Raw genomic sequence first — 144,179 nt, 5'->3', positions numbered from 1 at the left:
GCTTATATGGAAAAAAGCATCTTTCAGATCAACTGATATGAACCAGTCGTTCTGATGAATTGAGCGAGAAATGGTGCCGTGCATTAACATTCTGAAATTGTATTTCCTCAAATGTTTGTTCAACACTCTGAGATCCAGAATAGGACAGAGAGCATCTTTCTTTGGAACTAGGAAATAACGGGAGAAAAAACCCTGATGGCATAGATCTGGAGGTACCACCTGAATTGCCCCCTTCAAGGAGGGAGGAGATTTCTTCCTTCAGAACATGAGCAGCGATTTCCTCTGTGTGAGAGGAGATAACGCTGCCAAAACATGGGAGTTTCCTGGCAAACTGGAGTCTGTATCCCTGCATTATAGTTCGAAACATCCACTCAGGAGCCGACACAGCCTGCCAAGCTGTTATATGACTCGCAAGGGTCCCCACATGAACCGAGGAAACGCTTATTGCTGTGTTTGTGCCGGGTTTGCTCATTTGTGATGAATGGCACCATCTAATGGACAACTTAGGGGCGACATGTGGGGTTGCCGAGAGATGTTCTCTCTCGGAAACAAATTCATTTGATTCGTTTGTTTTTTTGGATTTATTTGTGTTTTGAGAAACAGTGGGGCCGAAGCCTTTATTGAATGAGTGAGAGAAATGTAATGGGTGCAGTGTGGTGACACTGCTTGTGTACTTTTTCTCACTATAACTTCCTCCAACGTGGGGAGGCTTCCCAACATGAGCTGGATGGGGGAATTTGACATTGAAAACACAGGGTGGGCACCCACTGGTGGCTGCTGGCCCCACCAAGAGAAAACCTCCTTTTTTTAAACATGTGAACTAGGAGGGCAGAACTGGAGTCCGGGAGGCAGGTGGCCCAAGAACGTGGACTCAAAGCCCCCTGTGGCCATGCATCAGGCTGGCCGTTTCCGTTTGGAGTCAGAGGGGGTAGGGTTGGGGGGTTTCTTGGCCACGGCCATGGCGAAAGACGTTCTCCCCCACAGCAGAGGGAAGATTACTCTGCTGAGGAGGCGGTTTGCTGCAGCCTTTTGCCTTGCCTGAATGGTGGAAATAATGCCCCGTGGCAGGGGGGGTTGGGTGGCTGCACGGGGGGTGCCTGGCATGGCACCGCATTCCTAGGAAGGCAGAATTTTAAGGCTTCGTCCTCCTTTTTCTTATCGTCACAGCGCTGTTGCATCTAAGCGACGGCAGGGCCAAAAAGAGCCTGACGAGACTCTACTGGTGCACCCGCAATGCGCTGCTTCTCGCAGTCAGGGAGGCCCGACAGATTAAGCCAAAGCACGCATTCTCCAACCACCGAAAGAGCCATAGAACGCTTGGACAGCCTGATGGGTATTACGGAGGATGAGGTAGTGCACCATAACAATCTCCTTCCATAGAGAGGGCGAGGGAGACCTTTTCTCTAATTGATGCCCCATGTCGACCAGGAGTTCAGCCTGGTATGCAGAGAGGAGGGGGGAGATTTTGAGGGCCCTGACAGCCAAGGCCAAGGCTTTATAAGAGGCCTGGTAAAACAGTCCATTTTTGTGGGGCAGAGCAGGCTTGGGGGGGGGTGATCGAGGGCTCCATGGCGGGGGGCCGAGAGCCGCCATATCCTTAACTTTGAGGCCCATGAGACCGTGTTGTAGCGGGCAGCCGTGGAGCAGGGTAAAAAGATGAGGGAGAAAGGCGGGCAGCCTGAGTAGTAGGAAGCGAGCATGGGAGGCTTGCAGCAAAAAAACACAGCTAATCTGGCTGAAGCAAGACAGTCATGTCTGGCGGAGGCTGATCTTAACAATGTGTCCTTCTGTAGACAAATAGTGAAAGTCCAATAATCCAACCGAGCTGAGAGTGAAAAACAGAGGTTGTGAGAAGCGAATCTCAACTGAGGAACAGCAACGCGTGCAGGTCCTTATATGCACCCAGGTAAGGGGTGGGCCTTACCTGGCATAGGACATGTACTTCTGTCTGTGTAGCCAGACTTGGTGCAATTGGATGCTTCTGCAGAGGTCAGGTACGGATGCCCTTCCCATAGGTGGATCTCGAACATAAGATGATGAAAGAGAACTCAACATCAAGTTTTAAATCTGTTGAGATCCACTTCAGGTCATCACAGTCAAGGGCTTCGACAAAACGATCACTGTCAGCTGCACTTCACAAAACAGCAAGAGTTTCAAAATCTCATTTTATTGCAGAATTTCAATGTGACCACACTGCAGCATCTCTGCCTGATTAGTTGTGCTTTAAAAAAAAGAAAAAGGCAGAAATCTCCATATTTCATTTAATTAATCTCAGGGTAACCCAAAACCACGAGCAGATGTTCAGCTAATTTGCAGTAATTACTTTTCTCTTTATATCTGCGTAGTGTTTTTGCTAGCCCAAACATGCTTTCTTAATGAAGCTTTCTGAGAGCTGCTGTGCTGGTTATGCGTATTAAATGGACAGTTAGGCCCTAATAGCACACTAATCAGGAGGGGTCATGCAGTAAAATTACAGTGAAAGGCCGTCAAACAAAACACTGACTGTGATTTTAATCAGGAAGCTTTCATTCCTGCAGTGTTGTAGATTGAACGAATGAAAGTTCAAAATCCACAGAGTGACATACTTCCAAATGTGTGACAATATTAGCTTGAGCACCAGGTGTGACTTAGAATGAATTTTTTCAAGAGTTGCGCTTTCATAATGTGTGCGCTGACCAAGTATTCATGTCTGCGTACTTGGAATACTTGCTTGCTAATTACTGAATACGGGACAGTAAATAGTGCTTACTGCATACTTTTTAGACACAGAATGTGAAACAAAACACATTATGCAACAACAAACGTTTTGAACAGTAGTGTGCTACATTGCTGTCACATGACCTCATTACATCAATCAACAGCATTTGTGGCATAATGTCGATTATCACAAAAATTATTTTGACTCATTTATTTATTAAAAAAAGAAAAAAAAACAAGAGCAAAAATCAGGTTTTCAGTGAGGTACAAACAATGGAAGTGAATGGGGCAAATCCGTAAACACTAAAATACTAACCTTGTAAGGTTATATCCAATATTACAACTTTCTTGTCATGATGACGTAATGCTGGTAAAGCTTGTAAATCCCAGAATTTATCACACTAAAGTCATGTTAACGTTAATGTTCACGTCTTGTGGCTGTACTTTTGAAACAGTGAGTATTTTATTGTTTATGGAGTGGCTACATTCAATTCTATAGCAAGTGGCTCACTGTAACAGCAATTTTTGTGTTTTATTTGTTTATATATTTTTAAATCAAAGAGTCAAAATTATTATTATTATTTTTTTTTTTTAGAAATCAGCATAATGCCATAAATGTTGTCAGTTGAGCTTAACTTGTATGGAACCCAGAACATTCCTCTAATTCAGTGAATGGCGTCCAGATATCATCTTAGAAATAAAAATAGATTTTCCATATTTTTAATTACATTTTGTATAAAAATTTAAATTTAGCAGTCCAAACATATTACAAGGCAAGAAATACTTACCTTACATTCATAACACTTGAAATGAAGCTCATCACTGCAAAAAATCATTTTCTTTTGTCTTGTTTTCCAGTAAAAAATATCTAAAAGTTCTTAAAACAAGATTGAGAAGCAAAATGAAATAAGATATTTTGCCTTGATTTCAGAGAATTAAAAAAAAAAAAAAAAAGAGTAACGTTTATGCTTAACAAAAAAATAAATAAATAAAAATAAATAAATAAATAAATAATATATATATATATATATATATATATATATATATATATATATATATATATATATATAAGCATAAACTGCGCAAATGTTGTTAGATATCACTGAAAACAATACTTAAGCTTATATAATTTTGCTTCTCAGGCAAATATTTTTTTCTAGTTTTAAGGATGTTTAGATATTTTTATCAGAAAATCAGACAAAAATATTACTTTTTGCATTGATGAAACTAGTGGGATACAGTAATGCTGGCAGTGTGCTCTATTGTGTTTTGTGCATTCTTGCAAATGTAGTCATCCTGGTATTCCATCCATACAGCAAATTTGCATGCTCTGCACTGTATGCATACTATATACTGCAAAAATTGTAAGTGCAGGATGGTAGTATGCTGTTCCAAAAGTTATCCTAAAAAATAGGCCCTAATTTCAGCATGCTCCAATTCGTACAAACTGTAAATACGGTTCAGATGAAATGTTAAAAGTGTGCCTGTGTGTGTTTGTGCATCTGTGTTGTGTTTGAGTATGTATGTCAGGATGTTGTCACCTGGGAACCCGCTCTGCATGTATACTACAACACACACACACACACACACACACACACACACACACACACACACACCTGCTCCTCTGCCTGTCACTGAACAGGTGGAGCGGAACAGAAGGTGTTCATTGTCTCCGTAGCTCACACACCTTATTTCAGACACCCAAGCAGACGACAAACAAACTGCAAAATAATCAGCTGAGACTAAAACACTCAAGCTGAAAATGCAGACAAGTGGTTGCTTTTTGTTCGACAGAGCTGACCATGCTGCCAGTGCTAATGCTATCATTACACAGCATGTGAGTGTGTGTGAGTGAATGTGTGTGTTTGAGATGATTCTGAGGATGGTTGAGAACAACAGAAGCAAAATTGCTCCCTGCCAATAAGAAACAAATTCAGAAAATTGAGAAAACCTGCGTATTATTCACTAACTGCCCTTATTAATAACTTCTGTTCATTTGATCCCAGATAAGTTGGAATAACCCACATACAAGATGAGATATCAATGGCTAATCATACTGTTTGTTTCTGTGCCGACATCATCCAGCATTTAAGCCCTTGTGTCTCACATTATTTACCATTATGTCATTTTGAGAAGCAATTAAAAGGAAACATTACAGAACAGAGCAGAACTGAATATTAGAATATCACTCATGCCTATAATTACCTGTTCTGTCAAGGTATTTCGGAATTTCACTGATCACAGACATTAATTATACCTCCTTTAAATACAATAAAAAGTAATGGGGGCCCTCTGGTAAAATGCTTTTGACTTCAAAATGCCTAAATGAAGCCATCACGTTTATTAATGTCTCTATTCTTCATCATCTATTATGAATCTTACAAGATATCTATTTTACTGAGTGGTCAGGTTGCCGGAGAACGGTCCGACGTTATCGGGGCAATTTTTAAAATTAAATTGAGAACCCTTCTTTTTTCTGTGTGAAAATGAGTGCAGAGGAACGATACTTTAATCAGGAATGTCGTGAGGAAGCGGGCCTTGTTAGGTACCTTAATAGATGGCCCCCATTCATCACCTGAAAGTGTCTATGTAAAGAACGGTGCCGGGGCCCGGGACTGACGGTTTTAATTACTATTCAATTATAAAACCCTTGGCCCATAAATAAAAATAAAAGGGGGGTATTCATGAGGCATTTATAGAAATCCACTTGGGATGTGAGGGAAGGGCATTTTTGTGAGATAAATAAATCAGAGAGAGTACAGCTAGTCTCACTGGAGTTCCAGAGTGCAGGTTTACAGGGGAGAAACTGGAGGTAAAACTGTGTAGAAAGAGAAGTTGGGACCTGATCTTTATATGAACTTCACCAATAATCCTGATACAATTAAAGGGGATAGTTCATTCAAAAATTTAAATACTGTCATCATTTACTAACCCTAATGTTCTAAACCCATATGACTTTCTTTCTTACATGTAACACTAAAAGAGATGTTTGGCAGAATGTTATTCTCAGTCACCATTCTCTTTTACTATATGTGAAAAGATGCAATAAAAGTTAATGGTGACTGAGGCAGTCAGTCTAAACATTAAAATCTTATGTTAACATTTCAAACCTAACAAACTTATTTTCATGAAGAGTGTTGCTTTAATAGGGCCAAATAACTTACAAGCTAATAAATTAATTAATAATAATCTCTTTCTCTCTCTCTCTGAAAAGAGAAAAAGAAACAATAGCTTGTGACCAGTATAGAAATATTTGTAGATTTTCCTAAAAATGACAAAACACCTAACCACAGACTGCCCATGCTACAGTCAGACTTTGGTTCTGTGAACATACATGTTAGTCTAAAAAGAAAATATAAAATAGAATAGAATAGAACAGAACAGAACAGGACTGTTTTGACCTCAAAATAGCAACCACCCACAACACCCTAGAAATGACCCAAAACACTGTAGTAACTGTACAGCAATCAGCTAAAAAGCACTCAGAACACCTTAGCTATCAAAACGTCACCACCTAGCAACCAATCAGAAGACTATAGAAACTGCATAGCACTGTACTAAAAACCACTTAGAACACATTAGCAAGCAAAACGTCACCACCTAGCAACAACCCAGAAGACTATAGCAACTGCATAGCACTGTACAAGAAACCATTTTGAACACCTTAGCAACCAAAACATCACCACCTAGCAACAACCCAGAAGAATAAAGCAACTGCATAGAACAGTACTTAAAACCACTTACAGTATAACACCTTAGCAACCAAAACGTTATCTCCTTGCAACCACACAGAACACCCTAGCAAAGGCATAGCTAAAAAAGCTAGAAGACTATAGCAACTGTATAGCACTGTACTTAAAACAACTTAGAACACCTTAGCAGCCAAAACGTCACCTCCTTGCAACCACCCAGAACACCCTAGCAAAGGCATAGCTAAAAAAGCTAGAAGACTATAGCAACTGTATAGCACTGTACTTAAAACAACTTAGAACACCTTAGCAACCAAAACGTCACCTCCTTGCAACCACCTAGAACACCCTAGCAACCACATAGCAATGCATTAAAAACCACTTAGAATACCTTAGCAATGAAAAAGTCAGCACCTGGTGAACACCTTAGCAACCGCACAGCAATGCACTAAAAAAAATAAACACTCAGAACACCGTAGCAACCACCAAGCACTGCGCTAAAAAAAATAAAACTAAGAACACCTTATCAAACACAATATTACCACCTAACAACCACATAGAACACCCCAGCAACCACATAATGCATTAAAAAACATTTAGAATACCTTAGCAACCAAAACATTACCACCTAGCAACCACCGACAACACCTTAAAAAACACTCAGAACACCTTAGCAACCAAAATATCACACCTAGCAACCAATGAGAACACCCTAGCAACCACATAGCAATACATTAAAAACCACTCAGAATACCTTAGCAACCAAAATGTCACCACCTAGCGAATACCCTAGCAACTGTTTAGCAATGCACTTAAAACCACTCAGAACACCCTTAAAAGCATTCAGTACACCTTAGCAAACACAAAGAACACCATACTAACTGCATAACAATACCCTAAAACCCAACCAGATCACCCTAGCAACTGCATAATACTGCTTTAAAAACCACTTTGAACACCTTAGCAACCAAAACACCACCTTATAGCAACCACTCAGAACACCCAAGCAACTGCTTAGCAACACCCTGGCAATCCCCCTCAACACTCTAGCATTGTTGCGGCGAGTTTTGCATGACCAAACACAACTCATGTTGTCTTCAGAAAATGTCAAAAATCAAGTGAATAAAATGCACATTTACAAAATGCGTAAAATATCAAACCAAGTCAATTAATTGACCTGCATTATTTTCACTCGTCCTCAGCAGTGACATTTATGAAAACTTTATGAACAGCAGTTGTTCCTGTGTGTGACATTTTCATTTGACTTTAAAGTTTAGACTCAGAAAACAACGCGACATTGGCTTCAAATCTTGCTAGCACTGTTTCTTCAGATGAAAGTCTGAGCTGACGGCTTTCATCTCCCGAGAAAAGGTCACAAACACCCTGGTGGATTGTATCACATGCTGATAGATGTTTTAGATATAAGAAGAACTCGAAAAGACCTTGTTTAAATCTCCAGGTTAACAGCGCATCTGTGGCAAGAGGGTCTTTGAAGCCTGGAGATGGGAATAAGGGCCTGACGGCTTCAAACATCGGCGAGCGTGTTGGTCCAAAAGTTTTCTCATCGCCCAGGGGAGAATGGGGACACTAGGATTTAATCAGCCAGAAAAAAAAAAAAAAAAAAGAGTCAAATTTGCCAACTGCAGAGAAATTTCCCTTATGGAGAAGTTGAAGAGCCTGACATTTTCAGATCACAGGGTCAATAGTTACATTAATGAACTTAAAGGGCACCTGAGATTCTTTGATACAGATACATGCCCACATTTACCATAAATCACCCATCATGCCCACAGTTTATCACCCATAAACAGGCCCAGTTGGAACCTGCAGACTGGCGCATTACTGTATCTGTGCTAATTTTTGGGGACAATCTGCAGAATGCATTTAAACATGATTTGTAGAACAGTTCTGCGAAAATCTGTGGCAACTTTTGCGTGCACAAATCCCATGTGGGCATGGTCAGCGTCTTGCGTAGCCAGATTTTTGACAACGACATAAAGAGCGCTTTTACATGCACTTTCTTACACCGATTATGCTTATTAAGCCGACATGTGTGTGGTCATGTAAATGCATTGAACTGCTTTCCTTTATCCATGTTAGGTCATAAACCGCTTAATGGTGCACTCTGTATTTTTTTTCCTCATTAAAAAAGTTTTACTCCTCAAGAAATGAATAGTAATTTTGAATCTTATACTGTATATAAAATCATGAGCACTCACATTAAAATGAAGACTCCAGTAATGTCAGTAACCTTATAAAAGCTGATTTATTCTACATGGAGAGGGTCCCCTCATGGGGGCTGCCATGTTATGATCACATGACCAGCCGAATACTACTCGCTTAATCTCAGTAACCGTGCTGTTAATAGACACTTTCACTCATGGATTAAATTAATCATGGCTGACTGTGAACACTGAATTTCTACAATGACATCGGTAACTGAAAAATAATACGTTGCAACCACGCCACTAGGTGTCAGTGTAAGTATAAAATGGCATATCTAAAAATTTACTGAGTGCACCTTTAAGAATAAACTGATCGACATGAATAGATTTTTGCACATTACCCTGATTATGTGTTGCATGTAAACAAATGTTCTTATGTGTTGTGTGCATGCCTCTTTATGGTTTGCGGTCAAAAGCAGAGAAGAATTTGATTTTTGGGAGTTATCAGTGTATTTCTGTGCATGTAAACGGGCTAAAAGTCTGATTTAGAATGCATTTTATTCTGGACAAAAACCACCCCAACATGATCTCATTAAGTGTTGGACTGAGGATGGCTAGTGCGCTAAGCTAGCGGCAACACAATGAGTCTGTTTCAAAATTTAGTGAGCTGCCTCGCTGTCTCCTGCCTACATAGGCAATTGTCTTCTATGGCACCATCCTGCCTGAAATAATGCCTCGCAAGAGCTCTACATATAGGCGGAAACTCTGCGCATCATTTGAATAGCACTCCTCGTTGCATCATATTTAGCTGTTATTTATCGATATTTTTCAGTATCGAAAAGTATATATATTTTTCCACCGTGCTCATCACAATGCATTCTGGGATCGTCTACCCAGGGAATGATACATACAATGCCACCTTAGAATTTGTCCAAAACAAGATATCTAATGAGGCAGCATAACTGAGATAATTATGGAACACCTTTTGGAACAGCCTTCATGTCAGGAGCGTGCCTATGATGTCTAAAAATGCTGCCTCCAAAGTAAGCTCTACTAAGTTTTGGAACAGACCAGTTGTGTGCTTTTGAGAAGTCACTTCCATCAGCTGTTAAACGGTGAATGCTTCCATGTTGTAAAAAAACTTTAGTGTTCCATTTCATACACTAGATGGCCGAGTGCATAGTGTACAGTGTGAGTGCACAGAGTGTAGTGCTTCATTTGGGACACATCTTTAAAAAAAAAAACTATGTGCCCTTACTCCTGTAAAGTCCTGCCAAACAGATTAGAACTGGTGACGTCAGCAGCTATTGCCATTTTTCTCTGGAATATGCATCAGACAGTTACTGAACGGACTGTAGGTTGTCTGTGGGTGTGCCGTCTGGAACAGAGACTAGTCTACCCATAACTAACAATCAATTTACTCGCCTGTCAGACACTACCACATTTGTACTGTACAGTAGGAGTGCATACATCCACAGCACATTTATCTGAGTGAGGTGTGACCGTAAGTTTGACGCAGGGATTCACGGCGCATTCCCGGCGTTCTCGGGGGAGGAGCAGGGATTACGGAGTCCTATCTTCCAAGGACACTCTTTCACAGGTAAGCCGTGAGCTATCTGTGTGTTAGTGCTGTCCTATGGTTTTCATAAGCCCCTGTGTGGCTAATTTAATCCTGCGCGGCCCCCACTCACCTCCCGCGGCCCTTGAAAATCCCGGATCTGAGTGTGCGGTGACGAGACATAAGAAGTCGGTTCCCAAAAAATCCTTTCACTACACACACAAAAATTTTATTATTAATATGTAACATGTAAACAAGATTTAAGCGAAGCTCTCTGGGGTGCTTTAATGAAAGTTGAATTTCTTATAAGAACCAAAAAGTATTATAGAGACAAATCCATACAACATACAGTATGTTTAAGTGCATATGAATAAATCTTCATTTAACTTGTATAACTGAACTAGACTTAAAAAGCCTTTATTATATAATTCTTTATATATAACTTTTTTATATACCTATTTTATTATATAACTCAATAACCTTTATTATACAGTATAGCATGCATTTAATGTATCAATTGTATCCCGTGGATATTATAACTGGGCTAAAATATCTGCAGGGTCCAAAGAAAGGTTCAAATTTTTCCTGCTGTGTTTAGTTTATTTTTGCATATAAAGGATTTTACTGAGACAGGCAGCGAATCGAATCATTTAAAGAGGTGACACACGCCTGTTATGTTAAGCCAATGGGATTTCTGCATATGGCTGGTGTGTTCAGAGCATTGATATGCTCATACTCTGACAGTGTAGGAAAACATAACATTATCCTTTTCAATAGATTACACACAAACACCAGTGGGGAGAAGGAGGCGGCGGCTTGTTTTATTTTTCAGAAAGGTTTTGGTTTGGTCATATAATAGTCTACACTCTGTTTTTAATGGCTATGTACAGAATGGAGTACTAGCACAATTACTCATTACTGTGCCGTACATACTATTATATACTTAAAAAAATAGTGCATTAAATATTTGGCTTTATTCCATGATCAGTGTTTCAAACAGTAGTATGCTATATTTTTGTCCAAATCACATTGCATGTTTAATTCAGCAAGTGCCATCTAGTTATTATCTTGGAAATAAAAATGTTTATTGTGCATTTTTTATCAAATTTAGTGTAAAATGTCTTTACTCTTGGCAGTCTGATCAAATAATGAATCAAGAAACAGAGGTCAAAAATCACAACTGGTATTCTTCTGGTTCATCCAACATATTTGAAATGGATGTGTATATTGTACACACTGTGCACAATATACAGTATATACACTGCAGCAATAGTAAGAGTAGTATGGTGGAATGATTACGAAAACAACCTACATTTGCTTACTGCGCCCAGTATGCATACCATATACTGGATTAATAGTAAGATTAGTATGGTGGTATGGTTCCAAAACCAGCCTAGATTTGCATACTCTGCCTGATGTACATATTATATACTGCAGCAATAGTAAAAGTAGTATGGTGGTATAAATTCAAGAGCCAAAATGTGCATAATGTGCCCAGTATACATACTACAGTACATACTGCAGCAATAGTAGTAGTACGGTGGTATGATTCCAAAATCAGTCTAGATTTGCATACTGTGTCCAGTATACATACAACAGTATACAGTATAATGCAGCAATGGTATGAGTAGTATTGTTGTATGATTCCAAACAGATCCTTGATTTGCATGCTGTGCCCAATATACGTAGATACTACAGTATATGCTGCAGCAACAGTAAGAGTAGTATAGTGATATGATTATGAACACAACCTACATTTGCATACTGTACCCAGAATACATACTAAATACTGCACAAATATTGAGAGTATTATGGTGGTATGATTTCAAACATAACCCAGATTTGTATTCTGTGCTCAGTAGACATACTAAGGTATATACTGCAGCAATAGTATGAGTAGTATGGTTGTATGATTTTGAACAAGGCAGATTTGCATACAATGCCCAGTATACATACTATACACTGCATTAAGTGTAGTATGGCGGTATGGTTCCAATTATAGACCAGAATTGCATACCAAACCCAATATTCATACTATACACTACAGCAATAGTAAGAGTAGTATACTGATATATTTCTGAACACAGCTCAGATTCACATACTGCACCCAGAATACATACTACATACTACAGCCACAGAAAGAGTAGTATGGTTGTATGGTTCCAAACACAGGCAATACTTCACCCAGTATTCATACTATATACTGCATGTCACGTCTAGATGTGTTTTTGTTCATGATATGGGTTCATGTCTTTTATTTTAAAGTTTAGTTCCTCTTCCTGTTCAGGTCATTTGGTTTCATGTCATGTTATTTCCTGTTTCCATGCCATGTTTGTTCCTGTTTCCTTGGTCATGTGATTTCATGTTTCTCTCCTTGTTTATGTGTCTTGTTTTCATTGGTTTATTGTCTTGTTACCTTGTTATCAGTTCTGTCATGTCATTGGTTATCATTGTCATGTTTCTCCCTTGTCCATGTATTTAAGCCTCATGTTTGCCATTGTCCATTGTCAGGTATTGTGAATGTAACTTGGTTGGATTGTTCAAGTCAAGTCAAGTCATGTCAAGTTCACGTTTCTGTATTTTTTTCACACTGGGAGTTACGGTTTTTGGATTTCACGATTGATAATAAACTGCACTTGGTTTCATCACAAATCATCGTCTTCATCATCTGCCTATCATTGCCAGTATCGTTACAGAATACCTGACTGAACAAAATGAAACCAGCAATCCTGCTTCTTCGTTTTCACCAGGGGAATCGATCCCTGGAAAATTATGTGGAGGACTTCTGCGCTCTGGCCTGCCAGGTGCACTTTAATGAAGTCGCCCTCAAGGACATTTTCCGGGTGGGATTGAATGAGCCAGTCTCTTCCCTTATGCCTGGCGGTGCAGTCCCCTCAATTTGGCTCAGTATATCGACCTTGCCCTGCAGATAAGTGGTTCTACCTTCACTGTGGGGGAGGCGGATGCCGAGCAGGAGTCTCACGTCATGGCCGCCGAGCCAGGGTCCCACGTCATGACCGCCGAGCCAGGGTCCCACGTCATGGCCGATGAGCCAGGTCCCACATCATGGCCGCCAAGCCAGGGTCCCATGTCATTGCCGATGAGCCAGGTCCCACATCACGACCGCCAAGCCAGGATCCCACATCGTGGCTGCCGAGCCAGGGTCCCACTTCGTGGCTGCCGAGCCAGGGTCCCACGTCTGCCACCTTCTGCCCCGGATCCGGAGTCCACCCACGAGCTTCTGCCACCTTCTGCCCCGGATCCGGAGTCTGCTCCATACCATGTCACAGCCACGCCTCGGCCTGCTCCATGCCCTGTCACAGCCACGCCAGAGTCAGCTCCATGCCGTGTCACAGCCACGCCAGAGTCAGCTCCATGCCGTGTCACAGCCACGCCAGAGTCAGCTCCATGCCGTGTCACAGCCACGCCAGAGTCAGCTCCATGCCGTGTCACAGCCACGCCAGAGTCAGCTCCATGCCATGTCACAGCCACGCCAGAGTCAGCTCCATGCCATGTCCCAGCCACGCCAGAGTCAGCCCCATGCCATGTCCCAGCCACACCAGAGCCATACTTCATCGTGTATTAATACTATATCAGGTCACATTTACTTCCTGTTGAGTGTATGCTGGCGTGTATGTCTGCTGCTGCTCTCTGGTCTCTTTGATGCGGTTTTTATGCTTTTCGCTAGGAGCAGCCTTTCATGGAATACATTTTTGTCTCTTTATGGACTGCTGTCTTTTCATCGGTTTGGGATTGCCTTCGGTGTTGGTTTGAATATTTATCTCCATTTGGGCAAAAAGACTCTACCAGCCTAAGCTGCCCTCGCCACCTTGTTACCCGGCAAACTCTGGCTTACCTGTGAGTAATTGGACATTTTCTCGCTCGTCACTGGTTGTTTTGCGGGCCAGATTGGAGCCCTAAACAGTCTGCTTGATCTGCTCTGGGTGTGCTGGCTAACACGGACACTAAATCTGGGTGTGCAGATGGGCTAGTAATGATTTGCTGCTCGCTCTGGCTTGTTGGAGTTTTATGAGTGATCTTAACCATCCGCAGCTGGTAACTTGCTTTGCATGCTTTACATCGCTTGAATTCCACATTATTAAAGGCATGTCTATTCAGTTATCAAAGATTAGTGAAAGAGGCTAAATCTAAGTTCCTCTCTAAATTAATTTCCGAAAATTCAAATAGGCCTAAAGTACTGTTTAAAACTACTGATTCGGTGCTAAACCCTTCTTCAGTAGCATGTCCTGATCCATCTCTTGAGACCTGTGAGAATTTTCCTCAATTTTTTGATAATAAAATCCAAGATATTAAGTCGTCCATTAAGCCCTTAAAATTTAAACTACCACTGGTATATCCACCGCTCAGTTATTTAACTACCAATCTCTTCAGCCCAGTTAATTGATTTAGTTTAAAAGGGGAAGTGTTCAAGTTGTAAGACAGATGTTATTCCTGCACGTCTTCTCTAAGATGTCTTTGAAACTGTAAGCTCAAATGTGACAGCTATCATTAATAGCTCTCTAGTAAATGGAGTTGTACCTACTAGTTTTAAATATGCACTGTGCTCCCTCTGCTTAAGAAACCTCATCTCAATCCCACTGTGTTCAATAACTACAGGCCTATTTCCAAATTGCCTTTCATTTCAAAGCTCTTGGAAAGAGTTGTGTATTCCCAGCTATATCCTCATTTGAATTTTTTTAATATTTTAGATATTTTCCAGTCCGGTTTCAGAACTTTACATAGTACTGAATCCGCGTTGTTGAAGGTCACTAATGCTATTTTACTTTCACTGGACTCTGGATCATATGCAGTTTTGGTTTTATTGGATCTTAGCGCTGCTTTCGATACTATTGATCATAATATTCTGTTAAATCCTTTGGAGAATGTGGTTGGCATTCAGGGTGTGGCTCTGTAATGGTTGGACTCTTACTTGAGAGATAGGTCCTTTTCTGTGACCATAGGGAATTTTTCCTCTACGTCGGCCTGCTTATCTTGTGGTGTGCCCCAGGGGTCCATTTTGGGCCCTTTTCTCCCTCTATATGCTGCCCCTAGGCTCTGTTTTAAAAAAATATATAATATCTCTTATCATTGCTACGCTGACGATTCCCAATTTTATTTACCGGTCAGACCAGACAGTAGCTGCCCTTTTGAACTGCTCCTCAAATGTCTTGAGGACATCAAATGTTGGATGGCAAACCATTTTTTGCAGTTAAATGAAGGCAAAACTGAAGTTATTATTTTAGGCTCTTCCAGGCCCCCTCCTGCCCTTGAAGCACAGTTAGGTTCTCTTTCCTCCAACATTCAAAAGCAAAAAAAAACTTCCCTCAACAACAGCACTGATTTGTTTGTCTAAAATTAAAGATGTCAAAAATAACCCCAAGATTTTTGACATCTTTAATTTTAGACAAACAAATCAGTGCCGTTGTTGAGGGAAGGTTTTTTTTTTTTCATCTAAGGTCTATTGCTAAACTAAAACAGTTTCTCTCTCAAAAAGACTTAGAAACTGTGATCCATGCTTTTATTACATCATGGCTGGATTACTGCAATTTACTGTATAATGGTCTGCCTCAATCTGCTATATCTCGTCTGCAGATTGTTCAAAATGCGGCTGCTAGATTTTTAACTGGGATTAAAAAAAGAGGGATCACATTTTCCCTGTATTAGCGTCACTACACTGGCTTCCCTTTAAGTTCTGAATTGATTTTAAAATTGCCTTTCTGGCCTTGCACCTAAATACATTAGTGACCTTCTGCACTCTTACTCTCCTATCTCCTATTCTCTCCTATTATGCTCATATCAGGTAATCAACTTCTTTGATCTGTCCCTCGTTTGCGCATAAAGTCAAAGGGTGATCAGGCCTTTTCGGTTGTTGCTCCAAAACTTTGAAATAGCCTGCCCTTTCACGTAAGGTCTGCACCATCTTTAGATATTTTCAAATCTGCCCTTAAGTCTTATTTTTATTCATTGTCTTTTGAGACTATTTAATGTACTGTTTGCTGATCACAATATTACTATATATTGTTTGGTTGTTTTTGTTTTATTTGTAAATTGTACAACACTTTGGATCAACCTCTGTTGTTTTTAAATGTGCTTGATAATAACATTTTGACTTGACTATATACTGCATCAATAGTAAGTAGTATAGTCATATTATTCTGCACGCAGCCTAGATTTGCATACTGTGCCCAGGACACATAATGTATCAGTAATGCGAAGTATGGTTGCGAAAACTGCCTAGATTCACATACTGCACAGTGTACATACTACATATATTACTACAGCCATAGTAAATGTAGTGTGGTATGATTCTAAACATAGCCTAGATTCAATTTCTGTGGCCATCATACATACTATATACTAAAGCAATAGTAAGACTACGCCCACTTTACGGACTATATACTGAATCAATAGTAGGAGTAGTGTGGTGGTATGATTACAAACGCAGCCAAGATTTGCATATTGGGCCATTATTTATCCTATTGTATATACAGTACTGCATCAATAGTAAGTAGTATGGTGGTATGATTACGAAAACAGGCTAAATTTGCATACTGCGCCCAGTAATCATACTGCATCAACAGGAATACTATGGTTGTATGATTCCAAACGCAGCCTAGTCTGATAATTGGGGCCTGACGTGGTGGGGTCAGTGTTCTTTAGTGCAAGCTTTATTTAATGGAATAATTAGTTTTGAAGCTCTTTGATTGTGCATAAAACAGATTACAGTGTACTGACACTGATTTGCACAGGAGAGCATGAAAGGTTAAACCCATTCATAATTGAAAAGTGAGATCTGAAAATCTGGAGAATGTGAAGGTTCAAAAGGTTGCCTTCAAAGCCCTCATATGGAAATACTTTTTCCTCGAAAGTGCAAACAGTGGCGACTGGGTAAAATGTGAACGTTATTGATTGGTCAGTACATATGGTCCCTCATTATGACCAGTGGCATTTAAGAATGCATGTATAGCGCTAAAGTACAGTTATCACAGGTTCTAATAAAAGATAAGGAATTAATACACTTTACATAAAGTATCTTAAATGAAGTAAAACAAAACTGCACTTGTGACTGAAGATGAATAATTGTAACATACACTAGCACGGCAATCAAACTAAAGCAGTAAAAATCTAAAGCTGTAGTGTATAAATTATGCGTCACTGTACAGATTTGAAAAAGAATGAACGTTTCCAAACCACTGGTGCGACAAACACATAGTCCATCTTATGAACAGTTATCCAGCCGCATCAATTGACAGAACTCTCTCTTAAAAAAATGTCCTAAAGTATGAGTCATTACTAACACTACTGTTTTGCCTCTGGCTTCCTTCTGGGTGTGCAATACCCCAAACCCCACTCAAGGCACTTCTCCAAAACCAGATGCTTCCTTCCATCTTCCATCCATGTTCTTCTTGTTAAAGGACAAGCAGGGAACATATCCAACCAATTGGTGAAGCTCCTACAACATAAAACCATGAATCTATGCCTTCTCTTAGTACAATAGTTTGTACTATTTTTTTTTTCTCCCCTTTTCTCCCCAATTTGGAATGCCCAATTCCCAATGCGCTCTAAGTCCTCATGGTGGCGTAGTGAGTCGTCTCAATCCGGGTGGCGGAGGACGAATCTCAGTTGCCTCCGCATCTGAGACCGTCAATCCGCGCATCTTATCGCGTGATTTGTTGAGCACGTTACCACGAGAAATAGCGCATGTGGAGGCTTCACGCTACTCTCCGCGGCATCCACGCACAACACACCACGCGCCCCACCGAAAGCGAGAACCACGTTCTAGCGACCATGAGGAGGTTACCCCATGTGACTCTACCCTCCCTAGCAACCGGGCCAATTTGGTTGCTCAGGAGACCTGGCTGGAGTCACTCAACAGGCCCTGGATTCGAACTCGCGACTCCAGGGGTGGTAGTCAGCATCAATACTCGCTGAGCTACACAGGCCCCCTAAACACGTTTAATTTTTTCAGAAAACATGAAGTGGTGTATTTCCACAACTTTACTGTGATAAACCCTTTAGCCTCATGAAAAAATGATCGGAACAAAACTAACCGGTTATAACCGGTTATCAGCATTAAAAAATAATGTTTTCTCTCTGGTCGGAACAATTGAAAATCACTTTGTTACGGTTTTTGGTTACGTTCTGCTAAAAATGTTGTTCGTTTTTGGTTTTCATTTTCGTTCCTTGAACCATTTTAGTCCCTGCTCTTAAATACTATTAATTTTAACTTAATTATTTACACAATGGCAAGAAAGTTTACAGGATGGAAATAAAGAGATGAAGTTAGCAATTGCTCAGTGAGGGATTGAAACGAGGGTGTCAAAATTAGAACTAAATTTTTTAATTTCTTAAATTTCTTTAACTCTCCTTATAAAATTTTATATTGTACCGATTTCTGTAATTTTATCAAACAGGATGGAATGTTTTAGACCAGGGGTTTTCAAGCTTTTTGATGCCAAGTTCCCCCAAACTTGATGATCCCCTTGCGAGGGACGTGTGAGAGAAATAGTAAACGTGATATTATAAAAACTTCTTGTTTGCAAAATTTAATAAGTGGCTTTTATATTGTCAATGTACTCAAGCAAAAATAAATTATTAAAATACTTTCTGAAATTCAAAAATATAATATAATAAAATATTTTATTTGAAATATTTATATTTATTGTGAAAAGCGCTATATAAATAAATTCGTGAAAGTATCCAAAAAACAATAAACATTATTTCAAAGCAGCTTTACAAGAATAGTGAATTACAACAGTGAATTAATATATATATATTTTTCATAATATATGACATTATATGCAGATTGATCTCCATTTTTGTCTTTATTTCTTACCATGGCTGTCAATACAGTAATATAATCATGATTAATTCATAATTCCAGAATGAAACAGTAATAATGTCAAACATTTTTACACTTTTTTTTTTTCCCGCAAATTTTTTTGCGGACCTCCTAGCAACACCTTGTGGCCCCCTGGACACCAGTTAGGAAACCCCTGTTTTAGACAAACCAACTGATACCACAAAACTGAATTAAATTTATTACAGATATGTACTACTGTTTGTGTTTTTTTCCCACCAAAATGATGTCACTACCTTGATGTAATCAACACTCTGAAAATAAAGGCTCTTTATCAGCATGAATGTTTCTATAAAGAACCTTTAACATCTATGGAAACTTCCTGTTGCACAAAAGGTTCTTTGACTATAAAAAAAGTTCTTCAATGGTTCTTTGAAAGGTCCCTTGGGGAACCACAAATGGTGCTTCTATGGCATCGCTAGTAAAACCTCTTTTTGGAACCTTTTTCTGAAAGTGATATCAAAGGGGGAAAAAACCCTGGAATCTTTCTTGATAAATTGCCAATATTTAATTCTAGAAGTTGCATTGCACCCAGGAACTCAAAATCTGCTCAAACCAAAGTAGTGAAATTATTTAGAATTAACCCTATGTTCACTTAATTGTGATATTGTGATAAACTAATCTTTGAAAATTGTTTTAAAAAAAAGTTTAATATTTTATCTAATATATTACATATTAACACATAGATGATAGGGACATAAAAATGTACTACATAATGGGAATGATCCTGGACATTTTTTTTTAAAGGGTTTGAGAGTTTTGAGTAGGTTTTTCTCTGTAAAAAAAGAAAAAAAAGAAAAGGAGTTGGATGTGGCATTTGCAGGCTGCAGTTGTTCATTGTATTAGCGGTTCACCTTCCTGTGTTCGGCTCAGAGAGGTACTGACCTGCCGGGCTGCATTTGCAGTCATTATGGGGTGTTTGGGATCTGCCGACTTGTGATAAAGGATCAAAGTTGACCACTGGCCAGCACTAAACATCTCTGTTTGCAACACTTGTCAACAGAGGACATTTACAACCACCATTTCCTCCAGTGCAGGAAGTGGACAGCACGCTGCTGTTGTAGTAACTGATACTGTATCTTTTTCTCCAGCTATTGAGAACATGGGCCAATGAGCCACTGAGAAAAGCCAATTTCAACAATGGATCCTGGCCAATAAAAGGTTTAAGAGGAACCCATTTCATGCTTTCTGTAGCTGCTAAGCTCAAAGCTCTCACATTACACAATTTCTGACTAATAAGATATAGTACACAGTGCACAATGAGCACGTTTAGGGTTAGGAGTTTGGGTTAGTAAGCTAACAGTGTTTAAGGTCATGTATATGGCTAAAAGGGATTTCCTTTTTCAGGATAAGGTTGGTTTAAGCATCATCCAAACGGTTTAATAAAAGGTAAAAAAAACATTTATTTCTGACATGATTACTGGATGCCACTCACTGAATTAAACACAACGTAGCATGCCACAGTTTGAAATGTGTATTGTTGCATTTTACTGTACATAGAATTTTTAAAAATAGTCTATATCATTAAAAATAGTATACAGTATGCACTAAGAAGTACACTAGGATTCCACTGAAACATAACTATTGTTAGACAATATTGTATAAAAAAAAAAAAAAAAAAATAGTTTGAGATTTAAGGCCAAAGTATACTTCGGTTCTCCATGTGCCGCTACATCTCACGCACAATCCATGCAAATTTCGTCATCAGCACAATACGTGCAGACTGTCCGCGTCGTTGTCGCATATGCCTGCCATTGACTGTAAAATAATTTCACAAAAAGATCCCGTCTACCTCTCAACTTTCCTAAATTACAATGACGAAATAAATGTACATTAAAATAATACAAACTTACCATGTTTGCTTCAAAGATAACTGGACACTCACTGAATTACACGTGCAACATACTAAGGTTCGAAAGGTTTCGGGTTGCATATTATGTCACATGCTATTTTGAAAAATGTCTTGTAGCATGCAGTAAGCGGTGCACTGATCATGCAGCTAGTAAGGCCTCTTTATGTGTACTTGGTCAATGGCATGCTGTGCCAGGCTTGAATTTATCACTGTCTTCACTCAAGCACTTGGATATCTCGCCCTGAAACCCTCCGGCCTCCTGTTCTGCTCCACTTTGGCAGGAACAGATCCCCTCACAGGCCTGACGATGCTTCATGGGAATTCAGGCTGAGACGATTGCAGTTTGTTCTTCCAAATGTACCGAGCGGCTGCTGGTCTGGGCACAGTGCTCCATCTTGGATTGTTGGTGCATCTGTTCTCTCTGAAACAAAGTGCGAGTGGAAAGCGTTGGTCAGTACAGGTCTTCAGCCCATCTGTCCATCTGTCCATTCCACTGATGAAGAAAGAGGCAGAAAAATGCAAAACTCTGCTGTTTTTACGGTCCAGAGCAAACGTTTGAAAAAAATCCCTATGCATACTTCCAAAAACTTACATTCTTCAGTTATCTGATCAGTTATTTTTACCTAAACAATTTAAGTTGGGCAGCTACACAGGTTGTAGCATATTGTAAATAAATTAAATGCGATGCAAATAATCGGACAAAATTTTTACATTTTTTGAAGAAAACGTAGCGATGCTTGCCAATGCAAACTCCCTGTGAATTCAGCATCAGTAGGTCGAAAGTTCTTCCGTTTAAATTGGTCTGTGATAACCGAAATTTGCAGCACTGTCCCCAGTGGCTGAAGCTGGAAGTGTCGTTGAACTGTTGTCTGTCCACAGAGTGACGCTAAAAGTGAGTTGTTTTTAGTTGGAAATGATGTTATACAGTCAAAAGGAATGCATATTTTATTAATCATTCTCCATAACCCAAACACCAACCCTAAACCTAACTGTCAGTTGGGTAAAATCAATTTTTGAGGGAAAATGTAACCTCAGGATCGTGCACACCATTGTTTACGTGAACATCATTACTTCCGGCCGAACAAACAAGACCAAAGTTTAATACTTGGGGTATAAGGGGTTTATTCTACTGTAATACTAACCATTAGTATGATAAATACAGTACTTATGATCAAGCACCACAAATCAATAACTGTGTAAAGGTGCTCGCCTTATCAGTGTGAGAATGAGTTTTTCCTGCAGTATTTAACGTAATCCAGCCCTTCCCCCTCTTGACATCTCAATGGTTCAAAATTTTGGCTTGTTAATGCCTGGAAGTTCTCCATCGAAAGCAATCAAGAGAGTGTGAGAGGACCTGTTGTTCTTTAATAACTCTGGCCGACCTTATCTTTCCACTACAAGTGTGAAGGAGTAACTCAAGTGTCATAATCTTCTGCTGCAGCCAGTTTATCCAGTTCCTGTTTAGTTTAGACTAAGGTGGGTAGGACTTTGAAGAACTAGCATCTGGAATTGACCAAATTATAAATCCTAAAGCTAATCTAAGTGAACAGAGAAGTTAAAGACAAATGGGGGAATTGCTGGATAAACAATAAAGATGATTTCAGAGAAAACAGCGAGTCAGCACACTAGGAACACAGCTATTATCCCAAGACATTTCACACATTTAATTACATGTGGGATATAAATGACTGATATCACCAATTTGATTTTCACTTGTTAAAAATGCTATTTCTTGAATGACTACTGGTAAAAGTGCTAATTCTTGATATCAACAATCACATCATCACTCACAGAAATGCACATTCTTGATATCAAAATTGAAATTTTAAACTAGTAACACTAGTAAACTAGTAAAAACAATACTAGTACAATTTCACAATGATGTATGTCATTGACTCACATTCAACACACAATTACAGATATCTATAACTAATTTCTTAGGTGAAATTCCAATGTTAAATATTAGCACTATGCACTTCTTACCAGTAAAAATGATAATTTTTATATCTGTAAAATTAATGTATATCTGTGGGTTTTCACTTGTGGGTTAATTTGTTGTGTAAAACTAGTGTGTAACTAGTAAAAAAAAAAAAAAAGCCTTTTTAGACATCTTTAATTAGTCTTCAATTTATTGATATCTGAAATACATTTCCAGATATCCGAAATACCAAATCTAACATGCTGGAGTAAATCTACAGATATAAATTTTTACTATTTGTTATTGAATTGTTAAAATAAGGAATAGATATTTGTTCTAGTAACAATGCAAGCATTTATATTAAATCTTTTTATATAATTTGTACTAGTAAGAAGTGCATTGCTGATATGTGAAATTGAAATTTCAACTAGTAAGAATTTATTTTAGATCTGTAATTGTGTTTTGAATAGGAGTGAATGACAGATAATTGTGAAATTCTACAAGTAAAAATGCAATCACAGTTAGAATTAGATTTTTTATATCAAGACTGTATTTCTGCAAGCAATGATTTTTACTAGTGCAAATGTAATTGGATATCAGATATTAGCACTTTCACTAGTTGTAATTCCATCACTGATATCAAGAATTAGCACTATAACTAGTAAAAACTGTTGATTTCTAAAATTCATATTATTGCATTAGACCTTTGCGTGTGTGTATCCTAAATTTTAACATGTGCTATGATAACTAGACATGAAAAATTGACCATAAATAGTGTATCAGAGCGTTGTATCATGCAAACAAAGAACACAATGATTTTCTTCCTCTCAAAAAACTAATTTTAATTAAAACAAAAATGTTGAATCATTAACAAGTTTATAAAACAGTGATTTAGTTACATAAATAAATTGATATCGGTGTATCAAATCTTAAATTCAACTTCATGAGCATGTTGAACATGGGTGTAGTAGTACAATCGTTTACCTTTCATAATAAATAAAATGGAGAAAATTACATTTCTGTTTCTAAATGAACAAAAAAAGAAAAAGAGCTACAGACATACCTCTAAGGGGGTGGGTGGGGGGTCACTTGACAATGTTTTTGCACAAAAAAAAAAACAACAACAAAAAAACCCATAGGAAAACTGCTTTTTAAAGCGCAGAATACAGAACCATTCAGCTAAAATTAAAGACAGTGAAGTTGTAACCAAAGTTGGTTGGCTTTCATTTTTAACGAACAAGTTTGGTAGTTAGAACTCCAATTTGGTTATTTTAAAGCGTTAAGACAAGGCAAGAAAGAAGGCTGTTTTCATTTCATTTGAGGAATCCTATGGAACAACAAAAAAAGAAAATGAAAAACATAAAAAATAAAAATAAAAATAAAAACAAAACAGAACGAACGAACCAACAAAAGCATAAAAAAAAACATTTGAACAGTCAGACCTACACAGCAACTTTCTGTCCTGCACAAAGTTAGATGTCAGCGAATAGGCATGTACATGTCATTGTGCGTAAAATGAAGCGTAGTTGTGTCTCGATTATTGTGGAAAGAAACAAGCGAAATTAGGCCAATCACTCCGCATGTTTGCCTTAACGTTGATACGGTTGGATCTACATTTCTAGGCAATTTTGAGGCACGTGGGCCTACGTTTCTTGCATTCCCTATTCTTTATGCTAAGGCTTGCTGCTCTCGTTCACTGGGTGTTCATCCAAACCACCAACGCTACGTATGAATACAGACCGGTTCGATCGCACATCGTAAGTGGCTCTGCATAGAGACCCAGCACACAGGTTCAACTGCCCCGACAGTGTGGCTATGTTCGGAACAGCACACTACCATACTACTGCTGCAGTATAAAGTACGCATACTGTACACAGTACGCAAATTTGCTGTATGCATAAATTAATCGTAAGTAATATCAGCAACAATTCTGTCTTGACTCATTATTTGATGGGACCGCCAAAAGTTAAGACATATCTACACTTTATAGAAATTATAACTGGACAATTTTGAAATGTTTAAAATGAAATAATGCCTACTGTTTCATATACGATACAAAAATCAAATAAAAAAAATAGTATGCAGGATCAGTACGTAGTAAGCTTGTATTCCATTCCGAACACAGCCTGAGGCTTGCGTTTAGTCCCTCTGATATGTTTTGTTTTAAAACCAAGGTACTGCAGCTTCAAGTATTTTGCATTACATAGAATATTCTTTTTATAAATTAGTCAACGTATACATTTTTTCAATATTCAGACATATACTATCATATATACAGTACAATAAAATGCTCTCATTCTTTCATTTTTCAAGACCATTTTCTCTTTTTTCGTTTTTTTTTTTTTCCAAAGAGAAAATCCCTGAGAATGTATGTCGACAGTCGCTAAGTTTCCACAAGCGCAAGCACAACGGGGTTGAAGCATATATGTGTGTGAATGACATGCTTGCAATGGCACTGGCAATGCCACGCAATTAGCCTGATAAAATAAAAAGGAAATCAAAATGGAGAAGTCCCAAACTGATTAAAGGAATATTTTACCCAAAAATGAAAAAAAAAAAAAAACAAATGTCATCATTAATTTGCCCTCATGTTGTTCCAACCTACTATTGTTTTCTGTCTTTGTTGAAACACAAAAGCAGATGCAAGCCAGAATGTTCAATCTTTTTCTTTTCCTTCAATGAAAGTGGATGGTGATTTATAATGCCAAGCTCCATAAAGGACAATAGTAGTACATCCGATTTGTGCGCTATATTCAAAGTCTTCTGAAGCCATACGATAGCTTTGTATTAAGGACAGGCCGCAATTTAAGTCGCTATTTGCTATTAATATTCACTGTTTTGACTAATTTATGATGCTTTCTTGTCATTTCGTAGCTTGCTCCCAAGTCCCCATTCACTTTCATTATATGGAAAAAAGCAGCTTGGACATTCCGCCTAATATCTCCTTTTGTGTTCCATGGAAGAAAAAAATTGGCGTGAAAATGACAAAAGTGTGTAAATGACAGAATTTTCATTTTTGCGCGAATGATCCCTTTAAGATGTTTTTCGTCTCTAACATTTGTTTTATTACACTGGTAATATGTGACTGGTTCAGGAAGGAGTAAAGCTGAAGCCGTACGAGGTACTTGTCACTTAGTATGGAGGTGTTGTTTGGTTTAAAGCCATATTTCTTCACATTTGAGGCTGTGAATGTTTAACACAGAGATTTGGAGTGCTGTGTGGACTTTCGCCACTGGACAACATGTACTCAGTGTAAACCGAAACGGTCGTTTCGCTCTTAACTTCCAATTCTCTCGCACGCTTTCACACAAATAAAGGGGAAAACACACAAACTTCCACAACATGACAACGTTCAATTTTTTTTTTCTGTTTTCGTTTTTTTTGCGTGAAAGTCTATACACATAATACCGGTGTGGTTCGTATTGTTTTTGTTGTTTCGTTTTCCATGTTTTTTTCTTCCATTTTGAAGTTGTTTGTTTTTAACTTAGAAACAATACAATTGAAAAAGTGGACTCAAGTAAAACAACTCCGGCTAGCCAAACCTCTCTCGAACGAGCATCATAAGTTTCTTTTTTCCTTTGTATATTTGTTTTAGGTTGTCTATAAATTGTGTGAATTGAATGTGTCCGTCGTGCGCCATGAGAAAAGTCTCTCTGGCTTTGCTGAGGAATTCGATGAATTCGCTGTAGTGCCGTGGACTGATGTGCGTTAGCCGCGAGTGCGTTGTGTTGATGTAGGCCCCGATTGTGGCGTCCAAGAGCTGTCTTAATGGGGCCTTGTCCAATGACATCAATTTCCCAGAGTTCCTGCGGCTGTGCAGCGCCACCATGCCGGGCGTGGTCAGCGTACAACGCCGCAAAATGTCCGACAGCACGGTGGCGCACTTGACACTTTTCACAACTAGCGGGATTATGGCAGCGAGCTCGTTTTTGCCCAACGAGTGGCTGAGCGCGCATGCCCACAACACGTCGTTGATTGCGGGATGCGTGTCCTGGTTGTAGCTCAAGTTCAAGTGGGCCATGGCGAGAGTCGCAAGTTTGTACGCTCGCATGGGGTAGCCACGGTGCTCCATGTATCGCGCGATGGTGAAGAGCTGCGTGTAGCTCATGCCTGTGGTGGCTGCGTCCAGCACGATTTGGTAGGCCGTCTCAAAGGCGATGTGGTCCTTCTCGCAGAGCGTTAGGGCCGACAGCGCGCAGTTCTGAGGGTCCTTCATAGCGCACTGCAACGCTAATGTCCGCGCGCTGCTCGCCAGGTTCTCCTGTTGATGGCAGTCCAGGTGAAGCCGTACGATGGTGCTGTTGGACATGACGGTGGTCGCCACGATGCTGGTGGCCTCGGTGGGTGTGAAGAGGGTGAACCAGCTCTGCATGATGCTGTCCAGTGCATAAACCCCTGGACAAACAAATTTTTTTTTAGATTTTCTTAAAATAAAACTAATTCCTTCAGATCCCATTTATCAAATGTGTAACGGTCTCCGCAATGAAAATAGAATTCAACTCTTAAACCGTACTAGAATCATTCTTGGGAATAAAACTGATAGTTTTTGTTAAGGATTTTTATGAATCATTTTGATTCAGACAGAGGAATATCTATTCGGATAAATATTTTACAGCAAAGCATAACCAGAAAAAAGTATATTCACTACAGAAATTTCCATGATTTTCTGTGACTTCTGATATTTTATTAAAATTCCACAACTTTTCCTGTTCTAATGAACACAATTAAAAAAATTATCTGATACTTCCAGGTTATTCGAGATGTTTTGGAACCTTGTAAAATGGATAATTCAGGCTCTAAAACCAGTCGTTCTAATATATATAATATTGATAATATAAATGCACACCCCACATATCAATTGGATTATTATTAAATGTGCATACCAACTATAAACAACCTACAATTAGACTAATAAACTATAATACTTGGCAGAACTAGAAAAAAGTAAAATAAAGGAATGTTCCGGGTTCAATACGTTAAGCTCGTTGATTACCATGAAAATTACTTTCAATTATAATTTTATAAAAGCACTTACTTTAAATCTTCTGTTAAAACTTGTGTATTATTTGAGCTTTAAAGTTGTTTAAATTGTCATTTTTACAGTCATATTAGGGTTTGCTGACATTATATCATCACAGCAACAAAGTGGTAAAATTGGCTTTAACTTTACACAGAAAATGTAAGTGATTTTATCACGCTAAAATCATGTTTACATGCATATTGTTTATGTTTTGTCAAACAGTGAGTATTTTAACATTCAAAAATTGGCTCCAATTGACTTCCAGTGTAAGTGCCTCACTGTGACCTAGATTTTTAACCCACTGTAACTCAGATCCTTTTTTTTTAAAGTCAAAATAATTTTTTGTGGTAATCAATATGCTGTTGATTGAGCTTAACTTGTATTGAACCCGGAACATTCCATTAAATTACTATTAATGTTAATGGAACATTGCTGCCGTTTATTTTATTGCTACTGCTGCCGTTTCACAAAAGCAATAAGCCACTCGCTGCTGTACGTTTACTCTGCATCATGCCTAACAACACTTTTTAAGCATGGTAAAATCACTGTAACACACATCCTTTAATGGCTTTGCTTTCTTATAACTAGCCAAGACATGGTAACCCCAACAACTAAAAGACTCAAACTTACCAACTTCTGTCGCACATGTGACTAACCATCGTACCATCTCACGCCGCCGCCAGTTTAACGTTGAAAGAGTCATACGCATTACCTAAAAGTACCAAAAAAAGAAGAAAATGCAATATGACTTGACAGAGCACTTTGAGCGGAGTTCAAAGAGTGATGTTGGATGAAAACGTGCAAACCTGAAGACCCAGCTCCAGGGAGACTTTCAGCAGAGTGATGTCTGGCAGACTGTCCATAAGCGTCGCTATCTTAAAGGCATCCTGTGCCAGTTTGAAAATATGAGAAGAGGAGTGAATATTCTTCTGTATGGACTCTAATACTGTTTCTAACCTTCGTGCGTCACCTAGAAACAGAAGGAAAATAATGCATGTTACACGCATTACGTAAACATCTGTATAAATATATTGAATATACAGTGACCACTGATATTTGGACACTAGGTGCTTTACCTAAAAAAAAATGTATGGATGTTATTGCATTAGATGCAAAATATCAAAACAAGTGTCATCTGAGCTCAAACGCTACTAGAACTTCACTTTTGCTTTATGACTTTTAACTAACTAAAAGTGTCCAAACAATCAGAACATGCCAAATCTTTTATTCTCCATTTTGATCACCATCTATCGTTTTGTCAATTCAAACCTAACAAACATATCTTGGTGGAATGGATTTCGTTTCGAGATGGTGAATCCAGAGGAGAACAATGGATTTATACGATTTTGCAAATGTTTAATTGGATATCAAAAGATTTACACAATGGCAATTGATGGAAATTTGAAGTGACTGGTCATTTTTGTAAACGCAGCAAACAGTCAAGAGTGCCCCTAAACATTTAATTCTGTTGAATGTCCCATTTCACTCAGACATGCCACATAATAGAAGTTAAATGGGTTGTGAATGCCATTTCATGTTGACTTTAAAATGCTAAATTCTGGGACAGAAAAGCTGTGTGTATTTATTCCAATTTCAGCTCTCTCTGCATTGCGGTGCAATCAGACCTTAAAAATAGCACTGCAAATTTGCAACTTTTCCAAGCTTGTTGTTTCTCCAGACCAAGTACACGGCTGCAGATTTGATTTTATAGCCTGGGCTTGTTGTTTGCCTTGTGGAACCAGTCTGCTAGCGGATATGCGGTACACAGGCCTGCCATTAAGGAAACAGTGCTGTTGTCACGGTAATTGCAGCTTGCACTTGATTGATGGACATGCTGGCGAATGTGATGGTCTAACCTTTGGCTGCAGTGAGCATGGTGGAAGCCAGCTCGCACTGCTGCGACTCGATGTGGCTGAGCGTGAACCATCGCGGGTAACGATTGGGGACGACGGATACTATATGGTGAGGCCGGGACATGTCGCCGGAAGGAGCCGTGGATTCCAACACTGGTAACCTACGAACACAAAAAGACAAAGACTGGTTAGCAACACTGTTGCTTCACAAATCATTTCCTGTACGTTTATCACTTCAAAAGTATTGTTGGTTTTTATCAGCTTTAACATTCAAGATCTCGGTAATGGTTTCTTAAAGAGACAGTGCAAGGAGGAGCAAGGGCATTCGTTGAAAAATGAATGGGACTCGCAACTTTCAACATGACTGTTTTTAGAAAGGAAGTCCCGCCATTCACCAAAAAGAGCCAATTAACAGTGTTTTCAGGAGTCCTTGTGAGTTCTTTTTTCAAGTGAAATAAATGTTTGGAAAATACCTCTTTATACGACTGTCTAATATTCATGAAATGGTTTTAACAAATCATTAAAAAGAACCGTTCGACACTGCATACAGTACATAACAGATCTTTATTGTACATAATCTTTAATTAATATCTCTGACCAAGGAGGACAATTTTACAACAGATATAATGGATGTTAACAATCAAAGATGGTTAGCTGTTGTAAAACAGAATGCATAACCACATGGAATATTCGTTGCCACCACAGGAAGATACTGAACTTTTTAACTGCTGTAAAACCACAGTTAAAGTTTCCTTGTTTTAGAAGGACACACTGGGGTTTTTGTTCCCCACATAAATTTTGTGGTAGAGCTCCAACGAAGCCAACATGAGCCTAGAGGAGGCCCATGGCCTTTACATACAGGGTCTGTCTCTTTAAGAAACCATTACCGAGATTCTGTTTGTTTGGACACATATTGCATTTCTCCGATACCACTATAAGGACAAATATTTTAAAGACAAGACTTGAGGGAACTTCAGTGAACGTCTATCCTCTACATTCGAGTGTGTTTTTCAGCAAAAAGGATATGGAGTCTACTCTACACAGATGTCGAATATGTCCTTGTAAATTGGCCATTAGTTGCATCTAGTGCATCTATAACTCTAAAATACCATCTTGAGCATAAGGGTTAATGCTTTAAACATGCCAGCAGATGCATTGTAGATGCCATGGCTTTCTGAGAACGTGTCACTAACAGTAATCTATTTGATCATGTGTTGTCATGTCAGAGCATTCGGTCTTGTTGGGTTTCGTCCTTTGCCTCCAGTGTGGCGCATATATGTCAAAGCATCATGTCCTGGCAAACCCATCTACAAAGGGAATTGTATTATGCGAAGATCAGGCCCTAGTCGGAGCCAGTGCCACGGAGAGTTTTTGGAAGCCACAGTCTTTTTATAGAGAAAGTCAATACTGAGCCTGAAGCTCATACAGCTGCTAAATTTAAGTGGATCTCTGTTTGATGCCATCAACTTTATACGTGCATCCTGAGCTGCAAATCCCCTGGTAAAGATAATCCAATAAAAATATAATACAATCCCAGTCAGATTTGGTAACAGGACATTTGTTGGTCGGTCAAGAAAGGAAAAATAATAAAACATATGATCAATAACCAGAAGTCGATATAAAACAGTTGGACTTGCTTGAATTTTGAAATCCGTGACATGATAAACGAAAAACTAGTTTTTGTCGTAACCAGCTGCGACAGGAAATTTTTTTGTCCATTGGTTTCTATTTCTGTGGCATTACAGTGGATAACTCTAGCCACAGCGAAATCGAATACATCCAAAATTCCACTGCACATAATCGTATATTAATGCACATTAAGCCACAATCATGAAACACGAGCAGAATGCATTTGTATGTAAATTGTTCGTAAAACGACGCAAATCTGGGCACTGAATTGAAAGCAGCAATTTACACAAGAATGGTTTACGAACGAGCAGAACTAGTTCAAGCATAGATCATTTCTGTGCAAATCATTTGTACAAACATACTTGAGTTAAATGACTAATTCAATGTACAAACGAACAGAACTAGTTCAAGAAGAACTTATGTCTTTGTAAATCGCTCATAAAACTATTCTTACAAATATTGTTGCATTCAGCTGAACACAACAAGTTACATAAGAATTGTTTTACAAATACTTTGCATGGAAATTTGTTCTGCTCATGTTTCATGAACGAGATCTGTTGTGTGTATATACTGACTAAGAATTCATTTAAATATTAAAATTAGTATTAAACAGGTATGTAAAGGTGCAAGAATAGCTACTGCCAATAATATAAAGTTTCTGTCAATACACACATTTGTATGAACGTGCATATACATAGGGCCATATGTGTGCATACATATACACACACGCCAACTCAAGGGGGTGTACGGGGTGAAAGGAGCACCAGGCGTTATCTCTACCTAAATTAGACTCAACAACACATATTTATTATTCACACTTTTTCAAAAACTCATTTTCAGTGGCCATGAATTATTTAGCAGTTTTTCAAGCAAAAGGCGCCTTTTGATTAAACTATGCCCATGATAACCTCACGCCCCACACACACACATCTGAAAATCAGTGGAGACGTAAACGGTGAAAACAAAAGACGGAAGGGGAAAATAAGCCACAGCCGTGGGTGTGTTCGTTACTGTAGGTGGACGTGACAGGTTTGGCAGAGAAGTGTTGCTCGTTTGGCCCATGGAAACTCACCGCATTGCTCTCAGTGCAATTTTGTATGCCAATTCGGCATCGTGAGGTAGGAGGCATGTGAAGACATACTTGGCAAACGTGTGCATCGGAACGCTCTCTCTATAGATGAGCTCTCCCAAACCACTGTAGGGCCCACCTGGAAGACAAACACACAGTCAGAAACATGCAACATCCGAGAGAGGTGGTGAAAACAGTACCTATTTTCTTTTTCACGTAGACATTTAAAGGTCTGATAGGTGTCCGTAATAAAGTTTGTGTTCAATGGAAGAAAGTCATAGGAGTTGGAAAACCATGAGGGTGAGTAAATAATGAAAATCAATTACCCCTTTAATGCTGCCAAACACACTGAATGCTGGAAGCACAGGGCCTTTGGAAGGTGTGATGTGTGGTTAGAAATGAACAGATTTGTAGGTACGAAGTGTAGGTGTTTGTTTGTGAGAAAGTAACGCCTTAGGAAGTTCCTGTTTCACCTCTTTTGCATGACACATCAAAATCAATACGTTTTCAACCCTTTACGAAAATACTGTGGCTACATCATGATATAGTTGTTGTATTAGCATGGTACTTTGATATTAACCATGGTACTGAATTAAACAGGTATTTACATATACTCCAAGGTACTTCAAAGATACCATGGCCATTGGTCTCTATTATCCTAGTTTGACACACAGACTCCATCCATAAGCGAAAAGGAACAAGTAATATGATCCATTTTTTTGAAACACAAAGCAGGTTGTAAATGGCAGTCCTGTTTCCGGGATAAGTGCTGAATAGTGGATAATCTGCTTACAGAGAATTTTACAGACCCCACTTTCCAAATACTCAAACCAGATGAAAACCACACATCCACTTTAAAGTGTGCAAGCCTTTTCACACTTGCATACAATATAAACTCAATGCCAGAAGCCATATGTGCGATGTTAGCTTTCCCTGTCATTAGATTATTTTCAACTAGGAGCGCCCAACCGCAAGCCACATCACAATTAAACAAACTCATACATACACAGTCCTTGAAATACAAACAGAAAAACAGAAAAACTCAAATTAACCACACATAAGAGGCATACGCGCAATAGTAGCTTTACACCACTCACAGCTATGCCTTGCTACAATTTTTAGCTTGCTTCCAAAACCTAGTGAGCTGCCTTGCTCTCTAAGACAGCACCCTAACTGAAACAAGTTACTGATTTGAAACACTCTACATAGGCAGCATCTCTGCACACCACACAAATAGCACTTGATTTCAAAGGAGTTTAACGTTAGCATGTTGATGAACTAAAAACGTGGTACTCTATTTAGCATAAAAGCATACACAAACATTGGGAAAATATGGATCGCTACCTCCTAAATAACCTTGTTTTGGTAAAAATTTAAGACAGCATCGCATGGACCTTTGTGGTGAATGCAATCAGAATGCTAAGTGACAAGCTCAGTGAAAAATTAATCTAAGATAACAGACGAAGTGAAAATACATTTTTATTATAAATATATTTCATGAAATACTGAAACGCATTAATAAATATATATATATTTTTAAATATTTTATCCAATATTTGTTAGTGCTGTTTGTTTGCAAGAGTATCATTCTGTTAGCTTAGCAACATGCTAGCATCAAACTTGGGAGTCGATTTTCCTGTGCACTTTTCTTCAGGAGCGCTATTTGTACTGTACAGTATGTCAGGTGTTGCACCCTATGTACTGTATGTGCAGACCAGACACTTATGACATTCCACGACAGTTAGGATCTTAGGATGCTTACTTAAAAAACACACACACACAACAGCTGAGCATGCTAACTCTATACACCATGTGTTGGAAGGGGAGGTTGGGAGAGGGTGACATGCAAGAAAGATTGTTGTTTTGATGGATTCTCCCATTTGGCCAAAGCTCCCCCAAACCTCTTAGCCAATAAAATTGCGTGCCTGTTGTGTCCCTTTCACGACTCTTGGTATACGCTTGGGGGGAGGAATTCACATAACAGTTCCTGTTTATCAGTTCCCTCATTCTTTCATTCTTCCAAAACAACCCAGCAGCATTCAGAGGCGACTCTGCTTGCAAAGGCTGTTTCGTTTTACTCCCAGCCAGCAGTGAGTGAAGCAAGTATTTTGACACCATCCATCTGAAATGGTCCAATAATTATAGAGTTGGTTGCTTGACCATTTTTATTTTCCTGATATTTTTTTAGTGATTACCTCTATGAATTGGTATTGCAAAACCACCATTTTTTAAATTTTAATTTTACTTTAACCACAACGGCCATCTTCATGTAATGGTGCACAACAAATTTTGGTTATACAGATGTTTACGGAAACCACAATATCTCGGCTCAGGATGGTCCTAGCTCCTTGGAACAAAAACTGATCTCTAGATCACATTAAATACATGTAAGTACATGTAAATATATAAACATTTTGCACGTTCTTGTTCCTTAGACTTCGAACTTAAATCCTAATGTAATGATCAAGATCACTGAAAGCTCCACTTTTAGGGTCAATTTATAATGGGAAGGGTTCGAGTTTCAGTCATAATTTTTTTAGGGGGTACCTAGGCAAGTATAGTATGCATGCAGAACATTTCAGGTTTGACACTTCTATTTTTTTATGGGGGCAAGAAAGTGCAATCTTTTTAACATTTTCCCTCATGTTCGGGTTGATTTTCTCTGGTGGGGGCCAGATAGGAACCTGAAATGTTCACAGATGTAAGTCCTCTATGGTAGCATTCTACTGTAAAAAATTTTTTTGAGATTCCACTGGTTACAGTACTAGGGCTAGTAGAAATCTGGGGAAAAGCCTACTTTATTAATGCATTTTGAGAAATGAACAGATGTAATAAGCATAAAAAAATAATAAAAATGAACAATATTTTACAGTAATTATGTTTATGATTGACACACAATAGCTTATGCTTGTACAAGGACCTGCTGGTACTTCTATTCTGTTACATAAACAGTTATGACTGCATGCTCAACAAGTGTGACCAGTGTCCAGGTATAGAGGCCTTACTGCAGATGCTTGAAAAGTCAGACAAAGATGACACACGTCCTGGTAATATCACCTTTAAGCAGTGGGTTATGACTGACTGAGCAGATATGATCACTGTCGTTCTCTCTAGGGATGTATTCTCTGGCTGAGAAATTCAATGCGTTAAAGACACACCATTTCACTGCTAAGGCTCAGTCTCAGTTCCTTAAAGATAGAAAGGCAAACCTTACTCAGTCTGAGTGTATTGACCTCTGTGACTTGTCGGAAAATTGTTCATTCATCGTTCAGGACGAAGTCCAGAGTCAACACTGGGTGAACCAACAGCCCACACTTCACCCCTTTATTTATTATTTCAACAAAGGGGAAGGAATTAATAGCCACAGTGTTTGTATCATAAGTGATCATCCTGAACACAACACAGTCAGAATTCACACATTCCATAAGAAGCTCTTGGAACACATCACTGAGACCTTCCCCGGGACAGAAAAGATTATCTATTTTTCTGACGGACCCGCTAGCCAATATTAAAACAAGAAGAATTTTGCCAATCTGTGCAACCATGAGAAGGACTCTGGTATAAAATCGGAATGGAACTTCTTCACAACGTCCCATGGCAAAAATGCGTGTGACAGGGTTGGAGGAACAACTAAGTGGGAAACAACAAAACTGTGATGTTTTTGTAAAATTCTTCCACCCACCTGGACCAAGAACATCATTCACGATATCTACTAAGGACAAAGCGTGGGTTCCAATGAACAATGTTCTCAGAAAACTGACACCTGCCGAGTTGACTACTGCCACCGGACACTCCCACAACATTTCCGAGAGACTGAGTGAGGAAATCTCAATGCTTCTAATCAAATATGTACAGTAGCTTGAAATTGTGGTATGTAAATCATAAACATAATTACTGTAAAATAGTGTTAATTTGTATTATTTGTTATGCTTATATTCTGTTCATTTCTCAAAACGCATAAATAAAGTAGGCTTTTCCCCAGATTTCTACTAGCCCTAGCTCTGTACCCAGTGGAATCTCAAACTCCCAATTTTTTTTTACAGCAGAATGCTACCATAGAGGACTTATATCTGAAAATGTCAGGTTCCTATCTGGTCCCCCACCAGAGAAAATCAACCCAAAAATGAGGGGAAATTATATTGCACTTTCTCGCCCCCATAAAAAAAAATAAAAAATTAAGAGAAGTCTCAAACCTGAAATTGTCTGCGTGCACACTATACTTACCTAGGTACCCCTTAAAAAAATAGGACTGAGACTCGAACCCTTTCCATTATAAATTGACCCTAAAAGTGGAACTTTCTGCGATCTTGATCATTACATTAGGACTTAAGTTCTAAATCTAAGGAACAAGAATGTGTGAAATAATTATATATGTACATGTACCTTGTAATGTGCTCTAGAGACCAGTTTTTGGTCCAAGGAGCTGGGACCATCCTGAGCTGAGATATTGAGATTTCCGTAAACATCTGTATAACAAACATTTGTCGTGCGGCATGACACAAAGATGGCTGCTGTGGTTAAACAAAGTAAAATAAAAAACTGGTGGTTTTGCAATCCCAATCTATAGAGGTAATCACTAATATATATATATATATATATATATATATATAAAAATTAAAAATGGTCAAGCAACCTATGTTGGACAACTTGAGATTGATTAACTCCACTATGAAGTTTTTCACAGGGAAATAAGACTTAATAGAATCAGAAACTTTGTTAAATAAAGTTTAACCACTGTTGTTTAATGAAAACTATAGAACCAGAGATGAAAGCTTTTCAGGATGCTTAGTATGCAAGATTAGGATTAGTATGTTGCCAAACTGTACTATGTTTAAAATAGTAAGACAAAGGTGTCCGGAAGGTGTACTCTTCTGGTGTATGCTAATATTATTAGCCCACAAGCCCTTGTGCTATGAAAGGAGGAATTTGTAATAGTCCATAAATCAACTTTTTTTGGTTGTTGAAAAATGGCAAGAAATGCATTAAGGCAAATGTTATGAATTTTCTTAAAAGGAAATTTAAAAGGTAATAATTTAGCTAGCAACAAAAACATTGCGCAAAAAAAAAAAAAAAAATAATAATTATTGGTATGGATGCGGCTTGAAAGAATATACTTTCCAATGACCTGTCAAGTAAAGTGCATTCAGAAAGCATTCAGACCCCTTCATTTGTTTCACATTTTGTTATGTTGTAGCCTTATGCAAAAATGCTTTAAATTATTTATTTTTCCCCACATCAGTCTACACTCCATAACCCATAAAACAGATTTTTTTATAACTTTGCAAATTTAATAAAAAGAAAAAACTGAAATAATCACATTGACATAAGTATTCAGACCCTTAACTCAGTACTTAAGTGAAGCACCTTTGGCAGCAATTACAGCCTCAAGTCTTTTTTGGGTACCTGGATTTGGGGATTTTCTGCCATTCTTTCTGCAGATCCTCTCAAGCTCTGTCAGGCTGGATGGGGACCGTCGGTGGACAGCAATTTTCAGGTCTCTCCAGAAATGTTCGACTGGGTTCAAGTCCGGGCTCTGGGCCACTCAAGGACATTCACAGAGCTGTCCCTAAGCCACTCTTGCATTGTCTTGGCTGTGTGCTTAGGGTCAATGTCCTTTTGGAAGGTGAACCTTCGGCCCGGTCTGAGGTCCTGAGCCCTCTGGACCAGGTTTTCATTAAGGTTGTGTATTTTGCTGCGTTCAGCTTTCCTTCGACCCTGACCAGTCCCCCACATTTACATTTATTCATTTAGCAGATGCTTTTATCCAAAGCAACTTACAAATGAGGAGAACAATAGAAGCAATTCATCCAACAAAAGAGGCAACAATATAATAAGTGCTGTCTCACATAGCTTAGAGCAGTACACATAGCAAGGAAAGTTTTTTTTTTTTTTTTTTTTTTAAAAGAACATGAAGGTAGTGCGTTAGTAGGAAGTGGGAAGTGTCCCCCAGTCCCCGCCGCTGAAAAACACCCCCACAGCATGATGCTACCACCACCATGCTTCACCTTTGCGATGGTATTGCGCAGGTGATGAGCAGTACCTGGTTTCTTCCAGACATGATGCTTGGAATTGAGGCCAAACAGTTCAATCTTCGTTTCATCAGACCAGAGGATCTTGTTTCTCACAGTCAAAGTCCTTTAGGTGCTTTTTTGCAAATTCCAAGCGGGCTTTCATGTTTCTTGCACTGAGGAGAGGATTCCGTCTGGCCACTCTGCCATAAAGCCCAGATTGGTGGAGTGTTGCAGTGATGGCTGTCCCTCTGCAAGTTTCTCCCATTTCCACACATGATCTCTAGAGCTCAACCAGAGTGACCATCGGGTTCTTGGTCACCTCTCTTACCAAGGCCCTTCTCCCCCGATGGCTCAGTTTGGCCGGGCGGTCAGCTCTAGGAAGAGTCCTGGTTGTTCCAAACTTCTTCCATTTAAGAATTTTGGAGGCCACTGTGCTCTTGGGAACCTTCAATGCATCCGAACATTTTTTGTAGCCTTCCACAGATCTGTGCCTCAACACAATCCTGTCTCTGAGCTTTTCACACAGTTCCTTTGACCTCATGGCTTGGTTTTTGCTCTGATATGCATTTTCAGCTATGAGACCTTATACAGTGCATCCGGAAAGTATTCACAGCGCTTCACTTTTTCCACATTTTGTTATGTTACAGCCTTATTCCAAAATGGATTAAATTCATTATTTTCCTCAAAATTCTACAAACAATACCCCATAATGACAACGTGAAAGACGTTTGTTTGAAATCTTTGCAAATTTATTAAAAATGAAAAATGAAAAAATAAAATAAAAATCACGTACATAAGTATTCACAGCCTTTGCTCAATACTTTGTTGAAGCACCTTTGGTACCAATTACAGCCTCAAGTCTTTTTGAGTATGATGCTACAAGCTTGGCACACCTATTTTTGGGCAGATTCTCCCATTCTTCTTTGCAGGACCTCTCAAGCTCCATCAGGTTGGATGGGGAGCGTTGGTGCACAGCCATTTTCAGATCTCTCCAGAGATGTTCAATCCGGTTCAAGTCTGGGCTCTGGCTGGGCCATTCAAGGACATTCACAGAGTTGTCCCGGAGCCACTCCTTTGTTATCTTGGCTGTGTGCTTAGGGTCGTTGTCCTGTTGGAAGATGAACCTTCGGCCCAGTCTGAGGTCCAGAGTGCTCTGGAGCAGGTTTTCATCAAGGATGTCTCTGTACATTGCTGCATTCATCTTTCCCTCGATCCTGACTAGTCTCCCAGTTCCTGCCACTGAAAAACATCCCCACTGCATGATGCTGCCACCACCATGCTTCACTGTAGGGATGGTATTGGCCAGGTGATGAGCGGTGCCTGGTTTCCTCCAGACATGACGCTTGCCATTCAAGCCAAAGAGTTCAATCTTTGTTTCTCATGGTCTGAGAGTCCTTCAGGTGCCTTTTGGCAAACTCCAGGCGGGCTGTCATGTGCCTTTTACTGAGGAGTGGCTTCCGTCTGGCCACTCTACCATACATGCCTGATTGGTGGAGTGCTGCACAGATGATTGTTCTTCTGGAAGGTTCTCCTCTCTCCACAGAGAAATGCTGGAGCTCTGTCAGAGTGACCATCGGGTTCTTGGTCACCTCCCTGACTAAGGCCCTTCTCCCCCGATCGCTCAGTTTGGCCAGGCGGCCAGCTCTAGGAAGAGTCCTGGTGGTTCCAAACTTCTTCCATTTACGGATGATGGAGGCCACTGTGCTCATTGGGACCTTCAATGCTGCAGAAATTTTTCTGTACCCTTCCCCAGATCTATGCCTCGATACAATCCTGTCTCGGAGGTCTACAGACAATTCCTTGGACTTTATGGCTTGGTTTGTGCTCTGACATGCACTGTTAACTGTGGGACCTTATATAGACAGGTGTGTGCCTTTCCAAATCATGTCCAATCAACTGAATTTACCACAGGTGGACTCCAATCAAGTTGTAGAAACAGCTCAAGGATGATCAGTGGAAACAGGATGCACCTGAGCTCAATTTTGAGTGTCATGGCAAAGGCTGTGAATACTTATGTACATGTGATTTTTTTCATTTTTTATTTTTTATAAATTAACAAACTTCTTTCACATTGTCATTATGGGGTATTGTTTGTAGAATTTTGAGGAAAATAATGAATTTAATCCATTTTGGAATAAGTCTGTAACATAACAAAATGTGGAAAAAGTGAAGCGCTGTGAATACTTTCCGGATGCACTGTATACTGTAGACAGGTGTGTACCTTTCCAAATCATGTCCAATCAATTTAATCTGCCACAGGTGGACTCCAATCAAAGTGTAGAAACATCTCAAAGAAGATCCAGAGAAATGGATGCACCTGAGCTAAATTTCAAGTGTCATAGCAAAGGGTCTGAATACTTATGTCAATGTGATATTTCAGTTTTTTCTTTTTAATAAATTTGCAAAGTAATCAAAAATCTTTTTTTTCTTTGTCATTATGAGGTATGGAGTGTAGATGTGATTTTTTTTTTTTTTTTTTTTTTTTTAAAACCATTTTAACATAAGGCTGCAACATGACAAAATGTGAAAAAATGAAGGGGTCTGAATACATTCTGAATGAACTGTACATAATTAAAGAGTGTTGCTCAAATATGTAAATTGGGACGCAGACATATTTTTAGATACATGATTCAGATACAAAATATATCTGGCTAGACATTTAGCTGATGCAACAGAAAATCAACCACACCCAATCCTGAATCATCAACTATGCCCAAACTACGTCCTCAAGCTACAGTACCTTTCATCCTCTGTTAATGAGAAACCAAACTGCTAAGCCACAACACCCCTGTTCCGTCCAAGTCTGTGAAAGTTCAAAGACTTACCCTCTAACAGGAAGACAGCTTGCTTGCGGAAGATCTTGACCAGGGTATCGTCCAGGTCCACTTCCTGCAGCTTGGCGATCAGGTGCTCCTCGTTGCGGCAAACCTTCTCTTGGGCGTACAGACCGTCGGGCATTATTCTCTGCTGACCCAGTCCCATCAGGGCTGTTTCCACCGCCAGCGCCAGGTATGACTCACCCTCCTCCAGGAAGCGTCGCGTGGATGGAAACAAGTGCAGCTCGCTGTGTTTGCTTGAGCTCAATGTGCTGGCTGCAAGAGGGCAAGAAACAGACTCGTCAGGCCTCGAGCCACAGTCAGCGCTGTGCAGTAACTGAGGTGTGACACCTCTGAACTGAATCATTGTGGTGAGATCTTCCTCACTTCCACACTGATTCTTAGACAGGTTTTGTCTTATAATGAGGCACCAGAGAGGAACTTTGCCTGGTCTAATGAAGCAGCCCTGCCTGATAGGGAATAAGGCAAAGCATGCTAAATTAGGCTTCTGAGTGACTGAGGTAATACACTGTACCCTGAACTGGTAAATGCATCAATGCAAGACATCATTGTGGTGGGCTGGTACATGAATCATATTCCAGAGCTGGTTTGAAACTTTGGGTGACCAGCTTAGATTCACTGTTTGGGGTATAAGGAGGTCCAGGTTGTAATATGAATCTAGGAAAGAGGTCTTCACCCTTCACTGCTCTCCAGCTACATGACTGCCAACTCAATGCCTCAACTACAACACAATGTGCCTCTGAGGGTTGCAATCCTCACCAACTTGGCAGCAAATACAGCCTTTCAATTGGCTGCAAGTTGGTGAATCTTCAGCAACACATCTAAGCTTTAATTGGATAAGTCATCGATGTCTCAGCATCAAATGCAACCTTTTGATTGGCTGTGAATCCTGGATTCCTCAGTGCCAAATTCAGGCCTTTAATTGAGTGCAAAAGCATCTAACTACTTTTTTGTCTTGGTTCCAGCCAAACTGTTGCCATCAATCCCTCAACAACAAATCCAGTCTTTTGACTGTCTGAGGAGTTGACCCTTTATCAGCAAATTTAGCCTGGCTGTAAGTATTCCTTAGGCTTCTAAATGTGAGAATCCACCATGCAAACATGGGTTATTGCCTGGCTCCAGAAATTAGATGTAGTTTGCATGAAGGCCTAAAGATACGCCAAGCTTAAAATTTATTTTATGAAAGGACTTGAGAAAACCTCTCCCTAAAATCCTTGAAAGACACATAATGTTAAAAAAAAAAAAAAACACATAAAGTCCTGGGATTCTCCTTGTTCGTGTCATTATCATTTCAACAGCAAAGTGAATCCAGAGCTCCATGATCTCTGTTAGACATCATTTGGTGACTCATTTGGGGCTAATAATGAGAAGCATAATAACGTTTTAATGATGTCTCTTTGGACCCGTGTGGATGAATCCGGGAGGATTTAATGTCCAAATCAAAAATGAGCACAAAGGGGGCCTCTCACCTCTCACCTCGAAGGCTTCTCACCTTCTTTTGTTCTGCACCTCCATTCGTCTTTCTTTTCTATCTGTAATAAGCTCAACATCAAGTTCAAAGCAAACCACAGCGATGGAGAAGCAAAAAGTCAGTGCTTTGAGCAAAGGTTGCTTTATGAGAGCCCAACATGTTTGGAACAATGTTCAGGTGAGTAAATAATGATAGAATAATTTTTGTTTGGTGCACTTTTCTCCATTGGGCACCTCTCGCAAGCCTCCATCTTGCGCAGGCATGCTGGAAACGGCGAGCACACCCACCCTTCTGGTGCCAATCAGAACGGGTCTGAGCCCAACAGCAACAATAATGTATAATTGCAGCAGTGTGTTCTCTGATTGTGAAACAGTCATCTCGCCAATCAAAGCTCATGAATCAGAAATGGGAACAGAAAAACATTCAAATTAAATGTGCATTAAAAATGCAGCAGGGAAGAGTAAAGTTCAGACTTTAACTTGAGATAAAAGAGCCTTTCCCTTTGACTCTTAATATATACCATATCTTTTTAATCAATGTCTAAAGTAGTAGCATACGTGAGGGTAATTCAAGAGATGTTTAAGCTCTCCTACTATGGTGGTCCAAAATATGCATAAAATCTTTAAAAAGTTTAACACGCTTGTGAATGGATGTGGTATTGGCAATAAGAGAGACAGAGAGAGAAAAAAAGTCACCAACATCAAATTGTTCCTTAATTTACCACAAATTGTAAAAAAAAAAAAAAAAAAAAAAAAAGGACTGTTCCTTAAAGAGATGCTGGTACTTTTTAAAAATGTCAAAATATTTTCTCTTATCCTAACTTAATATGCAGACTTACGTAGCTGTAAGCCTTTTGCACATTGATTTCACCAAAAAGTGTAACACTGTGACACTTCCTGTTTTTTTTTTGGAGCATCCCAACCGGCCAGACATTGGAAAACTGGCTTAACCAATGGTGCGAGGCGAGGCATTTGTTGCGGGGCTACCTGTGTGTCCGAAGATAGATTGTTCTAGAAACAAGTCATTTGCAATTCCATTCAGTGATGTTAGTGTCACAGAAATTACATAGTTTTACAGATGGATTGTCCACTTTTTAAGCGGCGCATATGGTACATAAAAATGCTGTATAAATGTTTACATTAACAGTTATTCATATTACCTGCCTAAAGATGCGAACAGGGTGTTAACAGGACTTGACAGCTAGTAAATAACATAAATCAGTGAAGCACTGTAGCATCTCCTTTTGTACCTGAGAAGTCCAGGAACCCTGCCTGTGAACCATCTTCATCCCCACGGCCTGTTTCCATTAGAGTGCTGAACAGTGTTCCGATGGGGTCCAGAGGGTGGCCCACCCATCCTTCTAGATTGGTGACAGATGTCACCCCTTTATGAAGTAGATCTAGATGAAGAAATAGACATGGCTTTGATTTTAGGTGCAATTTTGCACAGTCAAGTCTGTTCCAATTCCTAGTAAGCTGCCTACCAAGACAATATTTTTTAGGATTTATATGCAGTTTTCCTAAGCAAAGGCTGTTATGACCCTCAAGATTGTGGGAATTGCAGGCCAATTAGTCTTATTAATCAAGACTAAAATATTAGCTAAGATTTTTGTTCCCAAAAAATGGACCTAAGTTTACTCAATGAATACAAATTTTATATACAAGTCCACAGGCATCAGTTATTACTAATAATTTAATCTCTCAGCTATTTAATTTATATAGAGATTGCCCCTATAAAATAAATAAAGCACAGTTGCCCCTTTTCTCCATTGCTTTTTAACTTGCCATTGAAACCATATGTTTGTAAAATTATCAAAGGCTGTTCCAAACATTAGGCAAGAAATTTAAGCTGCCTAATTAGGTATCTCGGAATGGCAAAAAATCTAAGGTGGCATTGCATTAGCTCATTAAATCTTGTCATCCAATATGGCAGGTAAAATTTTAGTCTGTGCTGAAAATAGCGGATAGAAAATTTGCGTCACTTTCACCCAATATTTTTGTTTTTGTCTGTGTTTTTTATTAGCTTAGCAATATGCTAACGTCATACTCTACTGGGACCAACTGTCAGCATCCAATTAGTTCATTTCAATTAAAAATTCACTGTTTGACCCAATGTTTGTGTGTGCTATGTATTTTTGTGCTTATTAGGAGTTTTGCTTTGTTAACTTAGTAACATGTACAAATGCTAATCTCTGTACAATGCTAAACTGTACAATTTGTGTGGTGTACGTGAGGGACCTCTGGAGTTGCTATCAATGCAGTCACTTATAATGTTCCATTTTGGTTAGGATACTGCCTAAGTAGGTAGCTGCTTATGTAAATGAAGCAGCTATGTTTTGGAACCAAGCTTCTGTATCCAAAACAACAACTTAGCTCTAGCAACAGAACCAGCTGGGGTACGTTCAGGCATATTTCCTCACAAACAGAGCTTCTATATTATTGCAACACAAGGCCAACCAATACAAAACCATACCTGGAGTCTGACTTTGTAAAGTGAACAATGGGAGACACCAGAGAGCTTTGATTTTCTTTAGCACCCGTGTCCTGTGGAAATCACTGCAGTGGTGCTTTACATAAAGCCCAGGACCGGGTCAGAGAGCCGCCTCATTTGAATAATATGAATTATGCGTGGGCACTTTCACCACAACAAGTAGTCATTTGCATTTAAATGCAATTGACCCGAGCCCTGCTGGGCATGAGTGGACATTCAGCTCTAGTCAAGAGCTGTGTGGCATGAAACTGTTACCTGGCCATTAGACATCGAGAGTAATACATATACTTGTCAGTGGAACACAGTATTGAAAGGATAACTGGTTACAAACTATTCTTTATCTTTGTTTTAGCTAACCAATTTTGTGGGGGGGATTTTGGCTTTTTTCCACTCTTTTTGGATTCAGACTTGTATTACCCGAATTAAGGGGTGTTCACCCAGCAAATTGCAGTGATAGAGCATTGTTTATGCAAATGATTTCCCCTATATAATGTACATTTTTAGCAGCAAGAAAACAGATTCATCTTATCTTACCAGCAATACATCTAATTTCTGAATTGATTTTCTAAAGTTATGGCCACTTTGTTAGCCCACCAATAATGCTTGAGCGACCAGCATTAGGAACGCCTACTAGCGACCAATAATAAAGCCACTGCAACCAAATTAGTGTGTAAACGTATGCAGGCTGTTACTGCATGCAACATTATTTTTCACCTTGATACAACCTTGACATTGTAACTAGCCGGTCAATGAGTGCAATGTAACTTTTGGCTCACCTTTCTTGTGGTTTCGAAAGAGTTCCAGCTGTTTCTGCTGTTGTCTGCGCAGTGTGTTGACGATGGCGATGGCCAATCGCAGCGCCTCCCGTGGGTAACCATGAGATCTCAGTGCATCCACCCTTGCACATGCAGTTGGGACATGTTCTGTGATGAAAACCGAAAAAGAAAAAAAAAATCCTCACAGGAGTGCACTAGCGACATCTTCACAAACACACCAAAATTTGGCCAAGCTTAGGTTGAGCTAGCAGGATAAAACATCAAAATTTGCTTTCATTTTGTAAGAAATTTTGTTCTCATTCTGTGTAAAGCATCAATTTATCACAAAAAATAAAAAATAAAAAAATACTTGCTCTCTAGTTATGCTACCACAGTACACAAAGAAGTGTCAAGCAAATTTCAGAATGCGCCATCAGTGTTTTTTTTATTAAACTACAACTTAAAGTTAAAAACATTTTTAACTGAAATAAAAACAATTAATATCAATAAAATGAACAATAAAAAAAATAAATAAAAAAAAGGAAATTCATTTTAGAAAGTAGGTGAAACTAGTGTACTGGCACAATCTTTGGGAAACTAAAATAATAATAATAATAATAATAATAATAATAATAATAAAAAAAAATTATTGCAATGTTCATGATATTGGCTCATTTTATATTGTCAAAAAGAAAAATATTCAATACTACTATAAATATAATGCAGCTCTAGTGAAACTACACTAAAATAATTTCCAAAACTGACAAAAATGTAATAAAAATTACCACAAATTTTAGTTTTTAACACATACAACCCACCTTTATTGCCAAATGGCAAAATTTAGCTTTGTACCAAAACTAAAAAAAACTTAACAGAAGGTAAAACTGGTTTGACTAAAACGAAAAAAAAAAGAAAAAAAAATTCACTGAAAAACTGAAAAAAAAAAAAAAAAAAATGGAAGACAAACGTTAAATAGAAAATGAAATAAAAGCTAAATTAAACACGGCACTCACCGTGCCACAGAGGCCATCCACGAGAGTCAAAGAGCGAATTTTCAGTGTTGTCATGGTAACAGTAGTTGGTGTAGAGGTCGTCGTTGATTATGTGCTGCAAGTGGCTGTCTTGCCAGTGGAGATCGCACGCCTCGATGGCTCGTGTGAAAACCGTCCGGTGGGGCCTAGCGCCCAAATCTGAGAATAAGGAGAGATGGGGACGGGATGAGGAAATTGCTCTGTCATTCTCAATGCAAGGTCTGAGAGGGAAGCCCCTGGGGGCCTGTCAGTCTGGGGCAAAGCAGCAAAACCTTCGGAAATAAATCGGCAGATTAGTCCAGTGAGCTGAACTGTCATTGAGGTGTTGCACATACCAGCGAGACTGTTGCAAGGTGGCTTTAACATATGGAGCTGGGCAATATACATTTACAGTCATTTAGCAGATGTTTTTATCCAAAGCAACTTTAAAACCAAAAAGCAGTAAAAAATAAATAAATAAATAAATAAATAAGGAAAAATAAAAGATTTAAAATAATCAAGGCATGTTTTTCAGTAATGATATAGTTTTTTATTTTTATTTATACACAACATTATAACAGTAAATAGTAATAAACAGCTAAATTTACCTACATAAAATTTTGTACTAAAATATTTTAACAAGTAAAATGCCACATTTTTTTGTCACTTCTGTGAACATTTCTGATGCAAACGAATCCTCTAATCAATGTTTTGAACAGATTAATTGAAACGGACAAAGGCACAAAACTAGTTACAGGCACGATTTCTTGGAAACTTAATGGGCAAATACAAAAAGTGCATTAAAAATAATAGTTTTTTTTATTGTCAACAACATTTAATCTATAATGAATATTCAATATATTGCCTAACCCAAATGCATACCATACTGTAATTTATTTTTTAAATCAAATCTATATAAAAGGTCAATATCCCAAAGAAATCTATGCCCACCAACATAATACTCATGCCTTAGAAAAAGGGAAGCCATTTCTTCACAATTACCCATCTAGAGCATGAATATTTACAACAAAACTTATAAAATCTCTCCAGACATTTTCACCCAGTACAAAAGACCTGACTAATCAAAAAGTTTCAATAGAGCTATTTTCCCCCCACCCCAACGCTTGATTTCACCCAGAGATATGATCTGCACAGCAAGGACAAAAGCCGGTGTTATTAGGGGCATTCCATTAGTCACACAAAGCCTAATAAAAGGGGTGCACAGAGGTACGCTTGATTAAAAGACCCAGTTTCTTCCCTCAATCACCACACTCGCCCCGACACCCTTGCACACACTTACCTTGGTTGCCGTGCGCACCCTGCGGCAAAGCATTGGTTAAATTGGGCAGCTCGTTGCCGTGGTTACCATCCTCTAAGGGGCACACGTCCACACTGTTCCACTTCTTGAGCTGCCTGAGCCAAGCGGCCTTCTGTTCGGGCTTACAGTGGGGGTTTAGCACGATGCACATCCACAAGGCACCTGCGAAAGAGAGACAGTGTAGATGATGGAGGTTTGTACGGTATAATCTCGATTTCCATAGGTATGCCTAAGGAATTTATATTTTTTTTGCCCTTAATGAGGTGATTCTAGCTATTAAAAAGGAATAGTTCAGTCAAAAACTAACATTGTCATCTGTGAAGGGGAAGATTTCCCCTGAATAATGACTTAAATTACAGTCTTTCCATCACATAAAGCTATCATAAGCCTTCAGAAGACATGGAATATAGTGCAAAAATTGAATGGGCTACTTTCAAGGAGCTTTTAAGGTGCATTTTGGTTCTTTTTGAGCTTGAAAGACATGGTCACAAAAAATAGTAGTTGTATGAAAAAGAGCTGTGTGAAGTTTCTTCAAGGTTTCTCATTTTTTTGTGCTTTGGTTTTGTAACAACATGATGTTGGTTAAATAGTTTCAATTTAAATTTTTGGTTGAATATCCCTTTAAGTGTTGAATATAATTAAAAAGGAATATACTGGGTTCTTTTAAAACTGAAATGCCTTAAATGTACCTTACTGTGTTTTTTTAATAAACGAGGGACGTGGAAAAAATATGTGTAAATCCACTTTATGCCACAAATGCTGTTAATCGAGCTTAACTTGGATTTAACCCAGAACATTCCTTCAACATACATTTGTATGAAACATTAAAAGCACATCTTGAACCAATTTTAAACAAACAAAAACACTATACTTTCATTTCTAAAGATGCAATGCAACAAGAAAACGTCTTTATCTGTAGGGCCAGCTAATTCTATTTTAAGGGCTCAGAGGTTAACAAGCTTCCAAACAAAAGGTACAAACGAACGAGGAGGATACAGAAAGGGCAGTAAACGCCTCCCTTCAACAGCAGCTTCATCATGTCTGAAAAAGCATGTAAATAGGTCAGCTGACTGCTCGACTGAACCCAGTTACCTTTAATACAGACAAACGACCTTAAAGAGTAATGCAACTTTAAGACGCGCTCGTCCAATCAGTGTCCAGTTCAATTTAACATATGTCATTTATTCTCTACTTTCAATTTGACGGTAATCAAGTAAACCTGAGCCACTAATGACTGCAATTTTGTGGAATTAGTATCATAGTTTTGCTCATACTAATAAAAGTTGACAAGGATCTTGGCAAACTGAAAGCAATTCTTTTAATTGGATGGGACTGGATTTTTACCACATCTGTTAATTGGCCATTTTGAAACGATTTTCTGCACATGACCATAATGTCAGATTGGCCAAAATTGGCCGATTAATCAGCCTGGCCAATATGTTGGTCTATCAAGTAGACACCAATAACATTTCCCTTATAAAATGTGACTAGAATGCTTGCAAAATATTTAATAAAAAGAAAAAGAAATAAATAAAAAACAGAAATGTTTTACATATTCAATGTTGGTAGTTTTTATAATTGATTGAAATCCATCTGTTAATACACCAAGCATAATTATTGGCCAAATCCAATAATCTTAGAGTCTATCGCTAGTAATAATAGTTGCAGCCAATGGTATTTCTCCTCGATATTCAAGCCCAAAAACCAAAGCAGTTCCAACGAAAGCCCTCATATAGAGCTTCGGATCGATACATATACATCCCTCAACGGGAGCAGATTCTCACTGGCTAGAATTGGCAACCCATGAGGTTCATTTGGCCTCTAATTCATCCCATTGGCTGCATTAGGCAGTGATGTATGGAGCCTGACGCGAGCGCTGTGCCATACGGATTGTGTATGATGGTTTAATCACTCCCGGAGTGCTCCACAATGACACAACGAGAATACCTGCAAGACCCGGCTGAGAGAGAGATGGAGGAGGGGCGACGGAGAAAAAAAACGAGATGGGGAAAGAAATGAAGAGAGTGAGAGAGACAAATGCATGATGGCAGGAGAGGAATTAGATAGTAGCGAAAAAAAGATGGGAAGACAAAGGAGAATGAGACGGGGGTGGGGGGGGGGGAAGAGAAATAGAGAGAGAGAATGTCTAGAGGAACAAGGGAGAATGGGAGAAGAGGGGGAGGGGACAGGAGGATCGGCTCTTTGTTTGGGCTGTTGAAGGACAACAGCCGTGCGAGCATGGAAGAAACGGGATAATACGCACCCTGGAACATGCAAGCACAGGACATTGCTCTGTATATGAAAACGCAACTCTGAGGTACCATTCATATAGGACTAGCGGTGGGAATCAGCGGGGATGTGGCAATATGATAATATTGCGATTTTATAATTTTTACATATTACGATGCGACCTGATAAACTTGAGCTCAAAACAATAATAAAATTAGCATTTTCTATGGCAGTTTTACTTAAACCTAATCATGCACTAACTAATACTGTTAACATTACAAATACCTGCTAGTACGTTATGATCTAAAAAACCCCAAAAAAAACCAATTATATTAAAAAAACCTGCATGTCACGCACTTTGCCATGATTAAAAGTTTTTCAGACAGAAAATTACTTTTGAATTACATAGTGGAATTGGAATCGAGAACTGGAACTGTAAAATGCCATTCACACCGGACTAGGGGTCGGAATCACCATGAGTGAGGCGATACAATTTTATATCAATATCTGGGTCGCGATTCAATAACATTACGATTCTTTAAGTTTAGTGTATTAGGAAGCAATTTGATCAGCTGGACCTCTTTGCATTTTCTGTAGCAGCTTTACTTAAACAGAACAATGCACTGACTTCTAAATTAACATTACCTAAAATACCTTGTTATAATGTTATAAACGCGACATCAGAAAGGAAAACACAATTTTAGTAATTTAGGCTTACAAGAAACTTTAAAACGAACAAATATTTGAAACTTTATGGTTATAATGTGGAAACAAAAATATGCAGTATCAGTCCCATTCTATTGCTATAAAAACTGTCGACCACACTTTGATGTTTAAGAATTTCAGACGTAAAATCATTTTCAAATAACAAAAAGTTGGAGAATGGAAAGAAAATTCTAGATTTTTTTCACATTTTCAATTAAACAAAACGGGACCAACCAAGTTTATTTTTATTTTATTTTTACAACTATACATTAACAAAGTTAAAGATAAACATTCGGAGCAGGATCTTCCACAAACGTTAAAAAAATAATCATTAAATGGAATCATTAAGTGGAACTGTGTTTGGAATCGTTAAATTCCTTTCGATTCTCATTACTAGAATGGAGCCAACAAACACTGACAAGTCAAAAATTATCATAAATATTGGCTAGATACAGACAGACACGACAGCAAGGTAGACACAATAAAAACACTTCAAAGGCTGTGTTTTCATTCCAATATGCCTAATCCAAAGGATAGCTCCCAAGTGTTAGTAAATAATAACTGATCTTCAAGTTGTTTAGTCTAGTATATCTCGTAAACTGCACAGCGAAAGCAAAAACAGTTGTGGCAGCTGTAGTTTATTACAACAAGATTACGATAAGCAAAGTGTGACGCTGGGGAGGGGAACAGACATGGAGAACGCAAACATGCTACATGCTAATGAAAATGCTGCTGGCTATTTACCCTTCCATTGTCTTAGACTTGCTGCCTCAACGGCTTTGTGTTTGGGCAATGTACAGGATTAGTGCTTGCTAGTGTAATTATGTCATCTGAGAGAAGTCGTGGCCTAATTTCGCTGCCTTCTCCATCACACGTAACCTAAATGAAAAGGAGTCGGTTTCACTTCACGGGCCCCTGTGCCCAGATTAATTTAAACAATATTGGGCTTTGCAGAATAAATTAATCCACACATGCACACAATCATCCGCCCGCAGACACGCGCACACACACTGACTGACTGCCTCCCCTCCCCCGCTCGCTGTGATCCTGTCTTTCAAGGGCCTAATTTAAGCTTTCACTCTGAATCTCATCCATGCTGTCAGCATGCCTGTCTTGAGCCGAGAGCATCCCATGATTCCTCTCTCTTAGACACACATATAAACAACGGCACTCTCCATGGATGCTAGTGGTTAATCAATCTGTGTTTTTCAATGGCCGATATTGATATCTACAGAGAACGATGGCTGATATATTACATTTCTGAAATCCCCCCAAAATTGGTATTGCACTTATTGAAGAGCCACATGCATCACCAGGGTTAGGGAGTAACGAAATACATGTAATGGGATTACGTATTTAAAATACAAAATATAAGTAACTGTATTCCACTACAGTTACAATTTAAATCATTAGTATTTAGAATACAGTTACATTCAAAAAGTATTTTGATTACTGAAGAGATTACTTTGCATTTTATTGTCATTTGTTTCATTTAATATTTAGTCCTTTCAGATGGAAAACATTTATACATATAAATGATGCGATCCAAAGTGCATTTGAACAGCGGTGAAACACTTTCTTATGATGTGTTACATTCATACGAGCCGACAGAGAAGTTTGAAGTTAGTTTGGAGCACAAGATATAGAAATAAAACTCCAGGCACGATCATATTTTTTTATCAAGAAAATTTACGTTAGATCATAATTTCTATATGATCATAATTCATAATTTTTTCTAGTAAGACCTGATATTAGAGCAAAAATCATATTCTTGATAATAATGTTGTATTGTTTTCCTGTAAAAATATCTGAAAATCCTTAAAACAAGATCAGTTTGATTAATCTTGTTTTAGAAACAACACTGCATAAGATATTTATGTTTTTCAGAGAATGTATTTTTAACATGTGTATTTTGTCTTACTGTACTGACAGAGTTTTTATAGTCAAAACAAGTGAAAAAATCTACCAGTGCTGAAGAAGTAATCCAAAGTATTTAGAATACGTTACTGACCTTGAGTAATCTAACGAAATATGTTACAAATTACATTTTACAGCATGTATTCTGTAATCTGTAGTGGAATACATTTCAAAAGTAACCCTCCCAACCGTGTGCATCACTTATTCATAATAAGTGTACTGTATTTTTGGACTCTCGAAAATGGAGATTTTGACGTTATTGTTTTTATGTGAATAAAATAAAAGGTACATTTCTAGTTTCAACATTATTTGTACTTTAGACTTGTTTTGTTGGATGAGAAAACTAGCTTCAATCCATGTGACCCACATTTAGTTTTCGACCATTTAAATTGGGTCAAATGTTATCATTTAAACATGGAGTCACACTGAGAGCAGATTTAACCTTACAGTGCCTTAAAAATAAAGATACATGAAAGTGTGTTCTGAACCAGAACCAGAAAAAAAGTATGTAATACTTCTGGAGTTATAGGCACTCCAACTTTGGAGAAATAATAAAAATAGGATTTCTTTCCCAATGTTTGGACATATAAATGCAACAAAGGGTGCTGAAGTCAACTGATTTTAGAAAAAGACCTATCACTTTGTGTAAAAATGATGCTACCAACTTTCTTATTTTATTTACCAGTAGGTTTTTTCGAAGCGAAAATTGTCATTTTGAATCCCCTCTAAAAATGAATGATTACTCAGTATACTGTATATTGATCTATGCATTTATATTTTGGCTTTCATCATCATTTATGTTTATCTTTTTTTTGGAAAAAATATCATTAAAAAAAATTCAGCCAGGGAAGTTTCTGAAATTTGGTTGATTTGACATGGATAACCCAATAATAGTGCCAGCTGGTAAGCTCCCCGATATGACAGTTCCAAAACCAACTCTGTCAATGTAAAAATGAACACTACCTTTTTTCATTTTCTTAAAATGTATTTTGAGTATATATATTGTGTATATAAGTGTTCATTTTAATTTAACAATTTTGTGTACATCCTATCTGCAATTATAAAAGCTGAAGTGTGTAATTTCTATGCCGTTAGCGGCACCAAATGGAAAGACAAAAATTAGGGATGCCCAGAATCCATTTTTTGGAGAATGAGTACCCACACTTCCTTTACAGTGCTTTCCGATACAACACCTGTTTTTTTTTTCTTGTTTTTTTTTTCTGAAATCGATGAATTCCAAAATTTGTTTATTTGTTTATCAGTTTATTTCAAATTTAGAATCAAAATGGTGTCTAAATAAATGAATTCATTCTAACTTTAATCAAATAAAAAAATAAATATAACAATTAATTTTCAACATAATTTTGCATCATTTTCTCACCGCCGGAAAAGCAGGTCGCTACATGACTCGGGGTGCGTTCCATTCAGAAGTGATCAACACTATGCCCTTTTCCATTTGGAAGACTTTACCATCCACTGTGAGAGGGCTAAAATGTGTGTGACTCAAAAATAACGTTTATTAAAAACTAATTATTTCAATACTTTTTTATTGTAAATGCTGTTTGACACGATCTAAAAGCATGACTATCATGATTGTTATCCCTCGGAGTGCCCTTCAGAGACTCATTTATCCTGTATGGGTTGCAGGGCCAGTGTGATTATTAAACTGCAAAAGACTGCTATTTAATTAAATAAATATGTAGTCTGTATGTGCTGCGTGCTACAAAGTGAATTAGTGCTCTGCTCGCTGTCATCTGCTACAAACAGAGCACGCAATGCTCATGGTTGTGTTTTCCATGTAGATATCTTTGATTTTTTGTGTATGAGCAGCCGGCTTCACACATTCACTAAGAAGAGCGCAGCACATGCAAACTATATATTTACCTCATTAAATCACAGCCTTTAGCATTTACGAGGACACGAGGACATAACGTGATTTTAATATGTGGGCTGAATGTTTATGCAATGTACATCAGATGGCATCATTTTTGGTATCAAAGCATTTTTATGAGCACAAGTACAGTACGTGAGCGCAGTATCGGGACATCCCTAACAAATATATATTTTTCCTAAATATATGGTCCACAGAGGTCATACATTTTTAATCACATGGTTTGGCTATTTCATGTTGACTTATTAAGAGCAAACTATACAAACAACTGCTGAATTTAACACAACATTTACTCAGAAATATGTACAATCACATAAGTAAAATGGGTTGCGAAAAGTTTTATGTTGATATGTTTGGCAAATGAAATGCACACAAAATTGCTTAATTTAAATTAACACTTATTTTCCACAACATGCACTTGGTAATAAGTCACACTGCGATACTGAAATGGTTGCAGAGTCATGTTCTTTGACAATAGCAAATTAAACATACACAAAGATGCTGAATTTAAATGCACATTATCTTTAAACTCATTTAAAAAATTTAAGAAAATGCACATTATCGATTCACAAGTTAGATTTGAGCCGACATCGACGTTTATCCCAATGCTGATATCTAGATTATTTGGTTTGGATGACATATTGGTCTATTATTAACGAAAATCAAAGCAAACCAGTCCAAACAGCTGTCGTACCCTGTCTTATGTAAGCAAGCCTTTGTTCCCGCAACAAAAGCGACCCACACGCAGCGGAGGGAGTAAAAGACGAATGAAGGAAGCGATGGCGTGAAGGATGCTGGGAGGCATGGGCGTATAAATCTGGGCTGTAATCTCTCGCTCACACTCGCTGGCAGGCATCTCCTCCACTCCTCAGCACCTACCTGACCGCCGGTGTCAGATTAAGTGTCCGGGATTTAATGAAACGGTCTTCGTATTATTGCGCCTGTCAGGGAGGAAGAGGAGGGGGCAGCCTTCAAAACGAAGGGCTCTCCAATTATGGCGGGGCTTAAAGGGCCTGACAGGCATAATGATTCATCTGAGAGAATGGGAGAGAGAAAGAGCGAGCGAGAGAGAGAGCGAGAGAGAGCGAGCGAGAGAGAGAGCGAGAGAGAGCGAGCGAGAGAGAGAGAGCGAGAGAGAGCGAGCGAGAGAGAGAGCAAGAGAGAGCGAGAGAGAGCGAGAGATGTGCCCCCTCAGCCCCCAATCTCTCTGTCTCTCTACTCTTCTTAATGAACCCCTCTGCGAGATCTTTGTGGACGTATGAGCACTCAAAATGGCAGCCATTGCTGGAGTTTAGGAGCAGACCATCAAGAGACATCTCCAAGTTGATATAGATATGTCTGGACAAGTTTATGTTCCTATAGTTCAAATGGCAGAGCATTGCATTACCAATGCCGAGGTCATGGCAATTCTTGCTTCAAGCTCAGTAACCTCAGGTGAGGGATGCAACATTGCATGAGTAGATTCTGAGTCAGACTCGGGATGGTTGCACACCCCTATCCAGGGGACACCGCCTACTTAAACAGTCTACATCCCTTTTGTGACACAGAGGGCCCCTCTCTTCCCCTTCCTGCAGTCTTTCCTTCAAACAAAAATGCAGCAGGCCTCACTGCACACAAATGTCCGCTAATCTGTTCAGCCCCGCAAATTCCTTATAGTCACACCGTCAACTCAAATACAATAGCAACAGCCCTCAAAAAATCAAATAAGGATTTCAAACATCGCTTTACCAGACTGCATGGAGGGATCAAAACATGTAAGGCCAGGCACACTCTACGGAAGTACGAAGACGCAAATGCTTGGCGAAAGCACTGCATGCATGCCGTTCTTTTTTGTTGTTGTTATTAACAATTTTACTGATTCCATAAAACATATATATAAAAAAAAAAAAAAAATATATATATATATATATATATATATATATATATATATATAAAAAATAAAAAAAAAAACATAAAAAGTATGTTCAAAAACAAAAAACAAAAAGGCTATAAACACATTAATTTAAAACAACACATCTTCCTCCACTGCCCCTCCCCGAGAGCCTTCTAAAAAGGTTAAATAGCTGCTCCATATCTTATTGAATAGAGCCATGTTGCCTAGCCTTCTATGTGATAAGTCTTCAAATGTCGCTACCCTGCCCATCTCCGCATACCACTCACGAAACGAGGGCGCTCCAGCCGACTTCCATCCTCCAAGGATGACCTGTCTGCCTATCATAACTCCGGCCAGGACCCAATTCTTCATGTCCTTATCCCCTATATCAATGACCGCCCCATCACCTAAAATACAAAGTCTGGGGCAAAATGAGATTTGAGTAGCCAATACGTCACACATAAAACTCTGAACCCTCAACCAAAATTCTTGAATCTTAACACACCACCAAACACATCTTCTGATTGGCATCGCCAGCAGATGGGTGTGTCTTTAAGACCCAGCCTATACAATCTAGATGGGGTCCAATAGAATCGATGTAAAATCTTAAATTGCATAAGGCACACCCTTGCATCTCTAGATGTAGACTTGATGTTTTTTAGAATCCTAGCCCACACTCCCTCCTCAAATACCCAGTTTAAATCTTTCTCCCATAATCTCATGAGCAAAGTTGAAGCTCCATCCCCCAGACTCTGAATTGGTAGGGAGTAATACACTGATGCCTCATAGCATTTTATAAATGTGTCAACAGTTAACAACAGCAAACTGTTGCAACGCCATGACAGTAGTTGACCAGAAAGAGCAACCCAATTGTAAAAGACATGATCTATCCCTTCAAAGGAATATTCCGGGTTCAAAGCAAGGTAAGCTCAATCAAAAGCATTTGTGGCAGGATGTTTATTACCAAAATAATAATTTACACTCATCCCTTCTTTTCTTTAAAAAAAAGCAAAAACCAAGGTTACAGTGAGGCACTTATAATGGAAGTGAATGGGGCCAATTTTTGGAGGGTTTAAAAAGGCAGAAAAGTCAAGCTTATAATTTAATAAAAAGCACTTACATTAAAAGTGCAATATGTAATATATTTACTGTACTAAAGCATACAATTATCATAATATGTTATCAGAGATTTAGGAAACATGCTAAGTTGAAATACTGGCCTCTCCAAAAACAATGCTACAGTCAGTATAATCTACTTTGAAATGTTTATTCCGGGCCAGAATTTCTGTTTGTGTTTTGGCTTGTGTGATCCCACCCACTGCCCATTTCCCAATAGTATATCGACGCCCCGGGTTGCCAGATTTTAAACAAGTTAGTGGGCAAATACAGTGCGCTGCAGCCATGGAAGCCAGCAATACATCTAGCTAACATTGACAGAGTTATAAAAAATCCACATGAGCTGGTTTATAATTTGCAAACAATAAAAACATTGCAAATGTATACATTAGCTGATCATCAGTGTAAGGCTCTTCACTTGCCATTGTCAGTTTGCTTGTTCCTGTTGCGTGTCCTCAACCTGGCAACCCACGTGAGCTTTGAGTCTGGGGAGGAAGGGGCGGGGGAGACAACTCTCTCCAATATTTTGAATTTGTACCCATTTTAAACGCTTGATGTCAATGTTACACATTTCTCCTTTAAAGTGTTAGTTCACCAAAAATGAAAATTTCTCTCATCATTTACTCACCCTCATGATATCTCAGGTGTATATGACTTTCTTTCTTCAGCAGAACACATCTGAAGAAAAATATCTGAGCTCAGTAGGTCCTTAAAATGCAAGTAGATGGGGATCAGACTTTTGAAGCTCCAAAAATCACAGACTGTCAGTATAAACGTCATCCATATGACTCCAGTGGTTAAATTAATGTCTTCTAAAGGGACACGATCGCATTTGGTGCGAAAAAATTTATAGTTAAGTACTAACTATAAATCATTGCTTCCGTTCAGCAGTGGTATGTGCATGTGATGTAATCGCATTGGCACGTGAGACACGAGAACTGATGCATGTGAGACACCCGGAAGAGCAGCGTTGTTTACAACCGAGTAGGAGGAACACTGTACAGTAGCTTGGTTGGTTTTGATCTGTATTTATCCGTTTCTTCACTCACAATGGTGCATTTGTGTGCTCATCCTGGATGCATCAACCGAGTGGAGAACGTGAGATTACATCCGTAAAGTATTCGCCAATGCAAATATGTCACACGAGAGACCGCGTGATATCCATCCTCTCGTGAAGCCTAACGGAAGCGATGATTTGAAGTTAAAAAGTACTTAACTATTGATATTTTTTCACATCAAAAGCGATCATATCACTTTAGAAGACATTAATTTAATCGCTAGAGTTGTATCGATGACGTTTATGCTGACTGTCTGTGATTTTTGGAGCTTCAAAAGTCTGATCAGACACCTGGGATATCATGAAGGTGAGTAAAAGATGAGATAATTTTCCTTTTTGGGTGAACAATTCCTTTAATTCTTCTTTTAAAACTTGTATTACGTGAGCTGTAAAGTTGTTTAAATCGTAGTTTTTATGGCTGACTACTAAATTATCGGAATTACAAGGTTTACTGTTACGTTGTTTGGATGATCTCCATTCACTTCCATTGTAAGCGCCTCACTGTAACAGATTTTTTTTTTAAAGAAAAGGAAGGATGAATCAAAATAAATTGTGGCAATCAACTTTATTCCACAAATGCTGTCTGCTGAGCTTAACTTGTACTGTACTCGGAATATTCCTTTAATACCCGCTTGTGGCAATGCTAAGAAAATTATGCACACTTAAGTTGCGTAATTAACTGCTTTGAAACATTTCAGAACACTTAGACGCATGAAATCAAGCTGATGTAGCTAGAAGCATTTGTGTTCACATATAGATTATGTTCTGCGACTAATTCTGACAAAGTGGCTTCAACGCAATGCCAGAATTGTTCGCATTTTTAATAGAAGGTCCATCAGTCTAGTGTTTAGCTCCCTCTCTGATTTAGTGCCTGGCACCCTGGGACTTGGACTCCTGCAATTGTGCCCACTGTCGCTCAGTGCCAAGACAAAATTTATGAAACATCACAGGATTTGAGAATTGGCAGGCTTGTGTGATGTGGCCAGCCAGTCACAATTAAAATGATTACACGTCCTTCCAAATTTCACCGCTTTCATTCCAATATTGCTGATAGTGGGAGATTGAGATGGAATGAGGGAGGGGGGGGGAGATTATATTTTTCACATATACTATGCTGGATGGATTGAACTGCAATAAAATTTGCTGTTTGGCTCTATGCGTTTTGATCCAGTTACAGTAACTGACGCAATAGAGGCACCACGCAGCACTTCTGAAGCAGCTGGAGTGTGCCGCTGGTTTCGAGTGCTACAGTTGCTTGTGTGCTTACCACACTATATTTTAGACAGAACACCCAGGAGGGTTTTAAGTGGGAAAAGAATATGCCATATTGATCAAGAGCAAAAGCTACGAATATGCAATCTGGCAACAGCAGCTTCCTCTAAATAGCAGTCCTCAGACACGCAGGTGGATTTTTATTTTTAACAGAGCACAGCACAGACTCTTGAGTGCAGTGAAGATGGACTTTCAAAACATGCCTGACAGCCACCAAACAACTGCCGAGCCACATTTTGCAAAGTTTTCACACTGAGATAACATGTTATGACTTAGTGAATATTGGCTTAATCACTCTTAAATGCAAGAAAATCCATTACAGATACAGTTGAAGTCAGAAGCTTACATACACTTAGGTTGAAGTCATTAAAACTCATTTTTATCACTCCACAGATTTCATATAAGCAAACTACAGTTTTGGCAAGTCATTTAGAACATCTACTTTGTGCATTACATGAGTAATTTTTCCAACAATTGTTTACAGACAGATTGTTTCACTTTTAATTGACTATCACAATTCCAGTGGGTCAGAAGTTTACATACACTAAGTTAACTGTGCTTTTAAGCAGCTAGGAAAATGCCAGAAAATGATGTCAAGCCTTTAGGCAATTAGCCAATTAGCTTCTGATAGGCTAATTGGCTAATTAGAGTCCATTGGAGGTGTAACTGTGGATGTATTTTAAGGTCTACCTTCAAACTAAGTGCCTCTTTGCTTGACATCATGGGAAAATCAAAAGAAATCAGCCAAGACCTTAGAAAAAAAATGTTTGGACCTCCACAAGTCTGGTTCATCCTTGGGAGCAATTTCCAAATGCCTGAAGGTACCACGTTTATCTGTACAAACAATAATACGCAAGTATAAACCATGGGACCACGCAGCCATCATACCGCTCAGGAAGGAGACGCATTCTGTCTACTAGAGATGAACGTAGTGTGGTGCGAAAAGTGCAAATGAATCCCAGAACAACAGCAAAGGGCCTTGTAAAGATGCTGGAGGAAACAGGTAGACAAGTATCTATATCCACAGTAAAATGAGTCCTATATCGACATAACCTGAAAGGCTGCTCAGCAAGGAAGATGCCACTGCTCCAAAACCACCATAAAAAAGCCAGACTACAGTTTGCAAGTGCACATGGGGACAAAGATCTTACTTTTTGGAGAAATATCCTCTGGTCTGATGAAATAAAAACTGAACTGTTTGGCCATAATGACCATCGTTATGTTTGGAGATAAAAGGGAGAGGCTTACAAGCCAGAGAACACCATCCCAACCGTGAAGCATGGGGTTGGCAGCATCATGTTGTTGGGGTGATTTGCTGCAGGAGGGAATGGTGCACTTCACAAAATAGATGGCATCATGAGGAAGGAAAATTATGTGGATATATTGAAGCAAGGCTGATGACATCAGCCATGAAGTTAAAGCTCGTTCGCAAATGAGTCTTCCAAATGGACAATGACCCCCAAGCATACCTCCAAAGTTGTAATTCATGCAAACGGAAACTTTCATTGTATTTGAGTGTCTTGCGTGATTGGAGTTGCATTTTTAAGCACGTCAAGTTATAAACATAAATCAAACAAATTTATCTCGTTGTACTTGAGCCTGACTTGGCTTACCTAACTCATCCCATAGCTGGCGGTATTTGTCCGTCATGGTGGTTCCCTGTTGCCGCCACAACGCCAGCCGCGGGTCGGCCATGAACTGCTCTGTTATCAGTGTTAACATGCGAGCACCGTTAGAGTCACGCATCTTCAGCATCTCCCGTACCTGCAGAACACATACAATCACACACAAGGAATAATTAAACATCACGTATTCTGATTGGCTGTAACTTTTTTGTATCGCACAGTACTGTGCTTTTGCATCTATACAGAAAACATTAAAGTCACTATGAAATTAATCAACTTTTAAAGGAATATTCCGGGTTAATTACAAGTTAAGCTCAAACGACAGCATTTGTGGCATAATGTTGATTACCATAAAAATTCATTTTGATATGTTCCTCCATTTCTTTAAAAAAAAAAAAGCAAGAGGTAAGGTAATAGTGAGGCAATGTGAGGCAGTGTGGCAATAGGGCCAATCTGTAATTGTTAAAATATTCGGGGCAGATTCACTAAGAATGGATTGCGGCCGGTAAAAGCACGTTTTTTTTGCACATGCTCTTTGTGCTGGAATTATGCAGATGAGGCAACAGTGCAAATTCACCCACAAAATTGCTGCCGAATGCAAGTTGGATGAATCTCTTAACATATCTTAAATAAAATTCATTTTACTTTCAATCTAAATTGTGCCAGGCAATTTTTGTTAAAGAAGCGCAATCTACAATGAGCCTAATTTACAATTAGTGCTGACTGCGCCTGCTAAAATAGATTGCGTGTGGTTAGTAAGACGCATGTTTTTGCGCTGAAATACCAAGCGCAAAAGTGGCGTTTCAAAAGCTTAAGTCACAAAATGTAAACAATATGCATGTTAACATGATTTTAGCGTGATAAAATCACCTACTAGCCTTTTCTGTGTAAAGTTAAATCCAATTTTACAACTTCGTTGCTATGATGATGTAAACCCTGTAATCTTGGTACTTTAGTAGTGTGCCTCAAAAACAACAATTTAAACAACTTTACAGCTCAAATAATACACAAGTGTTTTTTCTGTTCTTTTTTAGAAATGCAGGGAGTCGACGAAATTCTTTTTTGTGGGTTTTAACATTATGCCACAAATGCTGTCGATTATGCTGGAAATATTCCTTGTGGGCTACAATCATAAACCACAAGTAGAACCAAATCTTGTATGTAAAATTCTTATGCAAATTTCCGCTTTTGATACAATAGAATGGAATTATGGACTTACAAAGTTACTCTGCTCATGTGATTAAATGCTGAACTTCAAGTGAAACGTTTACTCCATGGCTTGCAAATGATTAAAGAGATGGAGGGAAAAGGGATAATCATATATAGTGAGTCGTCATATGGAAGTTGGTTGCACCACCCCACCTTTGAGAACAGGAGATTGAGCTGTTTGCCCGAGCCGTGGTAGCCCCCCTGAGACAGGAAGAGTTTGACCTGTTCCTGGACCTGCTCCTCATCCAAATGCCAGCAGTTCTCATCGTCCACACTGGCCCCTGCTGTGGGGTCCGGGGCACCTATTTCACAAACACACAAAAAAGCCATTAGCTATCCGTATGATGTAGCCTTCAATGAAAATCATCTTCATGAAACAATAGTTTAAAAAAGTAAATTTTTGCATTTTCTCAAGAAAATGTTAATGGTGCGTGCACATGCAATTCTGAGTGGGAATTCTGGGTGGTTGGTTGCTTACTGGTCTAAGTCAAAAACACACCCGACATCTCTTTAATATTTTGGTCTCTTGATATGGCTTGGGTCCTTGCAAGTCTATAGGATGTTTTTTGGCTGTTTTATTATCTGGCAGCTGATTACTTGGCATTATATTCATGCTGTTAGCCACAGGGGAACTGGCCCCCTCAGTGAGCCTGGTTTCTCCCAAGGTTATTTTTCTCCATTAACCAATATCTTAGAGTTTTGTGTTCCTTGCCACAGTTTCTAAATACAATTATTATTTTATTACTTATTTTTATACACACTTCATAATCGTATACACAAAGATGACTCTAAGACTTTATAGATATTACGGTTTCATTTTCTGTTAATGCATGATCTTCTGTAAAGCTGCTTTGAAACGATGTGTGTTGTGAAAGGCGCTATACAAATAAAAATGACTTGACTACTTAGAAAAGTAATGGCCTCTTCGCAACAAATTACACTTAGAACTTTAATACATAGGGTCATTGGTTTGTTCAAATCTGAAACCCTTGGTAGGACTAATAATAGTGATGCTTGACCTAGCATCAGTAATGTCAGGTTTTTCTTTTGACACTAAATGAAGAACTCACTTCCCGTGCAATTATGCTTAAACACTACTGAATTACACATTAAAGCAATGAATAATCAAAACCAGAGATTATTTAATAGCCAAAATTCTTTGACACAACCCTAGTAGCCTAGAACCATTGAAATCAATACAGCCACCTAATTTAAAGCAGACAGCATGTTGGCGTCTCAGACAAGGGCTGGTTTAATTTGCTTCGCACATGCGCAGTGTACTAAGGAAACCCTGAAGCCCAAACTACGGCTGATGATTTAAACGCTGTCGACAATGCTGAGGGTCTATAGTAAAGATTTATTAGACGCCACATCAAACCAGCTTCCTGCATTCCAGGCGTGACCTCACACAGGCCCAGACTGATGAAAGAACTTCCTGTTTCCCCCATTCTAAAATGTGCTGTTTGCTGATGCTTTTTTCCCCCCATAATTGGCACATCCGCTTTAGATTTCCCCTTCCCGACAAAAGAGAAATATAATATGCCCATTGTGCCTTTCAATGAAATGCAAAGAGAAGTCTTTTTTTTTTTTCTATAGATTTATGTCATCAGGCCCTGGGACCAGAATATCTGATAACAGTAACAGCTCTGAGAAACGGCAAAGCTTAGAAACTGTGCAAAATGATGGAAATGTGCATGCGACAATAGCGGTGAGCCAAAATAATTTTTAAAGAGGTCATATCATGGAAATTATGGAAAACAGGTTTTTATGTAAAGCTCTCTTGCCAGTACACCCAGACCATTTATTGACACTTAAAGGGATAGTTCACCCAAAAATAAAAATTCTCTCATCATTTACTCACCCTCATGATATCCCAGGTGTGTATGACTTTCTGGTTTAGATCTGTATTTGTATCTGTTTCTTTACTCATAATGTTGCGTTTGTGTGCTCATCCTGGATGATTACGTCCATAACATGGCAACGCGAATGCGTCACATGAGAGACTGCGTGATCTAATAATAATAATAATTTTTATTTATTTATCACACATTATACATTTTGCACATATACAGTGAAATTTATTTGTTTTCACATTTCCCAGCTAAGCTGGGGTCAGAGTGCAGGGTCAGCCATGATATGGCGCCCCTGGAGCAGATAGTGTCAAGTGGCATCTTGGCAGTGCTGGGGCTTGAACCCCCAACTTTCTGATCAGTAACCCAGAGCCTTAACCGCTGAGCCACCACCGCCTCTGTCTGTGATTTTTGGAGATTCAAAAAAGAAAATCTCCATTCACTTGCATTTTATTGCCTTCAACTGTGTTCTGGTGAAGAAAGTCATACACACCTGGGATATCATGAGGGTGAGTAAATAATGGGAGAATAAAAAAAAAAAAAAAAAAAAATATTCCCCCTTTTTCTGCCAATTTGGAATGCCCAATTCCCAATGTGCTTTTTAAGTCCTCGTGGTCGTGTAGTGATTCGCCTCAGTCCAGGTGGCGAATCCCAGTTGCCTCTGCGTCTGAGATAGTCAACCCGCGCATCTTATCACGTGGCTTGTTGAGACATAGCGCGTGTGGAGGCTTCACGCCATCCACCGCGGCAACCACGCTCAACTCACCACGCGCCCCACCGAGAACGAACCACATTATAGCGACCACGAGGAGGTTACCCCATGTGACTCTACTCTCCCTAGCAACTGGGCCAATTTGGTTGCTTAGGAGACCTGGCTGGAGTCACTCAGCACGCCCTGGGATTCGAACTAAAAAACTCCAGGGGTGGTAGCCAGCGTATTTTACCACTGAGCTACCCAGGCCCCCATAATGAGAGAATTTAAATTTTTTGGGTGAACTATTCTTTAAGCCCAAAGTGTACTTCAGTTTTGACACGAATGCTTAGCGTATGCATACTATTGTATGCGCAGCCTTGCAAAGTATACTCCATTTACTGTGCAGGCTTACACAAGCTTTTGGCTCATGCATGCTAGGACACACTAGACTATTTCTGTTCAGGAGTTTAGACCCATAAAAATGTCTTTATATTCCTTCAAACTTGAGTAATACAAATGCAGACCTCCTTACACACACACACACTCTTGACATGCACATCCACTGTTGTTGTTTCAACCTTTGTCTCTTGTTGTTTAGCAGCGATTACATCTTCTAGCACTTCTTGGTGACAGCAACAGCTCAACTGTGAGTGTTGGTACACTTTGAACCCACTAATCAGTGCAAAAAAATTCCCGGCGCATTCTGCATGTTCAGAGTACACAAGGTTAAAATAATCAAAAATGAAAATGCAAAAATGGTCATTCAGATCTTTTGAAAATTGCAATGTTACAACCACACACACACACAGCAAATATGACTGTTTATGTTTGCAATACTGGGCCTGAATGCAAGCTCACAATGACTAAGTAAGTGATGTTGCACATTTCATATGCAAAGATGCAAAACCACACTCACGCTTGCTTGATACCAGAGACAGCACAAGATGAGTAAGCGTTCCTGCGTTCAAACACGGCTGGACGCAGCGCAGTTCAAACTACGTTTAACCTGACACAGCAACCTAAAAAGCCATGTTCAAAATGCAACAACCAAAGTGAGACTCTCCAAAAGCGTCTGTCTGAAGCATGTGTACATTGACGAGTCCTCCTTAGACAAGCTGGACAGATTGACAAATTCAATTACAAAATGGATTGATGTGAACTGTAGGCCAATGATATGCTTTTGTTTAGTAATATGGAAACAAACAATACACTGCCTTCTAAAGCCACTTTTTGTCTTATCAATGCTTTCCTCGTCTGCCACAATAACATAATGCATATACGTTAAAATACTGTTTCAAAAGTTTAGCCACAAGACATAAAGGATATGCGTGTAAACATAATTTTAGTGTGATAAAATCACTTACTAACCTTTTCTGTATAAAGTTATACCAATTTTACAACTTCGTTACCATGATGATGTAATGTCAACAGACCCTAAATCCCTAAATGACTGTAAAAATGACAATTTAAATAACTTTATAGCTCAAATAACACACAAGCTTTAATAGAACAATTAATGCAAGTGCTTTTATAAAATTATAAGCTCCGCATTTCTGTTTAAACCTTCCAAAAATTGGCCCCATTCACTTCCATTGTAAATGCCTCACTGTAACCTTGATTTTTTTTTTTAAAGGAGGGACGAGTCAAAATGAATTATTGTTGTAATCAACATTATGCCACAAATGCTGTCGATTGAGCTTAACTTTTATTGAATCTGATTAATAGATCAGCTTATCAAGTAATTCATTCAATAAATTATTTTTATCGATCGACAGCTCTAAAAAGCACAACGCAACTTTAAAAAAATAAAGGCAAACACCCCCCCCCAGATAGCAGTCTAAACTAGGCTAAATTCACGGTCACTTTTTAGTTTCTTTGATAGACAGGAATGTCAAGGAGTAATGCAGCTTGATACTGAGGGTTTCGCTTTAAGCAGACAAAGCTCACCATGCACTTGGTTAATCTCAGAGTTCTGCGAGAGGATCTCATCTGCCAGTTTCTGGGCTGTGGGCAGAACCTCCGTGTGGTGGACGGTAATGAGATACTGCACAAACTTCTGTAGCTGGTCCCTGTTCATCTGGAATAGAGTCTCTGAGATGGGGAGGTGAAGTTTGACCTGCTCTGGCCGGCGTACGCGGTACAGGGACAGCGCCACCACATGGGCGCAGTAAAAAATGTCCTTGTTTCCACAGCCACATGTTACGGACGTGATCTTGCAGCGGTCGAAGCTAATGGCTACGCTGCACACCATCTCAGGTTCTGACGGTGTGGCGGGTTCTGTTACTGTGCCACTAAGATGAAAACCTAAAAGAGAGAGAAAGAAAGAGTTGTTATAATTCGTGCAATATTTGATATTCTTTGATACACAAGTTTGTTCTAAATCACTAACCCGAAGTTTTAAAATTCTGCAATTAATTCAGCCCGGACCACTCAAAGTACAGACTCCATTCAGACTTTGTTGTTTTGTAGATATGGTCACAAAAATGCAGCCGTGTCTATGTGTTGCTGAGAATAAAGTTTGTTTTGGAACAACAATGTGCTGACTTTGTTGCGTTTTTGTGAGATATACTTTTCTAGTCGTGCACCCATGTTCGTTTTTTGGAAGGTGCGTGCTTCTTGTGATTATTTGTATATAATTTCAGCCTTAGATGTGCTATTTTTTGTTGTTGTAAATGTTATACTTCAAAATTCAAGATTAAAATTTTTAAATGTCCTATTTACTTAAGTTGTAGAAGGTTTCTCTTTCGAAGATTTAATTTTTATATTTACGGACATACTGGATTTCTTACACCTATTTGCATACTGAACTGTGATTGGTCCGTTCTTTTTTGCATCTAGACCCATCTTTAGGGGGCGTTCACACTAAAGGTGTTTATGTGTCAGTCTGGTCTGTTTTGGGATTGCTTTTCTATGTAAACATTCACTAGATGGACATATTTGACTGTTACGCCACATTTCACTGTTTTATTAGCATCTTGTGCAGGAGCACCGTTTTTTTAAGATGCAGTGTTGTTAAAAGAACTTCAAATTTTTGTTCCATTCTTTGCAATGTGTCCAGCTTATTTTAACGTAAGGATGCATTGTGTGAGAACAGTCCTTGCACTGCAAATACAGTGTTGTATTGTGTTGATTCTCATGCACAGTTCACAGAAAACTAAACGTTTACTGAGTGTCATGAAAACGACAAAGCGACTCTAATGCAGTAATTACGTCACTCCGAACCAAAGCTTAAACAGTGTGTTCACCTGAACTTTAAAATATTCTTTTGCAGCCTTGCAACCATGGCTGGTTTCTTCAGGAAATGCAAATCAAATTGATATAAAATTCTGAAAAGGGAAACAGGCACAGCACTAAGAGGAAGAGAGAACGTAGAGGTTTAGTGTTGGCGAGCAGATGTCTGTAAGTGTGTGTAGGGTGGGGGATTTGACAGAGGGTGGGCAATGTGGGCAGAGCTGCTCAGTGACTGGCACATACCACTACAAAGGCAGCACTGGATAATCCAGCTGCTCATTTGAATATCATTCTAAGTGCCCTTGATGCCGATCCAAAAGAGGTGGAGAATCATGCTTGTACTTGGAAGTAAAGTAGAAATTAATGAGTGCATCCCAGACACTCAACGCCCCGGAGAGTTGCACTGTGCCCCTCTATGGCCAAATTTCACTTACTGTTTGGGCTGTTTCCAATATTTAAGCACAGAAAAAAAGTAAACCAGGAACCAAATGACAACATTGTGGCATATATTCTAAAATCCGTAAGCACAAATGCTGCATTTTGCTGGACATTAATGCATCAGAACTTTTTAGCATTTACCCTCATATTGTTCAAAATCCTTTCTTCCTTGAAACACAATAAGAATTGCAAAAAGCGGCTGTCAAGCATAAAAAAAAAAAAAAAAAAAAAAAGCACCATAAAATTAGTCCATATGACTCAATATCTCCTTTTGTGTGCCACGGAAAAAAGTCATACAGGTTTGAAATAACATAAGAGTAGGGCTGCCCCCGACCAACGATTTTCCTAGTCGACTAGTAAGAGTTAATTTAAGCCATTAGTTGACTAGTCGCAGGTTTATGATATTAATTTAATTACTTGAATCAGAAACTGGTTCGAGTTCCAGGGCTGAAAAAGAATGAGTAACATTGCTAACACAGTTCTACATCACAGAGAAATACTAAACCGTAATAATGAGCGCACGCACGAAGCGAGCCGCAGCAACACCGGCAAAAGCGGTAATGATTCTGAATGTGTCAGAAAAACCAGCAAGGACACTGCCTGAACATTTTGTTCATTTATAGAGAGAATTGCACATTAGGGTTGTGCCGACAGACGATGATCTCTGGGATCGATGATGGTCAGAGTGATCGCCAATAGCTGATGCCTTTGACGATGTCAAGACGATATTTGGCTCGTTTTCCCATGTATTAAATAATAATAATAATTTATTAGTCTATTATTATTATTATTATCAAATTAATATTACAAATAATTTGCCCATAGAGACATAGACACGTGCTTTAAGAAACACACTTTATTATATTTTTAAGAACAGATGGCAGAAAGCCATCTATGCACCTGTATGTTTGTTCGGAGGTGTGCAGTCTCGTGGAACATGTGCATGTAAAAGGTTCTCACACTTTTTGTTTCTGTCTTCTGAATTTTTTTTTTTTTTTTTTGCAAGAACAGTATGGTCTGAGTGCTGCAAATGACAGCTCATCTCAGCTCAGGAGGTGCTTTGAGTTCAGTTCACTTTATTTCCACAGAGCAGTTCATTGTGACCCCAACTCTGCTACCTATACATCTGTGATTAAATCATAAAATACAAAAACACATTCACCTCGAACCATGATTTATATTTCAGTGATTATTATCATCATTTTTTTGTACATTTATAATTGTTTTTATGTCTTCATTTGTGTAAGTAATTTTCCACCATGATGTTAAGACAGATTCTTGCCTGTTTCGTTTGGAGTGCAATTTGAATTTAGAAATGTATTTGAATTAATTTTCAATGCAAAATCACTAAAGAAAGAATATTCACCGATCCCTCAGCCCAGGGGTTTCCGATGTAATTGGATATTGCAAGAAAGAAATATTATATATATATATATATCGTGAAGGAGGGAACAAAATGAATTTATTCACACACATGATGTATTTTCCCGGATAACAAAATACCCGACCGGTAGAGAATGCACAGATGAAGCAGGTTCTTTGCCAGAAAGATGTTGACAACTGTTGTAAACAACTTTCTTTCAAAAAGTTGAACAACACACATTTTAATTGCACTTATTTTTTTTCCAGTTTCATTTGAATTTTTAGTTAAAATAAATAAAAAAGTTCTAAGTTTGAAATCAAGGTGTCTTGCTTTATTGTGTAGGCTTAACCCTAACCCTGCTTAACGAAATTACCCCATAGCACCTAGCGTCCAACCAGCGCTAATACCGGTGTTCGTCGTTTTTCTGTGGGGTTTTTTCTGCGACCGACCGACCGACCAATCAAAACTTGGTTGACCATGACTCTTCTCATTGACTAACCTTTGGTCGACTATCAGGGGGCAGCCCTACATAAGAGTGAGTAAATTTAAACTTTTGGGTGAACTGCTCACTCCTTTAAGATATGTATGAACATGCAAAAATGACTAACAAAAACCTGAAAGAAAACAATGCATTATATAAACAGCTTACACTGATCAGCCACAACATTAAAACCACCTGTCTAATATTGTGTAGGTCCCCCTCGTGCCACCAAAACAGCGCCAACCCGTATCTCAGAATATCATTCTGAGATGATATTCTTCTCACCACAATTGTACAGAGCGGTTATCTTAGTTACCGTAGATTTTGTCAGTTCCAAACAGTCTGGCCATTCTCTGTTGACCTCTCTCATCAACAAGACATTTCCATCCACAGAACTGCTGTTGTGTGTGAAAATCCCAGGAGATCAGCAGTTACAGAAATACTCAAACCACCCATCTGGCACCAACAATCATGCCATGGTCCAAATCACGGAGATCACATGTTTGCCCCATTCTGATGGTTGATGTGAACATTAACTGAAGCTACTGACCTGTATCTGCATGATTTTATGCATTGCACTGCTGCCACACAATTGGCAGATAATTGATTAGATAATTGCATGCATAAGTAGGTGTACAGGTGTACCTAATAAAGTGGTTGGTGAGTGTATACAGTTGAAGTTTACATACACTTAGGTTGAAGTCATTAAAACTCATTTTGTAACCACTCCACAGATTTCACAAAGCAAACTATAGTTCTGACAAGTCGTTTAGGACTAGAAACAATCTACTTTGTGTATAACACGAGTAATTTTTCCAACAGTTGTTTACAGACAGATTGTTTCACTTTTAATTGAGTATATCACAATTCCATTGGGTCAGAAGTTTACATAAACTAAGTTAACTGTGCCTTTAGCAGCTTGGACAATTCCAGAAAATTACATCAAGCCTTTAGCCAATTAACTTCTGATAGGAGGTGTACTGAACTGGAGGTGTACCTGTGGATGTATTTTAAGGCCTACCTTCAAACTCAGTGTCTCTTTGCTTGACATCATGGGAAAATCAAAATAAATCAGCCAAGACCTTAGAAAAAAAAAATTGGACCCCCACAAGTCTGGTTCATCCTTGGGAGCAATTTCCAAATGCCTGAAGGTACCACGTTCATCTGTACAAACAATAATATGCAAGTATAAACCATGGGACCACACAGCCATCATACCGCTCAGGAAGGAGACGCATTCTGTCTCCTAGAGATGAACGCAGTTTGGTGCGAAAAGTGCAAATCAATCCCAGAACAACAGCAAAGGACCTCGTGAAGATGCTGGAGGAAACAGGTAGACAAGTATCTATATCCACAGTAAAACGAGTCCTATATCGACATAACCTGAAAGGCTGCTCAGCAAGGAAGAAGCCACTGCTCCAAAACCGCCATAAAAAAGCCAGACTACAGTTTGCAAGTGCACATGGGGACAAAGATCTTACTTTTTGGAGAATTGTCCTCTGGTCTGATGAAACAAAAATTGAACTGTTTGGTAATAATGACCATTGTTATGTTTGGAGGAAAAACAGTGAGGCTTGCAAGCCGAAGAACACCATCCCAACCATGAAGCATGGGGGTGTCAGCATGATGATGTGGGGATGCTTCACAAAAATAGATGGCATCATGAGGAAGGAAAATTATGTGGCTATATTTAGGCAACATCTCAAGACATCTGCCAGGAAGTTAAAGCTCGGTCGCAAATGGGTCTTCCAAATGGACAATGACCCCAAGCATACGTCCAAAGTTGTGGCAAAATGGTTTAAGAACAACAAAGTCAAGGTATTGGAGAGGCCATCACAAAGCCCTGATCTCAATCTGATAGAAAATTCGTGGGCAGAACTGAAAAAGCATGTGCGAGCAAGGAGGCCTACAAACCTGACTCAGTTACACCAGTTCTGTCTGGAGGAATGGGCCAAAATTCCAGCAACTTATTGTGAGAAGCTTGTGGAAGGCTACCCAAAACGTTTGACCCAAGTTAAACTATTGAATGGCAATGCTACCAAATACTAACAAAGTGTATGTAAACTTCTGAACCACTGGGAATGTGATGAAAAAAATAAAAGATGAAATAAATCATTCGCTCTACTATTATTCTGACATTCTTAAAATAAAGTAGTGATCCTAACTGACCTAAGACAGGAAATGTTTTCTACAATTAAATGTCAGGAATTGTGAAAAACTGAGTTTAAATGTATAAGGTGTATGTAAACTTCTGACTTCAACTGTAGATAGAAGATTTTTGCATTTGTGATTTTCAAGAAATGTCCTGGCCATATTTTACATTAAAGCATTTTTGAGTTTTCCTAAGAATCATTGAACCAGGCCTTAGAAAATGGGAAGTAATTTCTTAGCAATTACTAGTCTTGAGTAAGAACATGTAAATAATTTTTTGTGAGATTCACCCACAGACATTGACAATCCACACACGTGCACACTCTAAATAGTTTTCCTGGCATGGAGGCATTTTAGGAGACAGGGGAACTCTTTAATGAGCTCCCGGCGTAAGGAGAGGATGTCGTACGGGGAGAGTTCGAATTCTCCCGAGCTTTCGTATCTTGCGAGGAGCTGCATCTCCAGGACAGTTCGCCAGAACTCCGCCATCTGTTAGCTCGGGTTAAAGGTTTTCCAGCTGTTCTCTGACAGACTGGTAAATAATTAGCTTCACCTCCACTCCGCTCACAGCACGATGAAACATCACGGTTTTGTGCTAGACTAACTGGCGAAGAACTAAACACATGAAGCTTATTGCCTTCTTCAGATGCTCCTGAACCAGATCAATGAGACAGAGAGTCAAATTCTCTTTTCCACAAGAATCAAGGCTGTACCAATCAGGAACAGGTAATCAGGTAAAAATAATCCCATTAATACTCCAATTTGCGGTCAATTAATGTAGACCATTGTTTTTTCAATGACCAATTCTTAATTTTCTCGCAAACAAATGTCTGGGTCACATTTGACCCTTACACCTAAAGAAAAAAGTAAAAAATAATAATAAAATTGCAAACCGAAAATGAGGACTATTTTAGGACTATTTATACTTCAAAATAGACTTTACAAATGTACTTCAAATTTAAATAATTTATAATTAAAATAATGAGAATTTGAGGGGAAAAGCACTTTTATATCCTGAAAGTTAAAGCCACAACACAATTAGGCTCAATTTTCTTTATGCAAATAATTCTTTATACAGATTCTTTTTTTTTTTATTTGGGAGTGAAATATGTCCTAGACACGTTCTTGACCGTTTGTGTGAGATTCATCAAAACAGACAGCTAGAAATAGGTGTTTTCTATCGTAAACTGCTGGAATTATGCTACAAGCACGGGCACAACATAAAGAGACAGCTAATGCAGTTTTGAAGTACATTGCACGTGGTACAATGACATTTATTGGGGTTTTATGACAAATAATTATACCTTGAATCATATATCACGCTTTTTTAAGCTCGGGCTGGCAGATGAATAACGTGTGTGCTGATAGGTCTGTGAGTTATGTCACAGCCCCTCCTGAAGGGGAATTTACTGCCGGACAGCTAATGTTAAAGGCAGAGTTAATGGAATCGCTGGGGCAACAAGACAATTAGTATGACTTTAATTAAGACATTTTCTCTGTGGTAAGTTTCATTAAAGCACTTAAAGAAACTCACTGACTGGCACAGCAGGACAATCTATAGCTAATACGCAACTTGGGAGGGCAGCAAATTGCAACATGCTGGAAATGCTAATGTGTTGTATCTAGAGGATGACAAAGTAGGCTGATTTGAGAGTTTTGAACATACCGTCTTACCGCAAATAAGGTCAGGATTTTATTTTCACCAGCTCAAACTACTGGGTAAAACAACAGCTTGGAATTAGATAGTATGTATGGGTGAACTGCACAAAACATGTCAGGAACATGTTTGGTTATATTTAACGTAAAAAGTAAAGTTAGCAAAACTAGTAGCACTAGTAAAATTGTTAATTCTTGATATCAGCAATGACATTTTCACTAGTAAAAATGTTCCAAAAATGACATCATTAATCACAGAAATACCATTCATGATATATATATATATATATATATATATATATATATATATATATATATATATATATATATATATATATATATATATATAAAATGGAATTTCAACTAGTAAAAGCCATAATTTTTGTAATTTCTGTAACTGAATTTACACTAGAAAAATTTAACAATGATCTGCCATTCTCTCCTGTTCAAAATGAAGTTAGAGATATCAATAATTAATGTATTTTTCATAAATATTCCAAATATACATATCAGATATAGACTCCTCACTAGTAAAAAGATATATTTTTTTTATATCAATAATTAAACTTTTTCTAGTGCAATAGTTAACTGCTGATATCAAAACTTTAATTACATTAAAATAGTAAAAATGCTCATATTTGGTATCTGTAAATTAATTTTAACATGTTAGATTCAGTAATTCAGATATTTGAAAATGGATTTAAGATATCAATAGTAATTAAAGATATAGCCCAGAAATAACTAATTTCACCTTAAAAATTAATCCCACTGTATATTTCACCAAATAGGAAATTTAGGGGAAAATATGCTTAAAGGTGCAGTATGTAAGATTCAGAAACCTTTGTTATTAATGGCACCTGTGGCCATTAAGTGAACTGCAGCTACCTGTTGCTCGTGCACACACTCCATAGGGACACGAGCAAGTGAACATCGACCAAAACAATGATGTGACGTACAGAGACAACGTGATTCACCGGCATCATGCTGACAGATGAGGTAGCATAATTAAATTTACACAGTTATGATTGTTTTACTACAAACTTTGAGACTAATCTAAAACTACTTATCAGCTAACATTCATACTGATACACACATACAGCTACATACTACCGAACTATACCACTGTTGTATGTTTTGTATGTCATATGTTGTACTACGAAGAAGAAACCAGTGTATTTGCTTAAATTTATCCTGTATACCTGACCTTTAGTATAAAGACAAGATCGTTGAATTTATTTGAAAGTTACGAAGCAAGGTAGCTTGCAAATCGTCAGCGTTAGCAGGCAAGATCAAGCTAGCTAAAATTGGGGGCCTGGGTAGCTCAGTGGTAAAAAGACGCTGGCTACCACACCTGGAGTTCACTAGTTCAAATCCCAGGGTGTGCTGAGTGACTCCAGCCAGGTCTCCTAAGCAACCAAATTGGCCCGGTTGCTAGGGTGGGTACATTCACATGGGGTAACCTCCTTGTGGTTAAAATTAGCTAAAATTACACAGATCAATCCTTATGGCACTATATTTCACATGCTTTGCGGTTATGTAAGATTACCTTACTCCATATACCTGTCCAATAAGAAGAACGGCAATTCAGGGTCAGTTCTGATCGCCAAAACCGAACTAAGGTCCCTCCAGGAATCAAATGCCCTGCCGATGTTCACTCTAGTTTTCGCTGGACCACGATCACGTTCCCGCTTAGCCAGACAGGGTTCAGTAGATACATTTTATTTTTGGCTTACTCTGAGTTTTTGTGTAGGAGTCGGCAAAAGCAACCCACTCCCTTCACATGAAAATCAGTCTACAGGCTTTAATAGGCAACCTAGGAAGTCTGGGAAGGGCTATTTTTTTTTAAGTTGCGTTACAAGCCGTTCACACATTGGCAAAAAAAAGGCGAATATTACATGAACATTTTTACATATTGCACCTTTAATTATCAAAGAAAATGTAAAAAAATAAATTAAAAAAAAAGTCATTGTGAAATTATTTTCATGCAAATACAACTTTATATTTTTCTTCAGATTATGAAATGTAACCTGGACATGTTTTTGTGAGATTCACCTTTATGCAACTAGCGAGGTGTGGAAGACAAGTGCAGTGGAATCAATACACAGCTGCTGTATTTGCCTTCTTTGTTTGTTTCTTTCATTTTTTACGCCATGCCAGCTTCTATGGCTATTCATGGTGGGAACCAGGTTTAATTATTTAAAATAGTTAAATGAGGTGTTTAAGATTCATTTTTCCTAAAATCCTTAAAACTAAATTTAGATTCGCTTGATTAAAAACCTTTTCAAAAGAATCAACTGAATAATACAGGTTCCTACAGGATGTGTAGAGGTATGACAGTCCAGTAAAATATGTTTAATGGATAGTGGGTTCTGACAACATGAGCACTTTGGTGAATTTTCTCCTGATAGTAAAAATTGGTGTGCGAGTCTTGTATGTCCTATCCGGCATCGTGTATAAATGACTTGATCCCAGCGATTATTAAAAGGGAACACATATCTTGTTCCAACAACAAGATTTATGTCTCGTAATTTGTTGTTTAAACATTGATCCCACTCTGACTGCCATTTGTTTCTGATATATACATTCAGAGTTGGTTTCAGATCTGTGGAAGGTATAGGGCATTTTACTGGTTCAGTAGATAGTGCTTCTCTGGCAGCTCTGTCTGCTTGTTCATTCTGTATTTGCCTTAAGGACTTGACGGTAGCGAGTTTGAGGAGATTGATAACTCCTCGTTTCCTGGCCGACAGCAGGGCTTGTCACTCTCTCACACCCTGACAAAATAAATTAAGAAGAATGGCGGGCCGGGGTTTATTTCCACCCATGAAAAGTAGACAAGAAATGTGTGTGGACAGCCCAACGTTACCACAGATGGACAAGTCTAAGTGCTTTGCAAAACGTCCTCCGTAATTCGTCTCCTGTTGAACGTCTGAGCACAGCATCCCATGCCAGCCTTCAAAAAGACATGCGTCTAACCTTTCCAACCAGAAAATGACCTTTTCAAGCATTTCCATTTCAAAAATGTAGAATTAGCTTTGACCTACACATCCGAAAGACAGATCTGTGGAGTTGTGCGTCAAGAAATGCAGTACAGCTAATAAACAAGGAGCGTTTTGGTTGGGTTTAGATGAACATGTTTTGAGCATGCTTCCATGGATAAACATAAGGGGTTTTGGCTGCCACAAACGTGTAAATCTGAAATTATTTAAACATCTAAAAACTACACGACACCATTAATGAACTTCAATGGTTAACCAAGCTTTATTTACAGGTAGCATTTGGGTGAGTGTGTATTGATTTGTGTTTTTCAGCTCACTACCTCTACAGTTTACACAGCTTGGACATCACCTGGTTTGTAAGGACCTTTAATTATAAGACGTCCCTTGTAAAGATTGTGAATTGTAGGAAATTATATTTAATTTCATCTATTACAGATTCAACTTAACCAGTTCAGTTTCTCTAATGATTCTTTTAGTAATTTTAAGGAAGAAAAATTGACATTATTTGATCAACAATATTTATTCCATTCACTATCCTCAGAAGCATGTTGTTAAATTATAAGTTAATATAAAATTTTAACAGAACAGTACTTTAAATAATTATTTTAAAAAGCGATAACAGTACTTTTTTTTTTTTTTAAATCGCAAAAAACAATGAATCACAAGCTTTCCGAGATGACGATGAGTCTGCATACAGAAGGGAGGTTGAACAGCTGGCTGTCTGGTGCAGTCAAAACAACCTTGAGCTGAACATGCTCAAAACAGTGGAGATCATTGTGGACTTTAGGAGAACACCCCAACACTGACCCCCCTCACCATTCTAAACAGCACTGTGGTAGCAGTGGAGTCATTCAGGTTCCTGGGCACTACCATCTCACAGGACCTGAAGTGGGAGACCCACATTGACTCCATTGTGAAAAAGACCCAGCAGAGGTTGTACTTCCTTCGCCAGCCGAGGAAATTCAACCTACCACAGGCGCTGCTGATACAGTTTTACTCGGCAGTCACCGAGTCTGTCCTCTGCACTTCAATAACTGTCTGGTGTGGTTCAGCTATGAAATCAGACATCAGAAGACTACAAAGGACAGTTTGGACTGCTGAGAGGATTATTGGTTGCCCCCTGCCCCACTTCAAGAACTATACACTTCCAGAGTGATGAAAAGGGCTGAAAAAAATCACTCTGGACCCCACTCACCCTGCCCATTACCTTTTTGAACTGTTGCCTTCTGGCCGACACTTCAGAGCTCTGAGCACCAGAACCGTCAGGCACAGGAACAGTTTTTTCCTTCAGGCTATCCATCTCATGAACAGTTAAATTGCCCCATTGAGCAATAATTAATGTGCAATACACAGTTTAGTCTTTCTTATATTTATCCAACACACCCAACCTCTTCTGCCATTTCATTCCTCTGAAAAAAAAACAAAAAAACTTTTAAACTGTACATAACAGATTTGTATTAGATTTGCACTACCCGTGTGTATGTACGTATGTGTATAATTAGTTTTATTTTTTATTATTATCTATGTCTTGCTGCTGTTTTTGTATTGTTGTACACTGAAAGCTCCTGTCACCAAGACAAATTTCTTGTATGTGTAAGCATACTTGGCAATAAAGCTGATTCTGATTCTCGATGGAAGAAATCATCATTTCAGAGCAAACCTAACAAAATCACTGAGTTTTCAAACAAAAATGCATTAGTGTGCATTTGGCCTTAAAAATGAAAAATAAAAATGTAACAAGGAAAAACACATTTTAAGGATGCAAATTGATTCATTAATGGATCAAAAGAACCAGTTCACAAATGTATCTAAATAATTCATTAGCAATTCAGTCCGAATCAAAATGATTTAGTAAATTCCTTACAGTAAATAGAAAACCTTTCAAATTTTCAGAAAAAAAAAAAAAAAAAATTAAACTAGAAACAATCCATCTCCTCTGAACCCAGTGGTTAGAAAACATGGGCGTTTTTCAGAAATTCATGTGCAAGTTATTAAATGCTGACATTTCGCCCCCTTCACGCCCTTAAGGTTGGTCACCAGAGAGTTCCCAAAGAGGCCAGTATGTCTCGAAAGTGGCCAATTTTAGCCTGCGCCCAACACTGCGCTGTTGTCCCAGAAACCAAGTTAACCGTGCTGAAACCCTCGCCAGTTCTACATAAACCAGTTTGTTTTCTTCTACAGACCACCCAAACACAAGGGAACACATCAAACACATTTTTAACACAGCAGTTACCGTCTGCTAAAACGGTCGACAGTGATTACTACCATGTCCCTCTCTGCTCACCACTTCAGCCCAAAAAATTAGATGTTGAAAATATCAGTGCAAACTCAAATAACAGTGGCCAAATATAGTCAACACACTTCCACAAAAATATGAGGGAGCTAAAAGGAGTCGTTTTCCTGCTTATAAATTAAATAATTGATCTCATGAGATGTATGAAAAAAAAAATGACAGTGTAATTGCAGCCTTGTATTACTCCAGTTGTGGTCAGTGGTCGCAGTGCAAGTTTGCAAATCTACAGCTAAATATGTGTTCTTTTAACATTAGCAAATACTTCAGCAAATTCAATTCTCCATATAAGCCAAATACTGGTCTAATTAAATTTGGAAATTCCCAGTGAATGGAATATAATAGACGTCTTCAGCAGGGTTGAGTTATCTTGGGATAAAACTTAGGCTAGATTGTTAACAACAAATATTTTTGTTGTCCCCGATAGATTCAATGGATGTGTAAGCTTTTACCATGAGTAAAAACACAAATATAAGCATAGAAAAAACCTTCAACATTTTAAAATAAATAAAATGACCATTTATTACCATTCACCATTTAAAACTTGAAGCTGCTTCAGTTACAGATGCAATCGTTAAATCAACCGTTATTCCAACTTAAAGACCACATGAAATGGTTTGATAAAACTATTTCCTGAAAAAAATAGGCTAGATTGTTAAGAAAATAAATTGTCATTGTCTCTATAAAGAGATTCAACCGATTCATAAGCGTTTACCATAAGTAAAACCTAAAAATATATACTACATAGAAAAATTACAATTTAACATTCATAGCTGCTTCATCATTCTGAAGACTATTTTATTGGGCAAAAGTTTGTATACTCCTGTGAGTGCAAGATGAGTCATCAAATTTTTTGGTCAATTTTCCAGCAAAAGAAAGAATCTCAATTTTAAGTTCTTATTTTAACATTTGGGAGTTAACAAGCATACAGATGTTCGCAAAGCTACCAGATATAGAATAAACAAAACAACAAAACTCCAATTTTGATTCAGAATTTAATTACAGTAGAGGATCCTTATTCAGCAACCCTAGTTTGGGTGGAACCCAAACAGAAAAAACAAAACAAAAACAACATTACCCAGAAGCCCAATCTTTTAGCCAACAAATCAATTGAGCACCCTAACAAGTATATGAAATCATTGACCATTACATACCACCATACTAGTTTTATAGATGTTTCTTGTAGATACAATGTTAGACTCAACAGCAGAATATGCATTTTTACTTCCCTGCTGATTGGTGGATAGTTTAAAGTGCATACGTGCATGTCAATGCGACAGCGTAAAAGTGCGTCTGTCTTGGTGTGTGGTCCAATCTGTAAACAGCGTGCCACTGGTCTGAATGAAGACCAGACTGGTTTCTCCCCTCTGCACCAGGGGCCTGGAAAAGCACAGCTGCAGCCCAGCGGTGTTTTCACAACAATCAGCCTTTACCGTGCCACACAGGGCCCTGCCGACCAACCGAGCCTCCACCTCCTCTTGCAGGGGCCCAGTCTCACACCACTCTGTTTGCTCAGAGTATCACTTTCCCAAAACACACGAGAGAGGAGGGGGAGCAAATCAGTTTTACTTCAGGAGGACTTCATGCCAAACCCCTCCTACACATGCACACTCAGCGGTGCACTACAGAAATCTTTCTTACTCATTATTTTTGTATTGTTTTACAGTAAAAATATCTAAAAATCTTTAAAACAAGAAACTTTGGCTTGAGAAATAAAATTGCCAAAGCTATTAACACATGCTCGCAGAAAATGCATCTTAAATTCAATTTTTCCTACCCCATTAGCAAGTTATGTTTTCTTGTTTTGATAATTAATAAAAAAAAAATAAAAAAAATAGACATGCACCTGTTTCTTTGGGGTGGTCTCTGAGACGCACCGTGCTGCTCAGTGTGGATGGGTTGCACTTGATTCACATTACAGGATGAAATGGAAAACCATGTTTTTGGAATCACATGGTGAGAGAAAGGCACCGAAGGCTACGACTGGACCACTTCCCTACAGCTCGGGATCTGAACACTGTGGTGTACCGACTACATGCCGAGCACTGAAGCTGTTAAAACATCCACATGTAATTTTACAACACCCCCCTGATTTCTTAAGATGGTCAACACAATACTAGACTGCACCTGAACGAGTGTCTCCTCTAAACAGCAGACCTAACACAGCAACAGTATTCCAAAAAGAAATCAAGAGTACCATTGGTAGAACGGCAAGAAATTATTTGACATCTCTTAAATATAATATTGTATGTTCGAAGAATAGTTTCCATCAAAATACCCCATAGTTACAAGAGTTAATCATGCTATGATAAAACTGTGGTAATATGGAATAAGCAACCACTGTATTCCAATAAATAGCCTAAATTTTTCTGAAAGCTTCATATACAATGTTTGATGGGTTTTAAAAGTAGTACCAATAACTGTGTTATGATTCCAAAAAAAAAAAAACAAAACACATACTGTATATAAAACCAAAACACACACACACACACAAAAAAAAACACTTGAAACTAGAAACCAAATACCAAACAAAAACAAAAGCAAAAAACAAACCAAAACAAAAAAAAAAAACAAGACAAAACAAAAATACAAAAAGACAAAAACACAAACAAAACAAAAAAACAAGACAAAACAAAAACACAAAAGACAAGACAAAAACACAAACCAAAACAAAAATACAAAATGCAAAGCACACAAAACAAAACAAATATAGGCTAAATCACTGAATATTAAAAGCCTTCAATGTCCTCTTTCAAGTGAAACAAACCTTACTGTAAAGAATCTAGAGAGAAACCAGATAAGCTAAGCCAAGTTTTGAGCCTGAACATTGGTGGTAAAAGCTCCTAAATATATAGTTCCTGCCCTTTATCACTAGTGCTGGTCCCATTGCGGGGAGTTGGTCAGTGGTGACATTCAATCCGTCCTGTTAGGGAAGTGGAAAATTGCTATTTGGGACAAACTTCGCATTTAGCTGCACAGTGTATTCAGAAGGGTCAGATTTGAGGTTTTAAGCACTCCTCATGCTAACCATTATCATTAGCTGTCTATCACTGAACAAAAAAGGCAGCTAGCTGGAAATAAGCTAAAAGACCTGTTCCAAACAATAGTGAGCTGCCTTGCTGTACTACATAAGCAGCAACTTTCTAAGGTAGCATCCGAACAATAAAGAAACCTCTTAAGTGATTTGATACACTCTACATAGCTAGCAACCTTGTTGATGGTAACTCACACACGCCACACAAACTGCACACCTTACATGAAGCGCACTAGACATGATTAAAAGCCAACCGTTGATTCCAACATTACGGCTTTAGCATGCTGCTTAGCTAAAAACATGATACTTTAAGCACAAAAATTCATATTAAACACAAACACTGGGAAAAAGGGTCCATTTTTAATTAGATTGAAAAATTATCTATCCATATATTTCACTACTGAATAAAATATTCAGTATACGCAATATCTTGCGTATAATTTTGTATCTTTTCATATTTTTTCTACTGTTTGGAACACCCTTTGCACATGAAGTGCACCTATGATTCCTAAATATGTTGCCTGGGTAGGCAGTTCACTAGGTTTGGGTAGCTCAGACTTCAACTGCCTTAGCCAAAAATGTTCTAGGGATAAACTGGGTAGAAATGTGGCTGTCTAATGGATGTGAGCGCAGTTTTACGTGGTTGAGGCCTCGGTTGTTCTGGCTCTCTGTATGAGTAATATCACTGCTTAACACGACCATCCGGCCATCCCGCCCCATGCAACAGTGGCGGTGTGGGATCTGAGGAGTAACCCTAACCCTACCCATCAGGGCCCCAGTGGTAATGGCGAACGGCATTTAAAAAATAGGAAGCAGCCACATACAACAATATCAGTAATTGCTTCACTTTGGGGAAGAGAGCTTCTTTAAGAGAGTATTTCTGAAAAAAAAAAATTTGCACCAAATTCAGTGAAGGCCTAATATTTACAATAGTTTGTTAGTCATTAATATAGTAATAAAGCTCCCAGAGCCTTTTAAGAATTACAATTTAAACAACTTTACAGCTCAAATAACACATGAGTTTTAACAGAAGAATTAATGTAAGTGCTTTTATAAAATTATAAGCTTCATATTTCTGCCTTTAAACACTCCAAAAATTGGCCCCATTTACTTCCATTGTAAGTGTCTCACTGTAACCTTGCTTTTATTAAAGAAAAGGGATGAGTCAAAATAAATTTTTGTGGTGATCAACATTATGCCACAAATGCTGTCGATTGAGCTTAACTTGTATTGAAATGGGAAGTAAATCGCGGTAAGGTGCGACCTTACATAGCTTATTGCTTGTTTAAAAAGGTAGCAAGAGAAATACAATTACAAATACAATGAATAATCCACCAAGTAATATAGCTCAATAACCTAACTATAGGCTATTTACAGCAACATAGCAATGTGCCGGATTAATATGGATTGTTTGGTCACGGTGGTGCATTTATCTCTATTTTATTACTTCAAACGTGGCTCATCCAATCAGAACAGAGTCCATTTTATAAAACGTGGCAACAAAAGCGTTGTTAGTAAGTATTTACATAAGTACAAAGAGGTTCTGTTCTGTTAAAGGGATTGATATTAATAAGACATTACTAAATATTCAAGGCAACAAGTTTACTAGTTTCAAAACTAATTTTAGTTTTCAAGAACCAAGTGTTTATTAGTTGAAAACAGAGGCATATGCACACTTGAGCAAGCTAGAGTTTTCACTTCCCTTTAAAAGACACTTGCTCAGTTAGTATGCATGGATTTTACACCCAGACTAACTGACAGGAAAACCTGACTAATAATGTACACACATGAATTGAAGACACGTAAAGAGTGCAGAGGAAGAGAGAGACTGACACCATGTCCAAACCTGAAGGCAGTTGCCTTGCAGACCAGTCAAGTCAATAACTAGGTTTCCATCCATATATTTTTATGCAAATTTTGGGATATCACATAAAAAAGCACCAAGACTGAAAAAAAAAAAAAAAATAAATAAATAAAAAAAAAGAATCTCCAAAATGCAAAACAAAAAACATATAAAAACTTACACTTATGTCTTGAGGTGGATATATTTTTTATTTGATAAAACATCATGCACAAAAACGCATTTACCGAATATTTTCCTATAGAACGTATATATAACACGATACATCGCAGTTCAAAAATGTGATGATGAGCATCGTGGAGATGGGATGATTTTAAAAAAATTTAAAAAATTAAAAAATTAGCGTCTGTTCTAATACATGCAACATCCTACTCAGGGGCGTTTGTAGGGCTTGAGGAGGTTCGGGGCTTAGTGGTGGTGGGGTTGTATTGCATAGCCTACATTTAAAATTACATTCGGGGCTACAGTCAAAACATTCGGGGCTGAAGCCCCGGAAAAATGACCTGGCGACGCCGATGCTCCTACGTAACACAGGCATACAAATGAAAATCGCTTCATTGCACACAAGGAACTCCAAAATAAAATTGCACAATAGCATCCACAGGTGTTGTACGTTGAGTTCAGATGAAACTGCGAAAACTGAAACAGAAAAGCGACTGTAATACAGGGAGCACCAGCAGTGGGAGAGAGATGCACATTTTCAGCGCAAGGGACTGAATATCCGTTTGAAGCGTGAGAGTGATCTGCTCTGACGTAAGTGAGAAAATGAAAGTTTACAGAGGTTTAATGAGAGTGCCATATTAATCTACTATACATAATGCTGAATATTACGTATAATAATGCTATGGGGGAATATAATCCTAATGTCAAATGTCATGTCTGATTTGATTTCATCAGTAAATTATTATTAACTGGATAAGCATGCACTTCCATTGAATATGTATTTTTGAAAATAATATTTAGATGTAATCAGAGACAATATTATTTTAGAAAAATACAATTTTAATTTTAAATATTCTAAATGTATGTAATCAGTGACAGTGTGTAAGCAGCATGTTTATAACATAATTCTGTATTCTCAGTAAGCAGAATTATTGCCTAATAGTTCCATTTGGTGTCACTATTGCCCTGTTCTGGGCTGATTTTTAGTCCCAGTACATCGCTGATGGATCATTTAGCACTTTTAAGAACAGAACTTTTACCTTAATTTTAAAGGAACTGTTTTGCATATGTCTTTAAAGTAATAATAAAAATCAATTTGAACTTTTATTGAATTGTGCTTAGTTTAAAGAATCGTTCTGAACTGATCTGTGAGTTTAGTATCGTTAACCGAACCAAATCCTGAGATGAGTGAATCGTTACACCCCTATCGTTTCATGTAGAAATGCAATCATAAGTTGGAAAAACTGAATAAAAATCACCAGGTATACAAGTATACAGGCTGTCATGAAAAAGATGGCTTTAGATGCGCCTATATGCCTCCTTACTTCAAATTTTCATCGAAGCCAGAGAGTAAAGCTGGGGGCGGAGCCGATAACCCACGCCCACATCCCAGACAGCCCCACCCCTTTTGCACTTCAGTCAAATGCACTGCAGCCACAATGGATGTGTTGCATTGGCAGTCAGTCATCTGCTCTCACTCACCCTCTCTGACACACACACACACACACACACGTGCCAAAGACACTCCTCAATGTGGCCCAACCCCGAACCGTGCCTGGCCCCGAGCTGAACTGCTCAACTGCTGCTGACGTCATGGCAACACGAGGGAGAGGCAAAGCATGGGGGGGGGGTTGGGAAAAAGAGAGAGAGAGAGAGAGAGCAACAGAGAGAGGGAGAGAGAGAGAGAGAGAGAGAGAGAGAATTCCTAAATGGTAGACAAACCCACTGGTGGGAAGCTTAGAAAGCCCTCAGCTGTGGCGAAGAATAAAGCGAAGGCTTGGCCACGCGCCAGACCTCTGAGCTCAGCATTTTGTATTGCACTTCCTTTTCGCTTAACAGCTTGCATAATAGCGCCAGCTGCAACAGTTGCCAACCTTTAACTCTTTATTTCCTGGTCACTATTTTATGCATGGTGGGGTAAAACAAATCTGTAGTATTGCCAAATTCCAGTGTTGGGGAGTAGTTAACTAAAAGTAGCAACGCTACCAGCTTTACTACATATTCTAGCAGCATGACAGTAGCTCAGCTATTTTCACAATAGTGTAGCTTTTCCAGCAACAAGTTATATTTTCCAACAAGTAGTGCTGTATCGTCACCAGTGTTGGGTAAGTTACTCTAAAAAAAAAAGTAATTAATTACTTACTACAAATTACATCTCATACAGTCTAATTAGATTACTGTAATTACTCTGTCTGAAAAGTAATTGCATTACTTATTACTAATTACTTTCTAGAACCCTTATCAACTTCGACCAGATGAAAAATACAAGAATAGACATGAAACTGTTCTTTTAATTCTTTCAAATAAATCATATAAAATCAAATAAATTATTCATGAACTGGCCAAAGAATTTAAGGGGGCAGCATTAAATTACAAAACATATATTTTAACATTAGACGTTAAAATTTCGTTCTATAGTCTATACAGTATTTAACGCAATTACATCAGAAGTAACTGTAATTAAATTACTGAAAAATTAAGAGTAATCCCTTACTTTAATGAAAAAGTCATTAAATTTACAGTAATTAATTACTTAGTAATGCAATACACCCAACACTGATCATCGCAAAACACTACATTTGTCACAATGTTACATTTAACACATCAATGGAGCCGACGGAGTAATGTAGCGCTGGGAAAACCAAATCATTTTAGTGAATCAGTTATTTCGGACAGTTCTTGTAAATGAACCAGTTAAAATAAATTACTCTTGTATTTAGCATTGGGAACTCCGATTCATTTTAATAAGTTGGTTCTTTCGGACGGTCTAGTAAATTAACTAGTTGACTGAGCCCCTGCACAGTTGTCTTTTTTTAAAGCCAAATATTTCGTTATTTGCTGCCATTTATCACTATATTTGGATTCAGTTATATAAAATAGAGTGTTTTCATAGTTAAATATAAATCTGTTCAATTTAATGTTGTCACCCTATTTGTTTAACTCTTACAAAAATTAAACATGGTTTTACTATAGTAATACTGTAGTAACCTATTTTTTTTTTTTTTAAAGATTTTTTTTGGCAGAAACCATTGTTTAGATACAGTTAAACATGGTTTTACTAAAGTAATACTGTAGTATCCATATAGTAGCCATTGTTTTATTATAGTAATATTGTAGAAACCATGACTGTGAAAACCATGGTTAATTTATAGTTACTACCCTGATAGCACACATACAACCCCCAGACATCTATCTGATGTGCATTTACATCTGAAGACATATTTATGTTGTTTGCTCATCTGCAATAATTCTACAAGACGTAATAACATCGTAGCAACGCCGAGGTCATGTGTTCGATTACCAGAAGGCATGCATGGATAAAAAGACTTTGGATTTGCCAAATTCAGAAATGTAAATGTAAAAACAAACCTCCTTCCAAGAGTTCAAGTACTCACATCAAGAATTCAAGTACCTACACCTAGTTTCAAAAACAAGTATCTCTTGGAAAGACTTTGCGTTGCTTTTTTTTTATGAGGTAGTGAGATCACAAATGCACAAAGCCATCCAGACAAGTTCTTGCCCAACGCCTACTAACATGCCATTTTAGATACGAAAACATCCTTTGAGAATTAGCGCATGAAAATGAATTCGTCAGCAGTAATGCTGACAGACAAAGACTTTGATGGAGGGAAACTGTACATAATAGCGTTTGACAAGGGTCCAGAGTTCCACACCATTTCTGCATCACCACCATCTTCTACTCCCGCCCGAGTCAGGCCAGTTTACAATGACGCCCGACAGAAATGCGACCAGACAAGACGCTTCAACCAAGATACTTCAGCTGTCGCATCAGGTGGAGAGGGGACTGCTACTCCTTTGTGCATGCAGACCTCTTTAAAAAGTGTAATCTAGTTCCCTTTGTGGAAAGGAAGGGCTTGAGCAAGAATTTCAATTCTCAAGTAAGACTACGGATCTCATAAACGTTTATCCGCTTTTCATGGGCACCTTAATACACCTCCGGCCGCCCGAATCTATAATATCCCCGGTCCTGAGCAAATAGCATGTTTGAAAAAGGTGAAACTTCACTGCATCGCCCACAAATAAGATTTAAATGCCACCCCTGAGGAGGAGGGTCTCCTTGCCTACAAATTACACCTGGCAGCGTCATGTCCCTGAATGTGGATGGCCTCTGCCATGAGAAAGGTCTGTGTATGTCCTCCGATCTATTGCGAAGGACAGCAACAAGACATGCTGTTGCAAAAATGTATATGTAGCGAATATGATCTATACAAACTTTTGCAAAACAAAGCCTGGATGATTATTTGGCTGATATTTGGCTTTTTTGAAATCATGGTTGTAATCATGTCCTCTTTTATAATTATTTTAGTTTCTTTTTAATTCCAAACCATAATTTCCCTACCAGTAGCCTTGTCAAAGGATAGTACATGCTTGTTGGCCTAATTTATGAAACACAAAAACTATACATTTTTTTTTTTTATAGTTCGTAAAACCATTCTTGTTAATATATAAATGGTTGCATTGAATTTAATGTGACAATTTACACAAGAATGGTTTTACAAATATTTTACATAAATATGTTCATTTGTTTTCAAATAATTTATAAATTATTTAATATAAATATATTTGCCAATTTTCTGGAATATAAGTGTGTGTGTGTGTGTGTGTGTGTGTGTATATAATTTTTTTTTATATAAATGGTTGCATTGAATGTAATATGCAACTTAAGGAAAATGGTTTTGCGAACGATTTGTATAAATTTGTTTAATCAATGAGGCCATTATTTTTCAAATTAATTTTAAATAATTTTCAAACGGTTTAAAATAAGACAAAAAAAAAATGACAAACATATAGATTGGTTTTGCAAACTATTTACACAAGCGTTTGTTCAATAAATGAGGCCATTTTTTTTTTCAAATTGTTTGAGCAAATTGAGCATATATTGTGTAAAATAAGTGTTTGTTTATATTTATCATATTCTATGTCTCATTCTGAATTGTAAAACCATTCTTACATAAACGGTTGCATTTCATATAATGTAACAATTTATGTAAGAAGGGTTTTAAGATTGATTTACACAAATTTAATCAATAAGCCCATGTGTTTTCAAACTAATTGTTGCGAACTCAGCTAATAGTGTAAAATAAGTGTTTGTTTATATTTATCATTGTGTATGTCTAATTTTAAATTTATAAAAAAAATACTTGCATAAATGGTCGCATTGAATTTAATGTGACAGTTTACGTAAGAATCGTTTAACAACCGATTTACACAAATTTTCTCAATGAATAAGGCCATTTGCTTTCAAATTACATTTAAATCGTTTTCAGACGATTTGAAATGAGATATACAAAAAAATGACAAATATAAAGATTGGTTTGCTAATTATTTACACAAGCATTTGCTTAATAAATGAGGCTATTTCTCTTCAAATATTCAAAGCGAAAAGTTTTAAAAACCTCTCTTACATAAATGGTTGAATTGAATTAATGTGACAATTTACACAAGGCCTTTTGTTTTAATATAATTTATATAAAATTGAGCAAATATTGTGTAAAATAATTGGTTTATATTTACATTTGCGATCATTAAATTGTATACATGAGCATACATATTTCAGCAATCAGCTACTTTGCTTTCTTGATATCGGCATCAGCATTTTAAAAATCCATAACAGTCAACCACTATTACAACTTGGAAGATGGAATGTTCAAGTTTTGTTTAAAAAGCTCACCAATTCTTTGGTATTGTTGGTTTTGCTGCTGAAGTAGATTGTAAACCATTTCCTTTTCAATGGCTCTAACAAACAAAATGGCCCCACTACTTCAATGAGCCAAAAACGGCCATGAGAGGAAGCTGTAAAAGAGCCAAGGCACCATAAGGAGCTTCCTCCCAATTCAAACCAGCAATGGTGGCTGCAACACTGAAGAGACGGTTGACATGACTGTCTGGATGGGGTCATTCTCAACTTGCTGTGACCAGACCAGTCTTTAGCTGCAGGCCCAGGAGACAATAGCATCAGCCCCTTTTTTCAACAACATCCAACCCCTCTTACAAGACCCCTGGCTCCCCTCCCAGCCCTGCATTGTTTAGGTCTGAATGTGCAGAGTTAGGTGTGCAGTGTAAGGTAGCTGTAAGCCCTGTGTACAATAGAGAACCCAATCGCTCCTTTAGACACACCAGCCAGCCCCTGGAAGGGCTGAACCAAGAAGGGTCTAGGTCAGTATGTAATTGTCAAGAAGAGTAAGGGGCTCTCAAACTAAAGCTTCAACAACAATAGGCACCTCCAACCCATCTCCACGGCCCTTTAACCACACTAAGGAACCACAAAGGAGTCGCCAGAGCCTTCTAGCCCAAAACAGCAGCGATCTCCAAGCAGACAACAACAAGAGTTTGAAGAGTTGGAAGGGAAGGATGATAGTTGGGGGAAGAACCCAGATGCAAGCAAGCAAGCCACTCATCCATCTACAAATTGGGTCATTGAGGATTTCTCCAAACTAGGTCAATTGAAGCCCACTGAAAGTAATCTCCAACTGCTCTATGGAGGCTGATGAGACAAATCAAGATGGGGATGGGCACTTGGTTTGTATTTAGTATGTAGAGGGATCTTTGTACTTCTCAAGACCAAGGAGTAACAAACCAAGCAAACAAAGTGCTCAGAACAACTGAAGCTGATTTCTGAAGTCAAAGGACATCCACTGACATTTTGAATCTAGTTTTGACCATTATGGCTCTTCCAGACCTTGCCAAAACTCATGAGGAAACTGGTGGCTCCTCTTTAAAGAGAATAGCTTCGGAATGGTAGAGCTCCATCTGTCCATGTGAATAATAATTTTTTTGGCTTTCAGCAAGAAAAGACCCCTAGCTTGAGTCAAACAAGAGGATGCACTCTTTACACTGGGCCAACAATGCCAGTTTGAGTTAAGATCAACTAATTAGAATGGGGATTACCATGGTCCAAGCAACTCTCGAATTCCAACCAGGGTGGAGAGAAAAGGGTGGGGAAAGTGAGGTCAACTTAGAAATAAGGTCATAGTTTCTGATTCTTCTTATTCAAAAGAAAGCTAATAGATTACTGATGCTCCTAAACTACAGCTAGAACCAGTGGAGTGAAACCAAAGATTATGAAAATTAAATTTTACAAATGCACAAATTTGTGGCATTGCTCAACTCAAAACGTACTAAAGTTGACGGATACACAGCACAAAAAAAAAAAAATTAATAATAATAATTTTCAGGTAAAATATGTTCTTCTGGAGCAGAATAACATAATATATTAAGTCTTGTTTTCAGATAAATAAAAATATTTAGTGGGGTTTATGCTAAAAACAAAAAAGAAAAATGGGGTAAAAACCCCATTGGCAAAAAGTTTTTTTTTGTTATAAGAATAAACATTGTTGAATTTTTAGATTTTTCTGAAAACAAGCCAAAATATGTTGTCATTTTGCTTTTGCTTTAAGAATGTTTAGTTAGGGGCCTGGGTAGCTCAGTGGTAAAAGACGCTGGCTACCACCCCTAGAGTTCGCTAGTTCGCTAGTTCGAATCCCAGGGCGTGCTGAGTGACCGCAGCCAGGTCTCCTAAGCAACCAAATTGGCCCGGTTGCTATGGTGGGTGGAGTCACGTGGGGTAACCTCCTCGTGGTCACTATAATGTGGTTCGTTCTCGGTGGGGTGCGTGGTGAGTTGAGCGCGGATGCCGCGGTGGATGGCGTGAAGGCTTCACATGCGCTATGTCTTCGTGGCAACACGCTCAAGCCATGTGATAAGATGCGCGGGTTGATGTCTCAGACACGGAGGCATCTGGGATTCATCCTCCGCCACCCGGTTTGAGGTGAATCACTACGCCACCACGAGGACTTAAAAGCGCACTGGGATTTGGGCATTCCAAATTGGGTGAAAAAGGAAAAAAAATAAAATAAAATAAAATGAAAGAATGTTTAGATATTTTCAGCATAGCACGCGTGTACTGTGCCCAGTTTTTCGAAACAGCAGGGCAGTCCGTGTCTTTGCACTTTGTATGCACAAGCGCTTTAAGTTGGCAGTACTAACGAGTGTCACAAAGCAGCCGTAGTGTACATGCGTCAAACGAGTACACTTTAAAAAACTTGAGCGCTTGACTATGTGCAAAATGGAAAAACTTGCAGAAAAACAAAGTATACCCTAGCCTTTATTCTTCTCATGTCAAAAGAAAGCTCACAGGTTAAGGTATTTCATGCTACTAACCTACTCCAAGAACCAGTAGAGTAAAACTGAAGATTGTGCAAACTACTGATTTTTATAAATACAGAAATTTGTGGAATTGCACAACTCAAATCAGCTAATAAAACAATCTAAGTGGGTGCACTGCATATTAGTATTGACAATTTAAAAAAGCCGCTGGCATGCTGCTGGCACATTTCTACCAGCTGTACAGCATTACTCACTAACGACTACCCTTTAACCGTTGGTAATTCTAGCCATGACATGCATCACTGAACTATTAAGGTCCTACAGAGATCAGACAATGGCAGAAATTAATTATTTCCAGTAACAGGCTGATGAATGTTCAACGATAAGTGCTCAGGGATCATGACATACAGAATCTTCTCGAAAACCAAAAGAATTTGCTGACAACATCCCAGTTCCCATAAGACTGGTTGTAAAGTCAGGGTTTAATCCAATAAGCATGTTGTTCATGTGGCTGATGACCACAAAAGCAACGTTAAACGAACCGACTTCAATCATATGGAATGCAACATTCAAATGGCTCCTATTACAGTTTTTTTTTTTTTTATATAGAAACTGAAACTTGTTCCTCTTATTTCTGTTGTTTATTATTGGAAATATCATAAAAAATGATTGAATGTAACCACTTAGCACACACTGCAAAAAAATCTACCCAGAATGTACCAGAGAAGTACAATGATATAAAACATTTTGTCTTGTTTTCAGAGAAATTAACACATTTTGGTGACGTTTATGCTTATAACAAGAAAAAAAAATATTCGCCAATGGGGTAAGAATAAAAAACTTGATTCAAAGGGAAAAGTTAATTTTTCTTACCCATTTTGACAAATATTTTTCTTCTTGTTTTAATCAAAAGCCCCACGAAATTTTGTCAGATTTTTCCAAATTAATAGATTGTCATTCTGCTTCTCAAGTAATTTTTTTGTGTTTTAACAATGTTTAGATATTTTTCTGTAAAATAAGACAAAAATATTCAGTAAGAACATTTCCGATTTTCGCCTGGCAGTTAAAAAAAAAAAAAAAAAAAGAATTATACGGAAGGAAAAAAAATTAAAATCTCATTCTCGTGCTGACACATGATTCCAAGCTATGAAATCTTCACATCTCACCAACTATCTCCATCCTAAACAAGGGCTGCTCTCAAAACACAGTTCCACTAATTAGTTGCACATTGAAAGCATTTTGTGCGAGAGTGAATGCCCGGTCAGATATTGGTTTTAGCCTTTATGAAAATTCCCCTTTGTTCTGCGCATTTCCAACAGCAACAGCTAACAGCAGTAAAAGCATTGGCCATTCATCAGAGAGGACAGCTGGCTAGTTCACAGTCAGTCATGGTGCTTTGACTCGCAGATCAGGCGCAATCCAAACACGCACAGTGCAGTCAGCCCTTTCAGTTCCTGCACCTTTAACTTCCAGAATTCCTGTGTAAAGAGGGGAGCTGCGGTACAATGGGGCCATAAAGTAAACTATACTCCTCTTCCATTGAGATACACATTAGGGCTGTGTTTTAAATTAAGAGGGGCCGAAATGCACAGAAGGACACAGGTGTGTCACAGCCGAAATGGGGTGAAAGCTCACATAGTTGGTGTAAGGGACATAGGGCCACAGAACCAACATATGAGAGGGGAAGGGTGGGAGAAGATGGATAGAAGATTCCGACTAACATGGTTACCTACATGCATCAGGACTAAGCCCTGCTGGAGAGAAAAAAACTGCTTAAATCAGTCTAGCCTTGACCAGTGATAAAGATGATCTAATTTGTTGGCTTTCGAGATGTTTGGCCAGGCTGGGAAACCCCCTTAGGCTTGTTTAAGCCATTTTACATTGGACATCAAGTAGCAACCTAACGCAATCCCAAAATTGTTTATCGTACAAAAACAAAGAATTTCCTTAAAAACAAACATTTCAATGAATTAATATTACCATGAAGGGAATGCATGGACTGATAAAATGTATACACCAAATCCACTGTTACTCTGAATAAAAGCATAAACTGTTTAAAATGTAAGATACCGTAGAGTTTGATTGTACATACAGTGTTTGACGTCAACAACAAAAGATATGGCAAGTGTTTACTCCTCCCTTTTTAACAGTTGAATTTGTTTTGATATCCTAACTAGGGCTGGGTATTGATACAATATTGATACAGATTTCCAGATTCGATTCTGATTTGATTAAATTCAGATTAATTGGGGTTTATTTTCAGTTGTGATGTCCATTTTGCTTACATATAAATGAAATTCTCCCTAAGCTAATGCTGATAATTACACAAAGGGACCTTCTTACTTGGTACATTATGAAATTATTAATTTTCCACATTTTATTTTACCATTAGTTTTTCATAATTTGTCAAATTTTAGCTTTTTAAACATTTACAATTCCATGTATTCCATCAATAAGATGATTTCTTGAAATTGTATTTATCATTTTGCATATACAGTTGTGCTCAAAAGTTTGCATACCCTTGGAGAATTGGTAATATATGTACCATTTTTAAAGAAAACATGAGTGAGCAGACAAAACACATTTCTTCTATTTCTTATGGGATTCATATTCAACTGTAGGTTATAACAGAATGGCACAATCATAAAAAAAAAAATATGGCAACAAAGAAAAAAATGAAATGACCCCTGTTCAAAAGTCTGCATACCCTTAGTTCTTAATACTGTGTATTTCCCCCTTTAGCATCAATGACAGCGTGCAGTCTTTTGTAATAGTTGTCTATGAGGCCCCAAATTCTTGCAGGTGGTATAGCTGCCCATTCGTTTTGGCAAAATGCCTCCAGGTCATGCAAAGTCTTTGGTCGTCTTGCATGAACCGCATGTTTGAGAGTGGCTATTAAGCTATTATATTAAGGTCGGGAGACTGTGATGGCCACTCCAGAACCTTCATCTTTTTCTGTTGTAACCACTGAAGGGTGCTAAGGGTCATTGTCGTGCTGGAAAGTCCAAGAGCGTCCCATGCGCAGCTTTCGTGCAAAAGAAAGCAAATTGTCTGCCAGTATTTTCTGATAACATGCTGCATTCATATTGCCATCAATTTTCACAAGATTCCCCGTGCCTTTAGAGCTCACACACCCCCAAAACATCAGTGAGCCACCAACATGCTCCACAGTGGGGATGGTATTCTTTTCACTATAGGCCTTGTTGACCCCTCTCCAAACATAGCGCTTATGGTTGTAACTATTTTCAAGGCTTTGGATGTCTTTTTATATCCTTTTCCATCTTTATACATTTCCATTACCTTGTTACGCAGGTCTTTTGACAGTTCTTTTCTGCTCCCCATGGCTCAGTATGTAGCCTGCTCAGTGCATCCACGTGAGAGCTAACAAACTCATTGACTGTTTATACACAGACACTAATTGCAATTTAAAAAGCCACAGGTGTGGGAAATTAATCTTTAATTGCCATTTAAACCTGTGTGTGTCACCTTGTGTGTCTTTAACAAGGCCAAACCTTCAAGGGTATGTAAACTTTTGATCAGGGCCATTTGGGTGATTTCTGTTATCATTATGATTTAAAAAGGAGCCAAAACAACTATGTGATAATACATGGCTTCATATGATCATTATCCTTAAATAAAAGAGTTTTTTTTTTTTTGCATGATCAGTCATATTTTCAAAATGCCAAAATTTCACAATTTCTGCCAGGGTATGCAAACTTTTGAGCACAACTGTATATATATTCTGTTACATGTTTGTTGTTTACAGTACATGCATATTGTGTACTATTTACAAGTATTTAAAATGTATTTATTTGAAATGCATAACAAGTGTTAAACGGTACTGTCGCTCTAAGAATAGCAACAGTTCAGTGAGCCTCTTAAAGAAGTGTTTTGGTTGAGCACACATTAACGAGAATAGGGTCTCATGGTTTCATTATTGCATCTGTGCCAAGTGTGATCAACAACTGACTGAAAAAACAGATTGCGTGGATCTCGTCTTTGGACCGCCAGTGGCTAATCACAGACATTTTTAGTTACATAGTGCTAAATTTGGTGATTTACTCGCAGATGTAGTGTAGATGGTTGCGCCAAGAATAAAAGATTGATCTTGGGATTTTAGGAATCGATATTGGGATCGATCAAATGAAGATTCTATATTTTTACCTAGTCCTAATCCTAGCCTTCCACAATTAAATAGTTTATTTAATTGTATTATATACATCTAGCATTGTTTTTTCCCTGTTGTCAGACCAGCGACCCACCAGTTGAAAACTACCATCTTTGAGCACACAAGGTCTGGACATGCTCATATTTAGACTCTCTTATGGTGATAGGGGCAGAAAAACAGGGCTAAAACGGTTTCTCCGAGGACCTGATCCTCCTTTTAATCTGATAGTAAAGTGGAAAGAGGGGTGAGAGGCCATATACTGACACAGAAATGTGTTCCTTTCTATTATCAGGAAACCAGGGTTGCTGGTGCCATGGTATCACCCCTCACAGATCTGCTGACGTACCGCAAGGTTTATTAGTGGTACAACTGGTCATCTTACAGTTAAAGGAAAATCTGATTGGACGCAGTCATTCGAAACCCAGGAGCACACACCCAGCCATGTCAACAAACCGGCTCCAAGTTCTCATCAAGAGCGGGACAAAGGCTCCAAAGAGGCCGAGAGAAACGGACACTCAACTGAATTTCAAAAGGTCTCTTATGCTCTTCGTTTGATTCTCAAGGACACAAGCTTGGAGAGGGACTTGACAAGTAGTGCTTGAGTTTTTTGGATCAGCGGAGACAGAGAGACAAAACTGAAAAGGAGAGAGAGGGAGAGCATAATGGAGCGAAAGATAAAAACGGAATGGGGGAGGACAGTGGCAAACAGGATGCATTAAAGCCATTTCATTGCTCATAAAAGCAAACCTCCAACAGGCTTAAGAGAACACAGTTCTCTCAAGAGCACTACAATCTGCAACCCAAATGTCTGCTTTTCTCAAGCTAGTACACAAATACACCAATCAGCCACAACATTAAAACCACCTGCTTAATATTGTGTAGGTCCCCCTCGTGCCGCCAAACAGCGCCAACCCGCATCTCAGAATAGCATTCTGAGATACAGTTCTTCTCACCACAATTGTACAGAGCGGTTATCTGAGTTACCATAGACTTTGTCAGTTCGAACCAGTCTAGCCATTCTCTGCTGACCTCTCTCCTCAATACAGTCTCTAGAATTTACTCCAAATGGTGCCAAAAACAAAAAACATCCAGTGAGCGGCAGTTCTGTGGATGGAAATGCCTTATTGAGGAGAGAGGTCAACAGAGAATGGCCAGACTGGTTCAAACTGACAAAGTCTACGGTAACTCAGATAACCGCTCTGTACAATTGTGGTGAGAAGAATATCATCTCAGAATACTATTCTGAGATGCGGGTTGGCGCTGTTTGGGCAGCAAGTGCGGCATCTACACAATATTAGGCAGGTGGTTTTAACGTTGTGGCTGATCGGTGTATGTTAACATTAGTTAATGCTTTATTAAATAACATGAACAAACAATGAACAACTGTATTTATTTTATAAATTATGAACAAAGATTAATAACTGCTTTAAAAAATATTTATCATTGTTAGTAAAATACCAAATGCATTTTCTATTGTGAGTGAATAGAACCTTACTGTAAAGTGTTACCATTTTATATTATATATATAAAACTAAAAACAAAAGACCTAGAGTATTACCCAGATGTCCGCATTAATTGCGGGATCCAAAATAATCTCGCACGCTTAAAATCTAGTGTGACTATACTTTAAAATTTACAGCCTGAATATTGTGACATTTACAAAACATCATCTAATGCTTAGCACAAGGCCAAGCATGTTAATGAAAGCTAGCCGTTAGGAACGTACAGTTGGGGATAAACCTGTCAACAGTCTGTCATTATAAAGTCAACTGCCCCGCACCATTTAAGAGCTGCCCTTCCTACTACACCTGCATAAATGAACCCTTGCTGCTCAGAGGGTGGGGGAAGGGCACAAATAGAGCACTTTTATGGGAGACACCAGTACGACCCTTGACCTCTCAACTCCAACAGGTGCACCAATTGCATGAAAAAAAAAAACCTTTCGGAATAAGCGAATGTCAGTCTGTCACATTGACGAGGTTGGGGGTAGGACTACGACACTACTCCCTCAAGAGCATAAACACAGACATGCACATTTTCAGCAGGGATTACAACACTAAAGCAAAGTCCTCTAGCAATGCAGATGTACATCCTGTTAGCAGAAAGATTTCAAAGAATGATATGCTGATTAAAAAAAATAAAAAGTTACAACACCAGAATCCTCAAATTGGCACCACATGCAACTCTATTGGCTCGTGGACAAAGGAAGAGGGTTATAAACAACGTCTAATCCTTCTGGTTTCATAGCTGCGAAACCAGCACATATGCTCCCACTTGGGCTAATCAAAAAAAAAGCCAGTTGCCATTTGTTTGCAGAGGTTAATGGCCAAAACCTGAGCTCTGATTCTGGCTTGAGCGGAGAGAGGGTGCATTCCTGTCTGAGGGAAAAGTGGAAGGTGGCCTTGTTCCATCTGGAAAAGCCCTTGCACATAGCGGGAATGGGACCAACGTGCAGCTGGAGCCAGTGGGTAGAGTGGCATGGCGACAGGCTGTCATGCCAGGCCTTCATTGTGCCCGCTGGAACACGACTAAGGAGATGGGTATTGTGGCATGGTGATGACTGCCAAGCTCCAGTATTGCTCATTTTAGACACACAGCTCATTTATTAAAGCTAATGAGCACTCAAGTAGAGAGACAGACAATCGGTTTGATATTTTTTAACAATACTCAAACGTTACTTTGTTATCGGTACTTTAATATTAGGTCTACCAATAAATGGCACCAATCAGAAGATCTCTAAAGAGCAGCACACACCATTAGTCCAATGCGCATTCAACAGGAAACAATGGTGTTTACAGGTAAAGTAACTTGTTTTTTTTTGCAGAACTTTGGCACTTTGCATATCTCACAACTACAACTATTAACAAGATTGCCCTTAAAGTAAAAAAAAAAAAAAAAAAAAAGGCATTGCAATTTTAAGACAAAAAAACTAAAATAAAAGCGAAAATAAATATGACCACTTTGATCGCAAAACTTCGCTAAGTATAATTACATAAATATTAATATGTATATTAATATTACTAAAATGTTCAAAATTCAGATGTTCGTTGTTGTCTAATGATTAATATTGAATAAAAAATCTGAAATAAATAAAATCCCTTCTGCATATTTGTAAACGGACAAAATAATTCTTATCAAAAATACAAATCCAATATCGGTTGATATTTACATGATAATATGTTTTTATTGTTGTAGTCTAATTAAGTAAAAAAAAAAAAAAAAAAAAAAAAAAACAATAATTGAACATCCATTCTGCATGTTACTTAACGGACACATACATTAAAATAATTGACATCAGTAATAAAAAAAATCCAGTATCAGTTCTTAAAAAAAAAAAAAAAGCATGCATTTTTATTTATCGAATAAACAAATAAGACAAAACAAAAAATCTGTTCTGCCTATTTATGTAATGAACACATACATATAGTCAGCAATCTCTGTAACATCAACAAACATGCTATTCAAGACAAAGCCAGGCCTACAACAACAACACAAAGAGTGAATTCTGGTGACAAGCTCCGCCTCTCCACACCTCCCCCAGATCGGAGAACAAGAGAGTAAGAAATAGAGAGAGCCAAAAGCCATGTGCGTGTCAGAGCTAATTCCCAGTGTGTGATCAGTGCTGCAGGCACATGTGGCCACTTCCCAAAAGAATGCGGCAGAAAAAAAACAACAGCAAACAAAGACATGCTGCAACCAGACAAGCAGGACCATATCAATACTGGTAATCTGCCTTGGATGCAGATAAATATAGAGGTGCATTACTGAAACGTGCTGCAGGAGCCCTGTCTATACCATATAAATTAGGTTTCATGTTTAGAGAGCCCAATGTGTCATTCCCAGCAGAACACAAACAGATCCATTATTCTCGCTGTGTGCCACGGAGACAGCTGAAGCCTGTTGAGATCCTGGGCCCCTCTCTCCTTGCCCCAGTACACAGACCACAAACCAGCTGGGGCTCTGACTGGTGGCATTCATTACACATGGATTTTGCATTAAATGGATAGTTCACCCAAAAATGAAAATTCTGTCTCATTCCAAACATGTATGGATTTCTTTCTTTCTGTGGAACACAAAAGCATACAGTGACCTGGCAAGATGTCAAGCTCCAAAAAGAGCCAAAAAAAATCACCATAAAAATGGTAGTCCAGATGACCTGTGCGGTATATTTCAAGTCTTCTGAAGTCATGCAATACCTTTGTGAGGAACAGACATATATTTAAGTTATTCACTTAAAATCTTGCTCTCTGCATTTAAACTTAGCACATCATGTTTGGTTATGAAATACACAAGAGCCAATACAATTTGAAGTTTAAAAATGCACATGCTCAAAAAAAAAAAGGCAGCTTGGAAAGAAAACAACTAAAATTTTGTTCTGCCTATTCGATAAGGAACACATACAGTACATAAAATCATCTGTAAGATATCGGAAATAAAAAAAATCAATATCTGTTGATATTTACATCAAAATGCATATGTTTTTATTGTAGTAATAATATTATCAGAAAAAAAATCAGAAATAAAACAATAATTGAAAATCTGTTCTGCATATTCGTTAAAAGACACATACATAAAATAATCAATATTGGTCATTAAAATTCTATATCGGTTGATCTTTACATTAAAATGCAATTGTTTTTTTTTTTAATTGCAGTTTAATGATTATTTATCATTGATTAAAAATAATAATAATAATAATAATTTAAAATCCATTCTGCATTTTAGTTAATGGACACATACATAAATAATCAATATTGGTAATACAAATAAAAAAACAATATCGGTTTCTCTTTACATAAAAATGCCTATATTTTTATTGTTTTAGTCTAATCTGGAAAATAATAATTGAAAATCTGTTCTGCATATAAATTAAAAGATGTATATATAAATAATCGATATCAGTAATGAAAAAAAATCCAATAATGTTGTCATTTAATGATGATTTATTATAGGAGTCGAAAACCTGAAAAAATAATAATTGAAAATCCGTTCTGCATATTCACTAACGGATATACACATAAATAATCGACCTCGTTACTTTTACAAAATCCAATATCGGTTGATACATGCAACATCAGTCAGCAATGTCTGTAACATCAACTAAAATGCTATTGGGAAGGACATGAGGGTGAGCAAATGACAGAATTTGCATTTTTTATTATTTCTTTCAATTATCACACATACGGTTTAATCAGCTGATGTTTAATTATTATAATTCTGCAAATAAAAGTGATTTGACTATGTGCACTTGAGTGTTTTAGCCATATCTTTTCCACAAATGCAGGTCATCGTGCCACAATGTCCATTTAATACTTTAACCTTGTCAGAGATAGACATGCCAAAACTTTAGTAATGCAAATGCCACCCACGCCTGCTGGCAGCCAAGTGTGCGTGTGTGTGTGTGTGTGTGTGTGGACAATCAGGGCCGGTACAGCTGTTCTCTGCTCAAGAACTTTTTAAAAGCGTGTCAGTCCCAGTACACTTACCACAAAGAGCCGTCATGCCAATGTGGCCGCCCGTCACACGACCGCAGACCTTTTTCTTAACTTTAAACATATTACTTCTGCTTCTGAGAATAAAAAAAAAAGGCTTACTGAGGACATTTAAAAAAAAAAAAAAAAGTCGCTTCTTCAGTGAGTACTGTGGTGTAAAATTATTTTAATTACGTTCTTATCCAGAAAAACTTGTTTAGAGGATATGAGCTACTCAAAACACAGTTTAAACAGTCACACAAGTCAGTTTAATGGTGGTGCTATGAACTTATGAGGCACAAAAGAAGGCTTGTAGCGGAGTCAAACACAAAGAATGACTTGTTCGCTTATCTTACGGCACGACTAGAACAATTCATTCACTTAACGTCAACTTAAAGCACCAATGGATTCACCTTTCATCAGAATGACAAAAGGCACATCGTTCTGGTTAGGCGACAAACCAAACAATATATTAGGATAATTGTCTTTCACAAGCGATTTTGGACAATTTCCTCATGTAGCAGTATGGAAAATTATATGTAGATGAAATAACGAAAAAGCAAAAACAACTGGATACTTAAACCACACTTTATCCATGTATGTCTTTGCATTAGATAAACTATCAAAACAAGTGGCATTTATTTGAGAAATATTGCACTAACACACCTATAATAAAACAAACAATTCAAATCTGTTCAACACATTCATTAATAGACACATACATAAAATAACATCGGTAATAAAAACTTCGATATCGGTTGATCTTTACAACAAAATGCATGTTTTTATTGATTATTTATTGTGTCAAAATCTGAAATAGCTAAAACAATAGTTGAAAATCTGTTCAGCATATTTATTAAAGGACACAGTTATATCAGTAATAAAACAAATCCACTATCGGTTGATCTTTATACACAACGTCAGTCAGCGATTTAAAAATAGATAAATATCTTCGCATTAGATGACAAAATATAAAAACTGGCATTGATTTTAAATAAATATGGCACTAACACTACAAGCAAACTATTTCACAAAAACATGTTAAGTTTCAGATTATAAAACAATAGGTAGCCTACATTGTTAAAAATCCAGACAAAAAGTATTGCGAAAGTTTGTGCTTTCAAATATTAGTGGACACCCGTTGCTTTAAAGTCAATGAGCAAAAATTGTTCAGAAAAGTGCATTTGAGAGCAGATGACACTTGCTTTGATTTTTTTCCCCTAATACAAGGACATTGACATTTTTAAGAGTGACTAAAGTGACCACTGTATCCATTTACAATCTTTCCCATGCTTTCTTTCTCTGGCTATAATTTACAGACTGCTAAGTCTTCGATTTGGCACGGACGATTTGTCTTGCAAGAGATAACAGATTCCGAATCCGTTCTGCCGCGACTGTTAGCGTTTATGCTGGGAAATGGGTCTTTTCTCACAGCTCGCAGATGAAATTATGATCATTATTACTGTTCACAACTTGACTCTTTCCCCTCATTCCATGGCATTGTCAATGTCCACAGTACATTAATGGCTGCCGCCCATTCTCGTGGTGCTAAATAAGTCATTTATGGCATATTCTGCTTTTGGATGGCGCTCTGTGACGGTAGGCAGGGCCATCCATTCATCTTGCTTATGCTCTCATAAATCTTGATTGGTTTTGGGCTCTGGCAGTGAATTGACACACTCATGCCTCCTGTGCTCGCTGCTTCCAGTAAATAAAAATGACAAAGGCCTGTCAATAGTTTGCATACTCCGGCTCGGCAAGCAAATCAAGCCGCCGCAGTGCCACAGCGTCTCCATTTCCCATATGGCAGCCTCATTTCAAAATCTGACGAGAATACCACCCCACACACACACACACACACACACAAAACCCAACAAAACAATTTCTCCAGCTATAGACTACTACTTAGCATTTAACAACATCATTTCATAATCATGTTTAATCATATAGTTCAATATCAACCCCTTCAAAATCAGCCTTAAAGGGATAGTTCACCCAAAAATGAAAATCCTGTCATCACTATCCCACTAACCCTAAAAGTCGATACGAAACGTCATTTGCAACCCACTTTACTTCCATAATATGATGCATTTCAACTCGCCCCTCAATTTTTTTTCAATAAAAGCAACAATTGTGGTCACAGTAAGACACAACGGAAGTGAATGGGGCCAGTCCATAATCAATAAAAAAAACACGTTATTTTAAAAGTATAAGCACAAGACATAAACATGATCCATGTTAACATGATTTTAGTGTGAAAACAAATCTGTTCAACATGATTCTATTGAGATCAAATTGATTACAGGGTTTACTGTGCTATGTCGTCATGGCAACAAAGTTGTAATATTGGATACAACTTAACACAGACAAGCTCAGTAAGAGATTTTCACACTAAAATCATGTAAACATGAAATGGTGTGTATTTTAATGTTTACAGACTTTTCATTGTTTTTTGTGGAAATCAACATTATGCCACAAATGCTGTCAAATGAGCTTAATTTGTACTGAACCCAGAACATTCCTTTAAATGTTTCAGTGCCAGTGAGTCGGGTTTGGGCTGGAAAATCCATGCCACAATGTGTCTGATGTTTTAACAAGCATTTGTGCTAAAGAACCAACATTGTGTTTTTTTTTAACCACATTTCAACTAGGGCTGGGCGATTAATAAAATTTTATTTTCAATTATGATTTTGGCTTCCAATGATTATGAAAACAAGATAATCAAGACAAAACGATTATTGTGCCGCATTCCTTTTCGCAATGAAACACCCAGCGTTATATTTTAAAGCATCCTTTATTAAAGTTCAAATAATAAGGAAGCAGGTTATGAAAATAAACTCCTAAACTGGCATTTCTATGTGCAGCCAGCGCCGTGTCTATGAGTTGCGTGAAGTGACCGGGGAAGAGATTGAATCTTCTCCCGGCTGATGCAAACTCTGGCGTGGGGATGCTCGTCACTTCTGCGAATTTGCTGCAGCTAGATTATAACGTGATGACTCGCGATGTAGTGAATCATAATATACGTGTCACGTTCACTGTGTGTTTCTTATGAAGAAAATCGGTGATTCAAGCTCTATTAAGAAAAGAAAGTTTGTTTTATTGTGAGTTAAAGATGGATCGAAGTGAACAAAGGTGAGAGTGTAGTCTTAGCCCATTATACATTGGAACAAAATATGTTTTTGATTAGTCTTTTTTGGCTTGTTTTCCAAAATAATATCTAAAACTCCTTTAACGTACATTTACTTTAGGAGCTATACTGCAGGAAAAAAATGGTTATCAGAGAATGTTTAATCAGGGCTCGATATTAACACCTTTCTGGGACAAGTGGATTTTTAAAGGGTCAAATAAAAGAGAATTTTACTTGCCCAATCGGACAAGCAGACCGATTAAAACGTCAATAACGGAAAAATAACCGGCTATATTTGTGATAGGCTAGGCCTGTGTCACTTACTAGAAAGTTAATATTTTTATTCTGCTGTTGAAACTAATCCAGAGCATGTCATTTCATAATTCACTCGTGATCTAGTAACAGCAGCGCCCTGTTTGATTGACAGGCGGCGTATGTGTGTGTGCTGAACATGCGCGTGTTCCGAAAATGCTCACGCTAATGCACGCCTGAATGGTCAAATACATTTCAAAATTACGCCAAAATGCCCGTCTTGGTGAGTTATTCATGTAAACACAGAGAGTGATGTCTAAAGTGAACGGAAACAGCGGAGAAAAAAGCAGATTTGTATTAAAATGTCGGACTTGTATGTATAAATTTAAGTTAATAGACCTGCTGCTGTCTAGTGTGTCGTTATAATCAAACAACCAGAACAAGAAAATGAGAAAACACTGATGCAATAACATGATGAAAAAGTAGATCTCATTCCTCACTCATGTGAGCATCCCTGCTGTAAATGATGGTGATGGAGGCTTTCCTTTATTTGACTACCATACGTGACATAAAATAATTATATGACAATAGCCTCTTCCCCTATCTTGTGCAGTTCACATTTCAAGTTCAAGGGAATCCACTTTTAAAAGTCATGTTTTTAAAAAAAAATTTACATAAATGATGTTTCCAAAGTCAGTGAGTAATCGTGTTAAATAATCAGGATCTCAATATTGACCAAAATAATTGTGATCATTATTTTTGCCATAATCGAGCAGCCCTAATTTCAACCTGTTTCACTTCAGGAACTTCTGGTTCTTGTGTGCACTGTCTCTGAGACTGAAATGGGCGAGGCATCATGTCATAAGGGCCTGTGTGAGCATGTGTGGCCCCGTGAGGAGTGTTTGTTTTTTTTACCTAAAGATGGGTCGTTTGAACAGGACTGATCAGGTGAAGATTAAAGGGTTAGATATGCAACATACTGTCATCATTAACTCCTAAAAATAAAGTCATACACATGTGGAATGACGAGTACATTATAAAATTAATTTTAGGATGAACTATCCCTTTAAACAGCGTCATGATCTTTATAGCTCATTAGAGCCAGGAGCAAGACGGAAGGCAGGGGCGGAGAGAGGGAGGTGTGTAAGTCTATCCAGCACAAGGGTCCCAGAAGGGGGAGCTACAGTAAGAAGTGGTGGATAAGTGTGATCCAGGTTTGCTTTTGAAACTGCTCGCTCGGCTGTGTGGTCAAGTTAACCACGCTCTCAGACAAAGAGCAGAAAAACAAGAGAAAAAGGAAATAACAACAGCCGCCCCCCCACCATCACCCGCTGTCATCAAACATACCACACAGAGCTCCTCCTCTACCTCATTCACACCCTTAAAGGAGTATAGTCAGAAATAAAAACACTTGCCATTATTTACTTGCTCTCATGATGTTCCAAACCTGTATTGTTGAATACTTTTCCGGTATATAACTCACTAATTCAGTGCAATTAATTATTAAAAAAAAAAAACTTGTTTAAAAAAATAAAAAAAAGAATACACAATTAATCATGTCCCTGGACCATAATATGGAATATTCCAACCATCGGAGCAAGTCAAGCTTGAAGTACCACCTGTTTTCAGCAGGGGGCAGTAAGCAAAACTCCAGCGGTGTAAACAACATACAGCTGTACAGACAACAAACCAAATGCAAACGTAGTGCAATTCCAAAGGCAGGGATGTCAACATGTGTTGTCAACAAGTTTCAAATTGTTTAACTAGACACGCACCACAACCAAAGTGAGACGCTCCAAAAGCGTCTGTCTGATGCAGGTGTACATCCATAGAAAAGACCTTATTTTAAATCAGTTTAGAATAATATGGAAATATAATGACAATATATTGCCTTTTAAAACCACTTTTTGTATTGTCTTTACTCGTCTGCAAAAATAATGCAATGCATTTTAATGATCTGAATTAGTATTTTTATATATCTATAAACTTAATCATTATATATTGAATTATTGTTATCTGAGGGGCTTTTTCAGCAAATATATATATGATTAATTTGGTTAATAAATCGGCATATCATGTAATTAAAATAGTTTTTCTGTTTAATCGCGATCTTTATTTTTTAATAATATATTTTTAATATCTCGATATCGATTCTTAAATCCCAAGATCGATCTTTCACACAATGCGCAACCCTCTACTACTATGAGAGGAAATCACGCGCATTTGTAACCAAATTTCGCACTATGCGAATAAATTGAATATATTTGGCAACTGGCTAGTAAATGTTTATATTTCACTCACTAGTAATTGTGTAGTTTAGTCGTGAAGTGTTTAGCAGCGAGATCCCTTTACAGCATGTTGAGAGTAAAAGTTGTTCCGTCTAATGTGTGTCCAGAGACAAGATCCACGCAACCCATTTGCCATTGAATACTGTCTCTTTTAATACCCTTTCTGTTCTTTACAGTCATTTGTTGGTCAAAAACAACTACAAAAAAGCATTTAATTCTAATCATGCAACACACTGATGAGGTAAATCCATTTGAGTCCTCTCTAGTTAACGTGCTCATTTAAAGGCGAAATGCCACTTTTTGTTAAAGAGAAAGTACCAGTTTAGCACGTCTTCAAACAAATCAGTGTAAATACTAGTAAATAGTACAAATTATGCAATTTAACAATAAATATGTAACAAAAATAATATAGGAAATATAATATCTTATTTATTGATTGAATACATTTACTTGTTCATTATTAAAAATCCAAAATGTGACCAAAATGATAAAATATAATTAGTAAAATTAATATTGTCCTAATGTACCTAGTTAAAAGGTCCCCTATATATTGAACAGCATTAGCTGGGAAATCATTTATTTTATATGTAAGCAAATGGGACATTATAACTTAAATAAACCTATATGAATCGATATTGAACCGAAAGCTTTTGTGATACATATATGCAGCGCTATAGGTGTATGTTTTTTTTTACATTTTTTATTTTAGTGTTAGGAATGACATATGGTTCAGTAAATGATGACAGAATTTTAAGGGCCTATATTAGCAATGATGGAAGGGCCTATAAGAACAGCCTTTGAAGAACTCAAAATGTGCAAATTACCTGCTTTAGTATACCACAAATAGCCTATGGTCCCCTTCAAAGAGATACAAAAACATTACTGAAGAACAGTACACCAATCAACCACTGAGTGCCAATCTAAAGCTCCTTATGAGCAATAGTGAGCTATTAATGTGAGCTTAAAGATCTCATTCATCACTGCATGCTTTCCAGGTCTCAGCTGTGGCCTAGATAATGAAGACCGATTGGATCTCACATCCACGAACGAGGGACTTCTTGGACATGCAGTACGTAGAGGGTACAGGATAAATAACCTGCTCGCTGGCCCTCCCGAAATCTCATAACTCAACATATTGAGCAGGAGAGGTTATGGCGGAATTCCTGGGATCAGACGTCCTGTTTTATGGCCCACTGTGGGACTCTACCGTTTTGTGCGTCACTGCGCTTCGGGGTACTCGTCCAAAGCTCAAGCCGCTGCCAGTGTCTCTCTGTAGCCTGGATTAGGGACAGGGACAGGCAATCTGGCTTTTGAGGTAATTCCCTGCATTCGGGTCCAATACCACGAACGCTGAGATACTGGGCCCCAACGTTCCAGCCTTTTTATAGGGCTTGGTGCCTTATGGACCTGTGGTGAGCCCTGATGTCTGCCGAAATGCAGGCCAGGACAAAAGGAAGGGCGTGAAGACGTGTAATGGAAAACAGAGCAGAGAGATCTCGGGCGAGGTGAGGCAAGCCAGCATTTAGGGATGGGAATCGTACAGACTTTAGAGGCGACATAAATGCAATCTAATAATTGGGCCTAACTATACTGTATAATAAATAAAAACATGAAAAACAAATACCAGATTTATAAAATACCACTGATAAAAACACCAGTTTTACCACCAGTCAGTAACTACAGCATGCTTCATTTACACCATAACACAATTCTTGCTTTATTTCGATTCAAACATGATGTAAAAATCGGAAGGGAGAGTACATTTTTGAATGTCTGAAAAGAAAAGTTTAATTCAAAAGTTATTTGTTCGTGAATCCGACGACACTGGTCACGCGGTATGTTATTGATTCACTAAAAAGAACCGGTTCATAAAAGTCATATGTTCGAGAACCGGACAACCCTAGTCACACAGTATGTTTTTTATTCACTAAACAGAACCAGCTCGTAAGAGTCATTTATTCGAGAATCACACTACACTGGTCAAGTTGTGTGCTTTGACTTACAAAAAAGAACAGACTCGTAAGGGTCATTCATTCCGGAATCAGACAACCATGGTCATGTTATCTTTTTTTTTATTTTTTTATTTTTTTATTTTTTTTTGGGGGGGGGGGGGGGTTTCCCTTTTCTCCCAATTTGGAATGCCCAATTCCCAATGCGCTCTAAGTCCTCGTGGTCGCATAGTGATTCGCCTCAGTCCGGGTGGCGGAGGACGAATCCCAGTTGCCTCTGCATCTGAGACAGTCAACCCGCGCATCTTATCTCGTTGCCACGGAGACATAGCACGTGTGGAGGCTTCACACCATCCACCGCGGCAACCACGCTCAATTCACCATGTGCCCCACTGAGAACAAACCACATTATAGCGACCACGAGGAGGTTACCCCATGTGACTCTACCCTCCCTAGCAACCGGGCCAATTTGGTTGTTTAGGAGACCTGGCTGGAATCACTCAGCACGCCCTGGGATTCGAACTAGCGAACTCCAGGGGTGGTAGCCAGCGTATTTTACCACTGAGCTACCCAGGCCCCACGTTACCTGTTTTTGATCCAGAACCGGACTACACTGGTCATGTTGTACCAGCTCATAAGAGTCATGCATTCGGGAATTGGACAACCCTGATCGCACTGTATTCTTTTGATTCACTAAAAAGAACCGACTAATAAGAGTCATTCGTTTGGGAATCGGACTACACTGTTCGTGCTGTGGTTTGGCGCTGTAGATTCCATAGCGGTGTTGAAGGGCCACTGATTAGAAATGCACAAAACACTTTCAGAGAATTATAGTATGGTCTTCCGTCTGCATCAATGTAAGAATACACGTTCAAGAACCGTTACTGGAACCGAACGCCAAATATCGGTTCCAATATTTTTTTTTATATATAGAACCGGTTCAGAATAAGAACCCAACTCTATCAGTGTATTCCTGCCCCCACAACTCAACTCCACACTGCCTCTCTTCCTCACCCTCAGTGAAGGTTAATGGTGCTGAAGGGACACGGTGGAATACAGATCAGCGCAAGATGGATGAAGAGCTGCTGGAAAACTCTCCCGCAGCTCTGGAGTCTAGAGATTAACTAAATATTAACCAACAAAAAACCCCATACTGCTGTGGCCCTAAAAGCAATTAAAGACCCTCCTCCATCAAACATCTCCCTATGAAGCAAACCAGAGAATGAGCTAATAATATTTAGACTTGCTATGCCCTCCTGCACAAGTGCATGTTGAAGGTTAGCAGAGAAAATCTCTTAAAGAGGAAGTGTGCTTTGTGAATCATTTTGTGAATCAAAGGCTATGACTGAGTACAGAATGGCATAAAATGGTGTACAGCTTTGAAAAATAAAGTAGTACACTACTGTTTGAAACGATTAATGTTGCATAATGTATCTGATTTCAAACTATACACTGTACAGTATACAGTAGGATAGCATTCCATTTTGATCATGATTTTTTTTAATTCCAGGTCTTAAAGCTATTGTTCATCTTAGATTCAAATTCAAAGTCTTCCAGTGATAACCAAACCATCACTTTTTGAAATCGCTGACCTCAGTTTTACGTTTATGTGCTTGAACTCACTTCTTCAGCTCGACATGATCTTAAGACTCACTGCCACCCTGTAAAAATTGATTCTGTAAAAATAACATTGAATTTCCATTTGCATTTAAAGTAATGCTGATAAACAGCCAAAGCCTGCATGGAAAAACAATGTCAACAGCTTCTTTCAATAAGCAAAAGGCACTGCTTATTGCCCCTGCATTTGAATGATCACCCATTATCTTTGGCTGAACGCATTGATTCAGAAAATTAAGATAAAGAGCGAGGAGGGGATGGAGCGAATGAGAGCGAGGTGACTTTATTGGCTGGAATAAACATGACATGCTCTTCTAAAGGCAGTTTAGAAAAAAAGCTTTCTACAAACACCTATAGCTTCAGTATGTGCATTATACACAGAGGGCTTTTGTGTTGTAGGCCTACTGAGGAATTTCATTTGGGAGGAACATGCGCTATAACCCATAAGATTATTAATAACTTCAAGTGAGGTTCAAAAGTATTTGCAGGGAAGTCAAACATAACAGATCATATAGGACAAAACCATATGAGCAGATGGACTTGATTACAGTTAGACTGCATATGCATCCTTAACCAAAGAATAATGGAGATGGCTTGGCTGTGTGTGTCTTGCAATATTTGTAAAGAACTAGGAGTTTACATAAGAGTTCATAGTTTGTCAGGGAGCATGTTTACACCACGTAAGAAATTTGAAAATTGTTTACTTCTGCAGCAACAGAATCTGACATGGGCATCCTTTCAATTACGAATTTCAGTGTTTCCAGTAGTGTTGGGAAATCCAATTTTTGGCATTACAGCCTCATTTTAAATGGACCAAGCTCTTGGGTCCGATATTTGGCCATTCTGACATAGTCAGTATTTGCTCAATAACCATGCTGGTTCGGTGTTACTCTCTCCTTCCATTACTATGAAAAACAACCTAATAAATGTAAAACGTGCAATTTCTAGTATTTGTAGTACAAATTGAAAATGTCATATCTGTTGACCACTACTCATCTTACGCATTCCTATTCATCAAATGTGTTACCATTTTAGGGTGCTTACACACTGGAGAAACGCTGACATAGTTCTTTAGTGTGAAAGCACCCTAAAACACCAACTTTAATGAAAAAACAAGATTCTATATCTTAAATGTAATGAGACCTCTCAAAAGTGGGGGATTTTTTTTTTTCAATCCCAATTCAACACATTCATTTGGACCATGTTTGGCTATTTGCAAGATCTAAGATAGTGATATTTTTTTCATAGATAGGGGCCAGGACCTTGAGACCAAAACTCCACCCTTCCAGGGCACTGGATGTTGCTCAAATATTCAGATGTTGGGAGCATGTCAATCATGACTCTCATCTACTCTCGTTTCCACAAACGTGCCACTGCCTGACACTCTTTCACATGCACACAAACTGAATGCTGAATAATGTCTTACTTTAGGCTACAAAATAATTGACTATTAAAAAATCATAAGGGCAGCCTGTCATTGCACCGTAGAGAAGAACCACTCAAAAGTCAAACTCCTCAAACCTCTCCAGTTACTTGACCGTGATGCAGCTTTCAAACTGAAGTGTGCACAGATATTAACATACTGAGGAATGCTACAATCCTGGAGAACATGGTCAAAGGCTTGACGCTACAGAAAATTTCTGCCGACTGCTTACTCTAAGAGGCACATAATTTAGCTACCTGTAGGAGTTTTAGACTGCACTGGTACGTTGCCGTGATTTTACCATGTGTAAGGGTGTTCTTAAGCACAATGTGAAGGGGAGTGCCTCAAACCCTTTAACCAAGGTAAAATCACTGTAGCGCATGGCCTCAAGTGGCTATTATGATAAAAGACAATATTCAATAAAGTTACATTTATTAATAATCAGAATAAACAATTATTTGTCATAAGTAATATCGTTCATTAGCCGAACTGTTGACGGTTTATAGTTTCCAAGCAACATAGCAATTTGGCACATTAATAATTGAATATAGGTTCGAGTGCGTTTTATCAGCATTAAATGTGTCTCATCCAACCAGATGTTAAGATTTAATCAATTTTATGATACGAAATAAACCAGGCAATGTTTGAAATCAAAAACTTCCCGGTGGTTAAAGAGAGTTCTGATTAAAATCCAATAAAGCGCTGCAAAATTAGGGTATTCAATGTTTCTGGTCCTGATAATATAATCTTTTTATATAACAAGTGATTAACATATTACTCAGAAAGTCAACAGACCTTTAAAAAAGTCAATATGCTCTTTTTTCACTGGTGTTGCCATATTATAATTTAAGCTAGCTGATGTGTGTATGCACACAAGCCTGTTCCAATTACAAAATCGTCCATCTTTGCTTTGACAAACACTTGCATAGCAGAACTTGTCCTGAATGCAAATATTTGAGTTAAAAGAGAGCATCAAAACAAGTCCTTCAGAATTCCGGTTTTCAGTTTTTACCTTTCTTGAAAGCGAGTCATTTGGAACAGTAGTTTGGAATGTAACATTTAGGCTAAACTTCACAACGTCAAGTCAAAATGCAGCTTTTTAAGATGTAGGCCTAATATTGCACAATATCGCTCCCCAAATCTCTATGCATAAATGCTTCAACTAAATAAAAATATGTAGATTGCAAATGAATGCAACCCTGAGCTTTGATTTAGTATCAACCAGACTTGGTTAAACAGCCCTATTAACTGAAGTATTTGACATGCAAAGAAACTATTCAGTCTAATTCTCCAATAGACCCTCAGAGTTCAGTTGAGCTTATGCCCTCCACCACAAACTACAACAAAGGGCATTGTGGGTAGAGCGCTAACTTTCAATACATGGTGCAAATCTGTAGGCTTACTGTCAATCTGACTCCTCAAAGTAGATTAAAAAAATGTAGATTTTACGCCCAGGCCAGACTATCCAACTTATTACCAAATTCAGAAAAAGATTATACAGTAGATACTTTATTTATATCTGATACATCCATACCCGACCACAATATGCTATAGGGCTGGGCGATATATCAAATATTAACGATATAATAGAGATAATTTTGCTGACGATGTAAAATCGATGTAAAATCTCATTCGCGCAATTCCAAACATTATCCAAGTTATTATACAAATCTACAAATGCGGCACAGAATAACAGAAAAGGAGGAGATAACAGTGTTTCATGAAATGCAGAACATTGTAAACTGTCAAATACACATAGACCTCTTTCACAGACTGTGATGACGCTTTTCCGCCATATTTAGCAGCGTAAATCAAGCAAACTTTTTTATATGATCATTTTTTTAAATATTGAGTGCAAGTTTATAACTTGTGTTATATTACCCTGGAATCAGTTTAAAAAAAAATGAATTACTACAGCTGCTGACAGAGTGACCGTAAATTTGGCTTCTTCTCCCAACTGTCTTAATCCACCGCTCTCTACTTATTTTCTTTTGTAAAGTCATTCAAATGTAATAGTGGATTTTTTCTTTTGTTCTTGGAGCAAATGGGTAAATGAAAATAATATTTGCTGTGGTCTCCCATTCACCGCTGTCAAAGTTTACCCTGCAATCGTTTACTTCCCCATTCCAAAACCCACAGTGTGAAAAGGGTCTATTGCCTATTCTGTGTCTGTATCTCGTTTCGAAGGCTGCGTGCTAGGTAGGACGCGTCCTTTGAAGGCTGCAGTATACCGAGTGTCCTCTTTAAACAAGTCTCGTTTAAACGAGACAGCCTTCCTAGGACAAGCGGAAACGGAACGTAACATGGTTTCTATGACAGCACGCCACTCTTTAACAAGCGCGAGCGCTTTGAGTGAGAAGGGAACGAAGTCCCTTTAAAAGGGAATGTATGAGGTAAATTTTAGGAGAGTTATAATGAATTAAAGAGAAAAGAAAATAGATTTTACTGGTGTACTTTTAGTCTAATACTTTATTTTAATTATATATTAATATAATTATACATATTATATACTCTGCACCCATCTACTGAGGTACTTCAGCTTGGGAATTAACATTACTTGCGTTTGAACATTTTTTTTGACATTTCCGTTGAAGCAAAGAATTGTGGGTGGTGAGTGACCAAGAAGGATACACCTCATGCATCCTATAAATTCCCATGAAAGAAGGTCGCATTTGAAGGCTGCATTCGAAGTGTCCTACTCGCTTTTCTGAAACGAGACAGCCTCAATGATGTATGTGGCTGACAAATGCAACCTCCGGAGGACGCAGCCTTGCAAACGAGACACAGCCAGTGTCGAAAAATAAAAGCACCTTGTGAAGTTGATGTAAATACTGCAACACTTTCAGTGTCAAAATAAAAGCCCCCATGAGAAGATGAATTAAACAGGACAGAAATATATTACTTTTGTATGATGCAAATTTAATAATCAAAATAATAATGATAATTCAGCATTATATTATAATAATCAACCTGACATGTCCCACAGTAATAATTTAGAACTATGCAATGTTCAACTGGGGTTTCAAAAATAAGTCAGTGAAGTAGCTTTGCACAGTAAAAACATTTGAAGGTAAATAATGCTTTTTATGAAGCTACTATGTATCATTATGTTTGAAAAATAAAGTGCATATCAGTGAAAATGATTGAATTTCATTCTCCCTTGTGTGTGTTTATTTATTGATTTTTTGGGATTTTCTCCCCAATTTGGAATGCCCAATTCCCAATGCGCTCTAAGTCCTCGTGGTGGCGTAGTGACTCGCCTCAGTCCGGGTGGTGGAGGACGAATCTCAGTTGCTCAGTTTATGAGACCGTCAACCCGCGCATCTTATCACGGTGCTTGTTGAGTGCCTTACCGTGGGGACATAGCGTGTGTGGAGGCTTCACGCTATTCTCCACGGCATCCACGCACAACTCACCATGTGCCCCACCGAGAGCAAGAACCACATTATAGCAACAACAAGAACGCTACCTCATGTGACTCTACCCTCCCTAGCAACCGGGCCAATTTGGTTGCTTAGGAAACCTGGCTGAAGTCACTCAGCACACCCTGGATTCGAACTCGTGACTCCAGGGGTGGTAGTCAGCATCAGTACTCGCTGAGCTACCCAGGCCCCCTCTCGTGTTTATTTAATGAAAAAGGAATTATTAGATTTTTATTTAATATCTTTAAAATATTTAATCTACTTGACTACAATGGCTGTTTAGATTAAATGATGGTTCCTCTGATAAAAATAAATAAATAAACAAAAACACAAGTCATTTTAGAGCAAATACATAATTATCGAGATATATATTGATTATAGTCAATAGGCTGAAAAAATATTGAGATATAATTTAAGATATTTCGCCCAGCCCTAACATGCTGCACTTAAGGCGTTGATGTTTATTACTCAATATGGGCTTAATTTCTTTAACGAACAAAACACTGAAAACAAGCATTGGACATCTTCCTTTGTAAACTTCCAAAACATCTCAAAATGTGGTATGAAGGAGGGGAAAAAAAAAATGGGGCATTATTATCTAGTATAGACTGTCACAGATCAAGGCATTGTACATCAAGTATACTGGTCAGCGAAATGCAGTCTGTGCTCGCATGAAAAGCTCCAACCGCTCGCTTCCAAAAGCAACAGCCTCATGCAAGATTTAAGTTCCACATCTTAAATTTTGCACTTCTGTGTATGAATGACAGAAATGTGAACACTGGCATAAGAGAGCGTTGGCTTTTCATCCACTGGCTCGATGAACTGGAATACACATTGGCGTATGTGCAATGTGCATGGAGTTAAGCATGCATGCTTTCCATCTAACACAATCACACGCACACTTTGAGTTAATAAGGTTGATGGAAATGTGTATCTCAGCTGATGTGAGATCAATAAATAAATCAGTTTATTCTATTGCGTCATATCATTACAGCACTGCCTTCTTTATCTGATCAGTAAAGCTCTCTTGGGTTCACATATGGTTTTGCCATTAAGATTCTAACTATTCTAGAATTTCAAAAGCCTTAAGTATTTCCGAGAACACACCACAAAATTTCCTGACTTGAACTTTAATAATGGAAAATTACATAACTCGGCCACTTCGAGATTTAACAGTCAAGCAACCACGCCAAGTGAAAGTAGCGACATCACAATTGCCTGAGAATTTGCTTCAGTTTTCTTTTTTTAACATGAAAAAAAAAAAACATCAAAAGATGTAGGGGAGTAACATGGGGAGAGTAGTAACACCTCCAATTCCACCAATCAGGGATAAGATAGGAGTCATATGATCATTTCAGTGTTTACCTACTTCCTCCCCAATCCCACATGGTGGTTGTCAAGGCTGGAAACAGGTGCATGCAGATTCTATAGAGAAAAAACTGATTTTGAGGTAAGAAAGTATATGTTTTGACCAAGACTATATTTTGTTTAGTACTTATACTATTGCAGATTAAATCACATGACTTATATTATATTAAATTGTAGTTTCTCAGGCAAAATGTTGTGCATTTTTCCCCTGCTAATTTCAAACCACTACACTAATACAGCTAGCTAAACAATGGCTGACAGGGGTGGGGTGGGTTGTAACATCTTTAAAAAGTGTTACAACCATCCCCATACATACAACTAAGAACACTTTCTTGATTTTAATAATTTTACAGAATTCCTAGGCAGTGGAAAATAAAGACAGACAGAGGTGTGCCTGCCAATGTTTAAAAAAAAAGCATCCGATGAGGTCACAGAGAAGGGCAAGTCAGTCAGATTAGTTGCAAAGGCACATGGGATCTGGATCTGCCATGTAACACTGAGCAGATAATGCAAATCACTGCAGAAGGAGTCCATTGATCTTCCCAGTGTAGGTTACTGGAGCAGCAACAAAGTTTTCACTGAGGTGCAGGAGGAAGTGTTAGCTGACTATTTGACTCAGGCAGCAGACCTGTATTATGGACTGACACCACGTGAGGTAAGCATATATGACAGGTTAGTCACTGGAGACCAGAATAATAGCGTAGGTGCCAGACAAACTGAAAAACGTTTTGTGTCTATGTACTCAGGTTTTCTGTTCCACTTTCTTATTTACAGAAAACTTTTGTGTTGTCTGTATGGAGCCATTTGGCAACTCTAAGCCAAAGGAAGTGTGGGTAAAATGTGCCCTATGCAGTCTCTGGGCCCACCAAGCCTGCACTCCAGGGTTACCAACATTCATTTGTCACCATTGTGTCTCTGATAAAGAACATACACACACAGACACATACAAACACACACAAACATTGACATTGTTTTTTATTAGACCTACAGGTACATGTTCTTTACACATTGTAGTAGTGTTCATTATGCATACATATAATTAAGGAAGTTTGTTCTAGTAGACTAATTCGCACACATGCACACACGCCCGAGTCAAACAGTAAGTGGATTTGAGTTATAGTCATTCACAGAGAGAGAGATATTGTTCTGAATTGTTCTTTTATTTCAATAAACCTCTTTTTGAAGCATATTGCAAGGTGTGACCTCTGTTTTTCTTCTTTTGTCTAATTGTTACAACTTACCCCAGCATGTGTTACAACCTACCCCACAACACCATGTATTTGACATCAACTCATGAGGTTTGTGATATTCTTACAGAGGTTTGAATGGGTGCCATTTGCAGTAAACAAATGTGGGTACTTTGTATAAAAGTTGAGAACTCGAGCTCAAAAATTCTGTGAGTGACAGGTGCTGAAGCAAAAAGTGTTACAACCATACATGGTCTCCCCTACTATTAACACATTTGACACACCATATTTGTTTCATTTTTCCATTCCAACTGATCTTTAACAGCTGAGCATATTGGCAGTTATTTCATAAACAAAAGGCAGATTCTATTTAAACTTAATTAATAGGATCAGCACTAAATGACCGATAGCCTCATAAAGTCGGAACAGATGGAAACAACACGTGACTTGATAGCAGCACGGCTGGAAGGGGGGCTGAACTTGAACCCAATGACCTTATAGGCAAGAACGTCATGGCTCAGTTCGATCAATACAATGACATGTCACAGCAACAGAAGCTCAGCATAAACACGGACCAATTTCAAAAGGAAACCTCAAAGAATGCATAAAGTAGGGGGGAAAAAAACTATCAAAATTCACATCATTCTTACACTTCGGTGCCTTACGTCCACAGATATGATGTGTTTTTGCAATTCTGACCCCATCCTAAGACCTCTGCTGCCAGTAGCATGTACGCATCCTATATTGCATCCTAAATGCATCTCAATATCAGCCCTTGCCAGATAAACATTCCCTACATTGCACGCTCCAACGCAGGGGTGCTCGGATGCCCTTGCTATGTAAATATAGAGTATCATGGCCAACTGCAAGGGGAATGGCAAAGCCAGCCATATTCACAGAGAAATATTGCTTTAAAGCATCCCCTCCCCCTGCACATGACAGAAACGAAAACAAATTCCTGTCCTGAATTCAGGCTCGGCAAAAAGGGCTCGTTCGTCACGGTAAGCCCCTACCTATCAGGGCTATTCCCAGTCTGCTAGGAGCAACCCCCCCACTCCCCAGCCCTGCCTGGCGTCGCAAGATTGCATCTTTTATTTATCACTGCTTGGCTTTATTTATGCACAGCATTCCATACTGGGATGCAATCGGCCAAGAAACCCTCCCCGTGTGCACAGACTTGTCGTTTCCCATTGCCTGAGCTCGGAATGAGGCACACACAAAGGGGAAAAGAAAAAGAAAAAAAGAAAAGAAAAAAAATTCGCTCCTCTCTGGAATCAAAAGCAGAGGAGTATGTAGCCGGTTGGAAAACAGGGCAAGAGCCCTTGATCTTCCAAGACAGTCCGTTTAAAGGACTCAAGGCTTGTGTGTGTGTGTGTGTGTGTTACGGAGAGAACAAACCCATTTTGGCTCAAGATTTAGGGCACAAAGCCCAGCCGAGGCACCTCTCTTCCTGCAAGCTGCGGACGAGGAGGAGGGGGAATGGGTCATGCAGAAAATTATGTTGTGCTGATTGCATTACAATTCGAATTAACCAAAGGCAGTAATGTGATTAAAATCTTGATTTTTTTCCAAAGGGCGTAGAGCCACATAATCAAAAGGCTAATCGCAGGGACTTTAAAAACAAAGGACGAAGTTACAATACAACAAACCAGGTGAGCCACTATATTTATAACATAGATGGAGCAGAATAAGATGCAATTAGGATACAGTCCAGTTCATTTGAGGATTTCAAGGCGCGTAGTGACGTCACGAGTTCCATTCAATCAGCAGATTGAAAAAGAAAAAGTGTATGCATATCATTAAGGGCCATTTAAAAATAAATAGAGGCACAGCGTCTTTAAATCGCCATTCCTCCCACCCCTTTGCCACATCTCTTCTATTTAACAAGCAGTGAAAGAAAACAAAAAGCCGCTTTTGTTTCCCTTCCTTTTTGGAGGGTGACAGAAAGCTGAAAAGACACAAATGAACATGAAAATGGGAACAAAGTGCCAGTTTCAATAGGGATGCCTGACAGCGATTTGATATGCGCACCCTCCAAAACCAGTAAGCTTCGATGCTGAAATAGACTAAAATTCGTCTTTAGAAAAACATTACTAATCACGTAGAGCCTATATTTGAGCTGTTTTTAGTCGTCATGGTCTCAACATTGACTTACTACGCCAATAACCCCCCTCACGCTTTCACGTCAGAAAAATAAACAGACCAGACAAGCTTCGCAGGACTTGTCATTTCGACCGTCTAACGAAAAGATAGGCGAATAATACTGTATTTTAATAATTCAAGTTAAACTATAAATCAAATTAGAGTGAGATGAAGGCGAAAAAAACAGCTATACGGTCGATAAACCGTTGTAGCCTATGGGTCGCGCGACACTGAGCTCCACTTCCGCGCTGTTTGTCTCGCGCAGAAATATGCAGCGCGCGACAAACAGCGCTGGAATCATTGGAACGTTTCCCATGATTATCGGGATGTTTCGTTAAGCTAGAACGCTCGGTATCTAAGTGCGAAATTAAACGGAAGCCCTGGCAGGATATTTAAACCCGTTGAGCCCCTTTGTCGTTGTATTCCTCCCTTTGTTCACCGTAAATTCAATAGTCCCCTTTCATTCGACTTGTGTTCCTCTTTTACAACGACATTTGAACATTTCCCTCGATGTTGCGTTGTAACCGGACCTGGAATGAATAGATTTAAACATTTTCCACGCCGTGGGGTTCGGTCCACACTCACCGACTTGTAATACGTTGTCCACACAGCCGCTCTCCAGCAATGCGATGCCCCGTCGGAACGGTAGCCGCGTCTCGTCCGCGTTCTCCCCGCTAGACGTGCTCTCCTCCCCGCCCGTGTTGAACGAGGAATACATGCAGATTTCCCGTTCGCTCCTCGGGAAAGACCAGTACACGATCCGCCGCTGAACGGGCTCCGGGATGCGCTCGAAGCGCTCTTCCACCCGCTGGAACGGCCACTTCTCGGCTACTTTCCGCGCTGCAATGTCCAGGAGCGATTCGGGGCTCTGTGTTTTGCTGGATCCCCCTTGGCCAGACCCCGAACCGCCGCATACTGTTCCACCGGATCGCTGCCCCTGTCTACACGTCGTACTATACCCGGGTCGGCAGCAGAGCCGTTTAGCTGGGGGCTGCTGAACGCGCTCCGCCATGATCGCACTGCTTTAACGGCAAGGGCGGAAGTCGCCGTACTATATAAACGGGATAACGAAGGGAAACGGTCGAGACGCGCATCGATTGTTCGCCGTGAAAGGACAGCCAGGCCTTATTTGGTCAAAGAGGCGGGGCTTCGCAGTGTTATCAAGTCTTCTGTGTGGACAGACTAAGAATGGGGCGTGGCCTGTGTGTCTGCAGCTGAGCTAAAAAAGGAAAGGAAGGCGGAATTCTCGCACGTCGGCGAGTCATTATGAGTGTCACAAGTTCATAACAGGAAGACGCGTGAGAGGTTGGAAACACTCTTATGTTTTGTCGGCGTCCCCGAACTAATGAAGGAAACATAGAAATGATATAGAGAATACACACAAGCATAAATGATAAAGGAGAGATAGGATATGGGTGGGGACTTGTGTCTGAAACATCAGATCATCACACACACAAGCTGTCATAATGTAACTGCATTCTTCAGAAATGTAGGCTGGTTCTCCATTACAAGGCTAGACATAATGGCTTTTTATTTGATGCTCCTTAAAGAAACATTATTGGGCATTCCATAGATTTTTGTTTTGTTGATGTAGCCTAGTACTAGCCTAGAATATTGTAAACCATGAATTAAAAAATAATATCCAAAAATACACTATTTAGTTTGCTTTTTCAAACTTCAAAACAGATGGCATAATACACGACCAATGCTGATTTACAGCAGTTTAATAAATGTGAAATTACTTTATGAGATCTTCCAAGGATTTTTGTTATCACAGTACTTATTTTTCACTGTCTTGCTGCTGATCTGAATGGAAGGGCTTTGCAATTTTTTCTTTTTCTTTCAGGAGGCCATGACATGCAATTTGTAAATACAGGCAGCAGAACTTTAAATATGGTGCAAAGTGTCACTCCTTATCAGTTCCAATATATTTTCAAATGCGATGCACATTTCTGAAGTGACACTATTAACAACTGTCGACTGCACCCTTAAATTTAATGAGGTTTACCTTTCATCATGGTGATTTAGTTAAATATGACAATTAAAGTGTTGTGTGTGACATTCAAGATGTGATAACATTAGTTTAAGCTGCAATCATCTCAAACAGTTTCTCAGAAATTTAGGAATTATATATCTTTCCTCCCTCTTTGAAATGCTGCTGCAAAATTAAACACTGCAATTTTGTTTTCATGTTAAGCTGCTCTGGTTCAAAAGCATGCTAAATGCTGAATAACTGATTAAATTAGATATTTCTTAAATGGGCAATATAAAGTTAACTCCCAATTTAGTTAATATAAAAATATCTGCTACAAATTTGACAAAAAGGTCCCCCTCGTGCCACCAAAACAGCGCCAACCCGCATCTCAGAATAGCATTCTGAGATGATATTCTTCTCACCACAATTGTACAGAGTGGTTATCTGAGTTACCGTAGACTTTGTCAGTTCAAACCAGTCTGGCCATTCTCTGTTGACCTCTCTCATCAACAAGGCGTTTCTGTCCACAGAACTGCCACTCAGTTCTATATAATATCAGAATGCTATTCTGAGATGCGGGTTGGCGCTGTTTTGGTGGCACGAGGGGGACCTACACAATATTAGGCAGGTGGTTTTAATGTTGTGGCTGATCGGTATATATATATATATATATATATATATATAGCTTTGGAAAAAATGTAAGAGACCTCTACAAAATTATCAGTTTCTCTGGATTTACTATTTATAGGTATGAAATATTTATTTTATTCTATGAAATACTGACAACATTTCTCCCAAATTCTCAATTAAAATATTGCCATTTAGAGCATTTATTTGCAGGAAATGACAACTGGTCAAATAACAAAAAAGATGCTGTGTTTTCAGACCTCGAATGATGCAAAGAAAACAAGTTCATATTCATTTTTAAACAACACAATACTAATGTTTGAACTTACGAGTTCAGAAATCAATATTTGGTGGAATAACCCTGATTTTCAATCACAGCTTTCACGAGTCTTGACATGCTCTCTACCAGTCTTTCACATTGCTGTTGGGTGACTTTATGCCACTCCTGGTGCAAAAATTCAAGCAGCTTGGCTTGTGGCCATCCATCTTCCTCTTGATCACATTCCAGAGGTTTTCAATGGAGTTCAGGTCTGGAGATTGGGCTGGCCATGGCAGGGTCATGATCCGGTGGTCCTTCATCCACACCTTGATTGACCTTACTGTGTGACATGGAGCATTGTCCTGCTGGAAAGATCAATCCTCAGAGTTGGGAAATAGAACTCAGAGCAGAAGGAAGCAAGTTTTCTTCCAGGATAACCTTGTACATGGCTTGATTCATACGTCCTTCACAAAGACGAATCTGCCCGATTCCAGCCTTGCTGAAGCACCCCCAGATCATCACCGAATCTCCACCTGGTCGTCTAATGGTTAGACGGAGACTAGGTGAGGCCTTCAAGCCACAGTGTCTCGCACCCACTGTGAAATTTGGTGGAGGATCGGTTATATACAGTATATATATATATATATATATATATATATATATATATATATATATATATATATATATATATATACACTATATTGCCAAAAGTATTCGCTCACCCATCCAAATAATTGAATTCAGGTGTTCCAATCACTTCCATGGCCACAGGTGTATAAAATGAAGCACCTAGGCATGCAGACTGCTTCTACAAACATTTGTGAAAGAATGGGCCGCTCTCAGGAGCTCAGTGAATTCCAGCGTGGTACTGTGATAGGATGCCACCTGTGCAACAAGTCCAGTCGTGAAATTTCCTCGCTACTAAATATTCCACAGTCAACTGTCAGTGGTATTATAACAAAGTGGAAGCGATTGGGAATGACAGAAACTCAGCCACGAAGTGATAGGCCACGTAAACTGACAGAGGGGGGTCAGCGGATGCTGAGGCGCATAGTGCACAGAGGTCGCCAACTTTCTGCAGAGTCAATCGCAACAGACCTCCAAAGTTCATGTGGCCTTCAGATTAGCTCAAGAACAGTGCGTAGAGAGCTTCATGGAATGGGTTTCCATGGCCGAGCAGCTGCATCCAAGCCATACATCACCAAGTGCAATGCAAAGCGTTGGATGCAGTGGTGTAAAGCACGCCGCCACTGGACTCTAGAGCAGTGGAGACGCGTTCTCTGGAGTGACAAATCACGCTTCTCCATCTGGCAATCTGATGGACGAGTCTGGGTTTGGCGGTTGCCAGGAGAACAGTACTTGTCTGACTGCATTGTGCCAACTGTGAAGTTTGGTGGAGGGGGATTATGGTGTGGGGTTGTTTTTCAGGAGCTGGGCTTGGCCCCTTAGTTCCAGTGAAAGGAACTCTGAATGCTTCAGCATACCAAGAGATTTTGGACAATTCCATGCTCCCAACTTTGTGGGAACAGTTTGGGGATGGCCCCTTCCTGTTCCAACATGACTGCGCACCAGTGCACAAAGCAAGGTCCATAAAGACATGGATGAGCGAGTTTGGTGTGGAAGACCTTGACTGGCCTGCACAGAGTCCTGACCTCAACCCGATAGAGCACCTTTGGGATGAATTAGAGCGAAGACTGCGAGCCAGGCCTTCTCGTCCAACATCAGTGTCTGACCTCACAAATGCGCTTCTGGAAGAATGGTCAAAAATTCCCATAAACACACTCCTAAACCTTGTGGAAAGCCTTCCCAGAAGAGTTGAAGCTGTTATAGCTGCAAAGGGTGGGCCGACGTCATATTAAACCCTATGGATTAAGAATGGGATGTCACTTAAGTTCATATGCGTCTAAAGGCAGATGAGCGAATACTTTTGGCAATATAGTGTATGTATACTTGATGTACAATCAATCCAGTGTCTTTTGTAATATAAACCCCCAAAATAGATTGAGCTGACAAATATACAGTATGCAAAATACAGTATTTACTTGTTCACAGTTACTGTGTCTGAATGAAAAATTGTGTATGTGTCACTCGTATTTTACTTGTTTTGTCCTTACCTTTGCTATAGTCATATGATAACACATTCACTCCAGTCCATGAGGGGTAAAATCTTTTTCCATTTCATTCCAGGTGATGTCTTGTACTATATCTGATCAGGCGGGCAGATCTGAGGACCACTGTAGGTGTCTTTGATAAAACTCAAATGGGGAACTTACCAGCTAAAGAGAAGAGAACGCTAATTTAATTTCATGCAAGAGTCTCACCGGTGATATTAAAAAGTGTGGCCTCGGGGTAAATTTAATTGATTGAGAAATGTGATGTAACTAATTGCAACTCATTGGTGGGATGTTGTAATCTCCAGCCAATCAATGCAATGTATTTCAGATTAGTGTCCGCACAATTTGAGTTTCCTTCATCTGTCATTTCTGATTTTTTAATGGACACATGCAACGTCACATGCGGGTGCCGTTGCATTTAATATAATGTGTTTTAGCTGAAAGCATGTGGTTCTTTTTAATAAATGTGTTTTTTATCCGGGTTTTTTTTTTTTTTTTTTTACATCTGCATAACTAAGAATCATCCTTACTATATAAAATCTAATTAGTATGTCCAAATGTAATCAGCATTTACGTATAAGACATGTACATTGCTAGGTCAAAGGCAATGTAACATCCAGGTGTTGCTCTTCATTTGAAAACTTTAAGTTGCACTGTCATAGTGAGCAAACTTTGATTCATTCATATGGAATTCAATCCTGGATAACTGCCCTCCTAATTAGGATAATTGATCAAAGGATCTGTACAGACTTGGCCAAAACAAATCGGTTTGATCTGACAATATTTTGGCATCATGTTAATGACAGCTGGCAAAACATGGAGTCAGGGGGTTTGGACTCGACTGGCCCGAGTCCCCTGTACTCTGATCTTTCTCATGTTTTTAATTAAACAGACATACACATAGCCTACATTTATCATATCAAGTTTGTTTTGTTGATATTAAAATCTAATACTTTTGTTTTACTTGAAAGTAAGCAGATGGTGATTGAATCAGTTGTTTTGTGTGGTTATTTGATAAGCCAACTTCATTTTCACCTGAACAGCAAAATCTAATTGGTGCAAGTTAAATAACTATTAGGGATAAAACAGAGCAGAACTCTTTCACATGTGGGAAACACTTTAATCCAAACAGTCATATAAAGAGTCAAAAACATTGTAAGTAAATTGCAAAACAAAGTTTCAACCCATGGCATTTACTTTCTTTCATTGTATAGAAAAAAGATGCAACGTCTCTGTTTAACATCTCCTTTTGTGTTCCACAGAAGAAAGAATGTCATAAAGCTGCATAAACGATGACGGAATTAAACTTTCCTTGATCTTTTGACATATACAGTAAGAGGCCGTTGTACTATAAAAACACACTGTAAGCTTCAGAACTCAAAACTTTCTCCTCACTGCAAAAAGAGCATTTGTTAAAACCAAGCTGCCAAAACGACTCGTTCTCAACTTCCTCCACATTGTGATGTCACACTGTGGTAGATATTTGCATCTGACCACCTCCACAACAACAGGTCGGAGCAGGGCCATGCACAGACATTTTGGAGGGCAGGTGCTCAAGTGGAAAAAAAAGGGGCACCCCTCTCATAGTTATTTATAAAAATAAAGTTACATGCAGAAGCACATCTTTTACTTACATGTTATTTATTTCAATACCCATACACTCGTGTAAATGTTTAATACTCAACAGATTTCTACAAATTCTCAATTCACACAGAGGGCGTGCTCCCTCGAAAGGACATTTTGTACATTTTAAAGTTATATGCATCAGTCTGGTGCACTTTGAGAGCAAAATTACCGCCACAGTCTAGGTAATTAATGGGAAACACTACTATTTCTACATTTATCACAAGAACAGGCAACAACAAAGAAAACAATGCCACATTATGCATGCTTTAGTGGTCTATAGAATAAATAACAATTCAAAATCAACAAATCTTTACACAAAATTGAAAAATGCTGTTTTCTGAATAAATAAAATAATAAACCAACCAATCTACCATCCAAACTATAAAGCAGGCCAATGTCCTGTTGCAACAATTAGGCTAAGTGCGTTCTGTGTACTGAGGTGAAGGGAGCAGGATCATTCAACTGCTTTTAAAATTAAAATTAGATGAACAGTTAAACTTTTAAATCTGAGCTTGTAAAGGCCATGGACTATTGTATTGAAGTGACAATCAGTTGGCTTGCCTACAATTACAAGTAAATTTTGTGTCACCAGAGTAAGAATCAGTAATTTACTAGGCTATATCTAAAAGCTTTGCTAATCAGTATGAGCATGCAGGGCCATAACCACAATATACATTGACGGGGACAAGTCCCCCCCAATAATCAGATATGGCCAGATTGTCCCCCCAATAGTTGATATCCTTGTTGCTGTTCTGCTGCCGTTCATTATGCACCGCTGTTTAATTGTCATTAAGTTGTTGCAGGATAATGGTTTAAAAAAGTGACATTTTCAGCATGCACAGTAGTCTAACACCGCTTGTCAATGTCATTTGAGATAGCCAATGAAATCGATGAAGGCGGGACTCAAATTTAAGAAGCTGAGCGGGAACCTCGTGGATTATTTCAGCGCCACACAGCACGCATGCATCAGTGTTAGTGTCATGTAAGATGTCAGTATATAACTAAACATGCAATATTTGCCCACAATTTTATGATTGAAATGTTGTACAGACCAACAGTAATTTCCAATGGTGCAAACTATTCACCATTTAGAGAAATTTGCAGTTTTGAATTGAAAATATGTCACGTGCAGTACGTGATTCGTATGTCATTCATAATTTTGAATGTGAACACATTAACAGAGACGTTTTCAGCATATCAGGCTTAAGACGAAGAGCGAATGTGTGTATATTGTAGAGGAATTGAATGAATGTGGTTATCTGGCAAGCTTTTGAAGTAGAAAATTCATTTGATATTGTCTTAGAAAATGATCTGTAACACAAAGTAGAGCGTTATCATCCTCCGATTAGAACTAGAACATGGTAAGACCTGTGACTTGTGGCTTTCATTGAGTTTTTAGGTTTTGGCAAAGACAGTGTCATTATATTTTTAATGCTAATATTATTAGGTAATAATTTAAAATATATTGATTTGTCTTTAAATTCTGAATTTTGTACAGAATCCCCTAATTAGTCTTCTTTTAAAAGAGATTATTTTATTTTGAGGATGAGCCACCAGTTAAAGGAGTGGTTCACCTAAAAATGAAAATGTACTTTTACTCACTCATTTACTCACCCATATGTTGTTCAAAACCCATATTCTGGGCTTTTTCTTGGAACATAAAAATAGATATTTTAAGCAGCTCTATTCCATAGAATAACAGTTTATAGTGAGCAGGAGCTGTCGAGCTTCAAAAAGGACAAATACTATAAAGCACTATTAAAGGTTCAGTATAAAGACATCATAACAGTAGTCCATATGACTTTTTTTCTTCAAGTTGGTTTGGTCCCCCCCAATGTTCAAGACATGGTTACAGCCTTGTGAGCAAGTAAACAGTGGACGAATCATATATTTGCGATGGGTGACAGGTCGGCTAATGTTTCTGACATCCAAATATGATTGACTATTAACCATGTAATGCATATTTATTTGTTTCAGAACTAGCCTACCGGAGTTCACTCGTTTTTCATTGACGACGGCGTCACAATGCTATTTTACGCCAATGCCAGACTAGCTTGCTTGTTGTTAAGTTTAATGGAGGGCTATTGCCTAAGTTAGTCTGGCTGTATTGAGATGTTTTAATAATGGTTTAATTTCACAACACTGACAAACAACGCCGAAGCTTAGGGCAAACACTATCGTTATCTGGCTGTCACCAATGAAGGCAGGTCAGGGAGACATGGATGCTGCTCCGCAGGGTGCTTGATTTGCGTGCGTTAACTGTGGTGGCTGTGACAAGGGATGTCAAAGAGGGAGGGGCAGATGCTCATGCGGTCTCGCAGAATTAGAACTCAAATGCAGTTGGCGGGCATTACAACACGCTTTAAATTGAGAATTGATGCCATTGGCCAAATTTTAAAACTAAAATATAAAATTAGAAAAAATTATGTCTTGCAAAATAATGTCTTGCAAAAAGGGCACTTATCGAGTCAGAGGCCAAAAGGGCAGGTGCTTGAGCACCACCTGGGGTCTATCTGTGCACGTGTGTGCATCAAAGCCTACTTTCTCTTATCACTTCTGTAGCCCGGCCAGTAGCAGTGATTTGTGAGAAAGCTGGTCAGTCAAGAGCAGAGAGCCAATCAAAACAGCAGGTGTTTACTGTCAAGTCTTAAAGGAGAAGCAGCACCAAAACCGAGTGTTTCTGACAGAGGGTCAGAATGAGGGCAGAAAATAATCCTGTTTTACAAATATATGACTGTTTTTCTATGCATAAAAACTATACTTATATCATAAGTGAACCTCAAGGAACATAGCAAAATAATAAAAAATGTCATGACCCCTTTAAGAGATGTATATACTGTACATATTCACTGTTAAATATTCCTAATTTCAATGGAAAAATAATGTTAAAATGCTACAGTAAAAAAAAATGTAATTGGTTGACTGGTAGTCACCTTACCATGTATGGTGAATTTTGTATTTTTATTTTACAGACAATACATGTATGCATGTAAAATATTGTAAAATAATGTTGTTGTTTTTTGTTTTGTTTTTGTTTTTAAATATAAAGTATGATAACTGTAATGTTACAGTTAATTATTGTAAAAATATATGTTTTGTAAAGAAAAAGGTATGAATTATCTTATCCTGTAGTTAACAGTAAAAAATAATATAATGTAAGATGATATAAGTTTGACTAAATAAATGCAAAAAAAAAAAAAAAAAAAAAATTGAAGTAAAAATTACCATATAGTTAACAGTGAAAATTAATGTTATGTTTATGTTCTTTTATGGTACACATAGTTAAAATTACGGTAAATAATAAAATAAATAAATAAATAAATAAATAAAAAACAAACATAATTGGCAATTCCCAGAAGAACCTATTCTATCACACTTGATAGAATTTTATTGAATTATGTTTCTTATATATATTGGGGTGTTTTATGTTACGTTTATGTTGTTTAGTTAATGTTTATTGCATTATTTTAGTGTTGTTTTTTTATTTTATTTTTTATTGTTCCAGTAGGTTGATATATTAACATTAGCTATATTATTTATTGATATATATGGTAGTAAACTGTAAAATGCAGGCATCAAAATGACATCCCGTACTGACTGAAACATGGTCACTGTATTTGTTACAGTACATTTTTGACAACTTTCTGAATTTCAAGCAGCTGCCAGTTTGTTTGTTTTTTACCATACATTTAACAGGATATTTTTTACAGTGTAGTAGAGTGCAGTAATAATCATGTTTATTTTTGTACATTTTTAGTCTCATGAACTATAGAGTGCTTTAGTTTAGCTGGTCACATCTTAAAAACACTTTCAATCAAAGCATCTAATTGTTCCTTTAAAAAAATCCAAGCACAAATCGCAGCTTCTGAAAATAGTAGATAGTGAATAACTGCATTGTTCCCAAATACCTGTTTGAATCTCAATATCATCCCGTAACCCCCTCCTGCTGCCAAGCAAACGGACCAGCGCTCTCATTTCCCTGCGCACTCTCGTCACGCTGGGGAGGAAATGTATGGGACTCATTTTGAATATCTTTATTATTGTTTCATCTTGCCCTGCAGACAGGAATACAGAGCTGCTATAATGACAGAAGCAGTTCTCACTGCGTGTGCGCCACTGCGAGGGGCCAACAGAGGGCATTCATTTTCATTTATACTCTTATTCATATACATGCAGATTTCATACATTTGTCTTTGCTTTTGCAATAATATGAGACCATTGATCATTTTGCTTAATATCTTAAAATGCACATAATAGTTCTGATTTACACTTTTTTCGGCTTTTAAAGGCCTAGCATATCGTTTTTGTTGACCTAGGATGCACATCACTTGAACGCTTGCATTTGCAATAAAATATAAGATTGAATTGCGGCAGGTTTGGCGTCAGTGCCATGCAAGAACCAATGCCATTTGATAACACAGATGTCAAACCTGGTGTGCCACATCATGACGCACATATGTGAATGTTCGCAAACACAGATGAGATTTGAGAGTGATGCATGTGATATTTTCAGCAAATAACGGCATAAATTTCAACCTGTTTGGCACACAAAGCTATCACATGGCTTAAGAAGATTCGGAAATTAGCACATGAGTCATATGGACTACTTTTATGGTACGGTTTTTGTCATTTTTGAAGCTCAACAGTCACAGTCTCCATTCACTTTCATTTAATGGAAGTTGTTTTTGTTGTTTCCATTATTTACGAATGTTTCCATTGTAAGTACTATACTGTAACTGTGTTTTTTGCTTTTTTCTAATTAAATGAGGGACGCAAGATGCAATTTTTTTTTTGAAGAAGAAGAAATCATCATTATGCCATAAATGCTGTTAATTGAGCTTAACTTGTATTGAACCCAGAACATTTCTTTAAATGTAATATTTTTGCTGAAAAATAATAACAAAAATAATTAGTTTTAGTTATAGTAATCAGACATGTACAAACAAGCATTTGTGCATGTTCAAACATTTTGCATTTTTTCACAGATATTTCACAGCGAACAGAACTGCACAATGTACACTTTAATTCCACAATGGTTGCCACAGTCTTTTCCCTTTCTGTACGGAGAGCTATTTCTATCTAGCGGCATTGTCCTAATTGTTACACGGCAATGAATAGTTCTTTTTGTCCTGCTCTATCCATGCACATGTACCAAAAAAAATCTGTTTAGCCCGAGTCATTTCTTTGGCTTGCTGGAGACAGCCACAGTGAGAGATAACTAACGACACTTCTGCCAGCACCTAGAGATTCTTTTATGCCAGCCTCATTTGCATTCTGATTAGTATGCATGAAATTTCTTACTGCACTTTAATACCCTAACTGCTGCATAATGCACTTTAATGAGCATAAAAGTGAGCTTGACAATTAAAACTCACATTAATCACTAAATGCTACACTTAAGGAAGGGAGCAGCAGAGGGGAGGGTGTCGAAGAGGGTGTTGGGGAGGGGCTAAGCGGGCTCTGACGGGCGGGCGAAGGAGAAAACGAGAGAGAAAAGGGGGAGGATAGATGAAAAATTTAATGTAGATGCACCTGAATGCAGTGAAATACTAGCAATCACTGCATCTCCATTGGCAGAGGGGGAAAAGAGTGTAATAATAGTGACTGCCCACTTGTTCCACACTGTTAATTCCAAAAGTATTCTCCCCAAACATTTTCTCAATACACATTTAAGCCTTGAATCAAACTAACCAGCTCTGAGATAAATCACAATATAGACCTTAGGCTATTCATAGACACCATGTTTGATTTTTAATGTGCATGAAAACGAGGCTGTGAGGGATAGACTTACGGCCTCTTCAAAGGGTTGTACTGGTGTTTAAAGGGTTTAGAATCGTTCCGCTGATGAATCATTGAAAAACATCTTTCCTAGAAATTTCAATAGACAAAAAAACTTAAGAAAACATGAGTTGTGGAAAAATCTGATGTGATCTAGAAGGTTTATGCATGCCATTGAAGAGACACCCTCGTTGTCATTCCCGTCAAATTTTAAATATGGCGCTGCTGTGAATACTGTGAACAAGGTATTTTAAAAAACTGAAAAGACTGCATGCCATGGCTGAATCTAAGGGGGTGGCTAAGGGGGGAATTACCCCCCTAGATTTACCTTGTGCCTCCCTATTCGGATGGAAATATAACCAATGGGGACGTCCCCAGTCAGACAAAGAGAGTACCTATTACCTACCCTAAAGGCCAAAAAAAAAAAAAAAATCACATCCTGGTATATCGGCCCTGCTGTGTGCTTACATTTTTTTATGAGACAATGAACGACCAACCCGGTCTTCTGACAAGTCGTAATATGTCACGTGTTAGTGTTTTTGTTCATGTTTTCAGGTTTTGATTTCATGTTTTTTTACTTTAGAAGTTTAGTTCAGTGTTTCCTTGTTCCTGTGTCATGTCATGTGATCTCCTGTTCCCTCACGTGATCCTGTCATATATAGTCATGTGACCATCTTTTTCCATGTGTTTTGTTCTCATTTATGTTCATGAGCCTTGTTATCTTGTTATCAGTTCTGTAATTTCATTGGTTCATGTGTTTATTGTCTTGTTATCCTGTTATTAGTTCTGTCTTGCCATTGGATGTCTTATCTTGTTTCCCAAGTCTTTGTATTTAAGCCCTTGTAACGGGAGCCAGCTGATAGATAGCTGTGCAATGTGTATAAACCTCACTCTCCTGACCTCAAGAGGTGCACTAGCGTCTGACACTAGCGGCTGTAGCCTTTAGCCTCCTTGTTAGCGCACCTGTCTCCCATGCCGGAGACGCCGGTTGGTGTCCCGTACGGAGCGTGTAAAACAGCAGCGTCACACCCTCATGTTAGCCATTGTTTCTTGTTGAGTATTGTTGGTGTAACGTCTTTGTCATTGTTCATAGTTAAATCTAGCCTAGTTTAGTTTATGTTCTGGTTATATTCTGTTTTGTTTTCACTTTGGATTCACGTTTTGGATTTATCGCACTTTCATCTCATCATCGTCTTCGTCCTGCTCGCTCTGCCTGCCTGCACATTACATAATAATAGTATGAGATGGTGAAATCCATGGTGGGCTGGCTCATACAAAAATGCAATTCTTCTGTAAGTAAGGGATAATTTACTGTCAGCTGGTTGTTATAGCAAAATAAACCCCAACAGATTGAACTTGTATCAGCCTGAAGGGGTTTATTTTGCGATAACAACCGGCTGACTGTGCATTGTCCTGCATATAAAACGGCTACTAACCAAATAAATACATGAACATGAAATATTGATTTGTGTTGAAATTATGTGAGAAGAAATAAATGGCTGAACAGCTGGAATCAACCTCTGGTTTGCTTCAGAAATCAGCTCATTAAAAGACAACTTGTATTTTAATAAATAAATAAATGAACATGAAACATTGATTGGAGTTGAAATTCTTTTATTTGCTTATTGGAAGAGAACGCACAGTTATCCGAGAAGTAGTAAAGATGACTTGCAATACCTGGATGAGCAGTCTGACATGTAGATGTGTGGTTGTTACTCAGAAATATCAGACCGCTAGATAGCGCCATTGACCAATCAGAATCAAGAATTCCAGAGAGCCGTGTAATAAAGAAAAATAAACAAACCACTGAACAATGTTATCATGATTTTTCCACACTTTTTTTTTTTTTTTTTGGTGAAAATGCATTAATTTCACTACATTTACACCTCTCTTCCACATTAGAACGCAGTCTTCTTCCACCAAAAAATGGAGCATTCAAAAAATGTTATCCATTACCGCATACTTTGTGTAGCGGGTAAGGGATGGGCAAGGAGGAGGTGGAAACCGGCAGAACAGTCAATGTAAACTTTAATGACATATACTCAACTTAAAACAACATAAAACACATAGACGCACACACACACACACACACAGCGGCCGCATGTGGCTCTCTCTCTCTCTCTCGAACTGGCGCCTCCAGCTCGTCTTTATCCTCCTCCTGGCTGATTAGCTCGATTCAGGGCCGGGCGTGTGTCCTCACGGCCCGGCTCCTCCCTCCTCCTCATCACACTTTTTAAGTGATGACATTAGGAAACAGAAAACAGAGTTTTCACACTTAAACAGATTAGTGTGGACGTGGCCTAAATTCCAACCTAAACCTAAGCCATGAAGTCTATCCACTTACCCAAACCCTAAACTTTACCATGATTTTAATAAGAGAAAACCTCATCTGGATTTGGAATGAGATAAGGGAAGTGTATTACAGGTTATTGACATACATCAGTTATTTGTATTGCATTAATAAATATGGAACAAGTAACCAAATTTGTTCACTAGCGTTACCGTTCTTAAAATATAGTGTTGAATGGGAGGCTATAGCTAAAATTTTATGCCTTTATTATATCGATTTCAAATTCTGTTTGTGATTTGTCCTTTTCGTGAGCCACGTTAGACAACAACTTATGATTTCACTTTCTTGCACATTATTACAAGTTGTCATGAGACTGTCTCGGATCTACACATCCAATAAAGCACTACAAAAATTTGCAATCCAATCAGAAACGGTACATATTTGTAATGCAAAGTATATTTTTATTGTTGTAGTCTAATGATTATTTAGTTACTATTGTGTCAAAAGCAAAAATAAAGCAATGAAATATCAGTTCTGAATATCAGTGATCAGAGACTTGAAGAAAGTAATAGCTACTAATAGTTATCAGACAGTATCTGTTGTAAAAAAGCAACATTCATTCGTAGATTAATGAATATATCAGGAGCTTTAGCGTGATCCAGATGAACATCTGTAAAAATTTACGTCTTTTTAAACATCCGCTTAACGCCCTGTTTTACGTTTTTCTTCCACTGTTCTTATCCTATATAGAATATACAGCAAGATGTTTTTGTTCTCTATCAGTTCAGTTCACTCGACATTGCTGTAAGCATGATGGGGAAGTCCTTCTAGACGACCCTGTTGAAACCCTTATACAATCACGCCAATCCTCTAATTGGCAATGGTGTCTGAGCCCCAGATCTTCAGGTGCGCAGTTGACCTATATAAGTGGGCGCTCAGTCACCATTTTTTCAGAATTTTCTTCCTTTAAGACTGCGAACTTCGTGTTTGTCTTGGAACCCTTTTTGCTTAGCCATCAGTATACACTTACATTGGATGGAACTTCTTAGCAAGATGCAGACAGGACGACTCATCGCCTGTGTTCAGCACCTGTATCGAGAGGCTTTCCGCTCTCCTGTGTGTTCCGGTGAAGAGTTCTCCATATTGCCGTCGAAGACGCTCTCGGTGAAAAGGTTCTTCGCTTCAGATGCTCGTTGTTGATCAATGCGGTGCTTCAGCAAAGTTTGCTACCTGCTTCCCACAGCACTCCCACTGGAAATTCTGTATCCTTTTTATAAATACAGTATTAATAAAAGAGCTGCTTGCATGATATGCGTCTTTTTAAATATGATGTTCTGCAAGTGTTTCCTATGCAAAAGGCACATCCCACTGCCTGGTGAGCACGAGAGCTCTGTTCATTGCCTGGGCTGCTCCCATGCACAAGCAGCACTCATGGAGACAGACTGCCCTTACTGCGAGGGTATGAATCTCTAGACTTTGCGCTCTAGGATCGACCTCGTTCTGAGGGAAGATCCTGCATCTCGAGCATCCCACCCGCCTCTTCTGTGTTAAGTCCCAAGGGACACATGAGGAGGCACGGTGGGGCAGTGAGGATGAGCTGGAAAAATTAGGGCAGGACCTCGTGCAAGCCCTGTGAGCCCCCCGAATTTCTGATCTAACCTCCTCGTCCGGCCCTCTATTGGAGCACACAGCCTCATTATGTTTGGCAGCTCTGATGATGGGGATGATGCTGTGTCACTCGCAGCTTCAGGGAAGTGGTTCACAGAGGATGTTTCCACCTCTTTCCCCAGCGAGGGTGAAGAACATGCACATGCTACGGACAAGGAGCTTCTTCGCATCCTTGCGAGGGCAGTTGAAGAGCTCAGTCTTGAGTGGTCAGTCTTCACCTCCAGAAGAGCCAGAAAATTTTCGCCTGGATGAATGTTTTTTGCAAACCAGCCATCATCAACAGACCGCGGTCTGGAGGAGTGCACCATTCTTCTCTGAGGTCCATACAGAGCTCACAAAGGCCTGGTGCATGCCTTAATCTTTGTGCATTCAAGTTGGAGGTGCCGTCATCCTCATTAAAGTGAACCATGCCGATGAAAAAGGCTACTCAAAGCTTCCTCCGGTGGAACAGGCAGTCGCTAATCACCTCTGCCATGATACTGCCATGGAATGGAAATCCTGCACCGCCCACACCCTCAAGCCATATCCACTGACGTCCACACTGGCTGGAAGAGCTTATACAGAAGCAGGCCAAGCTGGTTCAGCACTCCACAGCATGTCGGTGCTCCAGGTTTTTTAAGCTAAGCTCCTTAAACAAATGAATGAGCAAGGCTCCGATTCAGAGTTGTTCAAAAAGTTCCACACCACTACAGATTTGGCACTGCGAGCCACGAAAGCTACCTTTCAGGCCATCGGCAAAGCAATGAGCAACCTGGTGGTTCTGGAGATGTGTGACACAGAGAAAGCCGCCCTGCTCGACACCCGACGGTCTCTTTGGCAACGCCATAGCACTTCCCCTTTCCTGGCATGCTCCAGATCTAACTCCGGTCAGCGCCCAGCAAAGAATCCATCACTTGCTGCCCCAGCGCATTCGAACTCTACTACTGAGCCATCAGTGAAGCCACGCAAACTGTGACCCAGGTGTAAGCACCCGTCGTATCAGCACGAAAAACATGCAACGTAAAAACTCCGGCTGTGCAACAGAAATGTTACTGACATGCCAAGCCCCGTGAAGAGGAGCCCAGAGCTCATCATTATTCATGGCCCAGAGCCAAAGTAGGCTCGATTCAATGCACACAGTGTTTCCCCCGTTCCCCAATACTGTTAATCGGGATGGGACATTGTTCAAAATGTTGCTTCTGTGTGTATTACTCAATTAGAGATTGTTCTCATAAAAGAGAAAAAAGTGCCCGTTGTACAAACACGGGACACACACATTCTCAGAAAAAGGGCCATTTCCTCTTCACGAATCATGCACCCCACACATTATGCTCAACCGTTTCCCTATGGTGAGCAGTGCTCTATCTTCTATAGTGAGCGAATCAATAAGCCCATTGTCCCACTGCGCGAATGCGGGGTGAGCCCTAGCGGTTGTGTCAGATTGGGTGTCAAAAACGATCAAGCCTGGTTATACGATTCAGTTTGTACGCTGACCACCTCGCTTCACTGGCATTTTGCAATCTGTGGTCTGACCACAGGATGCGCCTGTGTTGCGCACAGAGATGCACAGTCTCCTCGCAAAAAACACGATAGAGACTTTGCCAGACTGCAACACACACAGCGGGATTTACAGCATTTATTTTCTTATTCTGAAGAAGGACGGTGGGCTTCTGCCCATTCTTGATCTGAGACGCTTGAATTGTGTGCTCGTGAAGCGCCCATTCAAAATGTTAACTCAGAAACAGATCTTATCCCACATCTATCCTCAGGATTGGTTTGCATCAATAGATTTGAAGGACGTGTACTTTCATGTACCAATTGCACCACGTCACAGGCAGTTTTTGAGATTCACGTTTGAGGGAACTGGGTAACAATTCAACAAGTCCTTCCTTTCAATCTGTCTCTGTCTCCCCGTACGTTCAGGAGATGTATTGATGCGGTGCTCGCCCTATTGAAAATGAACAGTGTGCTTGTTTTGAATTACCTCGACGATTGGTTATTACTAGCCCAATCAGAGGCTCTACTGAGCGAACACAGAGACTTGCTGCTTTGCCATCTGAAAAATCTGGGTCTGAATGTCAACTGGGTGAAAAGCACACTTTTCCCCAGCCAGCAAATCTCCTTTTTAGGAGTTTGTCTCAACTCCGTGAGCATGTGTGCGCACCTCACTAGCGAGTGCAAACAGTCAATTCTTCGGTGTCTCAATTCAAACTGGGGAAAGTATTGCCACTGAAGTAATTTCAGAGAATGCTGGATTTTATGTCATCATACTGTTAGATCTGTTACACATGAGACCTCTCAAGTACTGGCTCAAGCGACACATTCCATATCGTGCCTAGTGCCTCGGGCTCGCCACTGTCTGGCTGCTCTAGCACCATGGACAGCACTGGCCTCCTGCCAACAGGGTGTTATGCTGGGTCAAATTTTCAGAAGAAAAGTGGTGACCACAGATGCATCCAACACAGGTTGTGGCGCCGTGTGCGATGGACGCTTGACTTTCGGTACCTGGACAGGTGCGAAACGGGCGTGGCACATCAATGGCCTAGAGTCTTACTAGCTTTGAGAGCTTTTCATTCCACCATCGTGAATCACCACATTCTGATTCGTTCGGACAACACAACAGTAGTGGCGTACATAAATCACCATGGTGGACTCTGATTGCCACAGTTAATGAGCATGACACAGCACCTCCTCCAATGGAGCAGGCTTCATCTCTCATTGTGTGCAACACATGTCCCGGGCCGTCTGAATTTCGAAGCGGATCTGTTGTCACAACAGGGTGCATTACCAGGGGTATGGAGACTTCATCCTCAGACAGTGATGAGGATTTGGGAAATATTCAGCAATGCGGAAGTCGACATATTCGCCTCCATGGAGAATGCCCACTGTCCCCTTTGGTACTCCATATCCCAAGCCCCCCTGGGCTTGGATGCGCTGGCTCACAAATGGCTGGCGAAACACAAGCCTGCATTTCCCCCGGTGTGCCTCCATCATTCTGTCATCAGCAAAGTCCGAGTGGACATGGAAACAATTCTGTTAATTGCACCAAAATGGTCCAATCAGTCCTGGTTTCCGGAGATAATAGAAATACTAGATGGCCCTCCATGGGAAATACAGCTGAGGAGAGACCTTCTCTCTAAAGCACAAGGCACAATTTGGCATCCCCAGCTAGAGCTGTGGAGACTACACATGTGGTCTCTGAACGGAGCACAGCGGACGAGCCACAATTGGCTCAGTTGGTGATGAACACCATTTTACAGGCTAGAGCACCGTCCATGAGATGCATCTATGCACTTAAATGGCAATTGTTTGCAAGTTGGTGCTCTTCACGTGATAAAGACCTGGTGAATTGCCCCATTGCTGAGATTTTGACATTCCTTTAAGAGCGGCTGGACGCTGGTCTTACCCAGTCAACGCTCAAGGTTTATGTAGAGACTATCTCAGCATACCACACCCTGGAAGCTGGCTCGTCAATAGGCAAACATAATCTAGTCATAAAGTTCCTTAGGGGAGTGAGGTGTTTGAACCCCCCTCTCCCTGCTATGGTGCGACTTGGGACTTAAATTTGGTGCTGAAGGCACTCACAAACTCCCAGTTCTAGCCATTGGAATCTGTTGAGCTGTGGGTGCTTTGGCCTCATTTAAACGGGTGGGTGACTTGCAGGCACTGTTAACTGACAGCTCATGCCTGGAGTTTGGTCCAGATCTGTCAAGAGCCACTATTAAACCTAGAAAAGGCTATGTGCCTAAGGTTTTATCAACGCCCTTCAGGGCTCAGGTGATACGTTTACAAGCCTTCTTTCCCCCACAATTTAATTCAGATGAAGAGCAAGCTATGCATATGTTATGCCCGGTGAGGACATTGCATACATATGTTGAGCGCACCCATTAGTTCAGGCTGTCGGCTCAGCTTTATTTGTTATGGAGGATGCACAAAAGGAATGTCCATCTCCAAACAAAGGCTCTCCCACTGAATCGTTGATGCGATCGCCCTTGCTTATGAATCACAGGGCACAAATTGCCCTATTGGTGTCAAAGCGCATTCAACCAGAGGCATGGCCTCTTCATGGGCGTGGACAAGTGGTGTGTCCTTACAGGACATATGTTTGGCAGCAGGATGGTCATCTCAAAACACATTCGTGAGATTTTATAACCTGGAGGTAGTGTCCATCTTCTCACAAGTCCTCTCTGTACTGAGTGCTTACATTCAAGTAGGTAAGCCCAAACCCTTATTACAGGCGGGCTACCGACTATAATCAACACAGCCACCTAATTATATGCTGTTGAACCACCCCTTTAAAAGTCATAATTACTCCCATAAGAGATAAAACCTACTTTTCCAACTATGTTGTGAGAGGGTTAATATACCATACTGTGTATATCTATATGGTTCATATAGATCCCAGACTACATTAATTTACATCTGGTGTCCACCATGTGGGACTATTAATTTACACTTTAATATGACTTATAAGTCATCGATCTGTGGCCTGTGACTCCTTATGAATATCTCTGTTTAGTGTTATAACTCTGGGAGTGTAATGTCACATATTGCGGCATGATGTGATCCCATTCCCCATAGTGCTTACGACAATGTCGAGTGAACTGAATCGACAGGGAATGTCTCCGGTTACACATGTAAACTTGGTTCCCTGAGATGAAGGGAATGAGACATTGCCAAAGCTGGCCGCAGTACTACTTAAGAGTTTCATAATACGAGTGACTCACTCTTGTCCCTCAATCAGAAAATTCTGAAGAAATGGTGACTGAGCGCCCGCTTATATAGGCCAACAGCGCGCCTGAAGGGCGGGGCTCAGACACCATTGCCAATCAGAGGATTGGCGTGATTTTATAATGGTTTCAACAAGGTCGTCTAGAAGAACTTCCCCATAGTGCTTATGGCAATGTCTCGTTCCCTTCATCTCAGGGAACCGAGGTTACATGTGTAACCGGAGACGTTTTGCATACTGCTAAAAATTTTGCTTTGCCATCTTGGGAGCGGGGATTCAGGATTACACCAAACAAATAATTTGCTCTTAGAAACAAAGAGATATTTAATGGTATTGGCATTTTCACACCTCTCTTCCTAAGTCATTTTGCTGTTGTTTTGTTTGAAGCATTTGAATTATTATTCCACTTCACTCGAGTCTGCCCAATTTCACATACAGATTGTGCATGCCAAAATGTGCAGTGCATTTGTGCATGTTTTTGCACACTTGTGCACACATGCATAAAGACATATATGGTCGCACATAGGAAGAATGCCCAGCCCCCCTTCCTGTAAATGAAGGCTCAAACTGGGCAATATGTGTGCCTGCATGAGCACACAGCTTGATACAGATGGGCTATATCACACCATGCAAATTCTGCTCCCTTTCCTCGCAGCAAAGAAAAGATTTTCCTTGCACACATCCTATAGGCCTATACATATGCCATATAACACAAAAACAGTACATTTTGTTGGCCCATTACTTGTTTAAAAGTATTATAGGCACAAATCCCATGTTTTTGTTGTGATAACTATTAACAGTTTTGCATTAAATTAATCAAGCATAAAATTAACATAGCATTAAATGTAAAAAGTAGCTAGTTTTAAACATCGTTTTGAAATGGTGCTTTTGGCCTGCCCCAACTCAGAGGTAGGGTACAACGGAGCTAAAGGCAAATTTAAGGAAATTTTGCTTTTTCATGGTCACAAAATGTATCAAGGTTAAAAAAAAAAAGAAAAAAAAAAAGGATTTATTTTTTAAATTAGTATTTTGTCTGAAAATAAATGTGCTGATTTCAGGACATTTCATTAGCTACATAAATTTGCAACATTTTAAAAAATATAAAAGATTTGATCAAATTGTTTCAAAATAGACCAATAGTCACCACACGCAAAGATCTCATGGATCAGGAACATTTTGCAGTGCATAGTGACAAACAGATGTTTAGGAAAGAGCTGTGGTAGTTTTTGTTGCTATTTAGTGTTTTGGGAGAAAATAAAATCAATGGAGCCTTTTACCCTGCGGAGCCTT

General features: G+C 38.7%; 1 protein-coding gene across 1 annotated transcript; it reads right to left on the bottom strand.

Annotated features, from left to right (window-relative positions):
• Nucleotides 1-23,957: 23,957 nt before the first annotated feature.
• On the bottom strand, nucleotides 23,958-123,366 carry LOC127432561 (zinc finger SWIM domain-containing protein 6). The gene is made up of 14 exons (XM_051683798.1): nucleotides 122,430-123,366; nucleotides 67,588-67,944; nucleotides 63,250-63,398; nucleotides 61,876-62,026; nucleotides 48,185-48,364; nucleotides 46,888-47,064; nucleotides 45,896-46,042; nucleotides 43,879-44,028; nucleotides 41,147-41,413; nucleotides 32,314-32,449; nucleotides 29,616-29,773; nucleotides 28,566-28,729; nucleotides 28,390-28,471; nucleotides 23,958-27,134 (listed from the first exon to the last, which is right to left on the bottom strand). Exons 1-14 carry the CDS (start codon nucleotides 122,854-122,856, stop codon nucleotides 26,272-26,274), a joined length of 3,408 nt encoding a protein of 1,135 aa, XP_051539758.1. The 5' UTR covers nucleotides 122,857-123,366; the 3' UTR covers nucleotides 23,958-26,271.
• Nucleotides 123,367-144,179: the final 20,813 nt, after the last annotated feature.

The sequence above is a fragment of the Myxocyprinus asiaticus genome, chromosome 42 (assembly GCF_019703515.2).
Source record: "Myxocyprinus asiaticus isolate MX2 ecotype Aquarium Trade chromosome 42, UBuf_Myxa_2, whole genome shotgun sequence".
Lineage (NCBI taxonomy): Eukaryota > Metazoa > Chordata > Actinopteri > Cypriniformes > Catostomidae > Myxocyprinus > Myxocyprinus asiaticus.
This window is presented reverse-complemented; position numbering and strand designations above follow the sequence as displayed.

What these genes read in the sequence shown, in the direction of transcription:
- LOC127432561 (XM_051683798.1), bottom strand. Translation starts at nt 122,856, where the DNA reads ATGGCGGAGCGCGTTCAGCAGCCCCCAGCTAAACGGCTCTGCTGCCGA. An exon ending in TGGATGGCCTCTGTGGCACG is followed by an intron (nt 46,043 to 46,887) that starts GTGAGTGCCGTG and finishes TTTTCATCACAG; the next exon opens with AACATGTCCCAACTGCATGT. An exon ending in CATGCTCACTGCAGCCAAAG is followed by an intron (nt 28,730 to 29,615) that starts GTTAGACCATCA and finishes TTCTGTTTCTAG; the next exon opens with GTGACGCACGAAGGTTAGAA.